General features: G+C 48.5%; 3 protein-coding genes and 1 non-coding gene across 5 annotated transcripts; 2 read left to right on the top strand and 2 right to left on the bottom strand.

The window, feature by feature from the left end:
• Window positions 1–16,584: 16,584 nt before the first annotated feature.
• Window positions 16,585–16,655, top strand: TRNAG-CCC (transfer RNA glycine (anticodon CCC)). Its single transcript has one exon. It is a non-coding gene; the product is annotated as a tRNA-Gly (tRNA).
• Window positions 16,656–17,217: 562 nt separating this feature from the next.
• On the top strand, window positions 17,218–31,564 carry METTL26 (methyltransferase like 26). 2 transcript variants are annotated; one of them, XM_073362868.1, is made up of 6 exons: window positions 17,220–17,531; window positions 26,347–26,509; window positions 27,411–27,470; window positions 28,205–28,272; window positions 29,509–29,587; window positions 30,360–31,564. In XM_073362868.1, exons 1-6 carry the CDS (start codon window positions 17,335–17,337, stop codon window positions 30,405–30,407), a joined length of 615 nt encoding a protein of 204 aa, XP_073218969.1. In that variant the 5' UTR covers window positions 17,220–17,334; the 3' UTR covers window positions 30,408–31,564. The 2 variants fall into 2 exon arrangements, with proteins under 2 accessions (XP_073218971.1, XP_073218969.1); XM_073362870.1 differs by lacking the exon at window positions 27,411–27,470 and having other exon boundaries at window positions 17,218–17,531.
• Window positions 31,565–34,116: 2,552 nt separating this feature from the next.
• Window positions 34,117–41,129, bottom strand: WFIKKN1 (WAP, follistatin/kazal, immunoglobulin, kunitz and netrin domain containing 1). The gene is made up of 2 exons (XM_073362866.1): window positions 40,382–41,129; window positions 34,117–35,950 (listed from the first exon to the last, which is right to left on the bottom strand). The coding sequence occupies exons 1-2, from the start codon at window positions 40,628–40,630 to the stop codon at window positions 34,457–34,459; spliced, it is 1,743 nt and encodes a 580-aa protein (XP_073218967.1). The 5' UTR covers window positions 40,631–41,129; the 3' UTR covers window positions 34,117–34,456.
• An 18,842-nt stretch (window positions 41,130–59,971) lies between these two features.
• On the bottom strand, window positions 59,972–125,232 carry RAB40C (RAB40C, member RAS oncogene family). The gene is made up of 6 exons (XM_073362867.2): window positions 125,076–125,232; window positions 89,961–90,021; window positions 85,781–85,841; window positions 66,726–66,803; window positions 65,278–65,500; window positions 59,972–63,323 (listed from the first exon to the last, which is right to left on the bottom strand). Exons 1-6 carry the CDS (start codon window positions 125,227–125,229, stop codon window positions 63,043–63,045), a joined length of 858 nt encoding a protein of 285 aa, XP_073218968.1. The 5' UTR covers window positions 125,230–125,232; the 3' UTR covers window positions 59,972–63,042.
• Window positions 125,233–125,476: the final 244 nt, after the last annotated feature.

Below are 125,476 nucleotides of genomic sequence, written 5' to 3'. Positions count from 1 at the left end.
CCGCTGGAGCGCTGTGGTGCCAGTGTGAACGAGGTGTTGCTTTACTGCGCTCTGATCAGCGTCCGGAAATGTCCCATAACCCCCTGAAGTCAAGTGACCACTCTTGTCATTGTTTTTGAATCGCTGCAGGAATGTGGAAATGCCCTTTGAAAGCTCCATTTCTGACAGCCGGCTGCTTATCTGCTCCAAGACAAAGCAACCATTAGTGTGGAATGCTGTGTGGGAGAGAGAGAGGCCAGGGGGGTGAAGAGGGGGGTTTGCTGCTGTCTGAACTTACAAGACACCATGCTGACATGCTCTCAGCCCCCCAAAAACCCACTCTCTCCCCCCACATACACACAACACACTCCCTGTCACACTCTACTCCACCCCTCACCATTTGAAAAGCACGTTGCAGCCACTTGCATGCTGGGATAGCTGCCCATAATGCACCGCTCCCAATGCTGCTGCAAGTGCCACAAATGTGGTCACACCAGTGCACTTGAAGCTGTCTGTGTGGACAGACTGCAGCACTTTCCCTACTGCGCTCTACGAAGGCTGGTTTAACTCAAAGCGCTCTACATCTGCAAGTGTAGCCATGCCCTCAGATTTTAAACCAACTCCCAACATCTATGTATTGTAAAATCCCTACAGCTATTTTGCTGAGAACGGCTTCAGATTTCCTGATTAAATTAGCAGATCTGAGGGCAGAATGTGATCAAAGTAAGGAGAAAAACTGAATACAGATGCTTTGTCTTCAAAATTGAAATAAACAGAAGAGCTTCTTACGTGCTGATTGAAGAACTAAGAAGTGGCTGTAATAAGCAATTTCGGGCCCAAAATTGCAAACCTTTCTCTCATGAGCTTCAACAGGGCCACTGTACTGGCATGAGCACAGGCTGCAGGACTGGGCCCTAACTGGCTTTTAACAGCTGAGGGCTGTCATGGAGGTCTCTGTAAATACAGGGGAGATTGATGCAGTCAAATGCTTTAGCCCCCACCCTTCAGGTGCACTCGAGTGACTAGCATCCAAGGAGCAGGGCTAGTAAGTTGGCTGTGAGAGACTGCATACGCTGGTGATCTTCAGGCAAATTAGTTGGTTGACTGGAGAAAATAAAAGAAGTAAGGCTCCATTCACCCATAAGGCAGAGAAAATACTGTGGAGTCCCTGGCATATTCTCTTCTGTGGGACAGATAATGGAAGAAGACCAGGAGTGTGTGTGTTTCACTCCTTTAACCTCTGGGTCCCATTAGACCTGAATGGATCTTGGGGGATCTGCAGGAGATGCTGTGCCCCCTGGATCCCGTGGGATCCCTATCACACCTGTCTCCAGAGCCCTAAGGTGAGGTCCCATAGCACAGAAGGGGGGACAGTCCAAGTTAAGACAGCTCCTTCAGTCTGGCAGCCGCTGCTCACCCAATGGAGTCTCCTGTGGAGCCAGTGTTCAGGGGGGATGTGGGGGTGTAGGGTGCCTCCATGCAGGGTTGTGGAAGGGAACACAAGACTCTGAACAAAAATATATTTTGGGAGGGAGATGAGCTTCACTCCCCAGGGATACATCTACTGCAAACCCTCCCTGCTGCCCACGCCCTGGAGAAAGCCACTATTTTAACTTCCCCTAACACTCAGAGACACCCACTGGAAAAACCAGGGGATCGACTGGCTCCAAATGCCTGAAAGGTTCCCATGTGGAGAGGGCCATGTCTCATTTGCGTACAAAGACAATAGTCTCTCTGTTTGTGTAACACTTGAAAAGGGCCACGTTCAGATCAGGTTATAGCCAAGCCATTATGTGGTCTTGGGTCAATCTGAGGCATAAGCCATAGGCCTCTTATACAGTATCCACATGGAAGTGACACAGGCTTTGTCCCACCAGGAAGGCTGTCTCTATTCACTTTATACCATGGCACAGGAATACATGGGTGAAAACAGATTAGGTTCCTCTGCGCACAAACCAGTGAGATTAGAAAATGACTCATTTGAAACATAAAAGGAAATCGTTTTGCATACAATGCATAATTAACCTATGGAACTCACTGCCACAATGCATTTTTGAGGCCAAGGGTTTAGTGGGTTCACACCAGAACACCCACCATCACATTAGATAAGATGCAACATTGACAAGCAACGGTAGCTCTCATGCTTCAGATACTGTGGCCATGTCTGCACTAGAGGCATTGTAGCAGCATAGCTATGGCACCGTAGCTATGCTAGCGTGATCCTCTAGTACAGATGCAGCCCGCGGTGATGGAAGGGATTTTCCCATCACTGTAGGACTCCCACCTCTCCCAGCTCTGGTCGCTAGTTCAGCGGAAGCTTTCTTCCGTCAACCTAGCTGCGTTGGCTCTGTGTATTAGGTCAGCCAGGCTAGGTGGCTCGAGGGGTGTGTGTGGATTTTTTACACCCCTGAGTGATGTAGCTATGGCAACCTAAATTTTAAGTGTAGACCAGGCCCAAGACAACCTCTAACTGGTGGGGCTGAGAAAGAAAATTCTCCTATGGGAGTTTCTTTCATAATTGTCCACTGTGGGGTTTCTTTCACCTTCCTCTGAAGTAGCTGGTGTGGGCCACTCTCAGAGACTGAATAGGATGGACCACTAGCAATTCCCTCTGTCAAATGTTAACCACCAAAATGCTGGCTCTGGAACGTGATGTCCTAAGACGCTCTGTATGCATTAAGGAAATGTCATTTCCTGGGTCTGCCCCTTTCTGCTGTTGACAACAGGTCCCCGGTCCAGGATCTTCGTCACACATTGCAAAGGTCAGTGTGGTGCATTTGGCCTGAGGCAGGTTGGGAGCCATGGAAAAGTGCATGGTAAACACCAGATTCCTTCCAGCTCCAATCTGGGTTAAATAATCAAAAGAAGGACTTTACCGTTCTGTGTTTACGCAGCAGAATCCTGCTGCTGGCTTGTTTCCTGCTGCCCCCAGGAAGACTAAAAATCCCCAGTGAAATTCTGTCTGGGCTGGAGTAACAACCTGCAGAATCAGCAATGACTTTCAAAGCCCCAAATTACTGAGAGGGGGCAGAAATTAGTAGCCATAATATTCTGCACTTCCCTTTCATTTGAGAATCTTGAAGGTGGGCTCAATATTATCATCCTTATTTTAGATATGGGGAAACTGAGGTACAGTGAGTTGCACAAGGTCACACAATGAATCAGTGGCAGAGCTGGGAACCAGGTCTCCTAAACTTCCACGCTCTTGTTCTAACTACTAGATGATGTCTCCCCCGTCCCACTGCTGGAAAAGGTTATCCAGGGGAACACAAGGCCCCCACATGCCATCCAGCATTTCTTGTGCCCCAGATCAGATCCGGTTTAAAGGCAGTTTCCAGTTCAGACTTGACAAGAAGATGCTTTAGTCATTGGACTTTTCATCAGGTGTGGCCTGCCTTTGCCTCACAGGACATCCAGGGTGACCTTGGGCATTTCTGCTTCTCTAGCCAGTGAGGGCTGGGACTCTGGGAGCACGGCTGCACTGAACCTCTCTCCAGGGGAAGGTTCATTTCCCTGTGCCCTGGGATGGCTGTGAGTGACTGGCATGTGCAGCACGGCAGCCACCACCCTTTCTGGCTGCAATTAAGGCTGGCAGCGCAGCCCAGAGCTGCCCTGTAGGGCAGGGTGCATGGGTACACAGAGAAGCAGAGACCGATTGGAATAAAGGGAGGGGGCTGCCAAAGATCAGGATTCGGACCAGCTCTCACCTCAAGTCGCTGACCCAGATCCTCAAAGGTGTTAAGTGCCTAACTCCCATTGCCTAAGCCACTGCCAATGGGAATGGGAGGTTGTAATATAGAAGGAGGTGCCCTATATGCCCCTGTCGGTCTGGGTAGGACAAAGGGGAAGCCAAGCCCTTTCTCAGCTAGCCAAAGCCCAGCATCTCTGGCAACACACGAGTATGTGCGTATTCCTGCCTTTATTTCACATGAGATCTTGTGTTCTGAAGCGCAGAATGAGGAGCTGCCGGGGTTTCCCCTTGCCCTGACGGAGCATGCAGCTAGGGCGACATGCAACCTCTGGAGTCCTCCAGCCCCGTCGCTCCTGCCCCTCGGGCTCATGTGTTCAGTGCAGCTCCTGGCCAGGAAGGTCAAGAGCTGGGTGAAAGACACTTGGATTCACTCGACAGGCTCAGGGGTGGAGGGATGAGCTCGGGAGCGGTGTTTGACGCCAGCAAGGGCAGTGAGGCGCTGTAAGACAGCATGTACTGCTGGGGAGGATCAAGGTCTCTGTATTGAACACATTCAATGTCCTTCTAACTGAGATTCTCTTACTAATGCTCCCCTGACCGGGTAGGCAGGACGCTCTAGTCCATAAGACATTGACCTGGGAGAGCTGGGTTCAGCTCCCTGCTGTGCCATACCCAGTACTGGGTTTACAATGGTGTCATGGCACCGGGCCCAGGCTCCAAAGGGGCCCCGTCCTGGCCTGCTCTCAGGGCAGGGAACACCCCCACAACCCCAGCCCCCAGCCCCATACCCTGACTCCTGCACCCCCCCATATCCCCACCCCCACCCTGAGCACCAAACGGGAGCTCCTGCACCCCTCCCCACATTCCCACCTGCACCCCTCGCACCAAACAGGAGCTGCCCCAGGTAAGCGCTCCACACCCCAATCTCCTGCCCCCACCCTGAGCCCCCTCCTGCATCCTACCTCCTGGCCAGACCCTGCACCCCAACCCCCAGCCCGCTCCTGCACCCTAACTCCCTCCCAGACCCTGCACCCCCAGCTCTGACTCCTGCACCCCCCCTCACAAGCCCCCAGCCCCCTGCCCTCCCTGACACCTGCACCCCCCCACCTGCAGCCCCTGCCCCACATTCCCACCTGCACCCCTCACACCAAATGGGAGCTGCCCAGGTAAGCACTCCACATGCCAACTTCCTGCCCCAATCCTGAGCCCCCTCCGTCACCCGAAGTCCTGGCCAGGCCCCACACCCCAATGTTTTTTTACATATTTCTTATCCAAAGCGCTTTACAATCATTAGCTAATAGTAGACACAATATTGGGAAAGATCACTAAGTGGTCCGCCGAGACCCCTAGTGATTTTCAGGTGGTCCGTGGAAAAATAAATTAGAACCGCCCCCAAGCTCCATTCTACCTGGGGCTGGGGCTGACCCCCCAAGCCCTGCTGCCTGACACCTCGTGTCACCACCACCCCTGCACATTCCTCCATGCCCCGCTAGGGGTGCGCACCGGACTTTTTTGGTAAACTGGGCATTTGTTCATTTGCTCTTGCCAACTGATCAGCTGGCAAGAGCAAACGGGATAAATGGCCGTTTTTGTCAAAAAGTCAGGATGGCTGGGACAGAGCTTAAAAAGGGAACTGTCCTGGCCAAACGTGGACGTATGGTCACCCTATCTCCAGGCAAGTGGGTCCTGAGGGAGTCCAGCCAGGGCCAGGGCAGACCCTGATCTGGCTAATCGTGCCACTCCCGAGAGGCCGGAGTGATTCCCCGCCCTAGCACTGGACCGGCCCCGGCTGCACTGCCAGCTCAGCCTGGCAGACACCGTCCCGTTCCAGCAGGCCCGGTGAGTGTGGCCAGGGAGCAGGGTGTGAGGCAGTGGGTCTCTGGAGGTGTGTGTGGGGCTGCTAGCCAGTGCGGGGTCTCTTTGGGTTCGGTGGGGGAGGTCTGTGTATTGGGATGCTGGGCAGTGGGGGGTCTGAGTGGGGTGGTGGTGGGCTGTGGGGAAGTGCAAGGGCAGTAGTGGTGTGGCTGTGTATGGGGGTGTGCTGGGCAGGGGTGGTGGTGTGCAGGCCACTGTGCATTTGTGGTGGAGGTCTGTGTGGGGGGCTGCTGGGCATAGCAGTTCCGGGGGCCGCTGGGCATAGGAAGTCGGGGCTGTGTGGCACGGCATGGGCCCACCCCCAACGGGAAGGGGCATACTGGCAGCACAGAGCTGGGCAGGCCAGTGTGTGTCTGGCAACTGCCAGTTTGTATACAGTGCCCTTGCACTGGGCTGGGTGGAGTGGGGCCAGCCCCACCATGCTATGCCCCATTGCCCCTGGCTGGCCCTGTACTTTGAGGACTGACCTCCCCACACCATACTCCTTTGCCCCCATGGGGGCCCACAAATATGTTTGGCACCAGGCCCACAAAAGGTTAATCCGGCCCTGGACATGCCCATAGACAAGCTGGATGACTTGGGGCAAGTCTCCTTGGCCCAGAGCCTCAAAGGTATCTAGGCATTAAAATCAATGGGAATCAAATGCCGAAATAATTCTAAGGATCTGAGTGTTGGTCTATCTGTGCCTCACTGCCTTATCACCCTCACAGGTGTTGCCCGGCTAAAATCCACTAATGAGTGTGAGGTGCTCAGACCCTACAGCAAAGAGGCCAGGTAAGTACATAGCTACGGAAAAACTGGAGCATCTGGGTAGGGGCTGGAGGCAGGGTGGGGTTGGACAAAACTCCCTACAAAGCTTGCTCCACCAGGCCGTCGCGGCAGGGAGAAGGTGCAAGCGGGCTGACTCCATTTGTTTTTTGGGGAGGGAGGTGGTGAGTTTTCATCCATCTTGTTAGGAATTGTTGGTTTAATTTGATGCCCGGACACCCGGGGGTGCCTCCCCAACACACCACAAGAGTGGGGAAGAAACAGCCCCATGCTGATGGCTAAAATAGACAGTACCCATTGCTCTGTGTGTGTTTAGATGGTACATTGCCAACTGTTGCAAAGTACAGAAGGTAGCCGCTTACCACATCACACCCAGCACTCAATCCCCATTGGGGCGGTGGACGGCCGGGGGGAGGGCAGCTTTGTCCAGGGTAGCCTTTGGAGGTCCCAGGCTAGTCCATAATGCAAAGGGATCAATAAAGAAGAATGAGAAGTTGGCACCTGGGCATATGAAATACCATCACATTAGGAACATGGCTCAGTGAGAGCTCAGTGTGTTCTCTTGAGCCAGACACCAAGAAGAAGGCCAGAAACAGGCCGGAGACTGCTGGGGATTACAAACCTTCCCCACCAGAAATGCACCAAGGAGACGTCAGACCAAATCGATGATATAACAGAGCTGGCAAAGTGAGAGTGGAACAGCAAAGAGTTAGTCTGTGGCCCTGATCCTGTGTATTCTACATCTCTGCTCCTCCAGGCCACGCCCCGCTCTGCGCTGTAATGGAAGCTGAACACATTTGGTATCTCCCAGGAGGCACTCTGCTCCCCCAGAGGCAGGCCCTAACACGACATAGAGTTAAAAACATCTCTGCTGATTTTCCTCACTAAGGGCACTGTGACATACTATACCTTGGGGGAGCATCTTGTAACCCCCATATTCCTCATTTATATATAATTGTGATATTGCATATAAAGCAGGCCATGTGAGCTATCAGGGGAAGGTTATGATCTGCTGAAAGTCATTTTTCTATCTAAATATGTATATCATTAATGCGTATGAAGTTATGAGAATTGGGTTGTATGGTTGTCATTAAAATATTCTGTGGGTTTGGGAGCCACCCAGATACTAGCTCTCCAGAGACAATGAAAAGGGAGGTAATCTGAACAGCAGACATCACCAGTCATTGTCCAGCAAGGGAGCTACAATTCAATGACTTACCTGCATAACGCCACTCCAGGGGAATTGCTCAACCTTGCTGGGGACTCAGCAATGCCCACCAGACATGCCTGGACTTGTATTCTCCAAGCACATGGACTGAGGGTATAAAACAGAACACAGGGGGCCCATGCTTCACCTTTCTCCTTCCCCAATCTATGCTGCAAGCAACAAAGACACTCAGAAGAAGACTGAAGACTCCAACAGAGGAGACAGGCCCAGGTTTAAGGGAAAAACCTGTATATTAAGGATTGCAATATCCAGTGGGGTGAGAAAAACTGCTTAATAGATGTTGCCCAGTCTAATAGGGTTGAGAGTTGAAACTGCATGCCTATTTTTTATTTTCTTTTGGTAACTACCCTGACTTTTTGCCTGTGACTTATAATCTCTTAAAATCTATCTTTTGTAGTCAATACATTTTTTTTACTGTTTTGCTTTACCAGTGAGTTTGTACAGAGCATGTGGTAAATCTGCTCAGATTTGCAAAAGTTGGTGTATATCCACTTTCCATTGATGAAGAGATGAACCAATTAATACATTTGCACTGCTCATCTTGAGCAGTGCAAGATGGTATATTCCTGAGGTACAGTTCTGGGAGCTGGGGGAATCTGGCTGCTGCCTTTCCCAGTGTGATTCGTGAGTGGCTCTGGGAGCATTCACACAACCTAGCTGGGTGAGGGGCTCCACATGCTGTTGTGCTAAGTGATAACAGGGCCTGGAGGGGTTTGCTGCTTGTCACTAGCAAAGCATTGTGAGAGACAGCCCAAGATAGTACAGTGGTCCCACAGTCCCAGGTTGCACCCCGGGAACCCCATCACAGGCACAATACTGCACCCAGCCAGTGGGAGCCCTGGCTGTGGGAAGTCAGTGCAAGCAGATTTGGGGCCCATATAGAGTTAGGGATTGTAGGTTCCCGTGCCACAGCTGCTGATAGCAACACCACCAAGGTATAATGTTCCTACCCGCCCTGCTCAGCTCTAGGGGTCAGTGATGGCATCACCTGTTGCCAGGGCTTGACAGATAGGGGAAGGTGGAACTGAGGGGTAAAGCGGCAGACTGAAATCCAGAACTCCTGGGTTCTCTTCCTGCCACTGACTCCCAAACTGATCTTTAGCAAGTCACTTAATTCATCTGTGCCTCAGTTTCCCAATAAAAGCATGCTTGTTTGGTAAGCTGTTCTGAGCTCCTTGCAGGGAGGAGCTGTGCAAGGCCCTCCATCTTAACCATTAAACAGTTACTTTTAACAGCTGGACTGCTAGTTTGCTCAGGCCATAGCCCACCACGCTGTCTCCTGCTTTCCTTGTGTCTCCCCCATTTGTCTGTGTCCAGCTGGGGGCTCAGCTTTCTGTGTGTCCTGGGTGTGCACAGCACCTAGCACAATGGGGTCCCAGACCAATGCAAATCATAAACAATAATAACGTATGCCTGCTCTCATCCTTTTAGAGCCTTCCTGTTTGTCCCTTACTCACTGGGGACCTTAAGCCTTTTTTGCTAAATGCATTAAAAAAGGGAATCCACAGCACAGAATCTATTTAAAAAAAATTATTATGATTATTTGCACGAAATGTTCCAAGGTTCATGCTCCACCGGCCTGGCCTATTTGCACTAGCAGCTGTCATTGCCACAGTGAGATTCCCCTGCCTCTGGGCCAGAGGTGACAAGTGTTTGCTGAGGAAGGCTCCTCAAGGGAGTCAGGAAGGTTCTGTCTATTTGCTTAGGAGCTGTAGCTTTCCATACTGCACCCATTGCAGCTAAAGGCCTGGCTGGTGTCTTGTGTCTGCCCTGGGGCTGTGGCAAAAAGTTAAACCAGTTCAAATGAGGTTTCACTTAACTGTGCAGTGCCTGTTCATCACTGTGTAATTCCACTGGCTTCAGTGGAGCGATACCAGGGATACTGGCTCTGTGTCTGTAGGAAAGGCCCAGTCCTGCACCCATTGAGCCAGATGATTCATCGTTGGCCTGCCCCCGTGCAGTGACGTACATCGGTGGGTGTGAAATGCTCCTTCCCCACAGGATTACATTTTGGTTGCGGTGGCTCCCACAAAGTGCCAGGTGCTTTCCAGACAGGAACAGGTGACCATTGCCTCAGCTTAACGACAGATAGGGAGATGGAGGTCAGGAAAACAGAACAACAAAGAGGTAATTTTTTTTATACATATCAGTGAGATTCCTGGTAGGCAGCAAGCACTGCAGAAGGGAGTCTGGCTTAAACATTGCCAGCGTGGGGGCTTGGCAGGTGAGCCCAGGAAGGCGAGGCCAGGCAAGGAGATGATGGTTGTTTGAGAAAGTGACATGATCAGGAATAGAGATAATAGGCAATAATAACGTGCAATAGTTCTCTAGTATCCTGGGACCAACACAGCTACAGCTACACTGCATACAAGATCAGCACTGTGGATGGAGTGAGGGACAACCAGAGAGGATAACGGGAGGGGCAGAGCTATGGATAGCCTGGAAGGAGGTGACAAATAGTTTACATTTGAGGGGACAGCAGGCGGAGCTGTAGCTCACGAAAGCTTATGCTCTAATAAATTGGTTAGTCTCTAAGGTGCCACAAGTACTCCTTTTCTTTTTGCGAATACAGACTAACACGGCTGTTACTCTGAAACCTGTCAAGGAGGGGAGTGACCTGATCACTTCCATGGGCTGGGAGCAAGAAGGCACGGGGCAATTCCCCAAGAGACTGGGGTGGCTGCAGAAATGTTGGCAGAGCAGGATGTGGCCTGGGAGGAGCAGAGATGAGTGGACAAGGTAGAGAGAGCCTGAAAGGAGCAGAGAAGGACAACACAAGTGTCTTTTCCAAATTCCTGGTACAATTGACAGTACTGGTACGATCCACAGTGAGGGGTTTGGCCGCATGTGAGATGACATGGCCAGAGGCATGTGCATGCTCGCACCACGGCTGTTAATATGGGGAGAGTTCCACGCTGCCGACACAGTGTAATGGCAACGAGAGGGTCAGAACCCCCTAACTGCGTAACACAGCTGCACCACCTCCTTGGAACCAGACCCATCCAATGTCACACCATCTCCTGCTGGCTCAGACAGGTGCAAATTGCCTGGCCTGATGTGCAGCTGGTGGGAACCCTCATGTTTGAAAGCAATGGCGTAAGTAGAAAGAGTGGCTGGAGGAGGGTCTGATCCAATGACCCCCTTCCTCCAAGGTGCTAGGCTGCATCTGCCCACAGAGACCCCACATGCAGACATCAGCAAAACGTTAGCAGAGAAATGTTGACTCTGCAGATTTAGAGTTATCATATTTCAAATTCCCAAATAGAGGACACTGCCGGGGGGAGGAGGAGCTGAAGAGGGTGTGTGTGTGGGGGTACAGTTTCTATGGCAATACCATACCATGCCACCTTTACTTCTGCCCTGCTACAGAGTGGCAGACCTGCCTTCAGAGCTGGGCACCCAGCCACCAGCCGCCACTTTCTGGCCACCCAGCTCTGAAGGCAAAGAAAAAGGACGAGCAAGGAAAAATCATGGACATTTGTTTGTATTTTAAAAATCCGCCCGGATGGAGATTGGAGGACCCAAAACCAGGCTATGTCGGGGAAAACCCGGACGTAGGATAACCCTACTCAAACCACCCCATCATGGACTGAGAGAGCAGCAGGCTGCGGCGCTGAGCTTCCAATGTGCTGTGGGGGGCAGTGCTCGACCCCCGGCTCTGCCCCAGACCCCGCCTCTACTTCCCCCCTCCCCCCAAAACCCCACCCCATCTCTTCCCGCCCCCACCCGCCCCCACTCCCATGCTGCCCCGTTCCACCCCCTACCGCGAGTGTGCCATGTCCTCGCTCCTTCCTTCTCCCCCAAGCCTCCTGCATGCCGTGGAACAGCTGATCGGGGAGGGAGGGGGAGGCAGTGATCTGCGGGGCCCACTGGTGGGAGGCATTGGGGGGTGGGGGACAGCTGATGGGGGGCTGGCGGGTTTTTTCCGCATGGGTGCTTCAGCCCCAGAGCACCCATGGAGTCAGCACCTACGCTAGTAGTGGTGGGAGCATCAGGAAGCCAGGCAGCTCTTTGGCTCCAAGCTCCGCTGAGCCATTCGCCTCGGCCCTGACAGGGCCAGTGTTAGGGAGTAGCAAGCCGGGCAGTTGTCCCGGGCCCCATGCCACAGTGGGGCCCCACAAAACTAAGGTGCTTGGGCTTCAGTCCTGGATGGGGGGCTCAGGCTTCGGCTTTCTGCCCTGGGCCCCAGCGAGTCTAATGCTGGCCCTGGGCCCTGAGCTTGGGCTGGTTTGATTTACTTGTGCCTCAGTCACTGAGCACAAACCACCAGCTGCTGTATCTGAGCCAAGCCAGGCACCTCATGCTGCATGTGGGCTAAACTCCCCAGCTAGGGTTGCCAGCCCTCCAGGATCATCCTGGAGTCCCCAGGAATTAAAGATTAATCTTTAATGAAAGGTTATGCCATGTGATGAAACCTCCAGGAATACGTCCAACCAAAAGTGGCAACCCAATCCCCATGTAGAAAGGAGATGGCAGTGGGGCACAGATGTTTGCAATGGACAGGAGCATAGCAGCACCGTTAGCTTGGTGGCATCTTAACACTCTGTGCCATGAAAGAACAAGACCCGTCTGGCTTTATGCCTTTCAGGAGCTGTGACAATCTCAGCTCCTAAGGGAGGGTGATGGTCACCCAAGCCACTTGTGGGCTCAGGCTTTGCATCAAAGGAGGAGGAGGATGGAAGAAAACTTGCCACTCAGCTGTAGGATCCAGACCAAAAGTGAGCATCAGTTCTGTGGAGAGTGGAGGGTCTAGACAGGAGGAGGCACCTGAAAAATACACTTGGCAGAGTGGTGGGACAGTGGTTGTTGGCGAAGGGCCAACAATTTTGTCCAGCATTAAAAAAATTCTCTGCGCCCCAAGAAGCATGAAATGCTGACCTGCCACTCCCTGAAGCAAAACTCTCCCCTGCTTCAAGGGGCCAGATTCACCGTTCCTCTGCCCTTTGTGCTGTGATTGACACCAGGGCAAAGTCCTCTCCTTGGCAGTGGGAGTTAGGATTTCAGCTGTCTCATCTAGAGCTGTGAAAGTTGGCGGGGGGAGAAAAAACTTTGGGAAAAAATGTTTTTCCCCTTGAGGCCATATATGGAAATTTGGGGGGAAATTGAAAAGAAACTCTTATGTGAAATATTTTCTCTTAGAATTACCAATGAAAGAAGAAGGCAAAACTTGTGCTATGCTAGCATTTCCGAGAATACATTAGCAACTGTGACAGGTAGCAGTTGTGTTAGTCTGTATCCGCAAAAAGAAAAGGAGGACTTGTGGCATCTTAGAGACGAACAGTCTCTAAGGTGCCACAAGTCCTCCTTTTCTATTAGCAACTGTGTAAGTTATATTATACTGGTCATAGGATGGCTGATTTTATCTACAGTTATGACACTTACCGTCTATGTGACGATAATGCACTGTTAAAGAGTCTAGTGATGTTGTAAGGTGCCATTCTCTGAGAGTGAGGCTTCAACAGAATGGTCCCTGCCACTCGGGAACAGCCTGGATCTTTAAATACCTGGTGCTGCTTTTAGAGCAGGAACAATTCTTAAACAGTGCAACCATTTGTGCTAGGAATCAAACCGCAGCCCAGCTCTCCCTAGGACCAACACACCCTGGTTCAACAATATTCTCATCAAAGCTGTTGTCAGGATCGATGGCCCTGCAAGCCATTATATTTCACTCCAAGGCCAGGACAGATAAACATCCGGCTCATGGGAGACATGCATCATGCTGCAGAGGTTTGAAAGGTCAGGGTGGCCACACGGCGGGTGTGTTAGAAGACAGAATCCAACATTTTCCACTTGGCCACACACCTAGACCCTCCAGGGGGGAATCTGTACTGAATGTCGGATGCTATAGAGTGGTGTTTCTCAAACTTTTGTGACTGGTGACTCCTTTCACATAGCAAGCCTCTAAGTGCAACCTCACCTTGTAAATTAAAAACACTTTTTAATATATTTAACACCATTATAAATGCTGGGAGCAAAGCGGGGTTTGGGGTGGAGGCTGACAGCTCACAACCCCCCTCCACTCCAAACCCCACTTTGCTTCCAGCATTTATAATGGGGTTAAATATATTAAAAAGTGTTTTTAATTTATAAGGCGGGGTTGCACTTAGAGGCTTGCTATGAGAAAGGGGTCCCGACCCCCAGTTTGAGAACCCCTGCTGTAGAGGTCTGCTCCTTGACAGCCTTTCTATTTACTCCAATGGGTTTTACATTGGGCTCTCCCTGCTTAGGTTAGCTAGAACCTATTGCAGGGCCATCATGCAAGCTAAACTCCAGCCAGCACACCTTTCACACGCTGCTCCCAGGACATGGTCTGCAGTGACACCAGATGCCTTCTGAGCAGCTGCCCATTATGTGGATCACTTTACTATTCCAGTGTATTATGCTGGGCTGTTAAAAAGCACATGTCATGTTTTCCAGCTACCTCTGTAGATCCAGAGACACCCTCCCCAAAGCTGTAGCCCTGCCAGTGCCACTCTTGCAAGGGTCAACTCCTCATGCATGCCAGCAGAGAGCATTCTGGGTAAAAAAAAACCCCACTTCTTCCAGAATGCCCTCTGCTCTGCCCGAGTGCCTGCCGCAGCACTACAAAAGCAAAGGAAAAGCTGAGCTAAGGAGAGGTTTGCATCCTCTCTCATCCCCTCTGTCTAATCCACCCATTTGTCTGCACATTATCGATGGCATGGAATTGTTGTTCCTTTGGGCCACAATTGTTAGCCAGTATTGAGGGCCTTGCAGGGTTGTTTCCATTACAGTTAGTGTGAGAAATTGATGACACAAGGCAGGTATAATCTTGATGGACTCTTGTTTATTTACAAAGAATGTCCACAACATCCTGTTTCCCTGAACGCAGTAGAAACAAAATGCAGCAGGCAGTTTCTTTGTCCAGAAATCTCAAGGTCTGCCCCTCCAGCGAGCACTGTGCCCAAGAAGCCCTTTGCTTCTTCTCAGAGTCACACTCACAACTGCTTCTCCTGGCTTTTGGCATCCAACGCACACAGCCTGCAACCCCTGTTAATCTACCTGGGTTAGCTCTGGCCAGCCATGAGGCTTAGTGCCAAGGGTGGCTGCCACCAAAGTCTGCAGCTATCTTTACTATATAACAGGACTTGATTTGTTCCTTCTGCCAAACTTGAAAGAGGGGGTGGCAGGGTCTGTGATTATCTCTGGACCCAAGACTCACTCACTGGCAGGCAGCCATTAGCACCTTTCGGCATAACAGTATCAAAGTGAGCTGGCCAGATGCCTCAGATATATTGTCAAAAGCCTAAAACTTCAAATGATCACGTAAGGACTTGGTGCCATTGACAAGCACAGGGCATGTGAAAAAGAGGGTCGATGGGAAAGGAGCAAAGGGGATGATGGTCCCTCACCCACCAATGTCAAATGTTCTCATCCTATGTTCTCAGTAAAAAGAAATAAGTATTGGCTTACATTTTCTCATGCACATCAGAATGTTAATTACACCGAGGTACTCGAGATGGCCCATCACATCACTCAGCTTAATGTCAGTATTCCTCCTTTAAAGAACAGCATATATAGCAGTTAGACCAGCACGAAAGAGAAGAGGATAGTTTGTTTCTGACCCATGTGTTACTATCTAAAGTAAGCATTGAGTGCAGATTGCCACCTTGCTGAAGCAAATACTGTGAAATTATTACTTTAATATAATTAATTTGTAATAAATATGCAGAAAAGAAAGAAATAGGGTTCAGAAAAGAGCTACCAGAATGAATCAAGGTCTGAAAAACCTCAGCTAAAGAATAAATCAATTTAGTTTCTTGAAGAAATGGTTAAGAAGTGGCTTGATCATGGCTGACAAGTACCTATGTGGGGTAGACATTTCTCATAGCTGGGGGGCGGGGGGGAAGCATAACAAGGCCCAGCGCTTAGAACCTGAAGCTGGACAAATTCTGGCTAGAAGTAAAATGCAGGTTGTTAACAGTACGGATAATTAACCATTGGAACAACTTAGCTGGGAGTGCTGGATTTCAGTCATTAAATCAATCTCACTTGCAATCCTTAAAAGTTTAAATCAAGACTGGATGGCTTTATAAAAGATACGTTCTCGCTGAAACAGCAATGATGGGCTTCATGCAGAAATTACTGAAGTGGGCAAGATTTGCTGACTGTGCTGTGCAAGAAGTCAGCCTAGATTATCACAATGGTCCCTGCTGGCCTTTGAATCTTGAAATATGAATTTAATCATATTGCATATTGTGGCGGTGAGCTGTTTATACTCAGCCACTTAGCTCACAGTGCATTTCCCAATCTATCAAACCCTTCAGTTACAGACAACAAACACTTCCACCTTAAATTGTTCATTCTAAGTGACATTGCATTTTTTCCCCCCTGAACATTAAAAGTTCGGTGAAACTTTTGGTAAATGCTCTGCTAGTCATCTAGCATTCCTTCTCCTGCAGCACTGGATGGCTACTGCCCTCCTCCGCTCCAGAGATGGCTGCATTTTATGGGCAGCCTTTCTGTATAGCAGAGTCTATAAAGCACTTTGGGATCCTGCAGGATGGACGGGGCTGTAGAAATGTAAGATATATTATCAATCATGTTATTCTTCTATTAATCACGAATTATTATTGTCCCCTATTCATTATTTATCCCTTAGGAAAGACTAAAAGGCGCAGCTGTAGCTGTTGTTTGTATTTGCAATTAAGCACCTGAAGTATTTGTTTAAAATGGGGCTTTTCCCCTGTGCCAGGCATTTGAAGGGGGGGGGCAGTGACTCTGGAGCTAGTGTGGCGGCTTAAAGACCGCCACGAGAGTCAACTCCCAAGAGCTGCAAAATGCGGCAGAACTGCACAAGGGCAGGCGAGCAGCGGCTGCAAAGCGGGTAAGTACCCGTGCCGGCCACCTCAGCGCTGGGGTGTAACAGGGAGCCCCCTTGCGTCTGTATTCTCCTACACTAGCAAGGCCGTGGCCATCCCGCTGCTAATCCTCGCTAGCCCTGCAGAACAATACTGTGGCGAGCCTATAGATGGAGCTGCGTGGCATAGTATGATAGGATCGGCCAGAACCCCCGTCGCAAGGCGCGCCGCTGGTGTAGTGGTATCATGCAAGATTCCCATTCTTGCGACCCGGGTTCGATTCCCGGGCGGCGCAGGAAACCTTTTTTTTCTTCTCGGATGCCCCTCCGTGCCCGCCCTCACCCTCACCCTCAGTGCATCCAGACTGCCTGGAATCCCTCTCATCGGCTGCACCATCAGAGCCCCTCTTTAACCTGGCCCCCCTCTGAGCCCCCCTTTTATTTGTCTGTCCCCCTGGTGCCTCCCCGTGTTACTCGTGTTGCCAGCCACCAGCAGCACGGGGGTGCGGGAGTCTGCGGGGGGCATTGCCCCCTCTCCCCTCCTTGTGGGGCATGATCCCCTTTTTCCTTTGTGGGGCTGTCATTTCAAGCAAGGGCTGGAGAGCTCCCCCTGCAGACCCGGAGCGGGGCAGGATTATGTCCCTCCCTTTAGGGGCATTTGCACGAACCCCCCCCCCCGCGCCCCCTTTATGACCCCCCATCATCTTCCCATGAGAAATTGGCTACGGTCACTTTAAGGTGGGGGGCGGGACAGGGAACCTGGACTGGTGCATTCTGGGATTTGTTGTCTCTTTCCTCTGCCCTTGCCGCGACCTTTCCTGGGATGCCGCACTCTCCGGGACTACAACTCCCAGCATGCCTTGCGCGCTCCGGCCGTCTCCCGCTCTGGGCTCCGCCGCCGCGGCGTGGAGCCGAGGCGCTTTCCCGGCGCTGGGGCTGCGGCGGTGGCGGCTCCCGGGGCCCGCTCCCCGCAGCATGATCGTGGCAGCGGCGGCGGAGCGGAACAAGGAGCCCATCCTGCGGGTGCTGCGGGACTACGTGAGCCCCGGCGCGGCCGAGGTGCGGCTGCTGGAGGTGGCCTCGGGCTCGGGGCAGCACGCGGTGCACTGCGCCCGGGCGCTGCCCAGCCTGCTCTGGCAGCCCTCCGACGTGGACCCCAAGTGCCTCGAGAGGTGGGGGCGCGCTGCCGGCGGGGCCCGCCGCCTCCGAGCCCGGGGGCGTGTTAGAGGGGGACCCCCGGGTGTGGGTGTCAGGGGCCTGGCCCGGGTGTCCGGCGAGTCCAGGGCCGCTCGTGGTGGCGATCGCCTCGGCACCCGGCGAGGGACGCTTCGCGCCCAGATTGGTTCAGTACCGCCGGGCTGTTGTTCATTGACCAGTCTCTGTTCGGCTGCCCCCTGCCCGGCCTCGCCTGCAGCAAGAGTTACCACGATTGTCTTTGCGTTAACGCATCTCCCATGGTCTAACGCGAGCCCTGCCATCCAGGGCGGGTCTGCGGAGTTGGTGGCGGGGTTGCTCATGTGACAGCTCTGTGACTCCACTCCTGTGGATTTCTGGTCTGATCCAGGCTTAATTGCATCCGGAAACCAGACCCATAAAGATCCCGGCTCTGGGTGAGTCCCTTTGCTTGGCAGTAGAGGTGGCTATTGGAGCTCGGCTTCTTGTCTGATTTTAAGTTTTTTGTTGTTGTTTTACCTTTTGCATTTTTGACTAACTTATCCCCTTCTCGGGGATATGCTTACTAAGGAAACAAATCTAAACCAACCCCAGAAACCAGTCAGGAAGATTTCTGGGCATTGCTCTGACTCTATTCCAAATCAAAACAATAGAATATATTTCAGGATGCTTGCAGTCAAAATCCCCATCCCGTTCACAGTCTTCACAGATCAATCTCAATAATGTAACTAATTACATTGAGAGGTTTAGCCTAGTAGTCAGAACACAGATCTGGGAGCCAGGAGCTCGTAGATCCGCATTGGCAGGCAAGTCCCTTGGGCTAAGATTTTCAAAAGCTGCTACTGATTTTTGCCTGCCTGGACTGAGAAACTCTGAGCCTGTTTTTTCAGGTGTCACATGGGGCACCCAAAACCTGTGGCCACTTAACCAAAAAAAGTTGATATTGATCCTGTTGTCCCCATTTTTCCCCCTGTAAAATGGAGGTCTATTTACTCATGTCCCTCTGGTGTTCTGAAGTGTCATGAGATGAAGCATGCAAAGTGCACCAAATATGAAAAAAGCCAAATGTTCTCATTTTAGTGGAAGATGGACCCTGATTTCCCCATGAGTGTTACCTTCATAACAATACTAGACTAACAAAGTGCGCTTGCAAACAATAACTTGTTACACTGCATTAAGCAGAAAATTGCAGCATTCTCACCCCACCCCACCTCCAGGGCTCACTGCATTGCTGCTATGGCTAGGGTGAACAGCAGGCTCCACTAGGGTGGCTTTGACCTTGTCACTCCTGAGCGTTGCACCCTCCACTTTTTAATGCGTGCTCTCCTTGCTCAGTGGAGTGGGGAGTGTGATGAAAATGTGCTGCCAAGCTGCATGAAGATCTAGTTGGCAACCACCTAGTACTACTGCGTCATTTGAGGAGTGTGGTCTAATAGGTAGAGCACTGGATTGGGACTTAAGAGAGCTGGGGTCTGTTCCTGACTCTGCCACTGATCTCATGGGTGATCTTGGGCAAATCACTTCACCCATCTGTGGCTCAGTTTCCCTATCTGTAAAATGGGAATAATGAGTTAAGGCCCAATCAGTGCAAAGTAGAGCAGAAGAGTTACTTCTTGTGTCTTGCTTACAAAGCTCCTGCTAATACATTCCAGAATGTTTGCTTTTTGTGCAACAGTGTTGCACTGACTCATGTTTATGTAAGTGGGGGAATGGTCCCGCTATTGTGGGGAACTTTCCTGGCTTCTGCACTACGTGGGTGAAATGGGCTAGCGGAAGGACCTGAGTCCTTGCTCCCACTTCCTTTACCTAGTGGCCTCCCTGCCCTTGAGGACTCCCCTTCCACTCTCCTGTCTGGCAGAGTCCTTGAAACCCCAACAAGGCTGGGCCCAGGATTCCTGGGGGGCTCGACCCCCCCCCCAACCTTGCTGTGGTCACCTAGGACAGGGACTACAGTGTCCCAACTCTGGGGTACTCTCTCTGCACTGGACACTTCCCTGACTCACTGATCATTACATGCAATTTAAAGCAAATACAATTTATTTAATCAGCAATTAATTTAAAAAGAATAAGGGAAAATGGGAAAGGTTAAAGGAAACACATCACCCCACTCTGTGGCAGGGAACATCACAAACAGTGTCTCTGGAATGTCAGGGCAGTTCACAGTCTGTTCCTTGTAGGTCCCAGACCTTCTTCTCAGGCCCTGGCTGTGCCGCAGGGATGCTGCGGGTTGGACACTTGCTCTGGTGGCGGCCACACACCTCTGGGCTTTGGGTGGTGGGACCCTTCTTCCTAACGTCAGCCCCCCGTCGGGTTAAGATCCCCTTCCCAGTCTGGCCTGCAAGGACCCTTGGCTGTGGGTGTCTTTCTGTGCTGGGCCCTTTGCCCAGGGCTCCCCCTTGGCTGGCCCCAGTTGCTCACCGCACCCGGCTCCAGACTGCTCCAGCCCCAGCCCCACTATTCTAGCTCTGGTTCCACTCCGCCTCAGTACTGATGCTGCTGCTCTGCCTCCAGCCCCTTGGGCTGCTTCTCTGGCCCCTCTGGCTCTGTGGCTGCAGCCCTGCTCCCAGCACAGAATCTGCCCTCTCTGGGCTATGTCTCTGGCTCTGTGGCTGCAGCCCTGCTCCCAGCACGGGATTTGCTCTCCCTGGACTCTCTCTCTGGCTCTGTGGCTGCAGCTCTGCTCCCAGCACGGGATCTGCTCTCTCCTTAGCTCGACCCCACTCTGCCTGTCTGACACAGGGCGATTCCAGCTCACATGAAGGACGGGACCTTTTTGACCCCCTGACTCGGTCATTTTCCTGTCTGCCCTGTCAGTCAGGCTGGAGCATTGGCCTCTCCCTGCTGCCCTTGGGGACTGTCAGTCTCAGGGTCCTGGTTTTCTATCGACCCCTTCCCCTTCCTTTTGGTACTGGGACCTAGCCAACCAAAAACCCTCACTGAGTTTTAGTAAGGGGCCAACAGTCCCCTTATTTGTGCTGGAAATGGCCCACCTGATGATCACTTTAGATAAGCTATTACCAGCAGGACAGTGGGGTGGGAAGAGGTATTGTTTCATATTCTCTGTGTATATATAAAGTCTGCTGCAGTTTCCACGGCATGCATCCGATGAAGTGAGCTGTAGCTCACGAAAGCTCATGCTCAAATAAATTGTTTAGTCGCTAAGGTGCCACAAGTACTCCTTTTCTTTTTACATTTACCTTGTGATCCACTATGACACACCCAGATCCCTTTCCAATTTACATTCGGGAAAAGAATGTTTGAAAATGCACTTTAGGAAATTGTTTCTCTTCACCCTTCTGCCAAATCTCCTCTGAAACCCTTAACACACCGGCCTGGTTCACCTTCCCTCTCACCAGCACTGGTTGTCGGTTTAAAAGTGCACATCTTGAAGCCTATGCATGGAACTTGGCCATTTTAAATGTCTTGGTACTGGTTTAAACTCTCTCCTCACTTCCAGCCAGCCTGCTCTTGATTGAAATTCCGGGTCTGTCAGAATTGGAGTTACCAGGCTTTGAAGTTTCCCCGTTGCCATGGCTGCGATGGGAGATTTGCATGCTCCTTTTCGGTCTGTGCCCTCTTGTCTAGACAGTCTCAGCCTGGTGACTGGCTTTGGCAGTCCTAGTGTCTGTGCTGGAACAGCTGCTTGGGGAATGGAGGGACCCTGCTGTGTGTTTGGGAAAAATCCTGCCTCCCTGTTACTGGTATCAGACCAAGCACAGACCTGAGTCTGTTCAGGATTGGCTTCTCCGCTGCTTTTGTGGTGCAGTGCCTCGTTGCTGTGAATCAGTGGCTGGAAGGCCCGTGTCTGGGCTGTCGGAGAGTGTGGGGCTAGGGTCTCCTGTGTGTTTGTAACCTGCAGTGCGGGGGCTCTGTGTCTGCCTCTTGCTGCCAGGCTCGGGAAAAGACACAGAAGACCTGATTCACCATCACCCTGCACCTGTTACAGGGTTGTTATGTTCAAAGGGAAGATGCGCCCCCCAGGACCTTGGATTGCCCCCTCCAATTTTCACAGGTCTCTGTCTTCTGCTTTCTGCCCCGGGCCCAGCTTTGCAGGATATCACGGAATCACATCTGTATGCCAGCCCAACCTCACCCCACCCCACCTCTAGTTTTTCTGAAGAGCTGCCCCTGGCCTCAAATCTCCATTTGCACTAATGCAAAGTGGGTGTAAATTATCTGGTGTAAGTGACGACACTGGGGATAGGCCAGGGCGGCTGCCAATCAGACCATTAGGTTGTAAAACAGGCAAAGTCCTCCAGACCTCATTGACTGAGCAGGGGGGTTGGGAGGGACAGAGTGGAAAATAGGAATTAAATTTTTTAATCCCCCACCCCGCTCCGATGTGTTCCTGTTTGTCAGCACAAAGCACTGGGCTTTCCTGTACCCTCCTAGAATGGTCTATAGCAAAGACACTCTTGGGGTTAAAGGACTGGCTTGGGAAGATGGGCTTTGCCACAGGCTCCCTTTGGGCCCTGGCCAGTGTCCCATAATCTCTCTGTGTCCCTTCTGTAAGATAGGACAAGAATCGTTCTTCCATCAGTCATCTCTATTTAGACTGTAAGCTCTTTGGTGCTATGGTGTGTGTACAGCACCTGGCACAATGGGCCCTCAACCTTGATCAGGGCCTCAAAGTGCTGTCATACTACAAATAGGATTGACTGCGATGCTCAACCCCTTGTGTAGCTGTTCTGTCTCTCCTGATGCAGAGGGCTGGGATGTGTTCCCATTTAAAAGGTGATCTAGCAAGTGATGGTCTAAAATTGACTTGCTCTTAGTGTCTATTCAGTGAGCTAAATAGCTGGATATGGCTATGCATTTCTTTGCAGTTTTGGTACACGTCTCCTCTAAAGAGGACCCCTCTCCTGCTGTCAGAGGGCAACTGATGTGCTCATCTTGAGAGCCTCTAGGTTTGCCCCATAAGAAGTTGAGATCGGAGTGTCTTCAGCAGTAGCCCCTTGATTCTGGAAATGACTCGATTTAATCATGGATTTCTCCATAAAGGTGCATTCTTGTGGGTTGTTATAACCTTAATACATATTCTTCACAACTCAGAGATAGATGTAGGTTTAATTTTTACACACTATACATTTTTAAAGTGATTTATTTTGAACACTTTTCAGATTAGTTTTACAGCTATATCGGAAAATGAATGATTATTTGGTTATTTCATTTACCAAAGGTAATTGAAGCAGATATTTATGAAGTCATTGGGAGGTGAATAATATTTGGAAGATTTTCTTGCCATGCTATATTAGGAGAACATCACCAGACAGACATTTAAATTGTTTTATTTAACTAAACCAACAATGTTATGTATTCAACAGCAAATCTATAGTATTTTAGCAAAATAAGCATATGAATTTTTTAATTCAGTTAAACATTCAATGTTTTTAAAATCATGTTTGTTTTTGTTAAAATTTATTTTAATTAAAATAGTTAAATGAATTTAAAAAAACCCAACAAATTAAATAGACTGTGTCAGCCTGGTCACCATGAGAAACTTGGCTTCTGCAGCTAACTCAGTCGTCTTCACCTTCATTTTTCTGTTTGTTCGTAATCTGGAAAAGAAAAACAAGTTTCCCTGCTTTGTCAGGTTCCAGATGATTTCTCAGTTTGGAATGAATTAGTCAAAAGGAAGAAAATATTCTTTCTATACTGGCAGAAGAAGCTACTGTTGTTAAAAGTGAGATCTCTTCAACAGTCTCTGAATCCAAGTGCTTAAGTGACTTCCACCAGTTCACTGGTGTGACTTTCTTTAAAACATCAGCAAACATATATTTCTTGAATGGTTCACCCTTAGCTCTGAAGTTTATTACGGTTGGCATTATGGCAGGATGGTTGCTGGATGTCCATGTCGTAGCCAACTCCTCTTCTTCAGCACTTAAGGTTTGACCCTCGTACCGAGTATTGAGAATATTTGTAAGAAAATGAGCTGGAGTTAGTGCTTGTCCCATTCAGTTTTTTTTAATGCTTGTCATTTAACTCTTTCATTGCATATTTCTCTTTTGAAGATCTCACTCAGTTCCTTCCAAATTTCAACAGCATCAGCAGTAAAACAGCTATTTCCCTGCGTTTTGTTCAAGGCTACAGAAATAGGCTTCAGGATACTCAGCATGTGTTCAATATTTCTCTTAAGCCCCATGTTGAGAACATTGGCTGTGACTGTGCCATCTATTTTTTCACGATTTTGTTCACAAACTGTCATCAGATTAGGCCAGTTCTTGATCTAGTGCTCAAAACAGTCCACTGCTGAGTTCCATCGCACGTCTTGTGAGAGAGTTAGCTTGGTTCCTCCCACTTTATTCAGAGCAGCTGCTGCAAAATGGTTGTTACGGAAGTATTTTGCAATTTCAACATTAGCCTTTATTTCTGGAACACTGAAGTCTTTGGCTAGGAGGTGCATCAAATGAGCACTGCATTCCTTAAAGAAATATGAAATTAAAAAAGTTTTCCAACCTGAAGATCCTGCATGTTCAGACATGTTCCTTTCTTCATCATCATCAACGCAGCTTCCTCCTGAGAAGGGTCACTTTTCATGATGTTGTTTCATTGAGGCAACCAGGCCCTGCATTTCTTTGTTGCACTGTTTGCATTTTGCATGCATGCCACAGGTAGAGGAACTTCATTAAAATATTCCCAAACTGGGTCTGTTTTACGGCCTGCTGCCATTATAGGTTTTTCCTTCCAGTGAGAACGGTATGGTAGATCTCAAATCAATGAAGGCTACACTCAGAAAGACCTCAAGGCTTCTGGAATATGCTGCTCAAACAGTTTCACTTTTGTTTCTGCTGCCTGTCCCTCCCTTCTCACATTTATCTCCAGACTTCTTCTCCTTGTCCAGATCTATTCTGCCTCCAACAATCTTCTATTCATTGAACTTTTTGAAACTTTGCACTTTTAGAGAGGTAAGGATTGACTCTGTGTGTACACAAATGTGCAGAGGGACAATAGGGTTGAGGTATATTATTTCTCACCTCTATATATTTATTGATTTAAAAACCTTTTTGCTGTTAACAAGCATGGTATCTCTGGAGACACAAATCCACAGTTCAAGAACTGCAAAACTAAGCATCTCTGATGGTATCTTATAGACTGAGCACAGAGTCCCATTGGGTAGACAGAAAGATTAACCTAAATAATCTATATAGAAGCCCCTGGAACCCCATAAGACTGGGTCCCTAATCCATGAACTGTTGGAACTCCTTTACAAAACTTTTCTTAAACATGACATGAATATATTGTCTCATACTATAGAATTAGAATTTATAATCCCTATTCCATGATGAGATCTCTTTGAGCTATAATGTATCTTAATTAAAACTATCTTTAGATCAGATTTTTTTGATAAAATGCTTTTTGAGGAAAAACTATTTTTTAATCTTTTTTTTAAAATCATTGTTTTTTATCCACCCTGGTTCTCCCCTTAAGCTGTATTCACATCTTATCAGTGGTGAGACCTTTCATTATGTTATCAGATGCATCTGCTATAAATCAGCAACCTGCTTCCAGAAGGAGGTTTTCACTGCTCCTGCCAGGCCAGCCTGGCTCTGGGAAAGAGATCTGGTGTCTGTGCTGCTGTGTGCATCGGAATTGATAACAGGATCCCAAGGATGCACACACCAGCAAGAACTCAGCTTGACTCTCAGAGGCCAGGCTGAGAGTGCAGGGCTGTCGGGTAGAAAAAACATTATTTCACTCATAGGCCTATGCGGGCCATTGAGCCACAAATGCAGGGACCCCGGATGCTCTTTTAAGAGATGCATTTCAGCACTGGTAGCATATCTTGCATTTTGAAATTACTTAATTTTGCAAAGCATTCCTCACAACACCCTGAAGAAGTTGCTAATTACATCATCTGATGCCCCCTTCTACATACAAACAGGTTTTCTGTTACTGTAGTGATTGAAGGCCCCAATCAAGATCAGGGCTCAGTTGTGTTAGGCGCAGGACACTTGCACAGTAAGAGTCCCTGCCCCAAAACAAGACCGAGGAGTTCAACCCCACCTTTAGAGTGCCTTGGGTGTGGGGTGGTTTTCAGAGGCACTGAGCTGCTGCAGTTTAATCATTAACTTCAGCAGGAGATTGCGGTGCCCAGAGTCTCTGGAAATCTGCCCCTTCGATTATCCCATATTGGAAACCCAAAATGTGAGGAACTCTGTCAGAGGCCCCTTTTTAAAACAGAGGAAGTGATCTGCCCGCAGCTGCTGCGGGAGGGGCTGGGGTGCAGTTTCCACGGCAGTCCACCCTGGATTTAATAGGCTACACTTTCCGAGCAGGATTATGAAAGAGTGACCTGAATGGGAGGCTGGAAGGAGATCTCCGCTTTAACCTGGGGGCCTGGAGGAGGCTCTGACTATGGTGAAGGGGGAGAGAGCTGCTGTTCTTCAGCTTAATAACAGCGCTTATGAGAGGGGACAGCTGGGGAAGTGGGGCCTGTTTTCCCATTCAACAGTGGGAGGGGAAGTCCATGCTGGGGAAAGGAGTCCTGGAGTGTGAAGGTCTCTAGTTATCCGACCAGCTCCAGCCCCTGCCCAAGAGCTCCTTGCTGAGCTGCAGGGTTGCTTCCCCGGTGACACCGAGGTTAGGGCTGGGATTTGTATTTGTAGAAGCACTCGGGTTTGGCCCAGCTTTGCTCCACTGACTCCAATGCTGGCCCTGGCCCAACCCCCCCCCACCCCGTGCTGGATGAGAGAAGGCAGGCACTCCCCTGGAGCAGGAGTTGCATGTGCCAGTTCTGTGGCTGGGAACAAGTACCTGTGCAGTGCTCGGGTCTGGCGTGCCCATCAAGAGGTGCTCTCCTTTCTCCCCCCACAGCATCTCTGCATTCATCGCAGCGCTGAGAGTCAGGAACGTGAGGCCACCGATTTTCCTGGACTCATCGCAGAGCTGGGAGACGTGGGGTGGCGTGAGGCCCAACACCCTGGATCTCATCGTCAACATCAATATGATGCACATCTCTGAGATGAGGTGCACTGAGGTGAGGGCCCTTTGTCTGGGGCTATGGGAATTCTCTGGACCCCGCTGGGCTGGGCAGACGGTCTCTGCACACAGAGTACAGTCACGGGCTAGCTGCCTGGCATCTCAGCTGGCCTTCCCTGGTTAGCCTTGGGTAACCAATATTCGGAAGAGCTGTGGTGCCATCTAGTGGATTATAGATGTTTATTCCTTGATTGTACCCCTGATACTGTCCCTTCTAAAGCACCTTCCTGTCCTAGATCCCAAAACACTTCACAGACATTGATGAACTCAGTCTCACTACCCCCTGGGGCAGCGCAGTGCTTTTATCCCCATTGGACAGATGGGGAAACTGAATTATGTGGCATCTGAAGTAACCTGCCTATAGTCCTCACTCCCAGTCCTGTGCGTTTAACTCCAAACCCATCCTAGAGGGACAAATTTTACTCTTTCCCATTGGTTAATCCTCAGGTGTGCAGGGTCCTATGTCAGAATGAGAGCAAATGAGCTTGAACTGATTCTAGATATCCCCCTCTCCGCCCCCATGTGGCTCCACGGCCTCAGATCGCTTACAAACCTCTGTATATGCTCACCAATGGGCTGTGATGGGGCACACAATATGTACCAGCGAACAAGCTGAGACTCCTTCTCTCAGATGCTGGGATGGGACAGGTGGAGCGATTTTTATTTTCGCATCCACTTCATAAGGGTGAGAGGGTCCCTTGTGCCATGCTGGAGCTGGCTCATGCCCAGACGCTGAGGGGCAGGGTGGGGAGGAACACGACCAGCCATGGAAATGAGGAAAGAGGTGGTCACTGGCTGCCCCCGGTGGGCACTGCAAGGAGCCCGGCCATCGCACACTTGGCATGCGTCCAATTTCTTGTGCGTGGAGGCTCCATCCTTTATTGAGTTTGTTTCCCCAGGGCTTGTTCAAAGGAGCAGGGAAGCTGCTGAAACCCAAAGCTGTTCTGATCACCTATGGGGTAAGCAATGGTCCCTTGGTGGGCACAGCCCAGCTGGACTGGGACACACTGTGTGCCTGCAGTCCAGGCAGGTGAAAGCGCCCCAAGGGCGGGTGGAGTGAGCACAGCAGGTGCTGTGTGTCTGGGTCGGGGGCTAGACTGTTTGTTAGCTGGCCCAGGCAGTGAGGGGTTAAGCTAGACCCACTAGGGGCTGGATTAGCACGCTGGGAGCTTAGTACTTCTGAAAATCTGGCCCTGAGTGTGCTGAGCCCTGGGCAGCCTCCCTTTCCAGCACAGGTGGCCCTGCTCACAGTTTCTGCTCTCTGGTTTGTACGTTTGATGGCTCCTGCAAGGTTTTACACACACGTCCTAGGCAGAACACAAGCTTCCTCCCAGCTTAGGACATGAACACTCCGCCTCCATCCCCCCCATCTCAGGAGTTTGTACCTTTGTGTGAGCACAATCCCCATCGTCCTCCCCTGCCTTACGTACACATCTGGGGTGCAGTCTGGCAGGCAGTGCCTCACCCGTACCATATTGGTCTGGGTGGTTCATGGGTCCAGGTCTGTCTGCTGACCTTGGCATGTTTCCACCTCTGCTCTCTGATTTCTCCCCCACAGTGTTTAGGAATGGGGTGAGGTGGGGGCTGGGCCCAATCCCGACCCACTGGGAAATCATGCCTGGTCTGTGGCATCAAGCTAGTGCATGCCTTGAGTTGGCTCTGTAATGAATCCCTTTACGTCCTGTCCCCTCAGCCCTACGCCGTCAACGGACAGATCAGCCCGCAGAGCAATGTGGACTTCGACTGCTCCCTGAGGCAGAGGTAGGAGAGCCTGGCTCGGGTGTAGGGAGGGAGATGGGCTGGGCCAAGGGGATCTAATGGCCCAGATGCCCTGTGGCCACAGGGGAGGCGCTCTTTGATACCAACAAGGACCCAGACCCAGCAGGCGTCTGCAGAGATTTAGGTCCCAGTTGCTTGGGAAGTGGGGCAGGGTGGGAGGAGGGCACAAATCGGCAGAGTGTACATTTCCTTCCCTCTCCCTCCCACCCCCCGTCTGTGGGACCACAGCTTCCCTTTGCATGGAAAAGGGGTGGGTAGGAGGAGCTAGGCAACACGCCCTCTCTTGTGGCCTGGAGCAGTTACCACCCAGGGTGGGGGGAGCTGAGAGAGGGACAAGCAGGAGACCCCAAGGTGCACCCAGCCAGGCACATACAGAGTCCCACAGGCCAGCTCAGGCCCCAGGGCATTGGTAGAGACAGGGTCCATGGGGGCTGAGGAACTATGGGGACTGGTAACGGGCTCAGCAGCTCTTTACCCCCCCGGTTGGCAGTTTGAATCCCGCCCAAGCTCAAACATGCAGTCGCTGGCATAGCAGGTGCAGCTTCAGCCAGAGGATGGCGCGGTGGATCTCCACCTAGGGCCCTGGCTGCGTCTCATCTCCATGGTGGGTAGTATTGCTCAGCAGAGAGGCCATGGCAAGATGGGCCATGCAAACCGAACTCCCATAGAGGGTAGCGCACCCGGGTAGGGTTGGGGTTTGCTGGGGGCAGCTTGCCCTGTGTCCATGCTGGACCTGATGCTCAGTCTTGGGGACTGTCAGTCCAGGTCCTTCCACCAGCTTAGACCCAGCCATTCCCCTGCCCCACCCCCATTCCCCATGCACCCCCACATTTCACAGGGCATGGCCTTGCAGGTGCCCTGTCATAGGCAGCATACGGCACCTTGGCTCTGATTTTCTCCTCGTGCCTTTGAGCTTGCTCCAGCCACTCACTGACCGAGGAGCTGAAAGCATTACCCACAATACCCCTCTCCCTGTGATCATCCAGCCACCACACCACAGCTGGTGCATTCTGGGGTGACTCCAGTCCTGGGCAAGAACCCCAGACAGGATCTCTTGAGGGTGACGGGATCCCTGGGGCTGCCGCTGTCCTAGCCCCCTTTGTGGGAGAGGGGCTTCTTCTGAACCCCAGAGTCCGGGAGCCCTCAGCACCGTGGGGGCCTGTTGCCATGTGGCGGGAATGATATATTTGCCAGATGTTTGGTCTCTCTCCTTGGCAGAAACCCGGCCTGGGGCCTTCGGGACACCGCTCTGCTGCAGCAGCTGGCTGAGGCCAATGGGCTGTGTCTGGAGAGGATGGTGGGTGCCTAGAGCTGCACTGTGCTGGATTCCCATATACCGAGAGGGCACATGCCTGTCTTGGATCCTGAGTGAGAGCCCAACGGGGGCCTGGGATCCCACATACAGGGGGATACTGCTAGGAGGATGGGACTGTCCACCCTTCAAAGCATGCCTTGGGGTTCCCCTGCCAGAGCTGGGCAGACCGGACTCTGCCCTTTGGCTTGGCCGAAGGTGGCACTTTTAAGGCTGCAGCACTGGGAACAGGCCCGGCTCGTGGGAGGGAATGAGAACTCAGGACCAGGCAGCACTGCACTAGGAGAATCACCGGCACTGCTGTCTGCAGAGTTCCTTCCTACGGCCAGCCGCGTTCTCTGGCCCTCATTTCCTAGCCGTGTGGGGGAAGCACAATTCCTTCTCTGCAGCGGAAACAGGAGTCCGTCCCCTCTTGGGCCCTGAGGTGGAAGGGAATAATATGAACCAGGGCCACCCTCAGTGCTCCCCCCTCCCCGATAGCAGAATCTGGTTGGTGATGGTGGATAGGGGGCTGGCCTCTTTCCAGTGCTTTTGTGGGCATGGCAGAGGTCTGGTGTGATTTGATCATAGTCCACATCATTCCCTGCAGCGCCTCCTGCTGGAGAGGCTGGGGCTGGAGTCTTCCCATTTCCCCCTCCCAAGCATCGGTGGCCTTTGGTGCTCTAGGGCTTGTACACAGCTAGCTGGAGCCAGGCTGCCTGGCAAACAGGCCTCTTGGTGCTGCCGCAGAGCTCTAACCCTGGCTTTGTGCCTCTAGGTGGACATGCCCGCGAACAACAAGTGTCTCATTTTCCGCAAGCAGTGACCTGTGGAGCCCGCCCCAGTGGCCAGCCGCCTGCTGAACCACACCCTGCTGCTTTTCAGTGTCCATAGCGCTCTGTGGGTCTTTTCGTGGAGACGCACCACTGGGATTGATACTGACCGACTTTACATGGATGCTGCTGCTAATGTGCGGTGGAGGGACTGTATTGTATGTAGCTCACGTTCCCTCCCCCCAAAGCCCCCAGGGATGAGGCCACAAAACCAGGATCTCTCTTGCAAGCTCGCCTGCACTGCTTGCTTCTACCTACCTGAGCTGATCAGGTCTTGACATCCTACAGCCGCCTATTGGCGTTCCCCAAGGGGTGAGGGAACCAGATGAGGAATAGGCCACCTGAGTGGATATGCAGCTTGGGTCACCTCTCCCACTGGGATGTAGCCTCTGCAGTCGATCCGGGTGTAGCTGTCTCTCTTGGTGACTGTTCTACAGTCCCCAGGGGCCTTGGCATCATTTTACTTATACTTCTGCAGCTGTTTGTTTTTCTCTGCTCAAGCCCTATGTTCCCTGAGCTTGAAAACGGGCAGCGCCCTTTGGCTACCTACTAAGTGGCTTGGTTTCAGGAGCTGAGCACCCACTGCTCCTATTGACTTGTGCAGGTGCAAGAGCCTCTGACCCTACGCCAGCTTATTTAGGGGCCTCGCCTCAAGTACACTGGTCCTGATATACTGCCCCTAGGAGCTGTCAGGCCTAGTCACGTGTTCCAGGGGAGCATGAAACAACCCACAGGCCAGCTCCTTGGTCAGTCTCAATGCCTCCCCCGCCCCGCCAGCGCTTCATGAATAATCCCAGGCTAGCCTGCCAAGGGGGTAATGTGAACGGGAACTAAAATATAGGGGTGGGATTTTCCCAGTGCCTGTGTGATTTAGGGCTATAGGTCCCATCACTGTTTGAAGGGAATTTGGCTCCTAAATCACATGCGCACCGTGGAGAATCTCACCCTAACTATTTTTTTTTTTTTTTAAAGTCCCCCCTGGTGCTTCTAGGCTATGTGAGGCAGGGGCTCCCTCTAGTGGCTCGAATGTGGCACTGCCTTGATTTTGGTTGGGGGGAGGGGTGGCGAGAGGAGGACCAGTTCCTCCATGGAGGCTGCTGCACGGGATCATGTGGCGTTTGGTACAATAAAGAAGTTGCTTTTGCTGGTGTCTGCATGAGGTTGGCTGGAGTGTGTGTTGCTGCAGCCCTGGTCTAACCTGGGGCTTTGTTTTTGCGGGGGGTGTCCCCTAGCTGCAGGCCACCCCCTGCCATGGCATGGCAAGTGTTCAGGGAGTGTAGCCACCCCTCCCCCCGGGGGGGGCAGGCAAAGCATTTCACTCAATCAGCCTGGCCCCCAGCCAACCTGAGGCTTACTCAAGGCCCCTGGGGTGGGAGAGAGGGGACACTGTGGCCGCTCAGAGATCATGCAGGGAGTCTCCACCATTGGCTGGCACTGCCTGGAGGTAAGAGGGGGGGATGTGGATTTTCTGGACATGCAGCAATGTTGGGGGACAACTTGGGGGTAGAGGGAGCTGGCTGCAGGCAGGGCTTCACCCCCGCTCCAGCCTGGCATCACCCCCTGTGCCCTAGTGTGGGTTTCCTGTTCTTCTGTGCAGCAGGCAGTGCGCTGTGGAAGATTATTAGCAGCTGGTGCTGTGCTGTGATCAAAGGCAGCAGGGCTGTGAGCACTGAGGGGAGCTCCAGCCACCCTCCTGGGCACTGCCTCCAGGGGACCCCAGTATGGAAGGGGGAACAAGGCCATTGCTGAGGGAGAGCAGCTAATGCAGAAGGTTCTGTCCACAGGCCATGGGTGTGAACATGCCTGGGTTGGTGCAGGGCAGCTGGCTTCTTGGGCGAGTCTGAAAGCTGCCTTATAGCCCAGCTTGGGAGCACAGGCCAAGCTGTGCTAGGGCAGCTTTATTCTTCCAGCAGCCTTGTGCTGAACTGCTGGCTACTATGGGGCTCAGCAGCCTGCTGCCTTGAGTCTGGGTCAAGCCTGGCCTAGAGCAGTAGCAATTGAAATGAGGCTCCCTCATGCTTTGAGGGTTCCTGGCTAGTGTGGCTCCATCCCAGGGCCAGTGGCGACATAGCCCCAAATAGTCCCAGCAGCAGGGACTGAAGGAGGCTTTCCCCTAACTGCCAGAGGGTTCAGTTGTGTTGCTGAAGGGGAAATTTTGCCCTCTGCTGTACCTAAAGTTAAAGAGAGCCTGCCACATGTGGGGGATAATGGAGGCAGTGTGGCCTAGTACATACAGCAATGGTCTGGGACTCGGGGTCAATTGGGCAACTCACTTCACTGCCCTGTGCCTCAGTTTCCCCACCTGTAAAAGGGGGGTAATGATACAGACCTTGGGAAGGTGCTGAGATCGATGCCTGGAATGTTCTACAGGGGTGCGAGGTTGTGTTATTGCACCTGGACCTGGCCCACCTTGCAGCAGAAGCCTCCTGTTCTCGCCGTGTGGCTCTGCGCCAAAGGGCCTTTGCCACCGTCTCATTCTGGCAGTTCTCAACAGCCAGGCCAGTTGATGTTCACCCCATGGCCTCACTGTTTCTATACCAAAGGGGGTGGACCTGGAGCTCTGCCCAGAGCAATGCTTCCCCCAGCCTGATCTGTATAAAGACACCTCCCCTTGCAGAGGCAGGAAAAGGGGGAGGGTGATCTGCCTCTCCCAGCAATGGGGCCAGGCCCCAGTAAATTACACTTCAGAGTAGTACCATGGGGCTGGAGTAGTTGGCCTCATGGAGCTCATGCCATAGCATCCACGGGCTGGACTGGTCTGGCCGCTGCCTAAAAAATCTCAGCACCCTTGGCTGGGAGGGGGCTAACGCCTCTCTGTTCCCCCGCCCCGTGACCCCCTTTTCCCCAGTTCCCTGGAGAGCTCTGCGAGTGGCTGGGGACTAACACTCACAGTTTGGTGGGGGTGGTGCTGATTTTTTGATCCCTTTTTCTCTGGCACTCGGGAACTTTGAGCCTTTCTCCCAGGGCCCGGTTTCTGGGAGAGCGGGACCGGGACTTTCCAGCCTTCTCTTGCTGCAGCAAGCAAATGCTCCCTGCCCAAGCCAGGACCCAGGCAATGTGCTTGCTGTGTCTTCACGCTGCCCAGTGCCATGCACACAAGGGGTGTTGTATGCACAACCCCAGACCCAGGCTAGATAGGCTTGAGTGCCCCCTACTGGCACCTTTACATGGGTGATCTAGATGCAACTGTCTGGCCTGTAGTGAGCACTCCCAGCCCAGGGGGCCGGCAGATCCCAGGCCAGGTGTGCTCCAGGGGCAGGGCCCATCCCCACACAGAGCAAGTTTAGGTTACTTTGGCCCCTCAGGCAGGGCTGCAAGGGGAGGGGCAGGCAGCGGGAGTGCCTCAGCAAAGGGCTTTCTGCACTTGCAGCCCTGGGGCTTTCTTTAGCACCAGGGGGCTCCCCTGCCAGCCCTCTCAGGCCAGGGAGGAGACCCCCTGCTTAGGAGCAAGCCAGAGCCTGCATGGCCTCCCTCTGGTCTCTCTGCAGTGTGCTGCTGCCCAGCAAGAGGGCAGAGAGCAGGGCAAGACACACCCCTGCCCCCTGACAGTTCATCCAGGGTAGCTCCCACCCTGGCCCCACAGAAGCCCAGGGGGGATTTGATGATTTAGCCTAGTCCAAGTGCAGCGCCCATCCCGGCCTCTTGACAACTGTGCCTCGTGATTGTTCTGAACACGGGAAAGTCAGCAGCCACCTCCCCGCTGGGTCATGCTTTTATTGGTATAGTCTGGCCTCAGAAGGGTACATGGGGCGAGATGTGTGGAAAGATAAATTACAGTTAGACAGACAGACATAGGTAGGTCCGGGTAGAATCAGGCTTGTCGCCACCACAGCCTAGGAATTAAACCAACTGATTACACTCAGAAAAACTGGGCTGTGGAGGTGGCCATGGGGTTCTGGGTGGGACCCAAGGGGGGAGGGTTTGGGGAGCAGGCAGCTCCCCCAGGGATTGCCCCTGGGTGGCTCATAGCCATGACTGGCTTGAGAGAGGATGGAAGGGACTATCTATTTAGCCTGACTCTCCCCTTCCTTGGGCTGTGCCTCTAGTCCTGGAACCTGTTGAGGAGCTCACAGGTTTTCTTCTCAATGAGCTCATAGATCTTCTTCACCCGCTTGTCGTTGGCAGCTCGGACGTAGCTGTTGGGGTCCAGCATGGCCATGCCATCATGCACCTCCCCCATGATAATGAGGGGCCCATCCTCCGTGGTCATGTTGGGGCAGGGGCAACTCCAGTCCATGTCGCTCAAGGTGACCTCCAGGTACTTAATATTGAAGAACTTGAGGCCCATCTTCTCGTCCTTGAGGATGTCCTCGAGGGCGAAGCGGGCAATGCCTGAGTCCTGGTCCTCAATGATCTCCATGAGCCGGCCCACAATGGCAAAATCGCTGCGGCACAGGCTCAGCACCATCTTGCTCTTGAGCCGGCAGGCCTTGCACTGCAGGGTCTTGGGGAAGGGGCAGGCATCCTCACAGGTCTCCTTGCTCTCAAAGTTGTTGTCATTGCCCTCGCAGCCACCGTAGACGAAGGAGTGGCACTGCTTCATCAGGTGATTGTAGGCCCAGCGGGCCTCCCAGTTCTTGCAAGGCCCCTGCACCATGGGCAGGGTGCACATATTGATGGCCCTGCTGACGCAGGCCGAGCGGCACGCCTCGTACGTCTCAAAGTGGTTCTGGTTGGCACCACAACCGCCGTAGTGGAAGGTGGCGCACGAGCCCTTCTTGGGATCAAAATGCCAGCGCACCTGCTGAGCCTCGCATTCCCTCTTGTCAGGCTCCTTCAGACACTCGGTGGCTGGGACCTGCTGGGTGCTGGGTGCCCTGGACTCCCCCCCGGAGGGCTCTCTCTTGATGATGGAGAGGGGGAAGTCGGCCCGGAGGAGGCCAGCGGAGTTCCTGGCTGTGCAGGTGTAGATGCCGGCGTCCTCTGGCTGGGCGTTGTAGATGACCAGCTGGCCGATATTCGTGACCACCACGTTGCCATACATCTGGTCAGGCCGCATGATGAAGTTCTCCTGGTGGTCGCTCTGCTTCTCCCAGGTGATGTCCGGCCGGGGCCGCCCACTCACGTCGCAATGGAAGCTGACAGTGCCACCCACGTAGACCGATTGGTGGAAGGGGTTGTTGTAGAGGGCTGGGGGGATGGGCACCTCAGCAGCAGCCCCGGGCGTGGGGTGAGCCGTGGTCTCCAGCGGCACCGGGCTGGTGTTTGGCCAGGTGAAGATGTACTTGCACGGCACCACGCTGAGGCTGATGCCCCGGATACAGGCCTCCGCGTCCATGTAGCACTTGTTGTAGTACGTGAGCCCGTCTGAGGCGCATGTGAAGTTGGGCTCCTTCTCACACCTGTCCTTGCACTTGCAGATGGGCTGCCCGTCCCAGATGTCGCAGTCTGAGCCCTGCTGGGTGCACACAAAGCTCTCACACGAGGCCTCCTGCCCCAGCTCCAGAGACGAGACGCTGCCGTCAGCATAGCGGGCAGCCACGCAGCTCCGCAGGCCACAGACATTGGTGCAGCACTTCTCAAAGCCTTCACAGTCCTGAGGAGAGCAATCACCAGCAGGCTTAAAACCAGCATCCTCACTGCCATTAACACCCAACCTTTATACCCTTACATTAGCTGCCTCTCAACCACTTCCACCCACAACTGGAATGCAGCCACCTCTGGGGCGGCATGTTGGCAGCTATTTAACAGCACACAGCAATACTATGCTACAAAGATTCTGCATCCATTGGAAACTGCAGGGAGATTTAGGAATAGAATTTCAGCAGGAAACACCTCTGCTTCTTAAGGAAAGCCCCAGAGGAACATGTAGGCCCTCAGTCTTGCATTTCACTGGGCCACTGGAAGATCAAGGCACTGAAGGAGCACTCAAGGAAGACAGGGCCATTGCAGAGAAACTAAATGAATTTTTTGCATTGGCCTTCACTGCAGAAGATATGGGAGAGATCCACAGGCAAGCCATTCTTTTCAGGTGACAAATCTGAGGAACTGTCCCAGATTGAGATATTAGTAGAGGAGATTTTGAAACGAATGGGTAAATTAAGCACTAGTAAGTCGGCAGGACCAAATGGATTTCACCCAAGAGTTCTAAAAACTCAAATATGAAATTGCAGAACTAGTAACTGTGGTATGTAACCTATCCCTTAAATCAGCCTCTGTACCAGGTGACTAGAGGATAGCTAATGCAATACTTATTTTTGAAAACGGCTTCAGAGGTGATCCTGGCAATTACGGGCTGATAAGCCTAACTTCAGCACTAAGCAAATTGGGTGAAGCTATAGTAAAGAACAGAATTCTCAGACACAGAGATGAACACAACATTCTGGGGAAGAGTCAACATGGCTTTTGTAAAGGGAAATCGTGCCTCACCAATCTATTAGAATTCTTTGAGGGAGTCAACAAGCATGTGGACAAGGGTGATCCAGTCAACAGAGTACGTGGACTTTCAGAAAGCCTTTGACAAGCTCCCTCACCAAAGGCTCATAAGCAAATTAATCAATCATGGGATAAGAGGGATCAGTCTAATGGATCAGTATCTGGTTAACTGATAGGAAACGAAGAGTAGGCAGAAATGATCAGTTTTCACAATGGAGAGAGTAAGTAGTGGGGTCCTCCCCGGATCTGTACTGGGACCAGTGTTGTTCAACATATTCATATATAATCTGGAAAAGGGGCTTAACAGTGAGATGGCAAAGTTTGCAGATGATACAAAATCACTCAAGTTAAATCCAAAGCCGACTGCAAAGAGTTACAAAGAGATCTCATAAAACTGGGTGGCTGGCTGACAAAATGGCAGATGAAATTCAATGTTGGTAAGTGCAGAGTAATGCATTTTGGAAAAAACTGATCCCAACTATACATACAAAATGATGGGGTCTAAATTAGCTGTTACTACTCAAGAAAGGTCTTGGAGTCATTGTGGACGGTTCTCTGAAAACATCCACTCAGTGTGCAGCAGCCATCAAAATAGATAGACCATGAGGAATCATTAGGAAAGTGATAGATAATGAGATAGAAAATATAATGCTGCTATATAAATCCATAATATTCCCACATCTTGAATACTGCGTGCAGTTCTGGTTGCCCCGTCTCAAAAAAGATCTATTTGAATTGGACAAGGTGCACAGAAGGGCAACAAAAATGACTAATGGTATGAAGCAGCTTCCGTACGAGGAGAGATTAAAAAGACTGGGACTGTTCAGCTTAGAAAAGAGACAACGAAGAGGGGGGATGTGAGAGGGCTATAAAATCATGACTGGTGTAGAGAACGCAAACAGGGAAGTGTTATTTACCCCTTCACGTAAGGCAAGACCTAGGGGGTCCCGTGATGAAATGAATAGGCAGCAGGTTTAAAACAAACCTAAGGAAATACTTCACACAATGCAAGTCAACCTGTGGAACTCATTGCTGGCAGATGTTGCAAAGACCAAAACTATAACTGGGCTCAAAAAAGAGCTAGATAAGTTCCTGGAGGACCGGCCCATCAATGGCTATTCGCCAAGATGGTCAGGGATGCAACCCCATGCTCTGAGTGTCCCTTGCCTCTGTCTGCCAGAAACTGGGAGTGGAGGACGGGATGGATCTCTCAATAATTGCTCTGTTCTGTTCATTCCCTCTGAAGCATCTGGCACTGGCCACTGTTGGAAGGTACAAATCTGGGCTAGATTCACCATTTGTCTAACCCAGTCTGGCAGTTATTATTAACTGTAATAACTGTCTCCTTTGTGCTCTCCTAGCACCTCCCCTCCATGCAGCTCAGCGCACACTAGAAACATTCATGACCTCAGCCTCGTGGTTCCATGGGACCATTCTCCCTATTTTACAGATGGGGGGAAATGTAGGCACAGGTGGCAGAGTGCTTTGCCCAGGGGGCACGGTGAGCCAATGGCTGAGCTGGGACTGGAGTCCTCAGTCCTCCAGGCTTCATCATATTCATGAGGCGTGTTCCACAGTGGTTTTCAGCCCTATGGCTTCAGACACACACTCCCTGTCCCAAGGCGCTAACAGCCTTTAGTCACAGGCTCCGCCTGTCTGACACCCAGCCAAGCTTCGTGGAGCACCCCAGAAGTCAGGATTCTATCCCTGCCCACTGTGAGGCGCTATAACTAGGGCCAGTGGGAGAGAACAATGGGAACACGCCTGTAACGTCTGTTGAACCTCACAGGCCTGGGGCAGCTAGGTTTGCAGGTATGCCCCACCCCCAGCTCCCATTGGCCAGGTCCCAACCAATGGGAGTGTGGAGTTTGTGCTAGAGGCAGTGAGCAGAGCCCTGTGGGCCCCCCACCTAGGAGCCAGACCCGCTGGCTGCTTTCAGAACCACTGACCGGACTTCTAATGGCCCAGTCGGCAGTGCTGACCAGAGCCGCCAGGGTCCCTTTTCGACTGGACACCTGACAACCCTACGGGCAGCCCTGGGGAGGGACAGAGTGGGGAGTGAGGGCCTAAAAAAATACAGCCTGGGCCTAGCTGCAGCCCCCTGAAACGCCTGCTCTTTATGCCTGCGGGAGGGTGGACTGGGCACCTGGCAGCATTTGGAAGTTACTGTTTTGCAGGGAGCCGCTGGGCAGAGCCTAGTGAGGCTGTTTCCACCCTGCTCTGCAAACCAGCATGAACCAGTGCCGCCTCCCAGCACCAGTCACCCCATGGGGCACTGGGGCACATGGCTGGTTGCTGGCAGCACTGTCCCCCTGTAGCTGGCAGTGAGTACAATACCTGTCGCACAGGGTCCATGGGCAGAATGCCAGCTTGCTCCCCCTTCCCTCTGATGCAGGTGAAACAGGGCCCCCTTATGTGCACCAGGATCTGGGGGCCCTGCCCCTTCTGGGGGGTCTGAGCCCCTCTCCCTGCTGCCCCATGTGGGAGCCAGGATCTGGGGGGAGCCTGCCCTGCTGGGGGGTCTGAATCAGACAGACAAAGGGTGGGCAAAGAAGCAGAGGCACAAAAAGAGGATGTGACTCACCCACGGTCACCCCATAGGTCAGTGGCGGAGCTGGGAATAGAAACCAGCTCTCGTAGTTCAGCGCCCTAACCACTAGGTTACACTGCCTCTCCACTGCAAGCCTCATTGATCCCACAGCATACGGCACTCCAGGGACTGCAACCGGCACCCACGTGACACAAAACGAACACCAGCCCAAATACAGTTTAGAGCCTCCCAGGCCAGAGGAGACCACTGGATCATCTAGATTGACTTGGGGATTTTTTCCATGGGCTCTAGCACTGTGAGTGAGAGTCATGCAACCAGGCCATCTGTGGGCCCTGCCTTATGTCTAAAGCATGAGGACAAGCCCTGCTGGCTGGCTGGTCCAGGCTGCTTTGCCTACACAATCACATCCACACCTTTTGGCCCTTGAGAATTTTGCCCTCAAACCCCGCCTGATCTGCAGGTGGCTCCTGGCTATTTATTTTCACTGGCCCAGACCTGCTGGGGCTCCCTGGTTTGACGGATTCATTGTCAGGCCCTTGTTAAAGCATTCCCCCCCACCCCCCACCCCCCCGGAGGAGGCGTTGGCTGCGCCTTTCAAGGAGAGGAGTCCTGGCCTGCCTTGCTCAGCCTGCCCAGTCTCCCAAAACAGTCAGTGGGATGAAACAGCCACAATGCCTCCCCCACCCCTGAGAACTGCAGCAAGCAAATAAAAACCTGCCTGGCATCTGCCTGGACTGGCTGAAATCTCACGCCCCAGGAGCCTGGGGATGAGTAAGGCTGCAGAACAGGCCCTTGGCTCCTCGGTGTCCGGCAGGATGTCACCGCAAGCCAGTAGGTGTGCACAAACTTGCCCCCCAGCCCAGGTGTTAATGCAGGGGGTGGGGGGTGGAGGTGGGGCGCAGTGAATAATCCCTCAGGACTTGTAACCCTGGGTGCTTGTGCAGCATCTTACACCAGAGGATCAGTGAGCCCGTTGGCCAGGCCTGGACCCCTGAGTGCCAGGGTCACAGTTTGAGCCTGGAGAGGGGAGGCAGCTCTCACCTGGTCAGTGTGGCACTCCCGTTCGCAGGTGCTCTGGGCATCCACCCACAGGTTGGGGTTCAGTTGGTTGGGGCACACCCCCAGATGACTCATTCGGATTGGCTGCAGGCTGGCGCTCTCGGCCAGGACAGGCAGTAGAGACAGGAGCAGAGTGGCCAGCATGGGGTCGGGCTGACCTGCCTCCCGGAGCTGGAGCTCCCCTTTTTTCCTCTTTAATTCCCTTCCTCCAATGAAGCAACAGGAAGGCATCGATTCACGCCAGGCTCCCTCTCCCAGCCAGGAGGGCTCTTCACCTGGCACAGCTCCTGACACAAAAAGAATCACATCCAAAAAGCAACCGGGCACGTGCAGAACCCGGAACTCTGGCTCTGCTGTGCCCAGGGCAAGCTCCGCATGGGCTCTCCAGAGATGACGCCCGACGCACGGTCCTTTTCAGGGGCTGCTCGCTGGCTGCCGAGCCCCCCAAGGCCCTTTAAAGGTCATCTCCCAGCAAAGGATTTCTGAGAGCTCCCAGGGCGCGTGCCTCCGGGGGAGGGGGACCGTTAGAAGAGGAGATTCATGCAAAGAAAGGGGAGAATGGATCCGTCCAGGAGGTTCCCAGATCCCCCCTGACTTCATCCAGCTGGTTTCCCAAGGCGTTAGTTAAACCCCAGCCTCAATGGGTGTTTGGTTCGCAGCCAGGGCTTGAAGCGTGGCTTTAGCCCTCTTGAGTGTGTGGAGCAGTGGAGTATCCCACCGAGTGGCTGTGAGCCTGGTCTGGGGTGTGCCTGTGTGTGTCTGTGGTGTGGGGAGGAGAGGGGAGGGGAGGGGAGGGGAGGGAGGCAGGCATGTAACCTGAGTCCACTCCTCTCTCACGGATGCGTCTGGGTGTTTGGAATGGAAAAGCCGCTGACCTCAGACTCTAACCCTGTCTGAGCTGATCGACTGGGCAAACAGTGGGAGAACATCAAAGGGCCTGTGGAGCCTCCAAAGAGCGAGAGGGAAAGGGGGGGAACCTCCGCTAGGGAGTGAATTCTTACGGGATGAGAAAATCGCCCCAGCACGTTGCCCATTTGGAGTGTGATTGACCATTCCAGGCCCAGTAGCAAGAGACAAGCACAGACCTTTCGCCAGGTGCCTGGCCAGTTTGCTGAGCTGTTCCCCCTGCTTCCTTTTCATTGGAAAGCTGTTTCCAGGGGCCCAGGGCTGGAGTGGTGCTCTCTGGGCTCTGTTTCGAAGGGCTGCCAGATACCATGGTGATGGGCACCATATGAGAACCCGAACTCAGGAAGTGGGCTCCAGCAACTAACACTGTGTTTTGGTGGGGCCCAACTTGTGTCAGTGAGGGTGGCCCAACAGACATTCGAGTGACTGCCGCTGCCAGGGCAATTCACAGGCGATGACTTTGCTGAGCGATGACCCAGCTGAGTTGCTCTGAAGGGCAGGGGGAGTTGCTCAGGGACAGGCTCTGTGCTTAGCCATGGCTGCGGTAGCAAGACAGTGCACAATGCCTGCTCGCCAAGGGGCTGCAGTGCATTGTTACGCTGCTAATCCCGAGGCCATTCACAGCCAGCTCAGGGGCTGCACTGAAGGCTCGGGAGCTTCAGCCTTTGGACACATCAGGACTGACCCAGTCCTGCGACAGAGGCAGGCCCGTTTGCTACCTTGGCCCCTGTTGTGTGACTGGAGCCAGGAAATAGACAGTCCCCCACACATCACATGTACCATCCACCACCCCATGCAGCACACTAGGAAATGACAACCATACCTAGGGGGAAATCCTAGACTGATGTCTATTGGAGTTTGGCATTGACTTGCTGGGGGCCCAGCTTACATGGTTTTCCACCCACAGATCTGCCAGCCCATCGCAGAGGGGCCAGCACTGTTATCCCCACTGGGAAACAGGAGCCTCAGGGAGGTCAAGCGATGCTAGGGGCAGCTGACCAAGGCCTCCTATAGTACACAGCGAGGCAGAATTTCAAGCCTTCCTAGCCAAAGGGGAAGCTGCGATACCTGGAGCTTTGTTCATCTGGTCCCTGTTGTCCTAAGCTGGCAAGCCAAGGAGCTGGAGTGTGAGGGCTGCACTCAGATCTGGAGAGGAGGGACTGTGTATCTCTAATGGAGAAACCCAGTCAAAATGGCATGTGCTGTGTCCAATACGCCCATCTTCCTCCCAGCACATGCACACCTGCTACTAGGGGCTGCATCCTTGAGACACGGGAACAACATGTGACTGCCTCTGGTCAAGCCTTTGCTGGATCTAATGGTCGTAAGGAGCAGCCGATGACCAGGCTTCCAGAGGCATGATGAAGACTAGCTCACTGCCCGAGAGATGGCTTGGCTCAAAGGATCAGCACCTTGGAATCTCTTTACTGAGACCAGTGTGATCAGCACCTGGATGGATGCCAACAATGCCAATGGAGAAGGAGAAGGTGGTGACATGGTAGTGGACTGAGGATGGGTTTGGGAACCAGAGATTCCTGATTTACTTTCCCCAGCTCTACTCTGGACTCCCTAGGTGATCCGGAGCAGTCACTGCCCATCTCTGGGCCTCAGTTTCCCCATCCATAAAACAAAGCTAACAATCCTGATCTCCCCCCAGGAGAGCTATGAAGACTCGTTCATGTTTGCACAGCCCCTCCTGGTTATAAAGGGCTAAGTGCCATTGTTATTACTCTAGACGAACAGCCCAGCCCTGACGACAGCTGCAGCCCATGCAGGAGGGATGGATTTGGAAAGCATGCCTGGGGGTTTAAGGCAGAAGCCTTTACAATACTGTAATAAATTCACAGCCCCTGGGATGCCTCACAGTTGTTGCTATAGGGCACACTCTGGTCAATCACAGCACTACACAACAGCAGCAGGGCTAGGACTCAGCTCCTCCATTCCCAAAAGTGCAGGCACCTACCACTTGAGCTAAAGGACAATAGTCAGCATAGGGTTCATGACATACAGTGGAGCTATGCTGACCCCATCCAGTAGAGGGCTGTGGTAACACATACTTACTAACCAGTTTACTACTGTACAACAGAGTGTAAGGGCGTTAGATCCAGCATTTAGCTGTGACCCTGTCCATCATTGGTACTAATACAGCCCTTCTGACCATAGTATCTGAGCACAATCTGTGGTGTATTTATCCTCACCCACGCTGGGAGGTGTGGCAGGGCTCTTGTATCCATTGTACAGCTGGGACAGAGAGATGTCAAGGCCTCCTCTACGTTGGGAAATTGACCAGCAGCTATTGTGGAATTAAAGTCACTTGTATTCTGGAATTGAGCCAAGTGGCCATAATGGGATTAAATGGGTTCCCAGAGTACTGCGGGCTGGAGCCGTGCTCTCCTCCCCCCGTCCCTTACTGCCCGTTTTGTGATGCAGCAGAATGAAGCAGTGAGTTCCCCGCCTGCAGTCCTGGGAAGAGAGAGTTTGTTTTTGTTGCATTGAGGGGTCCCTTTACAATAGTCATTATTGCAGAAGAGCTTATTCGGGTCGATTTCCCCTTGCACATAAGGCCCAAGGCCACCCAAGTCTCCCAAATCTTAGGCTAGTGCACTAACCACTGCTCTGTCCTTCCTCTTGGGGAGGCCTGCCACCTGATTGCAGCTGAAGTTTCCAAATACCAGTGACCTCCTCTGCCCAGAAATACACAAGCAATCATTTCCCCACAGCTCAGAAATGTCCTGCTCCCACAGAGATCAAGTGATAAGCAAACCAACAGCAAGGACAGTGCTTTAAAGCCAACTTCTCCAGGTCACGCTGGTTGTGTGTCACTGCCAGAATGAGTGACTTGTTAGCTGACTCAGGCCCCTTCCTGGTAAACATCCTGTATGGGTCCCAGGATGAAACCAGCAGGAGGAAACCATTTCACCCATCCCTTTGGCTCCAGAAGAAGTGATTTCACAACTGCAGGTTCTGAGAATTAAGGATGAAATTAACAACACAGAGAACAAGGCATTTGGAATTGACAGAAATTAGCTCCTTGCTAATAACTTGTAACAGCAAGTTTCCCTAGAGTGTACACTGAGTGAAATCCAAGGAAGATGCCACTATTATCTAAGAGCTGCGCCGAAGTTTCGCCGCACACGTCCGGCTCCTGCAATTGGATCAGCACAAATGGACCCCTGGGGCCAATGCAAAGCAGAATTGAAAGCAATGGGTCTCTGCAAAGGTGCAGGGATCTGCCCATCTGGATCCAACTGCAGGATCAGGGCCCTAGTGACTCCAGTTCTGCTGCAAATTCATCCCGTTAAGCAACTTGTTTTTTTTGGGGTGGGTCCCATAAACCAGGATTCACTGGCCCCCCATCTAGGAATCCCTTCACCCAGCACTGAAATGCAGCAATTTCTGAGGTGAGATGTGGCAACACTAGGTGAGATACACTATTTTAAAGGGGGCCTTAAAATAACATAGTAATAAAAATGACTATTTCTAGAGACCCACCCAGATCCATGCAAACGGGACCATCATGGCATCATGCATTGCAATTACACCCTGTCAAACACCGTTACAGATCACTTGGTGCTGTTGCAGCCAAGCACTTTGGAAAGGATAGTTCAGTAGGGCGTGGATTTGGGCTCCCTTGAATAGAGAGGATTCCCTACATCTATCTGAGGGACTAATACGGACCCCGTTATGGTAATAACCTCACAAACCCCTTTTAAGATACCCTGCCCTATTATCCCCCTTGTACAGATGTGGGAACAGAGGCACAGAGATTCAGGCCCTGCCTCCACAAAGAGATTGACTGGAAGAGCCACTGCAGAGTGAGCTATTCTGCCAGCTTTGCCATTCAATTTCCCCAGGTAGACAAGACCCGCCCAGGGTCACACAGGAAGCCTGTGACAGAGCAGGGAGTTAAAAGCAGGTCTCTCAAGGCCAGGGTGCTAAGCACAGGACCAGAGGCTAGGCCTCACCGCCTGCCTGTGGGACAGATCAATGTCTCTTTAGAGATGGGGGAACTGTGGCACACAGACGCAAAGGGGTTTGGTCAAGGTCATGCCCCCAGCAGAGGCGGGGATAGAATCTGAGCTTGCTGACCCCCATCCTATGCATTACCCACCAGAATGCCCTCTCTCAAGTGAAACAAACTGTGACCAAGCTGCCTCGCCACATTCAGCTTCCACTCACTGGACAGGCGGGATCTGTGCCCATCGTTTCCACAGTGATTGATCAGAAGCCACTCAGGGGAGCCCCCAAACTCCCCACCCTCCCCTGGGGAGAATCCGAATTAATCTGAGTTTAGATAGTAACTTCCATGCTGCCTGTGACAAAAGCACTTTCCGCCTTTGAGAGACTGTAATTAAATAATTAACCAGAAATGATACATGGCATATGGGAATTGCCAGGCTGGATCGGACATGGCCAGTACCACCTGCTTCAGAGAAAGGTGTGAGAACCCTGCAGTACTAATCTCATCTAGCTCTTACATAGCACTTTGCATCCATAGAGCTCCAGGTGCTTTACAGACTAGGTCAGTATCATCATCCCCATTTTACACATGGGGAAACTGAGGTGAAGTGACTAACCCAAGGTCACCCAACAGGCCAGAGTCAGAGCTAAGAAAAGACACCCACCCACCTCGGTTTTATCTTAATCCCAAATAGCTGGAGATTGGTTTTATGGCTCTTCCCACATTGTTTTGGTGGCATTACCTATTCTGTCCCTGGATCTTCTGGTTATCCTTATGACTCTTTGAATCTTGCTAAGAGAGAACGTAATTAACCATGCTTGTCTGGAATGTCACCTGTCTTCTTGTAGCACCTGGAGTCCCATCCAAGACTGGGCTTCATCATACTTAGCAAGCTACAAATAGAATAGAAACTGGACCCTTCCCTGAGGAGTTTACATGGTCACTATACTGCAGACAGTGGGAGCTTGGAACATCATGCCAATGGCAGGGAGAACATTCAAATCCTCTTGCCTCACTGGAGCTAAAGGAGAATCTATGTTGGCTACTAGCAGTATAAGGTCTATGACACATTGTTGAGCAGTTCTGATTCCATCCAGTAGAAGGCAGTGGTAACACCGAGAGACTACCCTGCTCACTGCAATATTTACAGAATGGCAGACCACAGGGTACGTACGATAAATGGGTTATGAGTAGGGGAAAGCAATTGAGAGTTCTAGACAGGCATGTTAACGCCCTGTGTGAGCAGAGTGCAGGCCAAGAGCCAAATGTGCCCCGGCCTACTGACCCCAAACTAGTGACCCGCAGCATGGGTGGAGAGAACAGATGTGCGCTCTGGGGCAGCCGCTGCCGGAGTGTGTGACACAAACACAGTGACCTTGACTCTGTTTTGATATTTGACGTGCATCTCACTCTCCCCAAACAGCCGGCTTTGCCAGAGAAATTGCTCGCAGGGCCTCGGGTAACCTGCCCTGGCCACATGCGTCTGTATTATACTACGTGTGGCCATTACCAGCACAACCTAGAGGTGGCAAAGGAGGGACAGGAGAGGAGCTCCCTGCAAGTACAGAGCTGGGGTTGGCTCACTAACTCTGGAGGCTGAAGTCCTGCACCCACAGAACAGGTATGGAGGCAGTGGAGTGGGGGGAGCCAACGCACCTCAACCTTGACCTGAATCAGCCCCTTCTAGGGGGACCTCGGAGCATCTCCATAACCTCGCCAGTCTTTGGCTTTTCTGCAGGCAATGCCAACATGACAAGGCTGCTGCATGGAATTGGAATGGCTCAGCTGTGTCATAGGCCTCATACTGCTAAAAGTGGAGAGAGAGTCTCTTTTAATGGAAATGGCAGGGATCCTGCAGGGACTGACAGCTCATTTTAGCTAGGCTACCAAGCAGCCAGCGGATGGAAACAAGGCTTGGCTAGGCTCAGCCTGGTCCAGTATAGGAGCAAAACTCCATGTCCCCTCACTGATCCCTGGAGCTATCAAGCCCCACCATCAATTTCCATGTTATTTCTGCCCATGAGCTTGGACTGCCCTAGAGTCTGTGGGAGATGCCTAGTGGAGACAGGGCAGTGAGCCTCTGACATAGGTTAAACGGATTGAGGCAACACTTGTTAAGGACCCACTGCCTTTTCTATGCTGGCCTTAATACACGTTGGCTAGACTAGGATTTACAAGGTGCTAGCTAAGGACAGGGCAGGGAAGGGTGGGTCCTACTCCCCCAAGGGAACTTACAGGTGTTTTCATGGCCCATGCACACTAAAGCGGTTGTGATGGTTTCAGCAACAGCTCCACAACGGCTGTCTTTGACGCCTGGAGCTAGGCCTGAGTGGCCCTTGCTCAGCAGGGAGGTAAATGGGAAACCTGGTGCTCTGGCAAGTGGTTGCCTTAACATAGTTCATGCAACTTGTTCTATGATAAGAAAGGAAGGGTTATGGGCCGTGACAGCACCGCACCGCATATGGAGTAGTGGCTCTTTCCGGTGACCAGAGATCATCACAAGCTTTCCCCTCCAGAAGGAATTCTGTTCCGACAGGCCACTACGGTCAGTGCTGCCAGGCACAGTACCAAGCCGGGCCTTCGCACCTTTGGTTATGTTACTGCACCACACTGGTCATGGGGCTGCTGCACCTTGAAGGTGCTTGGAAACCCAAGCCAGTTCAGGATGCAGCTGCCTGCTTACTGGCAAAGCTCTTAAGACCAGAAGAGACCGCACTCGTCATTCTAGTCTGAGCTCCTGCCTGGCACAGGCTATAGGATTTCAAAGCTTCCCAAGCGCATGGCCGTCAGCTTCCCAGCCATTTTTGCTGTAGTTCTTGTTTCTCTTGCATTTCCTCTGCTGGCTCAGTTTGGCTGTGATAAGAGAGTCACTAACTATTCTGTGCCAGCAGTAGATTAAAGGGTGTGTTCACCTCCGGGGCACACTACTCAGAGAGAACCAGTCCAATCCAAGACAATCGTGGACAGTGGAAAAGGCATGGGCACTTCCTGCAACACTGACAAATGCAGGCTAAGGGCTGAGCTGAGACTCACAGACTCATTTCACTTGTGGCAGTTCAGATTCATGCTCAGATTCATAGCCCAAGAAAGCTAGTTCAGGGAGTTATCTCCCCTCCGAACTGCCTGTCCTTCAGGGCCATTGACAGGACAGCGGTATGGTGGACACCGGGGCCCCTTTTGGTGCAGGGGTGATGGGGCTTCCTGTGTTTACACACGAGTAGCAGTGATACTGGGAGGAAGAATATACTAAGGCGAGCTACTGACACTAGTTGACACAGTTCTACAACCGTGCTTGCATAGCATCCTTATGTCATTGGCTCACTCTCTTACTTGGGGAGTGAGAGACACTCAAAACATAGGGCTCCTGCATTAAGCAGCCCAGCTCTTAACGCTGCACGATGCACACGGGTAGCGTATCCACAGCTGGGAAATACCTACCTTTGGATCAGTGCTAGGGTAGTCTGGCTGGGTCACAGGCCCGCTACAGGTACAGGCCATAGTAGACCCATTGACCCCTTATGGGGGACTCCCATCCCTGGACTGATTCCCCACTGCCCTTGCTCACGCAGTGGGTAAATGGGCTGGATTTTTGCCTAACTGGGCAGCACCCCACCTGTCTACTCTGTCCTCCTTCCAGCATCACGGCACCCCTGTCTGAGCTGAACCTTTGCCCCCGCTCTTATCCCTGTCCTCAGCCAGACGCCGGTGAAAGCAGAGCACTTCGCTGTCCTGGAGACCGAGAGCTGGGTGCCAAGCCAATAGCCTCAGTCCTTCCCCTCCACTCCACCACAGCCTGGCCCACAAGAGGAGGGGGTGACAGGGCCAAGCCTTGCGCACTCCATGAGAGCACCAGGGCAGGTGAGCAATTGCCTGAGTCTGGGGCCTCTTAAATGAAACATCTGCTCCTGCCAGGGGCTGCTGGAAGGTGAACACCGCCTCCTGGCAGACGGAACCGTAGGCAGCCGGTGGGGCTCCCAGGATCAGCCCAGCCTCCTGCTGCGCTCAGCTCCTGGGAACAGCCAGCCAAGCCAGGGCAGGCTCCAGCACATGCACAGGCTGTGAAAGACGGCCCAGACCTCCCAGCTCACCTCCCCCTGCCCAGCGACACCTTAAAGGACTGCTTCTTGGAGCAGCTAGTCCTGGAATCCACAAGAGAAGAGGCAATTCTTGATTTAGTCCTAAGTGCAGCACAGGATCAAGTCCAAGAGGTGAATAGAGCTGGACCCCTTGGTAACAGTGACCATAATATCATTACATTTAACATCCCTGTGGCAGGGAAAACTCCACAGCAGCCCACCACTCTAGCATTTCATTTAAGTAAGGGGGACTACACAAAAATGAGGTGGTTAGTGAAACAAAAATTAAAAGGTACACAATCAAAAGTAAAATCCCTGCAAACTGCATGGAAACTTTTTAAAGACACCGTAATAGAGGCTCACCTTAAATGTATACCCCAAATTCAAAAACACAGTAAGAGAACGAAAAAAGAGCCATTGTGGATAAACAACAAAGTAAAAGAAGCAGTGAAAGGCAAAAGGGCATCCTTTAAAAAGTGGAAGTTAAATCCTAGTGAGTAAGATAGAAAGGAGCATAAACTCTGGCAAATGAAGTGTAAAAATATAATTAGGAAGGAAGGCCAAAAAAGAATTTGAAGAACAGCTAGCCAAAGACTCAAAAAGTAATAGCAAAAATTTTAAGTACATCAGAAGCAGGAAGCCTGCTAAACAACCAGTGGGGCCACTGGATGGATGATCGAGGTGCTAAAGGAGCACTCAAGGGGGATAAGGCCATTGTGGAGAAACTAAATGAATTCTTTGCATCGGTCTTCATGGTTGAGGATGTGAAGGAGATTCACAAACCTGAGCCATTCTTTTAAGGTGACAAATCTGAGGAACTGTCCCAGAGTGAGGTGTCATGAGAGGAGGATTTGGAACAAATTGATAAACTAAATAGTAATAAGTCATCACGTACAGATGGTATTCACCCAAGAGTTCTGAAGGAACTCAAATGTGAAATTGCAGGACTACTAACTGTAGTCTGTAACCTATCATTTAAATCAGCTTCTGTACCACATGACTGGAGGATAGCTAATGTGATGCCAGTTTTTAAAAAGAGCTTCAGAGGTGACCCCGGCAATTACAGGCCTGACTTCAGTACCTAGCAAAATGGTTCAAACTATAGTAAAGAACAAAATTGTCAAACACATAGATGAACATAAATTGTTGGAGGGGAAGAGTCAACATGTGTTTTGTAAAGGGAAATCATGCCTTGCCAATCTGCCAGAATTCTTTGAGGGGGTCAACAAGCATGTGAACAAGGGGGAATCCAATGGATATAGTGTATTTAGATTTTCAGAAAGCCTTTGACAAGGTCCCTCACCAAAGGCTCTTAAGCAAAGTAAACTGTCATGGGATAAGAGGGAAGGTTCTCTCATGGATTGGTATCTGGTTAAAAGATAAGAAACAAAAGGTAGGAATAAATGGTCAGTTTTCAGAATGGAGAGAGGTGAATAGTGGTGTCCCCCTTGGGTCAGTACTGGGCCCAGTCCTATTTAACATATTCATAAATGATCTGGAAAAAGGGGTAAACAGTGAGGTGGCAAAATTTGCAGATGATACAAAACTACTCTAGTTAAGTCTTAAACAGACTGCAAAGAGCTACAAAAGGATCTCTCAAAACTGGGTGACTGGGCAACAAAATGGCAGATGAAATTCAATGTTAATAAATGCAAAGTAATGCACATTGGACAACATAATCCCAACTATACATGTAAAATGATGGGGTCTAAATTAGCTGTTACCACTCAAAAAGGAGATCTTGGAGTCACTGTGGATAGTTCTCTAAAAACATCTGCTCAGTGTTCAGCAGCAGTCCAAAAAGCTAACAGAATGTTGGGAATCATTAAGAAAGAGATAGATAATAAGACAGAAAATATCCTACTGCCTCTATATAAATCCATGGTATACCCACATCTTGAATACTGTGTGCGGATGTGGTTGCCCCATCTCAAAAAAGATATATTGGAATTAGAAAAGGTTCAGAAAAGGGCAACAAAAATGATTTGGGGTATGGAACAGCTGCCATATGAGGAGAGATTAATAAGACTGGGATTTTTCAGCTTGGAAAAGAGCAGTCTAAGGGGGGATATGATAGAAGTCTATAAAATCATGACTGGTGTGGAGAAGGTAAATAAGGAAGTTTTATTTACTCCTTCGCATAACACAAGAACTATGGGCCACCAAATGAAATTAATAGGCAGCAGGTTTAAAACAAACAAAAGGAAGTATTTTTTCACACAACGCAGTCAACCTGTGGAACTCCTTGCTAGAGGAGGTTGTGAAGGCCAAGACTATAACAGGGTTTAAAAAAGAACTAGATAAATTTATGGAGGATAGGTCCATCAATGGCTATTAGCCAGGATGGGCAGGGATGGCGTCCCTAGCCTCTGTTTGCCAGAAGCTGGAAATGGGCAACAGGGGAAGGATCACTTGATGATTATCTGTTCTGTTCATTCCCTGTGGGGCATCTGGCATTAGCCACTGTCGGTAGACAGGATACTGGGCTAGATAGACCTTTGATCTGACTCAGTATGGCTGTTCTTATGAGGGCCAACGGGCTGAGAGGAGCTGGTGACCTGCGCTCCCACAGGCCGGTGTTCAGGCCCCCAGCAGTAGGCTATGTACTGTGCTGCCTCTCAGGCCCCATGCGCAGACTGCAGGCTCCATGCGCAGACTGCAGGCTCAGCTTCTCCTGGTGCGCCTCGGATTGCAGCGAGAGAGCCTCAACCCAAGGTGACATTGGCTGCTATGGAAGCAGAGACGCCCAGCCGCAGACACTCCGCTGTCAGTCTGAGCAGCCAGAGTCTGTGTTCCCAGATTTTCAGCCCTGCGGAGCTGCTCCATGGGCCAGAACTCACAGGTCTGCTAAAACTGTATTTACCAGCCACCAGCACGGCCGTGACACAGGATTTCACCACTGTGGCCGGCCAGCATCAAGGCGAGCTGCTCCTCATCAAAATGCCACAGGGCCCCGGGAGAAGGATGTTTAGGAACAAACAGCAACAGCTGAGGGCAAATGCACCATTTTAGTGATGGTCATCATAGGCCCATGAATGGAGACTCAAGATGTCCCATTTCAATCAGCAGAGCACCGTGTAGGACCATAGAACTTGCTAGTCCAGTATCCAGATGCCCACGGTTACCAGAACATTATTCCAGAGGAAGGTACAGGAAAGCCTGCAGTGGACAAATTATCCAAGAATCTCTATATAGCCTCACAAGTGGATTCCTCCTGACCCCCCAATTAAGAGGTCATCTTGTGCCCTGAAGCATGAAGGTTTATATAGGACAGGCCAGAAACCATGGTACCCAAAGCTGTGTTAACACAGGAAATAACAGTTTGGGAAGAGCCAGACAGTGCTTAGAAACCAGGTCCCTGCTGGTCTCCAATGTTTGATTGAACGTGGCCTAACTCCACTGGCCAGCCAATCTGGGTTTAATCTGGAATAATTCTTAGCACCTACACTGGGATTCCAGAGCATTTGACAGAAGGCTGGTAAGTCTCGTTGCTCCTGTTCCCAGATGGTGAAGCAGAGACACAGAGATAGGACATGACATGCTTCAGGTCACAGCGAGTCAGCGGCAGAGCTGGGAACTAGAACCCAGGAATCCTGACGCTCAGTCCCCTGCTCTGGCCACAGGACAATGCTGCTTCCCGAGTTTAAGCAGAGAGGCCCGAGTCCATTTATACTTGGTTTGTGTAACAAGGTTCCCATCCCAGGACAGACAGGGCAAGGCCCAGATAACCTTTCCAGTCCGGCGGGCCAGAGACTTTGTTACCCAGGTTGTGGGCACCTCGGAAAAGGGGCTGCATGGCTCACCGGTCCCCATCCAATCAAGTCTCTGTACTTTTCCCCTCCAAAGCTGCTGCCTCGTCCTCCAGAGAGCTAGGGGGACGAGCTTACAGCAGTTCGATTCAGCCCACCCCCATCCCCAGCAGCAGGGCCAACAAAACAAATGGGGGGGATGGGTCTTTCCGAGAGTTCTGGATGCAGAGGCCAGTGAGTTATTTGTTTCCAGTTCCTCCTGCCTCACCCAGTCTCCATCACCCGCTCCTGAGCTTTCCTCTTGCCCCAGGCTCACTGGGCAGGAGAGCCAGGATCATCCGGTCCCCAGCCCTGACGGCTCTGATGTGGTAAAGACATTGATCAGTCGAATACGCCGGATCACCTAGTGCCCTCTGCATGCAGCTGGGGGTGCTACACAATGACAAGTTACACACTGGAGGGACTCTTTTGCCCACCGCTGAAATGCAGCCGCTTCTAGAATATGGCAGCTGCTCAACAACCATGCAGCAGTTGAGGCCAGGCTAGTGGGAGGAGAACATTACCGGGGAGGTTGATCCTGAATGCTCACAGAGAGGGGGCTGCATGGGGTGAACACGAGTATCACACAGCGGAAAATGCTCAGGTTTGGGGGGTAGGAAATACCTTGGGGACTTTGGGAAATATCCGTGTCTGTTTTGGGTGGCATGTGCATGGCAGGGCACCTCACAGGACCTCTGTAGGGGAAGGCTTGCAAGGGGCAAGTCTTTCTCTAGGGGCAGTGACCCAATGAGCCAGAGGAGAACAGATGGCTCCCAGCCTGTCATTTCGAACATGTCCCAGAGCTGAGCCTGGCAACCTCCTCCCCATATGTCCTTTGCCTTAGGATCTATCCCCTTCCCTTAGACCTGCAATAGTGACCCAAGGGGGGGGCGCCCAGGGCTCTGTCACACACTGGGGTCTCCCTCCTCTGTCTGATCAAGTAGCCAGGAGATGCAGGGAAATGTCAGCTGCACGGGGCTGAGCTGGTTTTGCTTCAATAATCAGCAGCAGCCTCTTGCCATGAGCTACACCTGCCCGAGTCCCGCCAAGCTCCTGGCTTCCCCCTCTCTCCTCTCCTGTCCCACAGCATCTCAGCTACACCCTATCCTTGATGTGCTGATGTGCCCAGGGGTGCAACATGGGCAGTGCAGCAAGTGACCAGGGTCTCCCTCCGCAGGCAGCCCATGACACACCCAGATCACTGATAGAGCAGCTGCAGCCAAAGAGAAAGAAAGACCTCACCCTGTGTTTATAGAGGCCTGAAGGGGAACCCCAGCAGGAACCAGCAGAAACGCGGTGGCATAGGAATGCTGCCAGCAGCCATGTAACCCAGCTCATTTAACCTGGGAAAGCGTCACAGGTTGTGCTAGGCAGGGCTGGGTAGCTGAGATCTCTGCCCGTAGTCCATAGGCTTGCTCACTTTACTGATACCTTAAGCTCTGTCCCACACTTCAGGTCTGTTGCATCCACCCACTGCATCTTCTTTACCTGATTTGTATCTCAGCAGCGTCTGACCCTGGTTGCTGTCCCACTGTGCTGGGCCCTGCACCAAACACACAGGAGGAGACAGTTCCTGTCCCAGAGGGCTCACAATCTCTATAGACAAGAGGCACAGAGGGGAAAGTAACTTGCCCAAGGTCACAGGTCAGTAGCAGAACAGGGACTAGAACCCAGATCTCCCGGCTCCCAGTCAGATACTGGCATTGCTAGCCCACAGGCTACCTCCGGCCTAGGCTGGACCACTTCTGGCCTGTGAGTGCCATGTCCAGGTGCCACTGCTGGACTAACAACAATCCAGTGTGTGAGGGAGATGTGGCCTTGGCACCTCCATCCACACATCCATAGTAAGGGCAGCCAACAAATCCCCCAGTCAGAGCGTGGGGCCGACAGCCCAGGTCTGCAAGCCACTTCTCTCGGGGGGCTGCAGAAGGGTGATAACGATACTTCCCGGGGGAGGGGGGGGAGCTAAAACCAATTAGCATCTGCAGAGCGCTTTGCGAACAGAAGCGCTAAGTGCAAAGAGCTCATCCTCAGTGAGGCCACTGCTCTTGCAGAGAGCCACCAAGCCCAAGAGGGAGCAGGCGGTGGGGCAGTGGGCACCACACTGGGGGCTGCAGCACACAATCCCGGCTAGAGAGCAGTATAGCCACCTGGAGTACTTCTGAACGGGGAAAAAAGGCATCACCACCGGAGATCAGCTCCCCCATCTCTTGCTCGCTAGTAACAGCGAGGAAAGGAAGCTGGGAGTTTGCTGCAGAGACTGTGTCAGGCACGGGAGCACAGCCATGGCTCTCGGCAGCGCAACTGGCTACATAGTGCAGCCCCAGCGCCCTGGCCAGGAGAGCCTCCCAAGGCAGCCCTGTTTCACATGCACCCCTGAGATGTCTCACACTCAGGTCACAAAGATCAAAAGCAAAGGGAGGATAAAGGGCTGACAAGAACCTTTGTTTCCACATGCATCAGGCAAGCCCAGGAGAGGCCCCCAGACCCAGGAGTGATTTCCTCTCTTGTTTGATCTGAAAGCTCCAGTGACTTCTGGCATGACCTTTTGGCCCAGGAGACGGGAGCAGAGATGCCTGACCTCAGAGACAGAGCAACAAACTAACCCCCAGCCACTGGGAAGAGCAGCAGAGGCTAACACTCCAGGCCAGGGGAACACTTCCTCTGGGCTTGCAGCAGCTCCGACCAAGCCTGCAGCTCCGGGGCTCACATGCAGATTCAGCAAAGCAGATGCTTATGTCGTCAATGGGACTGTAAGGCCTTGATTCAGCAGCACAGTCAAGCACATACTAAACAGCAGAACGTGTGGCTCTACAGAGCCTAGCATGTTGATTTTGGTGGCATGCTGTGCACACCTGTGGCTATGTCACTAGCTCACTCACTCTTGCTGTTGGCAATGTTAAACCACTTACTCGCAGTGGCTGACAAACCAGCCCCCCGTGGGAAGCAGCATGGCTTCAGTGCCGGTCGCTTCCAGCCAGAGGTCAACACCCAAACACTCCCTTGCAAATCCTTAATACAGTGAAATGGGTTTAAAAGCCACACGGGTGAGAGCAGGGCTCTTAAACCTTCACTATAGGTTACACCTGGTATTGGCCACACGCATGAGAGCCACAAATCAAAGCACCTAACCAAGGCAAGGACCAATAGAGAAGATGCTTGGAGTTAGGTCTGGGAGCTGTCCTTGAAAACCAAGGTCCTGCCTGCTCTGCATGGGCAATAAAATCCCCTGGCACTGCATGTAAGACCAGGAATTTGCTGATGTCCTTGGCCAAATCCCCTTCCCACTGTTATGCAGGGTGTTGTGCACTTGCTACTTCCCCACCCCAGAGGTGGCTGCATTTCTTTAGTGCTGCATATATAGAGGTTACAGAGCCCTGTGGGATGACTGATGTATCGCACAGCTCTTGACACAGGCACATCAGTATCATTGTCCCCATTTGAAAGATGGGCAGACTAAAGCTGAGGAAAGTGAGGCACTGGGAGAAGCTGTGTCTCTTTGGTAAGTCCCTTCAGTCAGCGGCAGAACGGGGAAGTGAGCCAAGGTCTCATTCCCAGCCTCTTTAAAGAAGGGTAATCTCTTTACCAGCAGGAGAGTGAGTTTGTGTGTGTATGGGGGTGGGGGGGATGTGAGAAAACCTGGATTTGTGTTGGAAATGGCCCACCTTAATTATGCACATTGTAGGGAGAATGGTCACTTTGGATGAGCTATTACCAGCAGGATAGTGAGTTTGTGTGTGTGGTTTTTGGGAGGGGGGTGAGGGGTTGAGAGAACCTGGATTTGTGCAGGAAATGGCCCAACTTTATTATCATGCACATTGTGTAAAGAGTTGTCACTTTGGATGGGCTATCACCAGCAGGAGAGTGAATTTGTGGGGGGGGTGGAGGGTGAGAAAACCTGGATTTGTGCTGGAAATGGCCCACCTGATGATCACTTTAGATAAGCTATTACCAGCTGGACAGTGGGGTGGGAGGAGGTATTTTTTCATATTCTCTGTGTATATATAAAGTCTGCTACAGTTTCCACGGCATGCATCCGATGAAGTGAGCTGTAGCTCACGAAAGCTCATGCTCAAATACATTGGTTAGTCTCTAAGGTGCCACAAGTACTCCTTTTCTTTTTGCGAATACAGACTAACACGGCTGTTACTCTGAAACCTCTAAACTAACGTATCTCGGCTTTGTACTGGAGTCACTAGCAAGATAATTTGATTCCCATGTCAGGCTTATTGAACCTTCCATGCTCCAGTGCTTTGGAATGCAGGTAGAAGCTAGCATCTAGCTACTCCAGTGCTGGGCACGATAGGAAACCCTCAGCCACAGAGACAGGACTCCTAAGGGACCTGCCAAGCAAAAAATTGTGAGTTCTTTTTGCATTTTATAGGGTAGAGAGGAGGCCTGAAAAGTTCAACACTTACAAAATTCACGCTCCTAAAATACACGGGAGAAAAAAAAAATCACCATCTGTTTTCCTCCACGGAGGGAGGAGAAAACATGCACTCCCACTCTCTAGTTCTCTGAGGAGACCTCCAGAAACTCCCCTCCCGCCAAAAACACCAAACCAAAAGTCAAGTCTGGGCTTTTCTGACATTTCTTCTGCAAAATAATCCTTAAAACAGGGCCACCCACCCTACCCAATAGAACTTCAAAAATAAATTTTCAAGCCTTTGTACATCATAAAGAGCAAAGGCTGTTTTGTTTTTTAAAACATACACTTTTCCAAGTCACCAGTACAGAGCCTTCTCTTCACCACTGCACCATGAATTCTAAGACTCCCAGGAGCGTCAGAGCCTCTGGCTCTCTGTAACATGTCTGTGCACCTCTGGCCTGTGTAACCAAAAACTGTTCTTGCTGTACCTGCTTAGAAATCACAGCTGACTTTGTGCCCTTATGACCTCATTTTCATAAGACGATTGGCTTACTCAGTAGGATCTTTTGCAGGGAGGGGGTGCTCAGCACCTTTAAAGAGCTGTTTATTAGTCACCTGACTTTCACAGGTCATGGAAGCTATTCTGCAGTTCTACCCCAGAGCTGGCTGCATCTCAGCAGTGATGAAAGCAGTAGTGCCAACCCACAGCATTCAAAACTCAGAGGAGCCGGGCGCCCCCAGATTATGAGAGTTAAAGAAAACAACACAAACACACAACTTCTTTTTTAGCCCAAGTAATATATTTTGGATTTTTTAAAAATTTTCTGGTTCTGAGCCTTTCAGCTGTACTCAGGTGTCATTGGCAAGCTTCTCTCTGCAACCACAAGGATAAGTTTGTTTAAATGAAAACCATTTCTTACCTAGTGACATGACTCCAGAAGCTGGGGCTTTCAGAAAACCACCAGCTATCACAAGAGTTGGGAAACTAGTAAAGTGATCCCAATGCAACGTGCTCCTTCTGCCTACTTCTCCGCGGCGAGTGAGGCTCAAGGAGCTGTTTGTGAGAGTCATTCGAACTTGGGCAGAAAGAAGCTAGCGGGGCACAGTGTTAATCAATTTGTCCTGGGCGGTTTTCTTGCCTTGTTCTTTCCGAACAAGGACATCTGCATGAAAACAGAACCTGCTGCTGTAGAGTCACTGACTCCTGCTGATCCTTCCGCACCTGAAATCACACAAGTCCTTTGTTTAGGCTCCTGGGGCGAGACAGCACAGGGCACTCCGAGAACCCGCCTGAAAAACATGAGGCACGTTTGCTCACTCCTCCCTGACCAGGCTTTTACCCCATGATGGGGTTTTCCATGCTCAAGCCGATCTGATTTCCCTCCCCAAGCAAGCTCTAAACTGCTAAAACAAGCCTGACCAGCCAGGTTCAGAATGGAGATATAATCCTACAGAAGTTGGGGAGAAGGAGAAGAGGCAGGTCTAAGGGAGGGCCAGTATCCCCCGCTCCCTTAGGGGATGAATGAGAAGAGGATTAGGCCAAGAGAAGCTGTCCCTCTCCCAAAAAGTGACTGCTTCTCTGGGATCTAGGATCCTCATCCCCAGTGATGACCATACAGGCCATTCTTCTAGCTGGGGGCCTTGGCATGCTCGGTGACCCCATCTCTCTGATTGCCCCTGTTCACTCTGGAGTGTAGTCACTGCAATATTTGCCATCGTTACACAAAAACAGAAAGTGAGGCAAACTATGAAGTCACAAGACAGCGCCTCCCCTTTGTCTATAGCTTGCTTTCAAAATTCACTTTGAAGCCATCTTTATACCAATTTCATTAGCAGCTTACTCCAATTTGGATAGTATAGGTCAAACCCTGCTCTCCGTTACAGCTGTCAGAGGAGTTACCCCAGATGTAACAAAGCAGAAGTAGGTCCCTACCTGGGACTGAAGCTCTGGTGGCTAGCAACTGATGTAGCTGCACAGGGTGAGTTTTACCCCACTTGTAACACGAGTCAGAGCTTATATGGGCTTGACGTGGAGTTTACACACCTGCGTTGCGAACGGTTGTAATTTTCTCACAAGTCTCAGGAGAGTCAATGTTTTTCTTTAAGCACTAGCTCCTGAAGTCACGTGATTATGGGAGAATTTCTGCTTCCATTAAAACCAACAAGTTTTGGAGACTAGACATTTGAAAAATGACCCTAAAGGTTCAAAACACCAAAAGACAAAGAATAGAACCAAATGTAAATTGAAATGTCATAATTTGTAAGCCAAATCTTGTGATTTTTTGAATGGCTGGGAAGGGCAATCCTGGGAACACTGGTATAAAGGCCCCCCCTTTGGCAAGTTCCCAATCAATCACCATGAGCTCTGCCACATCCCACCCCCACCCTTGAGCAACCCCAGAAAAACCCGCTTAAAGACCTGCTAAAACCGCAGCCCCACTTGAAACTGACATGATTACCAGGCGGGATGTGGACAGTTTAAAACAAAAGACTTTAATTTATATAAAACAAAACATGTATATCAATTGAACAACATTGACTGTACAAAGGAATAAAAGAGAGAATCCAAAATAACATTGGAATGGTCTGAGTGTCAGACAGCAGCTAAAGACTAGTGTTGATATCAGATGCCAGAACGGCTTTCTTTTCAAATGAAGAAAACAAGATGAGTTCAGTTTTGATCAGCAGACATTCCAGATCAAGGAATCTTTCCTTTGGACAGGATTTGCTGAGATTGTACAGGGGAAAATGTACAGTGGAGAAGAGACGGGAGAGGGTTTATTTGTAGGGCATAAACCATCCACAGGTAGTTGGAAGAGTTTCTAGACATGCAGAATGGAATCTTCCATCTCCTCCCCATCCCAGCTGTGTTACCAGATATTAGATACGGAAGAGGCAACATAGGTGAGTTACAGGCTGCTGAGGCGCTCCAACAACTAACTGTTTAACGGAAACCAAATTCAAAGAGGGTTTTACACTGACGGATAGGGGTGTGTTCTGCCTGCCGTCACCTGTTAGCCATATATCCCTAGGCTGCCTGGCTCCTTCTGTTCCCTGTTAAGTGACATGGAGCAGTGGGTGTAATACTGCTGACAGGTTCTAGAAATTCCCTGGCTTCCCCATGACGGCACTGAACTTGACTACAGCTTTAGTTTTTAGTCTGAATCACAGCCACAAAAGACACCCCCAGCCCTCGGTTTATTTTCTCCTTCTCCCTCATTTGAGCTTCGTTGGTGGCCCGGTTTATTGCCTAGCAGCTGGGCTATCTGTGAAATCTGTCCTCCGGGGTTTGAGAGAGTGCAGAGACTCCTTCGTCTCCAGGCCCTGTCAAGGAAGGAAGGGAAAAGCACAGCAGGGAGTGTTGCTGTGGGAAGGGGCTGTGCCATTTCCCTGCCACCCGTCTTTTAGTTGCTGCTTGAACAGAGTGGGTGGTCAGCTGTGCAGGAAACGCAACAGCTTCATCCTGCCCATGTAACAAGCTGCTTTAGGGTGACAGACTAAGCCTGGCCTTGGGGAACTGCTACTAATGGGAGACAGGCTGTAACAGTAGAGCACCAGCATCCTACAGCAGACACGTGCCCGGTTTAGTTTCCTAATGAAGAGAGAGGTATAATGGAGGCAGAACAGAGCAACCAAAAGCAGTTCATACATTGAAAAACTACACGTCCTGATGGCCTACAAGAACCTACTACCATATCTTTGTCTCGCTCACCTATGACTGAACCTCACACCGAACTGTAATCAGCCTCTCTAGCTTAACAAGGACTGGGCACTACTTCTGCTGGAAGCCCTAGTGGAAAGTTAGAAGTCCTATTGCTATGGGACTAAGTAAGTGAAGCTGCTGCTATTGTCCTAGATGGGATTTCTCTAACATCACATGCCTATCCCAAGCAAATTGCTAGCTAGAGAGATTGCTTGCTCTAGAAGCTGTGAAAACCTAGGTGACAATAAAAACAAGCCAATGCATTTGCCTTCACATTTTCCTGCCACTGAACAGCAATCATGGCTGTCTGAGGGTACAGCAAGATAGCTTTGCTTGGTCATCCAATGCAGGCAAACTCCAGACTAGCAAGGCTGCATTTTAACACCACTTAGAATGGTTACTAGTGTTCCAGTCTTGATCAGTTCTAATATGCCACACTCCAGTGTGAAGTGTGTTCTCCCTTCTCCTGCCCCCATCTAGAAGAGGAGCCATGGGCAATGCTTGAAGATTAGATGTTCCTTGGAAAGGTGAAGTGTGTATTTACAGGTGCAGGAAGGACTCTGGATTCAGGGCCTGCTCAAAGTCCTCATGCCTATGAGGGGGTTGACCTCATTGCCCAGAAGAGTAGGAGGGATAAATAGCAGTATTGGGGAAGATGGGGGAAGGAACAGTGACCCCAGAAGGGTAGCTTGTGATCAAGCTTTCTGTTTCTCTCCACGCAGGCCCAGCAGAAGTGTTTTACTTCTATGCCTGCAACTCCTCAAGGCCAGCAATGATCAACAACCCTCACGTGAGAAGATGCTGCCTGTCATGGGAAAATAAACCTGGTACCAGCTGACTTTTGGTCTCTAATATTTGGTCTGACCAAATCTTTGTCTTCAGGCTCCTGCAGGCCATGGCAGCCTCACAGCTGCAACTCTATTTGGGTTTTGATTTAAGTGAGAGTACAATCAGCCTCCTCCTAGGCCCTCACCCTTGTTTCCAGGAATGTTCAGAAAAGGAAGGATCCGGCATGTAGCATACAAATCGCTCTCTCCTTTCACATAGATTGTATTTGAAACAAACAAACCCAGAGCAATCCTGTGAGGCTATTTGTACAATCCCCCAAAGTGTTTGTAGATATTCACCTCAAAAACCCCCTCTCCCTTTCTCCCCTTTAGCTGGTGCACTGCGAACAGAGGTCCCATGCTTCTATTTACATGGCTGTATAAACTTTCCCTGACTGCTTCTTTAAAAAAAAAAAAAAAAGTTAGAAAAAGTGAGAGCTCTCTATATAATTTTGATATAAATAAGTGAAAACAGCAAGCAGGACTGCTTCCTTCAGATTCCCAATCGGCCAACTCTTGCCTCTTTTTTGGCAATGGCAGGTTAAAGTCCAGGTAGAATTTGCCTTCATCTATTCCCTGTTTATTCTTAGAAGTCCACTGTTCGCTATCGCACCAGCAATCCATCTGTGAGTTCAAGAGTTACAGTTGCAGCACAGACTCTCCCTTGACCACCCCCTAAGCCTCTTGATCTTCCGCTAAATCCCTTCCTCTGCCAAGACTGGACGAGCTTGTCCCTCCCCCATGCCAGCAGCTGCCGAGTTTTCCACCCAGGCTGAGGAAAATCCCAAAGCATTCCTGAACGTTCACTTGGCACCGTCCCCTTTACCAGCGATGTGGGATCCAGTCGATATGATGGTCTGAACGTTAAGCTGAACTCGTTTCCCAAAGCTATGCTCGTCATCAAAAAAGTGACCCAGGAACGTTCAAAAGGATCCTATTGAAAAGGGTTACGTGTGCAAACATCTGTACATTGGTGGGTGGGTGTGTTTGGAGCTCACAGTGTTACAGTCTTGCTAAGAGATCTTGCAGTTGTTGCGTGAGCAGTTCTGTGGGGGGCTCTGCGGCGGGCGGATCGATTTGGATCTCTTCAAGCTGTTACCTTTGCTGCTGCTCCCGCCCCCACTGCTAGCCAAGGAGTATGACCGGCCGTGCATCATCACCGCGTTCATTCCATTGGCCATGGAGAAGGATTTCAAGTGGCTCTTGATGGTGACAGGCAGTGGCAGCTTGTCGATGAGGTGGACTGGTGTGCAGGAGACTATTGCACGGCAGCAGAGGTCCTGTAAGCTGAACACTGTCAGAACAGAAAGAATCAAGTACAGTCAGAGAGGCAAGTGACACCCAGGTTGTACCTCCAAGGGGAGAGCTTGCCCTAATGCACATCTCGCCTGCACTGTACATCACCAATTTCTTAGGGAGGGAGAAACTAGGGGTGGCAGTACGGTGCCTCAGAAACTGCGGATCTGATGGTGAAAACAAGGAACTAGGAGACAGGACTCCCAAGTTCTCGGAGCGCTGCCTCCAGTCCTCGGTTTAACCATCAGCACAATAATTAATCCTTCCCCCATATATAGTGCTGGGAGGCCTCATTTACTCAGTATTTGCAAAGTGTTTGGCAGTTCAGTTGCACAGCCCCCTTCTCCCCACTCCAAGATACAAAGAGCAGACGTGGTCTGGAGGACGGCAACAGCCTTGCTGGAGCGAGGCAGAGCACATTCCTATTTGGGACCTGTACAAGTCTAGTGGCAGGGTCTTGTGAACTCTGACCCCATCATCCAGCAGACCTGCCAGCCTTATACAGCTAGAGCAAGACTCAGCCTCTCCCTGAGAGGACCCTTACTGCCATGAATTCAGTGTAAAAACATGTGACACAGCTTTGTGAATGCCCCAGCTCATGCGGGATTTCCTTACAGCTGGCCACACGGGGGCACACTCCTATCTTCAGTTTACTCAAGGACTGAGCCTGCAAAGCCACGAAGCAGTGCTAGGAATAGGACACAAGAAGCTGGCAAGGATTGTAGACCCTGCCCATGGAAGGCGTTTAGGATAGATTTGCAGCGCACAGAAGACTTCAGCTTTAAATCTTCACTGTTTTGCAGGGCAACAGAGCGACCAGAATGGCTTGAACTTTAAATCAAGCCAGCTGTGTATGCTGGCTCTCAAAGCAGGGAAAGCTTTCACTGCAGAGCAAGGTATCCCCCTGCAGAAACCGCAGCAGCATTGCCTTCCGCCTCAAGCAAGATTTGGGTTTGAATCCCCTCTAGTATCTCACTGACCCTCCATATGTATCAAACAGCAGTGTGCCAACAGGCCCAGCTGCAGGGAACTTGACCATTGCCTTGGAAGAGAGGGACACTCTCATCCCTTCTGGCTGAAGCAGCAGTGCTTCAGTGATGGCTAGTCAGTGCCCAGGACAGAGTGGGGAGGGTCTCAGATAATGGGACCTGGCCCACACTTGGATACCCAGGTTCATTCACCACCACCCCCATCTGCAGGAGGAAACGTGCCACCATTAAAGGGGAAGACAGCCTATTTCTTCCTCCCCAGGGCACTGTGTACCAACAATCCCTGCCACCTCCACTGCAGCCCCACTGCACTGCAGCTACGTGGGGAAGAGGGCGGAATGAGCCTTACCTGGAGTAGAGCCAGCAGCCAAGTGCTGCTTCTCCCCCAGTCTATCAAAGGTCTGAGCTCATGCACCACAGGCCAACTGAGGTGCTGCTTCTTTTAAGCTCACCACACAGAGTATGTATATGGAGCAAAAGGCCTGTAGCGCTGGAAATTCAGGGGTGGATTACTTAAGCCTTCTCTGGCTTGAACTGGCACTATTAGGCTACCGCATCAGACAAAGTGCGTTCAGCTAGTGAATCACCGCAGCTCGGAGCAGTCACACAGGTGTGCTCAAATACAGCAGCAGCATGGCCTAGTGGTTAGAGCTGGGGGGACTGAGTCCAGTCTCGTGGGTTCTAGTCCCAGCTTTGATAGCAACTGATTCTGTGACTGTGGACATACTACTTACCTTGTGTGCCTCAGTTTCCCTGCGTGAAGGAGGGCTACAGTGTTTACCAAGCTCACAGAGGTGTGTGGGGACTGAGGCACTTTGTGTTTGTGAAGCACTTGGAGGTCCAGATGGTTATTAAATACTGCCTCCTCCGAGCAGGAAGGCAAACACCCACCCCTTCCACGTGGGCAGTTTCTTCTGCCCTCAGAGCACCTCATCAGCACAGCGAGAGCAGGTCTCCACTCACCTCTGTTAGGTCTCCAGATCTTCTCCATGCCATGCCTCATTAGCACAATGCGCGACAACTCCGTAAAGGACTCGGTCACGTTGAAGTTGCACAGCGGGCTGACCTCAAAGAACGTCATGCAGTTCTTCTCAGCGTAGGAACGGGCCTGCTCCGTGGGCACCTGCCGCTTGAAAGCTAAGTGAAGCCTGTTTCCAACCAAAATCCGGGGGACACCTGGAGCATGCTTTAAAAGAACATAGTCCATCTTTAGAACAGAGCATCAAAAACTCACTGACACCAGTGAACACGGATCATACCTAGTGGGTTGCTCAGCTTACAGTATTGAAGCAACTGTAAGGAAGGGAAATTGCCTCTGCTAGGACTGGCTACTGTGATATAAACGCTGGTGTCTAAGCAGGGACTCCTCATACAGATTACTCCATTTCAGACGCTTCCACTCATGATTTTACAGGGCGTTGCCCGGAATGCCTTGGTTAACAGGCTCACAACTCAGCTGTATGGATATCCTGCTCCCCATTGCCTGCACAGTTTTAGCCTGGTAGAAATGGATAGCAAGATAGAGGCTTTTCTTTTCTTCTCCAACTAGGGAATTGCAAGTACTTCCTCTGCACAGGGTAGTCCTTCTTTCCCCCCAAAGGTCTCCTGGACATAGCAGAGATTTCGACTCCTCTGCATCAGACCTTGGTTTTGTGGCTCATTACAACAGTTTGTAACATACCCTACTGCCTGCTAACCCTCAATTGCCCACTTCATTTTAAGTGGCCTCCTACAGCATACATGAACCCCTTATGCTGAACGTCTGCCCCAACCTGTAGTTAGCCCAGGCCTGGTCTATCCTAGGAAATTAGGTCACTAGAACTACAGTGCTCAGGGGTGCGAAAAATCCACACCCCTGAGCAATACAGTTAAACTGACCTAACCCCCAGTGTAGGTCGATGGGAGAATTCTCACGTCGACCTAGCTACCGCTTCTTGGAATCCAAGGCTGGATTACCTACGCCAACGCCAGAACCCCTCCCATCCGTGTAGGTACCATCTTTACTGAAGCACTGCAGCGTTTTCAGCGTAGACAAGCCCACAGATACTCTGGTTGCCTTTCCTGGAACCGAAGAAGAGCTTTGTGAAGCTTGAAAGCTTGTCCCTTCCACCAACAGAAGTTGGTCCAACAAAACCAATAAAGTTGGTCCAACCTCACCTACCTTGTCTCTTTTGATTATATTTTTAATCTCTGCTTTCCAGCAAGCGCCATCTGTGGGGCTCAGTAAAATCAGAGGTGTCAGCATCAACAGGCTATTCAGCATCCAAGGAGACCTGCCACTTTTACGGCACAATGATATTTCTGTGCTGGCACCAGAAGCTGCAGTGTTTATATTACTGTAGTCACACCAGGTCCTATTGTGATAGACGCTGCACGAACACATCCTAAACCAGCTGCAGTGTCACACTTACCTCGTCTATTTCTTTTATCCAGCGGTCTATCCCATCGAAGGACCAGCGGTTAGTGATGTCATACACCAAGAGAATTCCCTGTACGGAAATGAATGTGAACCTGGTGAATTTCATGCTATGCAAACTGAAAAGGGAGATGCAGCTGGAAAGACCCCTCTCCCCTGAATTTTTCAACTGAAAGAAACTGACACTCAGCACGAGACGCTAAAGACTGTTTACCTTGGTCCTCTGAGTTTAAAGTATGAAGATACTGTAAATTGCCCTGGGGAAGACAACCAATTCTATTCTGACTTCCGACATGAGCAAGGATGAACACAGTGGGACTGACACACCAGTCCAGGAGGCACGTTTACAAGACTAGTAGTTTGCGGTGGGGGTGGGGGGAGGAGTTGCCAAGTAGCATGTTTAAATGGAATATCTGAAGCAGAAACCAAGTCATTTTTGCACAGAACAACTTCACTTGAAGATATGTTGGTGACAAAGTTAAACCAGTACAGCACATCTAGTGCACTGCCTGCACTTATTTTGCCAAAAATGGTTTCACTCTTTGTCCAGCCTTTCTTTTGGTGGAGAAAACTTTACATTTGAGTGAATTCACCAATTAGAAAAGCAAGGGACTAGACTAAACAAGACATGGTACCATGGAAGCTCCCAAACAACTGTCACTTGTGCATGGTGTGCAGGACAGATCACTATTCTGAATGCATCCACGTGGGACAAATCAGGCATCGGGACATTCCCTAGGTCACTCTTTCGAGTTTTATGAATGGGCTCCCTGTCTTGATCTTTTGGTTGCTGATGGCACTTAGCTACAATGATAACGAGGGTCCTATAAATGCCCATGACAGACAGGCCTGGCTTTGTAAGACTTTGCTGTACTAGAGAGCATTAAATAAGTCATGCTACGTAAGTTAATACAAGTTCAGAGAATGCTCTTTATACTGTGCTAGTGTCTTAGCTTTGGCCCTGGGGCTGGTGCGTACACTATCTTCTCTAGAAATGTTTTACAGCTCAGTTTCATTTTTGATAGTTCACAATAAAACTTCCTCAGTCCTGCAGTCAGAGCAGAGCAGCCTTCATTTAATGGATCTTTGGTGTCCAACAGAAAGACAATTTTTAAGCTCATGCCTTCTTCCTGAGGCTGTGACAAAAGAAAGCAAATAAGGTGGTAGATATAAATGTGACTGTGTGTGATGGGAGAGGAGGTGACTTTGTTGACAATCCCTTTGGATATTTACACTGAGTAACCTCTAGCTATTTCTGAAGATTCAAAGGACCAGGCCACACATCTGGGCCGAAGGGAGTACACTTTGCAGGACATCCTGTTTAGGTTTAGGTTGCGATAAGCCGTCTTGGTGTTGGGAGACAGCAATTGTGAAAAGAAGCCAGCCTTGGAAGATACATCATCAAAAGGTAAAAGCATTAGAGTCAAAACAGAGAATATAAAGCTTACGAGGAAGACTAAAGATGGCCCAGAGGGAAGAATCTCAGGTTAACCACAGGTACCGTAGCATTTAAAAGCATCCCAGTCACCAGCTGATGAGAACATACATCCCAAAGAAATCTATCCCCTCTTTCAAAAATAAAAATAAAAGCATGAACTATTTAATCAGAGGAAAGGGCAGAATTACTGTTTTCATGTACTGCAACAGCCTGCTGCTTGCAATGGATTGGCAAGACAGCTACACAATGCTGCTTTTAGCTCCAGGTAGTCCACTAAAATTACAACTATCACTGTCAAAAAGCTGCCAGTTGCTAACAGTTACTACCTAGTAGGTAAAATATCACATTTCCCTCCCTGTACTTTCATCTGGAAGCAATAATGGTTGCTATGTGGTATCTGTTGGGAAAATCTTGCCTTTTTAATGGCAGCTACTACAGGAGGAGTCCATAGCAATACAGTGGAACATATCAGAGAAAACTCAGATTAGCATTTCTTACTGAATTAGTCCAGTTCCAGGCTTTCCTGTACTCCCAGCACCAGGTGATGTGTGTCTAACCCTACAAGCACACATTTTACCACCTCTGGTTTCAAAGCATTTACCAGAAAGTGAGCAGACATGTAAATGATGCAGAGATTCTTCTTAAAGGGCAGCTAAGGCCTGACTAGTGCTTGCGTCTACTTTATTTGTTCTCTCTCTCCCCCCTTTCACACCAAGGGTATTTGAATGAAAACAGGAAGTTCAAGATAATCTACTCCTACAGCTCCACTGCTACTGTTATTGTAACTGGGTTGCATAGGAAGAGTCACAGTGGAAGATACTGATTGGAACTAGAGTAGGAACAGATGAACCAACATTATTATGACACAGAGGCTCAGCTGGAAATAACTACATCATAAGGAAAAAAACCCAGCACTGATACAAATGGTCAGAGGCCAATGTAACTGCAAAACAAACAGGTCCAGGCTACAAAATCCAGGTCTTGCAGCAGGCATAGTGTATATAGCCAGGCTTCTAAGCAAATGCAGCCTGATGTCCCCAAAGGACAGTCAGCTCTGGGGTTAGAGTTAAAGGGTGTGCCCCAAATCAAAACAACTCGACCCTTAGTGAGAAAAGAGAGTCTTGCCTCACCCTCCACCCAGCATCTGTAGGCAGTGCAGTGAAGTTTTGAAGACTGCACTGACATTTCAGTGTAGGGGCATTGCCAGCAGATCGAGGGACGTGATCGTTCCCCTCTATTTGACACTGGTGAGGCCTCATCTGGAGTACTGTGTCCAGTTTTGGGCCCCACACTACAAGAAGGATGTGAAAAAATTGGAAAGCGTCCAGCGGAGGGCAACAAAAATGATTAGGGGACTGGAACACATGACTTATGAGGAGAGGCTGAAGGAACTGGGATTGTTTAGTCTGCAGAAGAAAAGAATGAGGGGGGATTTGATAGCTGCTTTCAACTACCTGAGAGGTGGTTCCAGAGAGGATGGGTCTAGACTATTCTCAGTGGTAGAAGAGGACAGGACAAGGAGTAATGGTCTCAAGTTGCAGTGGGGGAGGTTTAGATTGGATATTAGGAAAAACTTTTTCACTAGGTGGGTGGTGAAACACTGGAATGCATTACCTAGGGAGGTGGTGGAATCTCCTTCCTTAGAGGTTTTTAAGGTTGACAAAGCCCTGGCTGGGATGATTTAGTTGGGGATTGGTCCTGCAGGGGGTTGGACTAGATGACCTCCTGAGGTCCCTTTCAGCCCTGAGATTCGGTGATTCTACGTACCAACTGGTAGAAGTCAACTAATCTGCAGGATATTCCAACATACCGGGGGGTTACTGGTGCTACTGCACAAAATCACTGCTTCATTCAGTTAGAAGCACAGGATTTATTGTACCAGATCATACCGCTACTCCACCTAGTCTTCCAGTATTTTTGTTCTGTGTCCAATACTTTAAACAAAATCCCACAATGCACCAGGTCAACTGTACAAAGCTATATAGGGAGGGGGGTGGGACTTTCCTTCCTGTTCTCCCAGGGCAGGAGCAGAGTGTGTGGTTTGGATTACACTGGAGTGATGCCTGCTGGGACATTTTAGCTATGCCAGTATTTGTAACATGTACCACTGTTATTGTCTAGTTTAGTCAAAATTTGCCAGCCGTTTTATTAAGCAGTTACAATATTTACCTCCCTTCTGTAGTAATGGATAGCACAAGGCAAACATATGCTGGGTGCAGCAGAACATGTGTTTTCACAATGGACTTCCCTTTAAATAGGTGTCTCCTTGATTATGGAGAGAGTTTTGGAGGTGGGGTTGGGGAAGGGCCAGGGCCTGGCCAGTTTTTACTATATTCTTCAAAGCAACTCTAAAATTCCTCTTTCTATACAGTCCAATAGCCCTGATCCATAGTATCTTTTGTCCTCTACAAAGTCTGCCCACTCCTCATCATTAGTCTCCACTATTGGGGAATTTCTGTTGCCTGCAGAACATCTATCCAAGGCCCATGTGCCAAAGGTTAAGGTCATGAGAAAGTTGTTAAAAATCACCATCATCTGCATTATTTACATCACCTAAATGGAAAAAGTTAACATTTTAAAAATCGAAAGTTTTGCCTAAGGCACCTGATTGATAATTATTTTCACAGTTATATATAGTAGGCAATGAGATCAAGAAAGTGTATGTATGTAGGGGGAGAGGGAGGAGGGGGTAGAAAAGAAAATGTTCAACAATTTTGCAAAGTTCCTACCAAGTAAGGATTAAAAAAAAAAAATTAAAAATTTAAAAAATCACTCCAGTTCTGTGGCCTTCTACGGAGTCATCCACTAAAACAGAGAAGACAAAAATTAAGGTGCTCCCAAAGTAAACATGCAGGGTTTGGGGTTGTTTATTTAGGGATGGGAGGGAAATGGGGGGGAAGAATTTTTCATGATTTCTTCATAAATCAAAGCAGCCAAAAGAGAAAACAACTTTTCCTTTATGAAGCAGAAAGTAGGATTTCTTTTTTAAAAAAAGATTAAACTGCAAACCAATTAGATAGAAGACATTATGCAGCGGTCTTGTTTACTTGTGGACAAAATTGCCTTAGCCAGTAGAAACAATCATGAGGCCTAATTTGTCAAGAGAGTGTTTCTGCTGGACACATGCTGTAGGATAGCATATTTAAGCACTTTAAGGAGATCTTGGACCACAGCTCCCAAAGAGGAATATCAATGCAATACATCATCAGGAAGATGGTGCCCAACTATCTGTAGTTGAGTGAAAGATCAAGGCTATACTTGCTTTGACTTCAAGAAAGTAAGTAAGTATTCCTCCACTGTCAACATAGATACTTTATAATTCCATGCACACGTGGACTGAGTTTAGGTTGCCAAGTGAAACACACAGAGAATCATAGAATATCAGGGTTGGAAGGGACCTCAGGAGGTCATCTAGTCCAACCCCCTGCTCAAAGCAGGGCCGATCCCTGACTAAATCATCCCAGCCAGGGCTTTGTCAAGCCTGACCTTAAAAACTTCTAGTGAAGAAGATTCCACCTACTCCCTAGGTAAAGCATTCCAGTGTTTCACCACCCTCCTAGTGAAAAAGTTTTTCCTAATATCCAACCTAAATCTCCCACACTGCAACTTTAGACCATTACTCCTCGTTCTGTCATCTGCTACCACTGAAAACAGTCTAGAGCCATCCTCTTTGGAACCCCCTTTCAGGTAGTTGAAAGCAGCTATCAAATCCCCCCTCATTCTTCTCTTCTAAAGACTAAACATCCCCAGTTCCCTCAGCCTCTCCTCATAAGTCATGTGTTCCAGTCCCCTAATCATTTTTGTTGTCCTCCGCTGGACGTTTTCCAATTTTTCCACATCCTTCTTGTAGTGTGGGGCCCAAAACTGGACACAGTACTCCTGATGAGGCCTCACCAATGTTGAATAGAGAGGAATGATCACGTCCCTCGATCTGCTGGCAATGCCCCTACTTATACACCCCAAAATGACATTGGCCTTCTTGGCAACAAGGGCACACTGACTCATATCCAACTTCTCGTCCACTGTAACCCCTAGGTCCTTTTCTGCAGAACTGCTGCCGAGCCATTCGGTCCCTAGTCTGTAGCAGTGCATTGGATTCTTCCGTCCTAAGTGCAGGACTCTGCACTTGTCCTTGTTGAACCTCATCAGATTTCTTTTGGCCCAATCCTCCAATTTGTCTAGGTCCCTCTGTATCCTATCCCTACCCTCCAGCGTATCTACCACTCCTCCCAGTTTAGTGTCATCTGCAAAACTTGCTGAGGGTGCAATCCACACCATCCTCCAGATCATTTATGAAGATATTGAACAAAACCGGCCCCAGGACCGACCCCCGTGGCACTCCACTTGATACCGGCTGCCAACTAGACATGGAGCCATTGATCACTACCCGTTGAGCCCGACAATCTAGCCAGCTTTCTATCCACCTTATAGTCCATTCATCCAGCCCATATTTCTTTAACTTGCTGGCAAGAATACTGTGGGAGACCGTGTCAAAAGCTTTGCTAAAGTCAAGGAACAACACGTCCACTGCTTTCCCTTCATCCACAGAGCCAGTTATCTCATCATAGAAGGCAATTAGATTAGTCAGGCATGACTTGCCCTTGGTGAATCCATGCTGACTGTCCCTGATCACTTTCCTCTCCTCTAAGTGCTTCAGAATTGATTCCTTGAGGATCTGCTCCACGATTTTTCCAGGGACTGAGGTGAGGCTGACAGGCCTGTAGTTCCCAGAATCCTCCTCCTTCCCTTTTTTTAAAGATGGGCACTACATTAGCCTTTTTCCAGTCATCTGGGACCTCCCCCGATCGCCATGAGTTTTGAAAGATAATGGCCAATGGCTCTGCAATCACATCCGCCAACTCCTTTAGCACTCTCGGATGCAACGCATCCGGCCCCATGGACTTGTGCTCGTCTAGCTTTTCTAAATAGTCCCGAATCACTTCTTTCTCCAGAGGCTGGTCACCTCCTCCCCATGCTGTGCTGCCCAGTGCAGTAGTCTGGGAGCTGACCTTGTTCGTGAAGACAGAGGCAAAAAAAGCATTGAGTACATTAGCTTTTCCCACATCCTCTGTCACGAGGTTGCCTCCCTCATTCAGTAAGGGGCCCACACTTTCCTTGACTTTCTTCTTTTTGTTAACATACCTGAAGAAACCCTTCTTGTTACTCTTAACATCTCTTGCTAGCTGCAACTCCAGGTGTGATTTGGCCTTCCTGATTTCACTCCTGCAAGCCCGAGCAATATTTTTATACTCATCCCTGGTCATTTGCCCAATCTTCCACTTCTTGTAAGCTTCTTTTTTGTATTTAAGAGCAGCAAGGATTTCACTGTTAAGCCAAGCTGGTCGCCATATTTACTATTCTTTCTACACATCGGGATGGTTTGTCCCTGTAACCTCAATAAGGATTCTTTAAAATACAGCCAGCTCTCCTGGACTCCTTTCCCCCTCATGTTATTCTCCCAGGGGATCTTGCCCATCAGTTCCCTGAGGGAGTCAAAGTCTGCTTTTCTGAAGTCCAGGGTCTGTATTCTGCTGCTCTCCTTTCTTGAGAAATCAAGAAATACCAAAGTTAAGGTTGTCTGTGACCCTTAACTCTGCCACTACTCCCCCAACATGTGCATTAGGATAGAATAAGCACATACTCTTTTTTTCCTGCACAGGATGGATGGTACTGTCTGCATGAGGCACCTGTTTCCTTTTGAAAAATCCTGTCTTTTGTCCTGCCCAACGCCTGACACCCTATCGACCATGCAATGAGTTTGGCAGGCGTGCTTTGGAAATGAGCTTTGTTTATTACACAACCCTGCTTCACTCACTGTTAATTTGGAACAAAAAGTAGTGACAGAGCCATATTATTATGCACACACATGCAAACGGAGCCTGGGATAGAGCCACACAGGCAATCCTAACTTAGACATTGCTTCACTGATTGCCTCCCTTTTCCAATTTACAACCGCACTAAATAATGTTCTGTATGGCATTTCTTAGGTTACTGTAAAGAACAAAAGAATGCCATAATGTGCAACTATTTGTACAGTCTGTCACTCTAGGTACTTATACAGTTCTCATCATCATACACCTCACAGGGAGGAGAGAGAGAGAAAAAAAAAAAAAGATATGTAACCTCATAGTGCTCCTGAGAGGTAAAAGATTGTTATTAACCCCATTTTGCAGATGAGCAAATTGGTAGGAACTGAATCCTGATCTCCTTACTCCCAAGGCAATACATTAGCCACTGGATCATCCTTCCTACCTGTCCTGCACAATCCATTCACTCACCTTCATCTCAGATGAAAGGAGGCTGATGCATTCCTAAGCCTGCCTCATTCCACATTTTCTGATGCATTTTGAAAATGAAGTTCTGCTCGGCTTTTTGGCATGTGTACGTATCACCAATACAGCACAGAGAAAGAGTGAATGTGTGCTTGTCTCCGCCCCTCTCTATTAAGTGGAAGTGTCCATGTCATGTATATGTGCACACACATGCAATGAAAAAGGAATGGTCATTTGTTATTGTATAAGAAAGCAGTGTGCTTACACATTTATTTTTAAAGCATTTTAACTGTGCTAAAGTTAAAGCTGATTTTCACTCGACCACCAAAAGGCATTTCTGCATAACCAAGAGGAAGCATCAGGAAAGTCCTGTAATGGCAGGGGAAATCAGAGTCCCAGGGAGAGCTGCTGCTACTGCATTAGCTAGAGAGGACTAGATTGGGCCTACTGAAGAGTAAGAATCTATGAAGTCTTGACAGGGTGTTTGTTCTGACTACCAATGCAATGCACGTTATTTCTGCTATGGCGTTTTGAATATTTAATGAGTGAGCAAATTGTGGCTTGGAAAACAAGCTTTTGAGACTGTGAGAGAGAAGCATACAAGAGAACAAAGAGAAAAACAAGGCACTAGGAAATTACGTGATTGCAAAAGGACTCCGCTTAACCCAGGTGCATGCTATTTAATAGTATGATTGTCTGGAGTTTGATATTCATTAGCAACCCTGTCCCTAGAAGGCTGCTGGGAAGGAAGGCTTGGAAGAGCACCTATCCTTCTCTCTGGTTCAGAGGAAGCCGCATGTAAGCTGGGTAGAAAAATCCTCTGAACTGGAGGACTGAAGGCATTTACTGCAACCAGAGCAGTTACATTTTGTCCTTTGCCCCCTCCTCTCACCTTGGCTTGAGTTGAATGATTGACACAACCCATGTATCTGCTGTGATCTAACCAGCTGTAAGGCAGAGCCCAGCCAGCATCTGAGAAACAGCAAAAGGTGCCAAAAATTCCAGTATCCCACCAAATACTGTTAAACCATCAACTGGGTAAACAGGCAACCCATCAGAAATGTTGTTACTAGGCAGAGCTCAGCAATATTTTTATTGTGTTATGGCTGCAGCTTGGAGACTCCGATCCAGGCTGCCCATGGAATAATCTTAGAATGCATATTAAAAATGAACTGCAGACAGCTGTCTGGAACAATTTATGTAGCACATTCTTTGAACCTCTGTGTATTACAGCCATGTGAAGGGTGGCTGGTCGAGTCTCCACAGTCTGCGGAAACAAGTTTAGTTATTGGCATGCGGAAGGGTGCTGAAAAGAATAGCTCCTCCTCAGACTAGAAACTATCCAATACTTGAAAAAGCCACATGATTGCTGCAATGTTATTTACTCCCATAACAAGCTTAGGAGCACTAGTTGTGAGCATCAGATTAGAACGATTTACAATAGAGAAGGGTAAAAGACTAGAAGCCAAAATGGCATATAGATTTCTGTACCATCTTAAACACGGTTAAATATGCTATGTGTACCGTATGTGACACTGCAAAGGTTTAACAACATTAACAACTATTTTGTTACATCCCCCTGAATGTTGGGCATTATTTTTAATACATACCCATGCAAATAAAACAACTTCAAAATCAAGATTTGCATTTCTAAAGGACTGGTGATTTCCTAACAGGATGCAATTTCTGCTCATTAGCGTAAGCGGAATCTGATCTTCACAGGTATCAGAGGGTCTCAAGTGAGAGTGTCGCCCAAGCTGTGCCATGAACAAGAAGGCAGTTTAGAGTGCCAATCCCCTGGTTGCAGAAGGGAGGGGAAGACTGGCGCTCTACTGATTGTTATTAGACCACAGCTAATCAGAATTCTGAAAATTCAGCTAATGAAGCTGATTTGTTCTTCGTGCTTAGTGCCCAGTTATGTGCCACAAGTTACTGCTGTCAAAATGCTTCCCAGGTCACTCTGATCTGGCAGACTAGATTGTATTTGCACCACTGTCAGAGATGTGAAAGTGTATAATGATAGCAGGCCCTTGCTCAAGTTGTTTGCCTTTAAGCCCTGAGAAATGCTATTACACACACTAGGCTGCAGACAAATTTAAAAGTCAAACAGTAATCTGCTGGCCCCTATGGAATCCGCTACCATTACAACTGCAATGTGCACACTGCCACATATCCTACAATTATTCAAATATGGTGAAACCATGGCGGTGCTTGCTAACTGCACCATGGCAGGCTTAACATGGATCAGTTCAGAGGCAGTCAGATGCTTCAAGGTATGCTACAACTGGCTATTTCTCTTCTGGGCAAAGTCTATTTTCTTTAGCATGTGGTCTAACAGATGGAGTACAGGACTAGGTAGCCTGATCCCTAGATTCTGGTCTTGACTTTGCGACATTTTGCTGGTCACCTTGATCCAGTCACAGTTCCGCTGCCTCAATTTACCCACCTATAAGATGGAACTAAATGTCCACCTTGTTGGGGGTAGAAACAAGGTGTTTGATGCTTGACTGATGTTTATATAGAAAAATGCTTTGAGATCCTTGAATAAGAGGTACTGCTGAAGACCAAGCCAAAAATTCCAGAACTGATACCTTGGTTAAGAACAAAAAGTCAGATTAACCTGGCAGAGTGAGAGATCCTAATTCACACACTTAACCCTTTAATGTCAGGAGCATCTTAGCGTGAGGTACAAATGCCAACTAGCAAGAGCCCTAATAGTGACAGTTATAGGTCTACTGAGGGTTTTTGCTAGCTCAGAGCCAGGAAAACTATGGCCTGCGGGACCATCCTGCCCGGCCCCCGAGCTCTTGGCCTGGCAGGCTCACCCCCGGCTCCTCTCCCGCTGATCCCCCTCCCACAAAGCCACGCCGCTGCGCGGGCAGTGGGGCTGCAAGATCCTGCTGCTCTGAGTGGTATAGTAAGGAGGTGGTGCGCGGCAGTGTGTGTGGGGGGGGGTTGGGTAGCGGGTCCCGGGGGGGGGGGGGGGGCGGGGAGCAGTCAGGGGACAGGGGGCAGTTGGATGGGGCAGAGGTTCTGGGGAAGTCAGGGGTCGGGGAATGGGGGGGTTGGATAGGGCGTGGGAGTCCGGGGGGGGTTGTCAGGGGACGGGGGTGTGGATAGGTGGTGGGATCCCAGGGGGGCAGTTTGGGGCTGGGGGTCCCAGGAGGGGGCAGTCAGGGGACGGGGGTGTGGATAGGTGGTGGGATCCCAGGGGGGCAGTTTGGGGCTGGGGGTCCCAGGAGGGGGCAGTCAGGGGACGGGGGTGTGGATAGGTGGTGGGATCCCAGGGGGGCAGTTTGGGGCTGGGGGTCCCAGGAGGGGGCAGTCAGGGGACGGGGGTGTGGATAGGTGGTGGGATCCCAGGGGGGCAGTTTGGGGCTGGGGGTCCCAGGAGGGGGCAGTCAGGGGACGGGAAGTGGGAGGGGACGAATAGGGGATGGGGGTCAGGCTGTTTGGGGGGCACAGCCTTCCCTACCCAGCCCTCCATACAGTTTCGCACCCTGTCATAAATATAAAGGGAAGGGTAAACACCTTTAAATCCCTCCTGGCCAGAGGAAAAACCCTTTCACCTGTAAAGTGTTAAGAAGCTAAGACAACCTTGCTGGCACCTGACCAAAATGACCAATGAGGAGACAAGATAATTTAAAAGCTGGAGGGGTGGAAACAAAGGGTTCTCTCCGTCTGTGTTGTCTTTTGCCAGGACCAGAGAAGGAATGCAGGTCAGAACTCCTGTAAAGAGTTAATAAGCAATCTAGTTAGATATGCGTTAGCTTCTGTTTTGTTTAAATGGATGATAAAATAAGTTGTGCTGGATGGAATGTATATTCCTGTTTTTGTGTCTTTTTGTAACTTAAGGTTTTGCCTAGAGGGAGTCTCTATATTTTGAATCGGATTACCCTGTGAGGTATTTACTATCCTGATTTTACAGAGGTGATTCTTTTACTTTTTCTTTAATTAAAATTCTTCTTTTAAGAACCTGACTGCTTTTTCATTGTTCTTAAGATCCAAGGGTTTGGGTCTGTGTTCACCTATGCAAATTGGTGAGGATTTTTATCTAGCCTTCCCCAGGAAAGGGGATGTAGGGCTTGGGGGGGGGGGGGGGGGAACGTTTCCAAGTAGGCTCTTTCCCAGTTATATTTGTTAGATGCTTGGTGGTGGCAGCAATAAGGTCCAGGGACAAAAGGAAAAATAGTTTGTACCCTGGGGAAGTTTTAACCTAAGCTGGTGAAAATAAAGCTTAGGGGGTTTTTCCATGCAGGTCCCCACATCTGTACCCTAGAGTTCAGAGTGGGGAAGGGACCTTGACACACCCTGATGTGGCCCTCAGGCCAAAAAGTTTGCCCAGCCCGTGCTAGCTGCTCACACTTCTGATTAGAATACAACCTTGTAGGATATTGAACATCTATGTACAGTCCAAACTCACTAGTCCCAAGGTGTTAAATCAGTATGGTGGGTCTAAGTAGCTGAGGGCCTGTCATACTTATGGCTAAACTGGCACTGATGTGATTGATGCAGCAGTGTTGATTTAGTGGGTCTGGTGAAGACCCACTAAGTCAGCGGAAGAGCATCTCCCGTTGACACAGCATGGTGTAGACACTGCTGTAAGTTGATCTAAGTAACGTCGACTTCAGTTACATAATGTACATAGCTCACACAGCTTAGTGTAGATCAGCCCTTAGTTACGTGAGTGGCAGATGAAGTTGTAAAAAGACATGAGGAAAAAAAAGGTAAAATAGGAACTGGAACAGCTAGCTGTCAAGCATGAAGAGCAAAAGCCCTCACCACCCTCCGATTTCAAATCAGAAAGAGCATGCAAGGGTAGGGTGGGGAAAAAGCAAGCCAGCCCCAGAAGGTAGAGATCAGTTTGCTTTTCCAGACATCTTAGCCTGTCAGTTAGGAGCACTCCTCTGACATGACAGCAACTGAGTTAGCCATCACCACCACTTCTTTCCTATTTATTTTCTCTCCCTGAATTCCTGAAGCCTGAGCTGCACTGACAGTATCTGCTGGGAAGCTGCTCACACAGGTTTCAGTGATGCTTCCCCATTCTTCCTAGCCTCTGATCTCACTACATGAATTTAAATTCTTGAGGCAGGGAACACTGAGGTACTACAGAATAGCTTCCATGAAGACCTTTCTGCAGTAGAAGCAGAAATTGAAGCTGGAGAGAGGTCAGAAAGATTAGAGCGCTATACCCTCAAGTGGACAATTATTCCAGGTGGTGAGCTACCTGGCACAGTTATGACATGAATGGCAGCCCCTACTACACAGATGCACAGCCCCAGGCTGTGATTTACATGTTTTGGATCTTCCCCATCCCAAATATGGGAAGGGGCAATAGGGGACTGTTCAAGTTAGGACACTATCAATCACACATTCTATCTGAACAGTTTGTAACTATTATTTGTACCATCCAAGGTCACTATTACCAGAAAAGATTAGAGACAAAAGTATTTCCAGTTAGGTTATTGAGAGTGTGTTTAGCAGAGCTTTGGGTAAAGTTTACAAGAGTACCTAAATCTCCCTGACTTTCACAGTGCTCAAATCACTTTGAAAATGGGACTTATATGCTCTTGAAAATGTTGCCATTTGTGACTACTCTGCTTTTCTGTTTCGTTGTAGTCAGTTTCCCCTGTCTGTATGCACCTTTCATCCAACAACGAAGAGGAAAAATGACATTCTACCACTACAAAAACTGGCAGGGGCCTCAGGGATAGGTATAGGGCTACTTAAAAAGAGGCTGTTAAAGTATGGGATGGGGGGTGGGGAGAGCCCACAGCAACCCTATGAGGATTTCACAGATGAGAAAATGGAGGCACAGATAGGTTGGAGTGCCTTGTAGATCTCTCACATTCAGGAGCAGAATTAGGACCAGAATGCAAATGTCCCGAGAGTCACCTGTTCCAGCCACTAGGCAACATTGCCTGCAACAGGCTACTGCTAATTCTGATGAAGACCCAGTTAGGGAGAAATGCACGATTCTTAACTAAAGAACACTAACAGACAAAGGCAGCATGTCAGACCACAGCCTAAAGAATTTAGCCTAATGGTCTACTGGCCTACATCACTGTTACTGCATTTTAAAGTACTTTTGGCTACACTCTTAAACCTGCAACTTGGTACCGCTTTCCTTCAAGCCTAAACAAATCTTTTACCTTTTTAAAGCAGTAGGTAACAAAGTGAGTTAAATCACCTATTCCTTGTCAAAGGAGATAGTGTGGCTTTGTCACTTGCCCTACTGTACTCCAATCATTTGTCCATGGCTCCAAGCACCACTTAGTCAGGTGGGCTTGTTTGCTTAGGCTGAAAAGGGGACTATTCATTGCCCAATATCTGAAATGGATTAATTTTGGACAATGAGGTTTGTCCAATCCTGATACTTCCAATGACTGACTTTTTCCAGAAGAACAATGCATGTGCCCAATTGAGGTGACCCATAAAAGTATGTAACGTTGTTTACCAAGTCCAGTAACCAAGACACGCTGATAGTGCGCAATCTGCAGATACTGCAAAGTGTTCAAGACACATGCCTCCTTGTTAATGCGGACTAATCTCCTCTCACAGTCCAGAGCTTGGGCTGAATGAGAAGATGTACAGTATGGGAAAGGGAATCGTCAAGGCAGATTCTCTTCCCATTCTGAGATTACTTCCCAGTCCATGGTAATTAGGGCCAAATTTCTTAAGGAAACTTCCACAGAAGTTTTGCTCTCCCCACTCCATTCATTCTCCGCACCAGAGTCAGGTGCAACCTCCCTGAAGAGGAGATGCTTCTCAGACCAAGCAGCTGCTTGGCTTTTATAGCTAGGAGCCTGAAACTCAGCTCTTGGTGAATGGTAGCTTTCAAACAGAGAAAAGGGCAAAGATGACAGTCTAGTGCCAAGTCTGTAGGAGCCTTTTCAAGAGCCAGAAGGTGGTGCTAAGAAATTAATGCACCAAAGCCCATCCTTGCAGAAAATTCTACCTTCTGGTGCAACCAGTCCCTTCCCTTTGCTTGGCTACTTAAAGAGCAGTTTAAACTAGGATGGCCCTTTTCCTGAAACATGTGGCCAGCTTCATGAGAAAGAGCAAGCATGATTTATTTAAAGGGACCTCATTCTGCAATGTTTTAGTCTCGATACAAAGACACCCTGAGATCTGCACAAATATTTCAGCGAAAGCTCAGGCTACACAGTTCATTCTACCATGAAGGACAGTAGGCACCAAACTCAAGACAGCCGTTAAAATTTAGAATTAGTGATCAGCCTATGTTAATCTATTCCTCTACAGAGTAGGATTTCAAGAACATCATGCTGTGTGTCGCTTTGAATCCTAGAACGGCTGTTGAATCAGTGTGAACTGATGGAAACAGCTACAACCACAGTTAACAGCTATTTTTGTTTAGAATATGACCAGGTGCAATCACAGGGATTTGCCGTCTGAAACTGCCTAATTTCTAAATTCTCAGCTTTTTTTTTTTTTTTTTTTTTTTTAAACACATGACTTTACAAATTACAGCATGGGCTTTCAGCTACTAGTATTGAATGAAGGGTTATTACAAACCACACAGTGGAAGGATCCCTGGGCTTCCTGTCCTTAGCCTCCAAAAAGTGCCCAAGTTTCACATACAAACGCTTGTCTCATGAGAACAATGCTATAAGGTTGCAGTGGAAATTGAATTCACATGCTGCAGAGAGGTTTTCATTTCGTATCCTTTTGCTTTTTAATATGTCAGCTCACTCACTATTTACACTCAACCTTTAGGATCACTAAACAAGCAAAAGAGGTGCACCTGTGGAAAGGGAAGTTACAAGCTACGCAGAATCCGGAAGTTTTGAGGAAGACAGAAGTTGTACCTTGCTACATAAGCCCCCTGCTGACTGGCAGCTCTATCTACATCCCTGCACACAGTCCTTTGTCTATACTAAAATGACCCCTGCCACCCAGATCAGCTGTAAGGTCTGGGCTAAAAAAATTTAAAAAAAAATCAAATCACATCCCTCACAGGCTGCTCCCTGGTGGCAAGGTATGCAGGGAAGGTAAGTGAGGCATACTTTCCATATAGATAAACACTTTCAAGCTTTTGTTGGTCACTGTGGGGTGCTGGTGCAGGCATTGTTGGATGTGTGCAAACACCAGCAGTTCCAGACTCTGCCATTCAAAGGAAACACCCAACACTCTTGTATAGGGGAGGGAGGGAAGCTACTGCCTAAGAAAATGCTCCATTTGAGACTGAAAGTCAGCTCTCCCAATTCAGTTTCAATAAGAGGCTGCCCCTCTGTGGCACCTTATCACACCACAAGTCACTCCAACAGACAGCAGTGCTGAGGACAGGCCTAGTTACAGGAATTAAGTGGTTATCCAATGCAGCCATCTTGCATTATTTATTTTGATTTCTAGTGGTATAACTAGAGTGATCATATTTCCCAAAGGGAAAAACAGGACACCACACGGGCCTGAGCTGCTCACCCAAGCCCTGTATCCCCCGGCCCCCTCCCCCATCATTGTTCGCTCGAGCCCTGCCTGCCCCTTGCATGGGGCTGGGGATGGCGTTGCTGCACACTCAAGTCCTGCCTGCCCCTTATGCGGGGCTGGGATCGCCGCTCACTCAAGCCCTGCCTTCCCCTCCCAGAGGCTGGCACTGCTGCTCGCCCCCACACGTTCTTCCACACCCTACTTTTTTGACAAGAGTGGGCATTTGTCCCGTTTGCTGGTGCCAGCTGATCACCAGTTAGTAAGAGCAAATGGGACAAATGCTCACTTTTGCCAAAAAAGTCAGGATGGCTGGGACAAGGCTTAAAAAGGGGACTGTCTTGGTCAAAATGGGACATACGGTCACCCTAGGTATAACTCCATTCCAGTTCTGACATGGTAACAGGTTGCTACACACTGCAAGGCTGCTTCTTTAGCCTTTTGTTTCTCCTTCATTTTTGTACTTGTATTGTAGTAGTGCCTAGAGGCCCCAGTCATGGATCAGGACCCCCTTGCACTAGACACTGTACACTGACCTAGAGATGTCCCTGCTCCAAAAAACTTTGATTGTAAGTTAGAAAGCTTCTAACAGCAATAGTTTGGAGAGCAGCTTGTATCTTTGAATCCTCCAGAGTGAGGTAGGAGCTGTCAGTTGGTGTTTCCTGTCAGGATGATTAGGAAATCTAGAGGGACTCATCGTCTAGTTCTAATCCTAGTTTGTAATCAGCCATCTCTGTCTGTCAAGAGTTTGGTTTGTGCATTTGACTCTAATAAGGTTTCAGGAACAGGAAAAGATTGGTTTTGGTCAAATTTCATTTGATCATCAAAATACCACATGGTATCAGAAGTTGGATGGGACAAAGACCTGTCCTGACTACACATGTTTTACCAGGAGTGGAGTTCTTCTAGAGCCCTCTGGAATGCAACTTTGGGGCAGAACTTGCTCAGGGGCAGGAAGGGGAGTTACTCTTAAAGTTCCTGTATTATATTAGGTGTGCATGTACAGGAACTCTGTGCTCCCCCATTCCACACACACACAAATCATAGCATGAAGTGCTGCTGCTCCTCATTGAGAAAGCCATAGAGTTAGCAGCAGCCAGAGAGACACCCCACAGAACCATCCACAACACTAGAGATTTGTACATAAAAGAACTAAATGTGACACTTGGAGGAGACCACGCATGGTATGCAGTCTCGTGCTCGCATGTCTAGATCTCAAGTACATTTGTAGGAAGTCTTAAGGAAAGAAGGCATGATGGCCTTCCCAGCTGGAGAAGTAGCTTAACAGCTCTGGGTAGTGAAATCCAAAGAGCAAAAACAGTGAGAGATTAAGTTGAAGTGGCAGAAATTCAGAGGCTGAGGCCGTAGGTAATTGCTGGATGTACTGGTCCAGTCAGTGAGCCTTTAGACAACAACTGGTTCTTGAAAAGGCGTCAGAGGGATATTTTCCAGAGCCCCTCTGGGCCAGAGAAATGAGCAGCCTAAGTTTATTTGGCTTAAGGGGACTTTATTCCATGGAGCATATCATTCTACCAGAGAGATTTAGTTAGTGATGCCATACTGCTGTGGTGACTAGGGACAACTATTCAGAGAACTGGGCAGGGTCTGAGTCATGAGATCTTAGATGTCAATGAGAGATGTTGGGTTAGACTGAGTCTCTACTCTGGAGCTGGGCCCAAAGCAGAGGTTCACATTCTACACTTGGGGGAATTCTGTGCCACTGAGGAATGCAAAATTTTGAAGAATTCCCTGTTTCCCCCGCAGAATTTCTGGCCTCCATTAGGGGCCACTGGACTCTGCAGAGCTCAGCTTCCAATGAGCAGAACGCCCAGCCTGGCAGGGCTGGAGGCTGCACGTTCTTGGATCCTCATTCTCCCAGGAAGGAGAGGGCCTGAGGGACCCAGCCAGCTGTGACAAAGGGTGAGGAAAGGCAGGGCTGCACCACACCACGTCCCCTGGCGGAACAGTAAAGAAGTTGGGGGGAGTAAAGGCTCTGGGGATACTGGTGTCTGGGCTGGGGGTTGCACTGCAGCTGGGCTCTTGGGGGAGGGGGAATGTGGGTGTTTGGGCTGGGAGATGCCCAGTGGCTCGGCTCTGGGGGGGATGGGAGATGCGGGTGTCTGGACTAGGGGGCCCTCACACAGTCCCCTCCAGCACCCCAAATGAAACTGGATTGTTGTAGGTGTTTCATTAACTCTCTACTCCTGAGGGAATCTTTTTTGCTGTTATCTGTACTGTTGAGATACTTGTTGACAGTTATTTTGAAATCAATTACCAAAATAATTGAAACTGAAATTATAATATTGCGTTATTCTGACAAATAAAATATACAGAATTTTAAAATATTGTGCGTAAACTTCCCCCAGCAGTAACATTCTAAGCCTTCACCCCCACATTTTAAGGGCTGAGATACCACATCTAAACCAGCCCTTCTGGTTTAAGGCCCAGGTCAAGTACATAAACTGAAGAGGCTCATTTTCTGGAACTGGAACAGACTAGATAAAGCTGGTCTCGTGAGTTTCCTGTCATTTGAGGCTTATCAAGTCAGCTTTCAGCCAAAATCCTGAACTCCAACCTAACCCTAACGCAGATCCAGTGCAAAGACTGCCCCACATGATCTATACTAGTAACCATACCTCCGCAGACCACCTACAGTGTGCTATCTAGTAGAGTGGAGCACTGTTTGTATTCCACTGCAATAGTATAAGTCAACCCCCTGGAGAAAGTCTCCCCATTTGTGCATATGCTGATCAGAAGGGCAGGGCCAGGACATCAGAAGGGAAACATGAGATGCTGGATGGTGCTGTTGGGCATTAACTTGTTTCCCATTCGCCTGGAGAACTTTGATGGTGAGCAGGCCTAGTCCAGGGCAGCAATGCTGGTAGTGCTTACCTGAGCACCTCTGGAGTAGGATCTGAAAATGGTGCAGAATCTCCCCTGGCCAGATGTGTCCCTGAAACAGAAAATCCAACAAATTGAGAAGAGTTAGACGAGTCTCTCGTCAGTAGGGGGTTCTCCAGACTTAAGTATGAACCAACCCAGATAGTCACACCTGATCTCTTTGTATGTGCATAGTACCTGGCAGCTGGAGGGAATGCGTGCTGCTCTGCAAGATGCTTTTACGTGATTTTTGAAAGTTTTTCCTCCCCAATAGGTGACCACCTTTATGATATACCAGGAAGTCCCCTGCTGTAGTCATCATCCTTCCTGTGGAGCAGTACTCTATTTGCACCTTCTCAGCACTACTCCATGATTAGGGCTGCCAATTTATCACAGCATTTTTAAATCAAAAGTTACAAAGCAGTCATGGTAAATTTAATAAAAATCATGGATTTTGAGATTTTTAATAGAAAATGTTGTGATTGATGAGGAGGGGGTCACAGCAATGGGGCTGAAGAGCAAGCCCATCCTGCACTCACCCTGCAGCGGCGGCTCCCCACTCTGAGCATGGTGACCTGGCACACAGGGTGACAGCACCACTCAGTTTTGGACTGGCTGCCCCCTTGTCATGATGGGTGGGCCAAACAGGAGCGGTGCTGTGATCCTGCACACCAGGTCACCATACCCAGAGTAAGAAGCTGGAGCCAGGCCCAGTCCCACAGGACAGGAGCTGTCGCTGCAGGGTGAGTCACCGAGACAAAGACAAGTCAAGGACAAAACAGGAAAATCAACATATCCATAACAAACCTGCAGCCCTCTCCATGACGAACCAAGAGGCAAACCGAGTCACTATTCAAAAGGGCAGGGCATCTTCTCTTTAATTTCGCTCAGCTCCAAGTGAGACTGGCCTAGGAATCCCTTCTTTGGCAATGGTGCAGACCTAGCCTATGCTCTTAACATTTGTATTTAAACTTTTTTTTTTTTTTTTTTTTTTTTTGAAGTGGCAATGAGAAAGTCCTCCTTGAGCTCATCCATTCTGAAGCCCTTTTGAAAGGAAGCTGTATCAGTGACCCTTTCTGGCTATAGGAGAGACCTTTACACCCAGTCCTCCTTGAGTGTAAATCCACCATGTGTGCAGATACTTCACAACACACACCATTGGGAACAGCACACAGCAATACAACGTATTCTGCAGCACACAGGCACGACAGGGTGCGTTACAGACACTAAACACCTCAACTCTTTATTTGTAGGTATAAGTCATTCCTTGAAGTTTATTTAAAACTTGACATTAACACAGAATTTCAATGAGCACTTGTGGACATCTGGGAGATTATGCTGGAGCACAGCATAGTGATCTAAGCAATGTCTACTGAAGTACAATCCGAGGTCAGGCTAACCAGACAGTGCACTGGGAGATCTTCTGGGCCTGTTGTGTCCATTCGATACTGATCTGGGAGGTGCACGTCAACAAGCAATGGGAATTCTGATCACCCTGGATCAAGTTTCCCAGAGACTCAATTTCAGACTCATCAGCTGCCTGATAGACTCAGATGTGCTTTAAGTTTCAACACAGCACTGCACTCAAATTAAGCTTTGAAATGTCACATTATGGAACCTGGGCATCACTGTGATAGCTCAATGTAGACTTCTGCTTAATGTGCAGCTGTGGTCAAAAAAAGCACACGAAATATTAGATTGCAAAAGGAATAAGATGGTGATTAATACTGAGATTATAATAATGCTGTTATATAAATGAAAAGGTGTGGCCTCATCTGCATAGTGCATGCAGTACTGCTCACTGCATCTCCAAAAAGATATTTCAGGATTAGAGGGGTTCAGATAAGGACAATGAAAAAGACAAAAGGCCTAGGAAAATTCTCCTCTGAAGAATTACTGAAAAGACTAGGACTGCTATCTTTGAAAGATGGCGAGTAAGAGGGGACATGATACATCGGGATTGCTATCTATATAAGCAGCAAAGGAAGACTGGGAACTTCTGTTCTCCCTGTCACATAACAGTGGGACAGTCAATCAAATGAAAAGGGGAATTCAAAGCTAGTAGAAGGAAACATCTTTTCACACATGTAATTGAACTATAGAACTCAGTGCAACAGAACACAGAGTCCAAGAACTTAACAGGATTCAAAAAGAGATGAACATTTACAGGAACAACAAATATCCAGTGTTTTCATAATGGTACACAATTTGTGGAAAGGATATTAAAACCTCATGCTTCAGGGCTTAAGTCAATCTCTATTAGATCAGGGTGAGACCTATATGCTTCAGGGTTCTTAGATGTTTCTCTGAAGCACCTGGTGCAGGCCCCTGATGCAAGATACTAGACTAGATGGACCACAAGTCTGATCCAGTCTTGCAATTCCTACTTGCCCACCAAGGACTCTTCATGCAAATATCATAGAATCATAGAATATCAGGGTTGGAAGGGACCCCAGAAGGTCATCTAGTCCAACCACCTGCTCGAAGCAGGACCAATTCCCAGTTAAATCATCCCAGCCAGGGCTTTGTCAAGCCTGACCTTAAAAACCTCTAAGGAAGGAGATTCTACCACCTCCCTAGGTAACGCATTCCAGTGTTTCACCACCCTCTTAGTGAAAAAGTTTTTCCTAATATCCAATCTAAACCTCCCCCACTGCAACTTGAGACCATTACTCCTCGTTCTGTCATCTGCTACCATTGAGAACAGTCTAGAGCCATCCTCTTTGGAACCCCCTTTCAGGTAGTTGAAAGCAGCTATCAAATCCCCCCTCATTCTTCTCTTCTGCAGGCTAAACAATCCCAGCTCCCTCAGCCTCTCCTCATAAGTCATGTGTTCCAGTCCCCTAATCATTTTTGTTGCCCTTCGCTGGACTCTCTCCAATTTATCCACATCCTTCTTGAAGTGTGGGGCCCAAAACTGGACACAGTACTCCAGATGAGGCCTCACCAATGTGAAGGCCTCATCACTCTAGACCAATCACTCTCCATTCTCCTATACCTAGACCAATCACTCTCCATTCTCATTGTTCTCTGCTACAGAGTCATGTTATTGAAGTAAGCCCTGTTCAAGAAACTGAATGCAGTCTATGCCCTTTTAGTTTTGGGGTCTGTTCCCTTCTCATCATAGGGTTCCCCCTCACTCCAACTCTTAACCTAAAGGGTGGAAGCCAGGGCCCAACAAAATCCAGGGCCAGCTCTCTGAAAACAGACGTGGAGCCCCACAACTAGGTTCCTTTCCTTCTTTCCCTGTGTGATCTGGGAAGCTAGGCATTGTAGCCGAAAAAGGATTTTTTTTTTTTTTTTTTTAAGCGCGGGAAGGTTGTGTGGGAATCGGGTGACATGCTGGAGGAGGATGAAATGAGACCACACTGGGAATAGAGGATGGTGGTCTGGTTGCTGGGACTGGATGTGCAGATGGTGTCGGCTGACTATAGTTTTAGAGTGTGGGAATCCAGCTAACAAAAAAATTTGGTTATGTATCCCAAATTTTCATTAGTCACACACTGAAAAGAGGATCTGTATTAATGCTACAATGTGAGTTATATGATGAAGAGGGACACTAATTGCACCAAAGCAGCTTAGGTAAACTGTCTTGTCATATCAAGTCTTGTAAATGTCAGAGGTAAATGTCAGGGACTGGCGGTGGCTGATGCAACTAGGAATTGTGTTTCTTTTTCATTTGCTTAAACTGATGAAGTCTTTAAATGATATCCATTTAAAAAAGAACCTCTTCTGTTCAAAGACTCCTTACAATGGGGAGCTCAATTCAGTTATGCTTTCCCAGATTTCTGTAGAAGAGTGTTTTCCAGGCTATTCATGCATGACTCAGGTTGCAAAACCATTTCCCCTTGCCTGCTCCTTGTTTAAAAGTTTCAAGAACTCACCATTAGGAGGTGTTCGCAATACTTAGACTCAGACTACAACACAAATGTTGTTTAAACTCTTCATAAATCTGTTAGTCTTTAAGGTGCCACCGGACTCCTTGTTTTTGTGGATACAGACTAACAGGGCTACTCCTCTGATTCTAATGAAAAGGGGAATGAGCAGTAGGCTAGCATTTCTTACAGCATTACAAGTGAATTGAAGCATGCTTTCAAAAGCTATCTATATTCCCTCTTCAGTCACGCAGAGACGTCACCATGTTCGGAGACACTGGGCCTGCTGCCAAGATAGCTTAGAAACGTAAACTCACCAGAGTTCCAACTTGACCCTTCTGCCATCCAGCAAGATAGTGGTGGTCTTGTAGTCAATTCCTGCAAAGAAACGAATAAAAGCTGAACAAACACTGAGCAGGTCTTTAGAGACACAAACATGCAGTCTACTTTCCCCAGCTGCTGACAGTTCTATGGTTCAAAGGTTTGCAGAAGATAGTGTATCGGAAATGAAGCAGCATCAAGTACATATGGAGTGCTTGGAAGTAGAAGAGTGATCACTAAAGTAGCTCCACTGGAAAGCACTTTGCTTTGATGCAAGAATTACCCTTCCCCCAACCATGTTTAACCCTTTTCATCGTATCCAGGTCTTCCAGTCTTCGAGAAAAAACTGAAGATCCTGGTTACATGGAATTTATAGACTTGTACCACTACCCTGAATGACAGTGCTGAGTATTAAGTTCAAGCTTTTATGCTGATTAACTGGAGCGTTGGCAACTTTACATCAGAGGAGCTTTTAATTTATTTAGCCTGAGAACCAACAGTCTTCCTTTCAGCGAAAGGACATCACCTCCCGCAACTTTCACTAAGTGTAACTATGATCTAAAATTGATGCTGAGAGGTTCACCATGGAGACTGATTCTATGTTCAAAAAGATGAGACTGGAACATGCAACAGAATTGAATACTCTTAGAGAAACTACTATTGCAAATGTACTTCCAGGAAAAATGAGTTCTTATCTCACTAAAAAGTCAGACTTAGTGACAAAGGCACTCGCTCAAATTTCACTGTATTAGAAGAACAGTTACCGCCTCCCTTATCACCTACATCAGAGGTGGGCAAACTACAGCCCGCAGGACCATCCTGCCTGGCCCCTGAGCTCCCAGCCTGGGAGGCTAGCCCCTGGCCCCTCCCCTATTGTCCCCCCTCCCCCACAGCCTCACCTCACTGTGCCGCCAGCGCTCTGGCCCGCTGCTCCTCCCGGGCAGCGCAGTGACATGGCTGGCTCCAGCCGGGCGACAGGGCTGCGAGCTCCTACCACTCTGAGCGGCATGGTAAGGGGGCGGGGAGATTGAATAAGGGGCAGGAGATCCTGGGGGGCAGTCAGGGGACAGGAAGGTTTGGATGGGGAGGAGGTTCAGGGGGTGGTGGTCAGGGGATGGGGAACGGGGGGGGGGAGGTTGGATAGGCGTGGGAGGCCCGGGGGGGGGGCTGTCAGGGGACAGGGAGAGAGACAGGGTTGGATAGGCGTGGCAGTCCCAGGGGGCCTGTCAGGGGACTGGGAGCAGGGGGGTTGGATAGGGGGTGGGATCCCAGGAGGGGGTAGTCAGGGGACAAGGAGCAGAGGGGGTTGAATGGGTAGGGGGTTCTGAGCGGGAGAGTCGGGAATGGGAGGGGGCGGGGGCCAGGCTGTTTGGGGGGGGGCACAGCCTTCACTACCTGGCCCTCCATACAGTTTTGCAAATCGCAATGTGGCACTTGGGCCAAAACGTTTGTCCACCCTGACCTACATTCATGTCACGATAAGGAGACTGCAACACACACTACAGGATCGCACAGCATTACATCAAAATCAGTTTGAGAACCATGCTCCAAACCACAAGGGGCGAGTCCAAAAACTCCTACGGCTAAATCTGCTGAGAAGTCAGAAATGTATTGCAGCACCTCATGGCTGCTTTGTTTCTGCAGAAAGGATCAATGTAGGAGAGTCATCTCAAGTCTTGTAAATGTCAGGGACTGGTGGTGGCTGATGCAACTAGGAATTGTGTTTTTTTTCCATTTGCTTAAACTGATGAAGGCTTAAAATGATATCCATTTAAAAAGGAACCTCTTCTGTTCCAAGACTCCTTACAATGGGGAGCTGAATTCAAAGTTACGCTTTCCCAGATTTCTGTGGAAGTGTGTTTTTCCAGGCTATTAATGCATTGCTCAGGTTGCAATACCATTTCACCTTGCCTGCTCCTTGTTTAAGTTTTAAGAACTCACCAGTAGGTGGTGTTCACAATACCTAGACTTAGGGCATGGCCACACTTGCAGATGTAGAGCGCTTTGAGTTAAACCCGCCTTCGGAGAGCATAGTAGGGAAAGCGCTGCAGTCTGTCCACACTGACAGGAACAAGTCCACTGACGTGGCCACATTTGTGGCACTTGCAGCGGCATTGGAATTAGTGCATTATGGGCAGCTATCCCACAGAGCACCTCTTCCCATTCTGGCGCTATGGCTTGTGGGAAGGGGGCGGGTCATTCTGGGCCCTGTCCCAATGCCCCGTGATGCATCGCTTCGCATCCCAGCAATCCCTGTGCTTCCATCCACATTTGGCACCATCTTTCAAAGTTTTTTGTACTGCACGCGCTGTCTTTCCTTTCAGTCTGCGGGAATGGAGCCTGAACTGCTGAGGAGTATGCTGATGAGTCTTGCCAACACGTCACATTTGTCAGTCGAGTTATTCCTTATGATCCAAAGTGACAATGAGGGCTCCGACGATATCAACTCGAGTAACGCATATGACACGAGTTTGCTTGTGGCATTCACAGACATGCTCATCACCGTGGAACACTGCTTTTGGGCTTGGGAAACAAGCAATGAATGGTGGGATCACATCGCCATGCAAGTCTGGGATGACGAGCAGTGGCTGCAGAACTTTCGGATGAGAAAAGCCACTTTCATGGGACTGTGTGAGGAGCTTGCCCACACCCTGCAGCGCAAGGACACAAGATTGAGAGCTGCCATGATGGTGGAGAAACGGGTGGCTATTGCAATCTGGAAGCTGGCAACTCCAGACAGCTACCGATTTGTCGCTAACCAGTTTGGAGTGGGAAAGTCGACCATTGGAATTATGTTGCAAGGCCATTAATCACATCCTGCTCAGAAGAACCGTGACTCTGGGAAACGTGCATGACATTGTGGACAGCTTTGCACAAATGGGTTTCCCTAACTGCGGAGGGGAAATAGATGGCACGCATATTCCAATTCTGACACCAGCCCACCTAGCCTCCGAGTATGTTAATCAGAAGGGGTATTTCTCCAAGTGCTTGTGGACCACCGTGGGCGTTTCACTGACATTAACACAGGCTTGCCTGGAAAGGTGCATGACGCACGCATCTTTCGTAACACTGGCCTGTTCAAGAAGCTGCAAGCTGGGACTTTTTTCCCCAGACCAGAAGATGACCATAGGGGATGTCGAAATGCCCACTGTGATCCTTGGAAACCCAGCTTACCCTTTAATGCCGTGGCTCATGAAACCCTACACAAGGAGCCTTGAGAGCAGCAAGGAGCAGTTCAACAACAGGCTGAGCCGGTGCAGAATGACTGTGGAGTGTGTGCTTTTGGCCATTTAAGGGCTGCTGGACCTGGCCGATGACAGCATCCCCGCGGTTATATCCGCGTGCTGTACCCTCCATAATATTTGTGAAGGGAAGGGCAAACAATTCACTCAGGCATGGAACTCTGAGGTTTAACACCTGGAGGCTGAATTTGAACAGCCAGAGAGCAGGGCTATTAGAGGGGCCCAGCACGGGGCTGCAAGGATTAGGGATGCCTTGAGGGAGCAATTTGAGCCTGAAAGCCACCAGTAATGTCTGGTGCCCTGCACAGGAGTGAAGTGCAGTGGTTCCAATATTAGTAGGAATCTGTGTTTGCTATGCTGACTTGCAATGCCTGTTTCTTTCCTGGGCTAAAGTATCCTTTACTTTATGTAATAATAAAGAATGTTTTCAAAGCCAAAAAAAATCCATTTATTGAAAAGAAAATCCATTTATTGAAAATAAAAAACTGCTTGGGAAACAGAAAGGGCAAGGGGGTGGAGTGGGTAACGGTACAATCATAAGTTTCTGTATGTCCTGTTCTCATACTCAGACTTTCTGTCTGGAGTGCTGTGCAATGAGTGCTACACTTCAGGATGTTATACTGCATGGTGATGGGGGTTGAGTGCAGTGGGTAACGGTCGTAGTTTTCAAGGCTGGGTGGTGAAGCTACAGGTGTTGGAGGCAGTTGGTGGCAGTAAGAACCTGGATGTTGGGGAAAGTGGGTAGGAGGCGACATGGGTGCACAAGGGAAAGAGTTTTGGGACAAGGGCTGTGGGTGGGGGGGAGGGGTAGTGCTCAGCCTGCATGGCTCCGAGCGCTGGGATAGAGTCCGCTTGGCGCTCCATTATGCTTATCAGCTGATCCATGCTTTGCTGCCGAAGTACCGCGCTTTTGTGCCGGTGCTCCTCATTCTGCTGGCAGATCCGCCTTTCACTGTCCCGCCACTCCTGCACTTTTCGATTTTCATTACCTGAATGCTGCATTACTCCATGCAACATGTCTTCCTTGCTTCTACGTGGCCTCTTTCTGAGTCTTTCGAGTCTTTCAGCCGGTGATAACATGGATGGATGAGATCTCAAGGTTGCATCTGTAAAGGCAAAATGCAACACTTAACAGAGGCAGCATTCTTCACACCAGACAGAGCAATGATTCCTTGTACTTAAGGGCAAGCACAGTCTACACAATAGCATAATTTGCCCGTTCCAAAGTGAGCACACAACTCACAAAATGGTGAGTAAGCACAGGGTCAAGCGTGACTGGTGCTGGTGATTGTTTCACGGCTGTACTGTCCTCTGGGTTTCTGTGCCTTGGGGAGAGCCAACAACGGCAGGGGGCCCCTATACTGAACACTGTCCCCACATTTTCCACAGGAGTTTGTCCTGGAAGATATCTTGCTGCTGAGGGTGACCTGGGAAGCAAGGGAGGGTCTTCTACTGCAGTGTGGCTTCCGCCCTGGCCCAGATGCAGCTTGCCTGTGTGCAGTAATTGTCCCCCCACCACTCATGGCACAGTGGTGTAGACAAGTTGTCCCAGTAAGGCTAAGGACCACAGTGGCTCTCCCGAGAAACCTGCGCAAGTGCATTGCCCATGTTCTGGATGAGACCTTTGAAGAGATCACTGAGGCCGATTACCGCGATGTGAGAGAGCACATCAACACCCTATTTTGCATCTAGGCATGCATGCGGCCCAAACCCTCCTCGCCCCAAGAGCCCGCACCGAATAACTTCCTTCCCAAAATAAAAGCTGCTTACCGGGAACCTCCTCTCGTGTTTGTCCTTCCACAAGCACCGGCCACCATGACTGGCTACCTTCCTCCTGGCTTGAGAGCAGCTGCTGGCTGCATGCATCTAGGGATTCCGGGGTGTCTTCCTCCATCTCAGCACCCTCGCTCCCGCTTTGCTGCTCCTCCTCCTCCCCCTGCCTTGTTGCACTGGACTCTGAAGTGTCGATGGTGGTCCTCGGAGTGGAGGTGGGGTCACCCCCATGTATCGCATCCAGCTCTTTGTAGAAATGGCAGGTCGAAGGGGCAGCACCGGAGCAGCGGTTTGCCTCACGGTTGGCATTCCGCAGCTCCTTCACTTTAATCCTGCACTGCAGTGCGTCCCGGTCATGGCCCCTTTCCATCTTGTCCCTTGATATCTGACCGAAGGTATCATAATTCCTATGGCTGGAGCGCAGCTGGGACTGGACAGCTTCCTCCCCCCAAACACTGATGAGGTCCAGCAGCTCACCATTGCTCCATACTGGGGATCGCCTGGTGAGTGGAGGCATGGTCACCGGGTAAGATTCGCTGAGAGCACTCCAAGCCTGGCTGAGCAAACAGGAAGGGAATTTTCAAAATTCCCAGAGAATTTAAAGGGCAAGTCTGACGGTTGGTCACCTGAGGGCAGGGCAGTAGAATTCAAAGTGATGACCAGAGTGGCTAGAACACGCATTGTGGGACACTTATGGGGGCCGATCAGAGCACACTAACAGACCAGGGTGTCCACACTGGTGCCGCGGTGCTCCAGCGGGGGCGCACCAAATGTTATTCCACTCACCGAGGTGGAGTACCAGGAGCGCTTCAGCTGCAGAGTCAGAGCGCTCTACGTGCCTGGCCAGTGTGGACAGGTAGTGAGCTAGCGCGCTTGGTAAATGCACTCCTTTAATGCACTCTAACTTGCAAGTGTAGCCAAGCCCTTAGACTACAACACATTGTTTAAACTCTTCATAGTTTAGTCACTTGGCAGTGAAAGTTGTTAGTCTAAGATGAACCATGCGACTCGTATGCTACTTGGGTCAAGTAGGGCAATGAGCACTCTTCCTCTAGAAATGCTTGGAAAAGGATCAATCTGAAGTAGGACGTAGTTTATAAATGTTGCTAAAAATCTGAACCAGAATTCTATTGAGCCATAGGCTCAACAGCATAGAAATACCCAAAAAGTTCCTGACATAGACCATGTTTAACAGTTAAGTCCCATTTATGTGAAGACGTTTGAAAACTTTTGGATAAACAAGGATTTTTGTTAAAGATCAGGGAGTCAGTCTGCTTGCCGTGTCCCTCAGTTTTAGAGGAAGCTGAATCTCCTTCCAAAGTATTTGAATGGAAAAGGCTACAACATTCCCAGTGAGCACACCCCTCCCCTTTAAAACTAGCCAACATGCTGTTCATCACACCACAGGTATGTGGGGAACAGAGTGCATCCCACAAAGCCAGCTGGTTTCAGGTGTGGAGGGAGCCAACTTGCTGCTCTTCAGTGCTCTGGATTTAGGGAGCCTGGAGGGTAGTGAAGTTTACATTCCCAGTGGCAGCACTGTAAAGAGAGCTTAGGCTACAGTCCAACCCTGTTTAACCAAGCAGAGTGCCATCTTCATAGACAGAACCTACCATGTTAGGGCTCAGCCTTTCTTCCCCCCCAGCTAGATTTCTCAAGTCTGGAATTAAAAAACAGCCAGCTGTCAAGTTACCAAGTGCATTTCCTCTCTCCTGGAACAAAAGTCCTTCCCTGATAACCTATTAATAGCCACAAGTTTGGTCAATAAAGCATTCCCCCCCCCCGCCATCAGACTTCTGCTGATAAAAGTTAGATTTGAGCTCTGATTGGGGGGCTATAAAAAGCCATAAAGATAATTATCTTGAATTCCAACTTAACCACACAGTACATACAGTTTATATTTTAGCTTCACCTGGAGACAAGCTACTGATCTGGATTTACTTCCATAGATAAAGATCTCTCGAGTCCCAGTCCACACGCTACTTGAGAACTGTCAGTCCAGTCCCACTGCATTAATGCTGGTGAAAGCTTGCTCCCGCCCATAAAGGACAGACACTGTAAGAAAACATCCTACCAAATATCCCTTAATGGAACACTGACCACCCCAGACACAGCATTACTCTGAGGGGGTTCTGTTGGGGGACAGAACTAATTAAGAATGCTGCCTTGTTTCAGCTGTAATGCCCCTGGAGGCTCTGCTCCATACAGAGGTGCCCTGCTGTTTTTCATGCGCCACAGCTCTTTGCGTGAGGAAAGCACTCAGACGGAAAGCCCTCTGTGCCAGCATTCAATTGCATTAATGGAACACTTGTAAAAGTGCTAAACCAAGCTGACTACAGGGAATAGCAGCATACTCTTATGGGTGCAAAGGCCATGTGTTTCCAAAATACCTTTGCCAGGGTGAAACTAATCACTTGGCTATTGTTTCTTTTAAAAGCTAGCAGTGCTTGATTGGTTCAGGGAGGGTGGAATACGCAGGCTCGAATACAAACAGCAAAAATACAAGCCCATTAAAGGAAGAAAAAGTGCTATATGTAGCCTCCACTTTCATTAGGCGCCTACTCTGTACATGAAAAAAAAATTCCTAGTACATCCTGAACAGGCAGCAATTACCCTGTTGTGAATTTATGCTGGTTAGTCATAGCACCAGCACTTGCTGCAGTTCTATGTAAAAACAGTCTGTGTACGTTAAAGAATCAAAACAGACTAAGAGAAGGTCTTTGGGCCTGAGCACATTTACAATAAAAGCATTAAGCAATGGGCAAACATCTCTATCAGGAAGTTACCTAGCAGCCTCTTGCACTCCTACTTCAGACATAGGTGTGTTAGATGCCTAGATAGAGGCAGAGGGTTAAAGCAGTAGCCCTTCATCTCAAAGCCTTTGTTCAAATGACTGAGTTTGGGGGTTTCACTTTAGCCTCCCCCCCTCCCCCCCAGCAGGCCTCTTACCACATGACTAAATCAGACACTGCTAAGACACAGCTGGCAGTCTGGGTCTCACTCAAGCAGACAATAGAAAGAGTGGGCCATGATAGAGGTACATTGGCAAAGCTGTGTAGCAGAAGCTAAGAGCACCTGCTCCCACTAAGCCTGACTCTAGGCAAATGACAGTCTCAGTCATTAAAACAAGTAAAATAGAAAAATTAAGTGTGTAACAGAGATCTGGCTGGTGAAAAATGTGATAGCATTCTCCTAAGACTGTACTAAAATAGAATCAGACCAGACATCTGAACGTTTCCTCTCTTTTTAGGTGATGGAGTCCCATTTCCTGCCAACTGAGGAAGGGTCCCTAGAGTATTTCTAGTGCTTTGCTCAGTTAAATTTTAAATGTCTTATGCAATGGTACACAGCAAGGAAAGTATCAAGTCTGCCTCCAACTCTGCACTTAAAGGTTCAGGCAGCTGCCCATAATTTCTGTTTACAACAGTTTAGTTAACTCCTAAAGGCAGCCCATATATTTTTCTGTGGTGCTTATTCCTTGGTATTTAAGTGCTGGAAAGGGAAATTGCATTTAGTGTTGCATACCAGCCACACCCATTGATCACTATCACAGCACCCTGCAAGTTTGAGAAGCCAGGAATTTGTATTAGACCAAGTCAAAATCAAGACACTTCTATATCTGCTAGACTTTTCTATTAAAATATATTGGTGTCTAAATACTAACTGGTAACTTGAGTCTTAGTAAACTGAACCACCACTACAGCTTGCATAGTTTCAAGTGCTCTTGCTGACCTTATCACTAATCATGACTGGCAGTCACAAAATTTCCGCATCCTGTATCAACACCAATCTAAAGGTACCTGATCATTGTTGGTGGGGGTGGAGGAATATATATGTTACATGCAATTGCAACATTTCAGAGGTGTCATTTGGAAAAACATGTACATCTGCACAGAGCTGTATAGGTCTGGCCTACAGGACTAAATAAGATTCCTTCAAGAGCGTTAGCCTGCAAGATTGTGCCTTTCATGCCCTTGTTGTAGGTAGCTCAGTCTGTTCGAGCAGTATGCTGCATATGTCTGCAGCTTCCTGCTGGGCTGGCGGGAGGCTAATGCTCATACGACCGTGCAGGAACACTGGCAGCCCCATCAAATCCATGGGTATCCCTTACTGCTCCTGGGAGTTACAGTCATGGCAGAGGCACCCGAAGTCCTATCTTGCAACACTGCCACAGCCAGGTGCAGGACCCCACCCATCTGTACTTTATTATTTGTTTTTAGAGAAACCATCAACCAGAGGCAGCAGATGGGTCATACAGCTGAATAACTGACAGAGTCCACATGTCAGCCATTGCAGGAAAGGGGAATTGCTAGACTGGTACTGACACAGCCTTGCAGCAGTAATCTAAAGTCTCACTAGTGCACAACAGAGCAGAACACTCCTTTAAGGTTTTCGAATCTGCAGCCCTGTTCCATACATGTACCCATACGTACTACCGCATTCCCGTCTGAAACCGAGACGCACATCACGCTCACTCAACTCAACAGTTACCATTTTAATTTTTAAAAGATTATACACGTTTTAATCCTATTAGAGCAGAGGTGTTCCCTTCGGCAGTATGTGTCCAACTACAGCTACCAGGCGTTTGCTCCCCATTGAAAGCATCAGGCTAGACCAGACAAGTGAGCCAGGTGGAGTCATGCTTGATTCGCTGCACATTTGCTACAACAGATCCACAGTTCAAGTGTGCAGGGTTATGCTTTTCTTTTTGTCCCATTGATTTTACAACTGAGAAATGAGTCAGGACACAGTATTTTCATGTTCATCTGCCACTAGATGCCACTGTCGCACAGAAAGTTTTGGCAATGCAACAACCTACTGCTCAGCCATGCCAACGGGTCTAGAGGAGGGCTGATCTTAATTGGTCAGCTTCTAAAGAAAGTTTGAAATTGATTTCGGAGAGAGTTAAACTGTGGTTACAGAGTTTCCCCCCCTTTGAACGTACAGTCTATCAGTAGCACACTACAGCTCATTTTGAAATAGGTGTCTCATAGGTTAGCCAGAACTAGTTTTGATTCCATGCCGAACATATCTACTAACAAGCCCCATACTTGCTACTATTGTGGTATATGCAATATCTATGAAACAGTCCGATAGCTGTGGCTGCTAGGTAGCCTTTTCCTACCCTCAGGGTGCACAATACCATGAAAAATATATTCTGATGTAAGGCTTATGTCTTTTTATTGGTTGAGGATAAGATCACTTAATATCTTGTTGGAAATATTTTGGACATGTTGCAATGGATGAAGCCTGAAAAACCAGTGTGAGCTGTTGTCTCTAGGCCAGAGTGCATGCTAGCTCTTCTGCTATCTTTCTAAGTCAACTACAGCCCGTTAGACACTTGAAATTTTGTAAGTAACTAAAACTATTTGGCATAAGACGCTGTAACTGAAGGTGAAAGACCACCATATCAGACACATTCCTCCTATGGTTGCCAGGCATCTGGTTTTCGACCGGAATGTCTGGTCGAAAAGGGACCCTGGTGGTTCTGGTGAGCACTGCTGACTGGGCCGTTAAAAGTCCAGTTGGTGGTACAGCAGGGCTAAGGCAGGCTGCCTGCCTGCCCCGGCTCCACATGGGTCCCAGAAGCTGCCGGCATGTCCCTGTGGCCCCTAGGCGCAGAGGTGATCAGGGAAGCTTTATGCACTGGCTCTGCCCCAAGCGCCAGCTCCGCAACTCCCATTGTCCGGGAACTGCAGCCAATAGGAGCTGCATGGGTGGTGCCTGCTGGCACAGGCAGCTCACACCATACACTGCACAGAGCTGGCTAGCTGCCCCAGTGCCTAGGAGCTGGACACGTCAGCTGCTTCTGGGAGCCACGTGGAGCCAGGAAGCCTGCCTTAGCTCTGCTGCACCGCCGACCGGGAGCCATCTAAGTAAGCACTGCCCGACTGCAGCCCGCACCCTGAACCCCCTCCTGCACCAATGCCCTGCCCCAGCCCTGAGCCCGCTCCTGCGGTCCAAACCCCTTGGCTCCAGGCCAGAGCCCCCTCCCGCATCCTGAACCCCTCATTTCTGGCCCCACCCCAGAGCCTACCCGCTCCCTCACCCCACCCCTCTGCCCCAGCCGGAGCCCTCACCCCCTCCCACACCCCAGCCCCGTGAAAGTGACTGAGGGAGTGGGGATGGAATGGGGGGGGGAGGAGGGGCCTCAGAGAAGGGGCCTCAGAGAAGGGGCAGGGCAGGGCAAGGCAAAGGTGTTCAGTTCTGTGCAATTAGAAAGTTGGCAACCCTAATTCCTCCCCTTTGACTAGTAAATTTTGAATCCCTGATGCACTTTTAGGTGGACCAGGGATTACCAGTATTATGGAAGCTTTCAGACCCTGCTCCTAAAGGATTCCAAACCCATGTGATTTCTTTTGGTTTGTCTGTGATAAGAACAGCCATTAGCTATAAGGAAAGTTAAAGCCAGCATTTTTCATGGGAAAATGCAGCCACCTTCAGGAGAGCGGGATCAGTCATACATTGCAGGATTCTCTGACCAACATACCAAAACTGAACACAGGACCCTTGATGGTAAAAGGGACATCAACTTTTGAAGAATTACACTTCCAAAATAAAATTGTGTACCTGCCAGTGTTAACTCCAAGACTTAAAATGCCATGCATTTGGCAACACTTAATAAGTATCTCTGGTTTTGATTGCCAGTTACATCTCCACAGCTGTGCATGCTAATGGACAAGCTCATCTATGTACTTTTACCAGGCCCTTCAAGAGAGTTTGGTTTGGCTTGCTGCTGCAGCCAACAGGCCACAGGCATGTATGTGCACAGAGCAGGATGGTGGTGGTGGAGACAGAGAGGGTGTATGCTCCCAGGCCCATCCTCTCTCCCTTGTTCAAAATATCTTTAAATAGATCAGGAAGGAAGTGTGCATGTACACACACACCTGTCCCTTAAAAAAGAAAAACCAACTCCAGCCAGAATACTGAATAGGTGCACTATCAAATCAGATTCTTTTACTCAGTTAAAAAATATTTTAGTTGACGGTCCCTGTAAATACTCACTGCTCTCAGCCCAGTATTTGCTCAGAAGAACAGAAGGTCTTGTTTTTGTTTTTAAAACTTTGGATGCTTTAAAAGGTGAACTACCAACGTTTTTTGTTGTTGTTGAATTGAAGTTGTGCCTTTTACTGGTTCTCATGACAGGGACCTGGCAAGGATCCTCTTCCCTTTAAAAGAAATCAGATTAAACTTTTAGAACTGAAAAGGTTTTTGTCCAAGTCTACGGCCAGAGCAGTAGAAATGAGTGCATGCCCTTTTTCTCCTTTGTACATAGAATCATAGAATATCAGGGTTGGAAGGGACCCCAGAAGGTCATCTAGTCCAACCCCCTGCTCAAAGCAGGACCAATTCCCAGTTAAATCATCCCAGCCAGGGCTTTGTCAAGCCTGACCTTAAAAACCTCTAAGGAAGGAGATTCTACCACCTCCCTAGGTAACGCATTCCAGTGTTTCACCACCCTCTTAGTGAAAAAGTTTTTCCTAATATCCAATCTAAACCTCCCCCACTGCAACTTGAGACCATTACTCCTCGTTCTGTCATCTGCTACCATTGAGAACAGTCTAGAGCCATCCTCTTTGGAACCCCCTTTCAGGTAGTTGAAAGCAGCTATCAAATCCCCCCTCATTCTTCTCTTCTGCAGGCTAAACAATGCCAGCTCCCTAAGCCTCTCCTCATAAGTCATGTGTTCCAGTCCCCTAATCATTTTTGTTGCCCTTCGCTGGACTCTCTCCAATTTATCCACATCCTTCTTGTAGTGTGGGGCCCAAAACTGGACACAGTACTCCAGATGAGGCCTCACCAATGTCGAATAGAGGGGAACGATCACGTCCCTCGATCTGCTCGCTATGCCCCTAATTATACATCCCAAAATGCCATTGGCCTTCTTGGCAACAAGGGCACACTGCTGACTCATATCCAGCTTCTCGTCCACTGTCACCCCTAGGTCCTTTTCCGCAGAACTGCTGCCTAGCCATTCGGTCTCTAGTCTGTAGCTGTGCATTGGGTTCTTCCGTCCTAAGTGCAGGACCCTGCACTTATCCTTATTGAACCTCATCAGATTCCTTTTGGCCCAATCTGCCAATTGGTCTAGGTCCTTCTGTATCCTATCCCTCCCCTCCAGCGTATCTACCACTCCTCCCAGTTTAGTATCATCCGCAAATTTGCTGAGTGCAATCCACACCATCCTCCAGATCATTTATGAAGATATTGAATAAAACCGGCCCCAGGACCGACCCTTGGGGCACTCCACTTGATACCGGCTGCCAACTAGACATGGAGCCATTGATCACTACCCGTGGAGCCCGACAATCTAGCCAGCTTTCTACCCACCTTATAGTGCATTCATCCAGCCCATACTTCCTTAACTTGCTGACAAGAATACTATGGGAGACCGTGTCAAAAGCCGTGTCAAACATCATACTGGAAGCCCTATTCACAATGGAAAAAGAATGACCCTATATCCCTGTTTAAAGATGACTGTTACTAGCACCATGATAGTGCTTTTTTTGGATCAATGTGAACAGATTATTCTTCCCTCCCTCAAGGGCTGTGCTAAGCCAGCCCCTAAAGGCTAATAGCCCTAGGTAATACTTCCCGCTTATATCTACACAGCATGTTTACAGAGGAGGGCAAATATAATTTTGCCGATGGGGAAACATGCACAGAGGTAAAGTGACTTAGACAAGCTCAGGGTAAACATAATCCCCAACCAGTCCCTTGTCGCCAACCCCACAATTTGCCTGCCTGGTTTTGACCTGCCCCATCGCCAATGGTCCCTGTTGAGCAGGTATTGGACCAGGCAAGGTCTCCGTGCAGCCAACCAGTATCGCTGGGGCTTTCGTGACAGCCCTTTGTGCAGTTGTGGTGCAGTACAGGCAATGACGCACAGTGTCGATGAATGCCTGACGACTAGGGTCCGCGGTGGCCTAGAAGAACTGCATCACGCCACTGAAGATGCCATCGCTTAGCTAGACGATGAACAGTGGTCTCCATGCTTTATCTACAGGACCACACTGCCTATAAGTAGTCTACAAAACACTGTAATAAACAGTTCTAGCACAGTTGTTTGAATGCTGCCATAGCCTGAAATTTCTTTGAGCAAAATGGAAAAAGCTTTATAGCTTATCTATCCATAAGCCTGGGCCTGGAGAGACTCTTAGCCATTGTGATGTTCTGGACCAAAGAAAATAATCCCCAAAACCCCACCCCAAAGACACAAACCAACCCTCCTTGTATTGGGTTATTTATAGCTTTAACATATGCTTGCTTTCTTCCCAGAAATTCTTAAGTCATTTGTTGCTGGGGAATGTATATTTGTTGCATGAATTGTACATTGATCTGAAATGCTTTGTTACATATGTTCACATACATGCTTTTTACCACTCAGGGGCTGGTGAATCTGGTCTTCATAGTAGTTTAATTTAATAAAATTTTTGCATTAGCAAAAAAGCCAAAACCAAAACATCTCCGCTAAAATTCATTAAAAATAAAAAGCCTAGCTCTTACATATCACTTTTCAACAGTAGATTTCAAAATGTTATACAAAGACACAATCTGCAAAATAAGAATCGTTCAACTTCATAAATAAACTATTATTCATTTTGGCTCAGTTAGAAATCAAGAAGGAGAAAAAAGTTAATTGGCTCATTTGACTTTATCCTATATAGGATCAACATTTTAAAGCTTCATTGTTCTACCCTCCTTAGAAGAGCAAAGGATGACCCCTTTTAGTGCATCAGTAAGCAGATGGGAAATAAGGTAAGCTAAGTAGAATTCTGTAACCTAGTCTCGCTCATATGGCTCTCTAGAACTAGCAGATTGCTGTTTAAACAGCAGACATAATTAGAGCAGAAGGTGCACGACTCCAGGACTCTAGAGACAGCTACTGGAATGGATTTGGACTCTCAGCTGGCAAATCCTAATGAACAACATGTGGCAAGCCCACTGAGCCTCTGGAGAAGGAATCAGATGCACTGGGATGTATTATCCTTGCCTCACAATCCATCTAGTAGTCTCAGTCACAAGAGGAAACAAGAGATGCTGTGACAGTGCTCTGCTGCAAAAGGAGGAAGAGACACTGGGTAAGAAGAATATAAATATCCTGGGAGCCAAGGTCAGTTATTAGAGAGAAGGTGGGTGAGGTAATATCTTTTATTAGACCAACTTCTCAAAGAGCTCTCCCCAACAGAAGTTGGTCCAATAAAAGATATTACCTCACCCACCTTGTCTCTCTGAACTTTGCTTAGACAGGATAGTTATGTTATTAATATTTACAATGCCAATGAGCTACTATACTGCAGGTCAGAGTATGGGGAAATTCTCAGGAAGGTATGAAAATAAAAGTGACTGTGGGTCCTTGGTACAGACCATTAGCACTGGAAGAAGAATGGTTACTGGAGAGTTTGGTCCAGAAATCCTTAGTTATGTTTTATTTCCTCTGTTTTGTTTTAAACCTACTCAGATACCCAACCATGTTAACATACAATCAAACATGTAAAGAGCTAAATGACACAGAACTTTGGGATTCCCTATTTTCTGGATCACAAAGGATAAGCGATCCTGGATCTATTTCTTTCTTACAAGGAAGAACTGATTCAGAGTCGCATGGAAAATTGCTACCAGTGACCACAAGCTATCTGAATTCATCACTACAAGGAATATATTCACAGAATACATCTGTATAAGGGTAAACTCTTTGAGGTACGCACCATACAATGAAACAAATGGGAAAGTCTCTGAACTTCTAGTCAATGGAATTGTGATCAGTAAGGACAGGTGTATAATCAGTAAGCCTTGACAGTTCTCCCATTACCATCACCGGACCTGAACAACAGAATTAGAGGTTAAAAGGAACATTATATAGATTTGATAGTGTTACAAAAATTTCTTTATGGAGTCAAAACTTGCAGTACAACTGTAAAAAAGTAGCGATGTATCAAGTTGGGGGAAGTGCTAAGTGGGGCACAAACGGGGATTTGAGTTAGATCTCTACTGAAGTTTTCATGAATATCTGAAATGTTACTAAAATTCACATCCTTAACTGGGAGATACTGTCAGTCTCAGGGAGGACACATACAAGAGGGCAGCTAGGGAAATATGAACAGAAAGTAGATGAGTCACATTTTTGGAAGAGATGCTTTCCATGTCTCGTGGCTTGCAATTTCAAAGATCCTATGGGAGAGAAAAACCTAATTTCTAGCCCTAGAGTCCAAAAAACAAGGAAGAACAACAGCGAGCATGTTAGATGTGGGACAGCAAAAAAGAAGCCAATGCAATTTTGGGCCCCATTGGAATGTCATGAAGCAGGGAGTTAAGACAGAGTTTCCTAAACTGTGGACAACTGGTAATCCATGGGAAACTGGCTGGCCACATGGTAAAAAAATCTCCTGGTTTCCAGTACAGATAGAGCACACCTGGGAGATTATAGAAGGGACACTTAGTGCACTAAAGCAGCCACACATATTCTTTCTTGATGTAACTTTTCCCTGTAAGTAGTTTTTGTAGTTGTCACAAATGTTATGATTTGACAGTGAACAGGAAAAGTGGCAGGCCACCTGATTGCAAATGGGAGTGGAAGCAGCCATAAGACCAGACGACACTATATGGCCCATGAAAGGGTTTGACAAATCCTGCTTCTACCACATATGGCTCTGGAGCAAGAGCATTTGGAATACTGCATTCAGTTCTATGTACCACATTACCAAAAAGGCTGACAAATTTAAGGGAATTCAGAAAAGAACAAAAGTCAGGAGACGGGGCTGATGAATGAGACTAGATTAGAAGAGCTAATGATACACACTTTGGTTCCTGGTCAATTTGGGAGTTGGAGGAGTGAGGAAGAAGAGATTGACATTGAACTCCAACTATTTGAATCATGTAAACATTGAGAAAAGAGGAAATTGAGGTGATCCAATGGGAATTAACTAGGAATAATTGGATGAAATTAAGAAACATGAATTTAGGTTAGGAAGTTTTTACAGCTATCCAACAGTGAAATTGATTAGACTGTACTTAAGGTCAGGAGTGGAAGACCAGTCTCTTGAGACATTTAAACAATGGACTGGAGAATATATTAGTAAGTGTACAGGAGGGAACAATTTTACATTTTCAGAGAGTTACAACCTAGATCTTTTCCTTCAGATTTCTGAAAATATTGTCACTAATTGGGAATAAATCACTTGAGCAAGGAATCTGTGTGCAGCTCAAGCAATTGATGGAATGAACAAAAGGCATATTTGCTCGCATTTGAGAGGTGTACTATGCCTCGGCAGAATCCTTCGGGAAATGTATGTTTACTGTATGCACTAGATTCAAGCAGCTGAAAATTCCCTCCCCTCCTTTCCCCCAGGAGTACTTATTAAAAAACAAACACTTCATCTAAACTAGCTCCTCCTGCATATCTAAAAGGCTACAGCACTGTAGCAGTCACTTGTTCTCAGTTTTAAATTTCTGCTTTAATGTAGGCTATATTTAACTATTTTCTGTCCAATGCAAATTATAGAGCAACCAGGGATAAACTCTCCACAAATTCATCTCTGCCTTTTATTCAGATTCCAAGAACTAGAGGTTACAAAGTATTAGCCTTAGAATTAGTGTGTGGTGCTTGGAGGCTACCTTGTTTTGTATTGTCGTGCCAGTGTCAAGCAGAGCATAATCAAGATGAGGACCAGAAAAGGAAGGCTGTGCGATTCTCTCTCGATGAGCTGCGAAAGAGGTGACCTTTGAGAAAGCAAGTTTCAGAGTAGCAGCCGTGTTAGTCTGTATCCGCAAAAAGAAAAGGAGTACTTATGGCACAAATACATTTGTTAATCTCTAAAGTGCCACAAATCCTCCTTTTCTTTTTTGAGAAAGCAACTGATTTTTCAATATAGAGCATGTTGAGTGTTTCTTGCAGGTGCAGCGCCATTGTGAAGGTCTGTTAACAGAATGTATCAAATGCAGGAGATGCCTTCTGTTCAGAGCTTGCAATGTTAGGAATGTTCAGTCAAGCAAGCTGGCAATCTGGTAGGTAAATATTCCCAAGTGCTTTACAATCTATTGCTTTTCAGATGTTAAGGACAGAGTTTCACTAGTGTGTGTAAGAGCAGCAAGGTTATTTGAAGGTCAGACTTGTAGCAAAGGTGATGTTCTGGATGGGCTTTCATAAAGCCAACGACTTTGCCTTATTAACAAACTGATGGTATCTTCACTCCAAGCCAGTCTTGTTCATAGGCCTTGCAACTGAGTGACAAGTTCCAAAAGCAAATTTAAATACTTGATCCTCAATAGGAGCACTTTACTGGCTGCTCAGGACTAATTCATATTAAGTAATCTGGTCACAGACTTCTCTAATTCATAGCTGATGGCAGAGGGACAGAGTGGATATAATAGGTGACATTTACACACCTGGGTTCAGAAGGCTCTTTCTAACATGAAAGGGTAATTTAAAAAGGCATTTTCGCAGCTTACAGAATTTGAGTGAGTTTTATATGTAATGCCGTAAAATGGCTCTGCTTAGGGACACAGAAAATGCTATAGTGGATCAGACCAATGGGCTGTCTAGTCCAGTACCCTACAAGCGGCCAATATTAGACACATCAGAGAGAAGAGCAAGAAACCCAAAAAGGAATATTCGCACACAAGGAAAGGTGTTACTTCATCTCTCCACTTAACTAGCTTATGCTCTGAAGCATGAGTGTTTATATCCCTTATTTTTAATTCTCATGCAACAGCAGAGGTTCTCATTATCCACAAAGTGTCTAACCCATTATGTGGAACTGTGCTGAAATATTGGACTATCTTAGGCTGTCAGTTCCACCAGCTCATTATGCTTTTCACACAGTGACAGACTCCTTATGCCACATGTTGACCCATGTTCTGGATGACAGAGCAAAATTCAGAGACTGTTCATCCAAAACTTTAAGTTAGGTGAGTGACCTTCAGCAGTAGTCCCTCCCCCTGCTGTTCCCCCTCCCCTGCAGCTACGCCATGAGGGCAGCACTCTGGGTGGCGGAGCTGCGTGCTCCTGCCAGGGAGAGTGGCAGCGTGTCTAGCTCTGGCCGGATGGCACGGCTGCCAGACATGCTGCTCTGATCGGCCTTGTAAGGGAGCCGGGGGGCGGTTGGATGGGGCGGAGGTCCTGGTGGTGGTAGCTGGGGGGGTTGGATAAGCATGGGAGTCCTGGGGGGCCTGTCAAGGGGTGGAGGTGTGGACAGGGTTCAGGGGATGGGGAACAGGGGGGTTGGATAAGCATGGGGCCCCAGGGGGCCTGTTAGGGGGTGGGGCCTTGGGGGGCGGTTAGGGGCGGGAGGTCCCAAGAGAGGGCAGTTAAGGGACAAGGAGTGGGGGGGTTGGATGGGTTGGGGATTCTGAGGGGGGCAGTAAGTGGTAGGGGGTGGATAGGGTCGGGGGCCAGGCTGTTTGGGGAGGCACAGCATTCCCTACGCGGCCCTCTATATATAGTTTTGCGACACCACTGTGGCCCTCGGGCCAAAAAGTTTGCCCATCCCTGTGGTAGCAATAATTCCAAACACCCAGGAACTGAGATGCTCAAAGCAGAGCTGGTCTACAAAAAGCCATAGACTGGCTGATCCCCAAGCAGCAGTCCTAGCCCCAGCTTCTCTATCATGTCCAGCATTAAAGATGCTCCAATAAGTATGTATTAAGTGGGGTGGGGAAGAAGAGGTGCAAGATTATACATGCAACAAAAATGAGAGCAATCAATCAGTATTTCACATGTCATCTATATGGAATGATCACATTCCCCACAAATCCTTTAATTTGATACTCTACAGCAGGCAGAAGCCACCTGGGAACCATTTTCCTGCATAATGACTGTATTCCACAAGGAAGTGGAAGCTGTAACAGAGGGCTGCTTTGAAAAGATGGCTGTTCCCCATGGAGTCAGAGAGGCATGCAGTGAACAACAGGAAGCGATGTCTGCTGTTATGGGGACTTTCTGCACTGGCAGCAGGAAAGATTCACTACCTTCTCCGCCAAAGGTCCACAGAGGCTTCAAAGTTCCTTGTAATTATTATTTCCTTGGCACTGTTTTAGGAAAGTCTTCCTTTGCACCACTACAGATAGACACACTGTGGTAGCATAGCCCTCAGGGACTATAAAATAAAGCATGAAGTCAGATTCTAAAAATGGCCACTCATCTGCCGTTCTTCTGCATTTAAATTCTCACTCAGAGGAACAGTTTCAGTGTGCATTACCTGGCACACAATATGGCCCATTTTCCAGGTTTGTACATTTTCATCTGAGCTTTGTTTGCTTGTTTACAGATCTGTAGCCAGAAAGGTCCATGGTAAGATTCACTCTGAAGTAAAACAGATGCATCAGATCAAACAAAACAGAAGGTGAACCCTAAAAGATCAGGAAGATAGAGTTAACGCTCAAAATCCTGACTGATCTTCTACTCCTAACTGCTCCCTTCTTGTCTTCACAAGAAAGTGAGTGAAGGAGGGAGTTATCAGTCTTGGTTGTGAGACTGAGCTTTGAATGGTTTCTTGCTTGTTTGCATAAGTTAACAAAACATTAACAGTTTGTCATTCTATTTCTCTAACAAAACTGTCAGAGGAGTCCATATGGCCCTCCTCACTCTTGCACACTGACAATGAAGCTTACCTGCTATCAGTTTAAAAGGGTATTTTACACTATGGTATGCAATGAGTGCTAGTTATACATTCAGAACTTTCTATCGGCTATGAAAACAGCTGATGGGAATGGTATAGATGCCCCATCTGCAGACAGGATGCAGGTATTTAGGTTACTCCCTGATAATGGAGTAACAATGCTATTACTTAGAAAATATTGCATGGCATAAATGCACAGCAAAAGAAAATACAGTTAACTTTGAGGAGCTACTTTCCAACTATAGATCATAAACTGTGAGTGACCCTAAGTCTTCCAGAAAAATGCATTACAAATAGATAAACGTGTTGAGTTAAAAAGGTGAAGCTTTATGTTAAAATAATGGATAAACACTGAGGACATCTGAACCTAGATTTACCAGTGGTAAGGAATTTCTCAGCTCGGAATTATAAGCCATAGAAAGATGGGGTTTCCAATGGATTTACAGAGTGACAGAAGCTTTATTACAGCCAGAATCATGTTCATATTCATCCAATTTGTGTACTCAAATATATTTAGTAGATATAGAAATACTCATCTTCACTGCCAAGTAACAGGGTTCTCCACGGGTCTGTCTTTTAAATGCAGTGTAGTTGTAGCCATGTTGGTCTCAGAATATTAGACACACAAGGTGGGTGAGGTAATACCTGAAGAAGAGCTCTGTGTGGCTCAAAAAACTTGCCTCTCTGACCAAAACAAGTTGGTCCAATAAAAGATATTACCTCTCCCACCTTGTGTCTTTTAAACAGGTTAACAACCACAACCAGTCAACTCAGGCCTGTGCTTTCTATGGTCAAAATAAATACAACCAAGGTTATATTTTCTTTTTAAAAGATACAGTAAAAGTTCCCAGGTAGGACAATATCAGAATAATCCTGGATAGCGCATGAAGTGCTAGGACTGAAATAGCAGTCAGATTAGAAGGAGTGGAAACTATTTACTGATAATGTCACTACACTGGAAACAGTTCATGAAGCCTCTTTAATTTGATAGCAGCAAGGGAAGGTCTCAGTCTACACCAAGCATTCTGGAAGAACCACAGTGACTATGACAATTATGCTCTCTTACCGTGCAGCATGTTGGTTTCGGTCTCTTGCCTGGTCTATCCTGTAGCCATTTGCTCTAAAGCCTGTGGCACTTCCTGCTTACCAGAACATCAAATGCAAGATCTATTCTTGCTGCAGGTCATGATGGGCTGCAGCTGCAAGGAGCTTTGAGTCTTAATTCTTCACTCTTAAATTCTTTTGTTACTACAGGTGCCCATTAGGAATTACGACTCTTCCTCTTTTGAGTCTAGGAATTTATCCCTAGAAGTGGTCAAGTGGCAACATACCCATGTTTTGGAAGGATCTGCAGAAGCCTCATATTAGCTGCCTCCAACTAAAGTATGAATGGCTTGGACTGCAATGCACAAAGTGGGCTTGGGTCTGGGAAACTGGGGCACACATAACAAACTGACAAGAGGCTTAGCATCAGGGGCATCAGAAGATCCTGGAAATGAGGGATAGCAACTTACTTGCTGAATTGGAGTTACTACAGTTATGAAAGATTTTAAACAAAACATGCTCTGAACTCTCCCCGTCTGTATCCAACAATTTTTTTCATCTTCCACTTAAAAATCTAAACTTTGGGGGCATGGACTGTCTTTGTTTTATGAGAGTACAGCACCGAGCACAATGGGGTTGTGGCTCATGGCAGGGGTTCCCAGGTACTGTACAATACAAATAAGTATTGCAAATTGGGTTTTGTACATGGACAGCAGCAGAATGCATGTTCTGACACACCAGGTAAAGAGTCCAGATTTGTAGAATACCTCATTCTTTAGTTTCTCTCTCTGCAATCCAGCGGAGAGAACTTAAGCAGCTACAGTTTCCATTCACAGCAGAACTTTGTTCAAGGCCTCATTTAAAGATGGCAACTGCATCTGAAAATTGTGTTCTGAGCCAGAAGCAAATCTGTTCCTAAAGCTCCAAACAATTTCAGTGAACACCCAGGAAGCCAGAGAAACAGTCAAGACTCATTCTAGAATTGGGAATGGTTAGTGGATTTGGTCTTTAAAAAAAAAAAACAAAAAAAACCAAGACTGATTTTATGCACAGAAGCAACACAGGTTTTTTTCAGGATTTACAGTTCAGTTCGCCATAAAATTATACAGCTGCATTTGGTAACAGACTGAGTGAAATCAGAAAGCATCATAACAATCTGCATTGTTAGATTACAACACAGATGCAATTATAGATCTGTTCTTAGACAAATATTCAGTATAGTCAAAATAATTTCAGGGGAACACAAATATTGGTGTTTTGGGGAAAAGCTATGTTCCAAAGCCTGAAACTTTAGAGATAAAGTTTGTGTTTCTTAAAAAAAACAAAAACAACAAAACAACCTGAACGCTGGACAGCATGTAGTACTTTGGAAGTGTGGAGCACAGGCACCATGCAGAATTCATAGATGTACGCTTCAAAACCTGTGTATGGCATCAATGCCTAGTTTGGGCAACGCAGCTGATGCAAATTTCCTGGGGAATTTCAGGTAAATTGGTTAGGTCTGGAAAAGTATCAAAAACATCAGATTTACAATGGCGTTATCATAATTATGGAGAGACCAGTGTGTTCATAATGAATACAGGAAGAGATTGGGACCCTTACTCTTGGCTGCAGTTTTCCTTATAGCACCCTCTATGGCTCCCACAGTTGGAGGACTGTGACCTACCTCTACATTTGGCTTACGGGAACAGGGGTGTGAGTGCAGAAGTTTCACACATCAGTTTGCATTTCCAATTGCTGACATAGGCTACAACACTGCATACACCACTTCAAGGTATTTGACCCCCCCCAACTTGCTCTAAAATTAGAGGTACACTCCTTTGTATTCTCCTTTATGAATTCTGCAGTGTTCCAGCAATATTGCTTCATATCTGAATAGGAGAGACTTGGTTTCCAAGCAAGCTACTCTCAAGCAGAGACTACACAGTTAATTAAGACCTCCATGAGCCCTCCTTTTGATCTATAGTCAGGGCACAGCTCTGGCCTGTGAAGAGTTCAGTTCAGTTTTCTTTGGTTAAAAGAAAGAATAAAAGTGCAAGGTCTCTTTAGGGATGCAGTAGTGTCAAGGAAGGGAAAGAATGGAGAGAATTAAGATGCATGGGGGCAGGCAAAGAGAAAAAGAGCCACTCATACTTGCAATCATAGAACTACTTCCCTAACTACTTCCCTCATTTGAGAGGCTAAACATTTGTTTGGCTGTAAGTCTAGATGATTCCAGTGTTTTAAGTTTTAAAGGAACATTGTATATTTTAAAATTGTACTATGAGTTTTTAACCTAACGTTAAAAGCAACACCTAAGAGGACAGAGGCTATGGCTTCACTGCCAAAAAAGGTGTGTTTTTACAGTAAGATAATTAACATGTAAGCTATCTCATTGTAAAATCCTTGTGGAAACAAGGCTCTAATTTTTACCATGATGAAGCTATGCGAGCTCATCTGCGTATGGGAGTGTTGACCTCACCCAGCTACATCACTGTAAAAACTACCTGCGCATTGTTTCCACTGGACTTTCCAGCAAGGTAACTAATGCATATTAGTTCTCTCTAAAAAAAAAACCACCTCTTTTTGGCAGTGGAAACAGTCTAAGATGAAACAAACTTGAAAGAGAGGAAACAAAGTGCATTGCTGTTAAATAAGTCTTTGTATTTAGTCAGTTTCCCCAAGCTCCTTGGGATGCAGACTGCATATCGCTGTTTGTTCTAGACTCTTGACTAAAGGGGTCCTGATGCCAACTGGAGTCTCTGGACTCTTCTGTAAATCAAAAACTTTGTAGCTTCTCCTGTGTGTCGATCTCAAACAGCAGAAGGGAGAAAAAAAATAAAATCAACATTTTAAAAGACAGTAAAGTGGGACTGTAAAATCGCAAGTGCTGGGAGGTGATTCAAGGGCTAGTGTTAGGGTGACCAGATAGCAAATGTGAAAAATCGGGACGGGGGTGGTTGGTAATAGGTGCCTATATAAGAAAAAGCCCCAAATATCGGGACTCTCTATAAAATCAGGACATCTGGTCACTCTAGCTAGTGTAGAACCTGGAAGTATTTAACTCTTAAACTAGATTCAATTGAAGTCCCTTTAGGAATACACAGAAGTCTGAAGGGTTTGACAGAGTAACTAAACATGAACCCAGAATTGCATTGCTGCTTTCCATTTAAACATTGTCACTTGTTTAATGCATCTTTTTCAATTCTTATTTTAGTGTGCCTCCCTCCCTAAAATGGCCCAACAGCAAATATAGTGTGTCAATCTTAACAAAATCCTATCACAATAAATACCAGGTCTTATGTTGAGATGACCACCACATCACATAGTATGGATGACAAACAAATCACTTCATGATACATCTTAATGCGAACATCAGCTCCCAACATTGTAAAAAGGGTACAAGTTTAATGTCAAAATAGATCAAAATATTAGACATGGCAATAGATGCCTGTTCAGAAGTGTAAACAAAGAAATAAAGGATCTTTAAGAATCATGTATGTTTTAGCATTATATTTTAATACCTTAATTAATGGGGGGGATGATATCTGCAAAAAAGAAAAGCCTCCCACAAAACAGAACTTCACCCCAAATGCAATCACCAGACTTCAGGCACAGACCACCATTCTCTAAGGAAATTCCTTTTAGTGTATGGGGTTTCAGGTGCCCCCCGACATGCGCCAGAATATTTATAGGAAGGGAAGGGACACCAGTTCCAACGCTTTCCAAGTTAGACAGCTTCTTCCTACTCACCCAAAGCCTGGAATAGGCTAGAAGCCCAGGTGACGTAATGCTGCTGCTAAGAAAACAGATAACATACAGAAAGTTTCTGAGAAATAAGTCTGGAGGGCAGTGGAAGGTAGAAGAGAAAGAGAGAGGCACAGACTGACTTATCAGGGGAAGGAAATGCAGAAGTGAGCTGAAGGGAAGTCTGAGAGCCACACTTATTGCTACCCACAAATGTATTTCAAACTTTCTGCATGGCTACTGCAAGTACCATTACAGATGCAACAGGAAGATGCCTTCCCCCTCCCTCTGCAAAGAGTAGAACTTGAGGAAAGAGTGTCGGGAATTGCTTGGTAACAGAAGCTGACTGAGAAGGAAGACAAAGATTTTCCATAGCAAAGTGCATGTAACTTTTGTATTGAGCTTGCAGCCCTTCCACAAAGAACTGGGCAATGCTGTGTCAAGACAAAGGTTTAGCTTTTTCATCAAACAAGCACTGCTTGGTTAATAGGGATGTTGTAAGAGCAAGATAGCAAAAAACAACACACAAAAGAACACCACTTTTCCTTTTAATTATTAAATATACACCTCTAACTTCAGCTGTATAAGCTATAAATCCATAGTGATATGATGCAGGGGTCTTAATCACAGATAAACAGACATATAAAAGGAGGTGTGTTATAATCTGTGATTCATTGTATTAGCATTTCCAAGCATCCATAGAGCACTTCCCCCATCCACTGCATTATAAATCTGTTCCGTAACTCTAAAACCTACCTTCAACCAGTCCCTTCCAAAGAGGTAACCTCAGCCCAGTCCTATAATGTGCAGAGCACCCTCAAAAATCCTCAATGAGAGTTGAAGACTTTCAGGATCTTAGAAGATGTTCAGCACCTTGCATGGTCACACTCCTAATAACTTAAGTGGGAACAGGATTGCCTATAACCTCTGTTTAGAATTAGCCCCACCCAACTCACATCAAGCAGAAAATAGATCTTACAAGGAGTGCAAAATCTGAGGAACGTTTGCTCACACAAAAGAACTAAAAAAAGGAGACAAGGAAAAACTAGAGGTGCTGGAAATGGTTGGATTCAATGCTCGCTCTGATTAGATTAGAGCTCTGTTCCCCTACTGTAGTGGAGATAAACATTTCCTTGAAGGGAACAGGAGTGAGTGCTATCAGCTCAGCTATCAGGAAGGGATTACTGTAACAATTGCTCTCCGCTTGTCCTGTACTTCAAGCGATTGCAATAGAAGGAGATTCCTAGAAGCATGGCCAATGCAGCCACACTGAAGAGTTCCCGGACTATTAAATCTGCAGCCACTGGCCTGTTAGTGGGCCAGCCCAAACTGACAGCTGATGTCTATATCGATATGGAAAATACTGTTCTGTCAAGACACCATGAAACACATCCAACCGCATTCAGCCAGGAAAAAAAGATGGGGAAGCAGCAGAGAACAGGTGTCAAGACAGCTGTTCCTTCCCACTTCCCCGACATGCTGCTGATGGGTCCTTGATGCATCACTGCAATATCGTAAAGAAAAATCCACTTGGGTCCAGATTTCCAAAGGTACTTAGTTGCCCAAATTCCACTGAAAAAAATCAATCAGAATTAGGCACCTAAATACCTTTTAAAAATCTGGGCCTTGGACGTACAAGTCTGCCCAAGCAATGCAACAGCATCTACGCCTAGAGAACTGGTGCTGGTCAGAGAAGAGGGCACTATATCTTGACTGCCCCATTCCAAGATTTTAGTAAACACTGGGTGTAAGTCAGACAGATGCTTCCTGTGCACCCCAAAAGGGGAAGGTTAGACTAACCGCATGCTGACAAGAAAAAAAGGAGACAAAGGCCTTCTTCTGAAAGAGTTAGCAGTCCACGCAGAAATCTTAAACAATTTAACTTGTCTGCTAATATTTCTCAAGTCAAACAGTGGCAGAGCAGCACTTCCACTCACTGTAGGACTCTGCTCCAGGAAGACCTCATGGGAGTGGGGTGGGGGGGCAACACATACAATGGGAGGAGAAGGATGCTGCCTCTCTCTCGTGGATCTCAGAAGCTTGGCAGGAATAGGCGTGTGGAGAAGAGGATGAAGCTCTTCGGTCCTTACTGTAAGGAGACAATCTTTCCCTCCTTTCCACTCCTGCATGCACTGATTGCAAGAAGGATATGTCTTTTGGCTAGGGACCTATAGGATAACTTGAGGATTGCTACATAAACCATCAAAATATGCAGCTAATGCACTGAGTGATGACAAGGTGGAAGGATACCGGGGTACTGTAGGTAAGATTATGTTTGTTTAGAGGATATTTTAAAGGAGGATTTGAAGCAGAGGGTGAAAGCCCATACGACTTAGTAAAGAGGGTAGTTCCAAGAGTAGGGAATTACATGGAGACGGGTCAGAGAAGGGGACAAAGGGAGCACTGAGGGATAGCTCAGTGGTTTGAGCATTGGCCTGTTAAACTCAGGGTTGAGAGTTCAATCCTTGAGGGGCCCATTTAGGGTTCTGGGGCAGAAATTGGGGATTGGACTAGATGACCTCCTGAGGTCCCTTCCAACCCTGATATTCTGCGATTCTATGTGACTTGGGCAGAAGACAAGATCTGCTCTGGAGAACAACCTGAATGGATTACTGCTGATTAAATGAGAGGAAACTTTAATTGAAGAACGTATGGGGTTAAAGATAGTGTGGTGGAATCTGCAGGTATTGGGGGAAACCTCATATCACAGTGAAGTGCCCTACCCCCTCCTGGGGATTCACCAGCACATCCATCTATTCTCCATAGCAACAGTTCTCAACCAGGGGTCCAGGGCCCCCTGGGGGGCCACAAGCAGGTTTCAGTGGATCTGCCAAGCAGAGCCCGTGTTAGACTCATTGGGGCCCACAGCAGAAAGCCAAAGCCCTACTGCATGGGACTGAAGCCCAGGGCCCCAAGCCCCACTACTCAGGATTGAAGCCAAAGCCTGAGTTGCTCTGCCTGCCACCCCGTAAGGCCAGCCCTGGCTTCCATATGCAGAAAAAGAGTCGTTATGGCACAGCTGGGCCGTGGACTTTTTAATAGCATGGGGGGGGGGGGGGAGAGGCTCAGAAAGAAAAAGAACCCCTGCTCTACAGCATTACTACTTGCCTGCCCTCTTACCCAGAGAAAGCACATTAGAGTAACACTGACCTAGATTCTTGCACCTAGTGAAGTCAAAGTTCCAGCCAGTAGCATCCGTGTCCACCCTGTGCTGAGTTTTATTATTTCTGTAACTGGCAAGTCCGCCGCTATATCCTGCTTCTCTTCGTACCCTAGTCCTGGCCAGCAGCGTACACAGTTGTATAGAACTATGACCAGACCCTACATTGGATACCTCAAAAAGAGTGGAGAACATAGCATGAAATGGAAACAGGGAAATCTCATTTTAAGTCCCCTTAACTTGTTTAGTTGAGTTTTACTAGAAAATTACTGAAACTGGAAAGCCCACAGAGAGAAGGAAAGAGAAGAGGGGTATCAAAAATAGCACACCCCCTAAGCTCAATTAAATCTCTCTTTTTTATTAAGTCTAATCATTTAGGACTGAACAGTTTCTCAGAGCAATGGAGCCCGTGAACAACTATATTGTGGAAGGTCAGAATCTGACTCTAGTTTATTTTAGTTTTTTCCACATACCCCCACCTTTGGCCATTTTATAACGAAGACCCTGCTGGAAAGCTCACTACAGCCCTCTGAATAAACGTGAGATGCCATATGGGGTTCTAGAGCACGTAGAAACGGTGCTTCTCTCTGTACTGTAAGGGTTATTATATCTAGCAGACACCTCTTTCCCGAAACCTGCTCAAACTGATGCTCAACACTCTGATCCAGTAGGAAAAGAAAGCTTCTTATCCCATTCCAGTCCAAACCCATCTGTGTAGGAAAGGATAAGTCAGGTACAGAGTAGAACAGGTTCCCTATGGGGGCTAGCAGCAGGGACAAGGAGGACCCTTTTCCAAGGGAGTGTGCAAAATGTTTTGAAGCACGTGCCCACCAGGAAAGCATGCTGCAGACAGGTCCTCACCAGCATTAAGACAAACTATTTCCTGTGGATGCTGATCACCTGCTCACATGGCAGCACTGTCACTTGTGCACACTATCAAGTAATCCAAAGAGAAATTAACAAGACTCATCTGGTTGTGACACAGCACATAACAGATCAGTCTTCTCAGCCAAAGGAACAGGCTGGACAAGATTATTTAAGTGCAAGCACATGAGCAGCTTGAATTTCAGTAAGAGGTTTGATTTGTGACACAGCATTATCTAAATGACATGCATTCCTGCAAGGAACAAGCATCTTCCCAGCTGAACAGATCTGCCTTTCACACCCTGGCTCAGGGCTATACACACACACTGCATCCACTTGCCCAGACGCCTGACAGCTCTGAACAGCCAAGAAATGCAATCGGGGCATTTCTGCTGTGCTTTAGTACTCCTGGCTACTGCAACATTTGTGGGGAGGACAAGGACAAGACAACTATGTGATTCGATTAATGCAAACAACTTAATTAGTTTTAAGAGGGGGCTGGACAAATTTATAAATGCACTGTATGACAAGTTGCTTGTGATGATAGGGGCAGGACTCAACAGCCATGGGACTCATTTCCAGTTAGTTTTATGTTCCTAAACCAGTGGTCCTCAAACTGTGGGCACGCCACCTTAGGGAGGCACGGAGGAACGTTCAGTGGGGTGTACAGCAGGGCCCAGGGCAGCCCCCATGGGGAGCAGGAAGGGAATGCCATCCAGCCCAGCTCTGGCCCTGGCCCAGCTTTGTCCTCATTCCCTTTCCACCCCCAGACCAGCTTTGCCTTTAGCCCCAGCTCTTCCCCCATCTTCAGCCCTGCCTTCAGCCCGAGCTCCTCTGCTGAGCCAACTGTGCAGGAATGGAGGGGGACGTGAACAGATTCCATTACTGCTAAGGGGGATACAACAGGAAAAGTTTGGGCTCCACTGTCCTAAATACTCTGCCTCAGGGTGGCAGCCAGTCATCTGCAGGGGTCAGGAAGGGATCTTCCCCCACCAATGTCTTCTAGGTTTTTGTTTAATCTCTTGACTTGGAAGCATCAGGGATGATCATAGCAGAAGATGGGACATTGGACAGTGAGGGTCAGGACTCAGAGAATATGCTCAGCACCACCTCAATCTGTCAGGATCTAACTGATCACCATATGTGGTGTCAGGAAGGAATTTGCCCTCAGGTCAGACTGGCAGGGACGATGGCCTTCCTCTGCAGCATGTGGGTATGGGTCGCTTGCCAGGATCATCTGGGTATCTCACTTATTCATTTCCCTGCCACTATAGGGGCTTCAGGCATTGGTGCACCCCGGTTCCTCCTGTTCTCTTCCTGTGGTACAGAACAGTCTAGTCTCCTGTGGGCTGTAATACTTTGGTCTCATTGTGGCTTTGGCTTTCATGTGCGGCAACTGGGATCCTGTGCTATACAGGAGGTCAGACTAGATGATCTCATGGCCCCTTCTGACCTCAAACTCTATGAAGTGACAGATGTTCAGGGCACACATCAGTCACGCAGGACAAGGCACACGGCTTTGCTTTTAGTCTAGCTAGTCTATCTGCAACACAGGCTGCTAAGCAGGGCTCAGAGTGCAGGTGCCATGCTAGCCTCTCTCTGCCCAAGGTAGCAGGAGCAGAAGGCAGAGAGGAAAAAGCATGTGTAGCCTCGAGGGAAAGGGTAGGCTTTGTACCCCTCTTCGCAGGTTCCTCTAGCTGAAAGGAAACAGGTAGGCTCCCAGGGCGTCCTGCTTCTGCAATAGGAGGAAGGCAGCCTGTAATCGTGGGGTGGGGTATAAATCAGGGAGAACAGGAGGAAAGACCACACACTCCCTCCATACCTCCCAGCATTTCAAGTGGCTAAAGTGGGACTGCCCACAGGGGGTGAGAGACCCGGGGAGAGGGTGTTGCGGAGTAAGCCCACCTTGCACTGGCAACTCCTGTCCTGTGAGGCTGGCTGGGCTCAGTTTCCCACTCCATAACCTCACCCTAGGGGGTCAGGCGAAACTGGAGTGGCACTGTGTCCCCACGCACCAGGTCGCAAAGCCAGAGGCAGGGAGTTGAGCCGAGCCAGCCCCTCAGGACAGGAGCCACTTCAACTGGGATAATGAGTTGGGGGGGGGGGGGGAGAAAGGGTGTAAAAACAGTTCAGCCCCTTGAAACCTGGGACTGTTTAGACGTATGCCCTCCCCAGTCTGCATTGGGCTTTCTTTGCCCAAACATTCCAGGGAGGTGATTGCTTCAGAACCTTTGTATCCAAACGGCCCATCCTGGAAGGAAAGCCTTTCAGTTTGGACCAGACCAAGCAGCCTGTCAGAATGCAGTCCACACCCACAGAAGAGGAGCTCTATGAACTCATCCTCACTTAAAGTATTTCCTTTATGAAATCAGCCCTCCAGTAAATACACCCAAGGAACAGGCCAGGGCCCTAGGAATGTAACTGCCCCACAGGAAGCAGGGGGTGCCGCAAACATCAGGGACACCATCAGCCTTTACATTCCTGGTGGCTGACGTCAATTATTAACTGAAGATGAACGGCATAGGGAACACCAGGGGAAGCTTCCACATCACTGTGCCTCAGCCCTGATTTCAAGCTGCCACCTTCTAGGCCCGGCAAGGCTGTTCAGTAGCCCTGGCTCCTGCAGTTGTAGACTGCTCAAGGGTGTGTGTCAGTGCCAATGCACAGCAGTAACCTGCCATGGGGCCACCTGTCCAGAGCTAGAGTCAGATCCACCAATTCATTTCACAGAGACCAGCCTCCAGAGTTTAACAACTATGTCACTGCATACATGCTTCCAGGAAGGATGCAGTCCATTCTACATATCAAAGGCCCTTTAGCTGCTGCACATAAACAGGAATTGCAGCTTCTGAGGTTCTCTCTCTCTTATGGTCTGCATAGTCAGCTGCAATGAAAGCAGACCCCCCCCCCCCCACTCAGTTGGGCCCCATGTCAAGTCACTCCTATAGACTGCCAAGAACTCTCCTGGTGCAGGCCTTTGCTCAAGTCAGATAGGGTAAGGGCAAGGACAAACCAAAGCTCAGCTGCATAGAAGGCCCTGGTCCTAGGCCACAAAAAGGAATGATCAGCTCTAGAATTTTTTTTTTTTTTTTTTTTTAAGTTTCTCTCTCAATATTTGAGTGTCTTCCCCACCTTCCTCCCCACAGGTTTTCCCATCCCACCTCAGAGTCCTGCATCATGGTAGCCATCCTTGGCAAAGGATGTGGAACTGCCTGTTGCTCCTTGCTCAGGAACAGTAGCCACCAGGAAGGCCACTCCCCACCAGAGGTTAAGCACATGGGCACTGCAGAACTCCCCCCAGGACCCAGCTGGGGCTAGGAGAAATGAGTTGTTGCGCTAACCACAAGGCCAGCCCATCAAAGCTTATTCCTTTTTCTCAGATAATGGTAAGTTCTGTTTTCTGGACAATTAAAATGAAAAACGGATGGCACAATATGAACATCTGCTTATAGGAAAAAGAGCATGTGTACAGAAATTGCTAGGTTTTACACAAGAGCCTCTGCATAATGTTTCAGTTTGGTGGGTTTTGGACAGTATTAGAAATGTGTCTCGAGTTTATGACAGATGGTTTGAGGGGCTGGTAATGGAATATGCAGTGTTTCACCTGCAGATCATTGGTTTGAATCTGGACCAGTACTGGCCAAACTGGATTGCTCTTCAGGGGGCATATATGGAGTATTTAGTGATCTCAGCCAAGTTCTCAATGGACAAGCACTACCACCACAAACATACAAAATTAACCTTAGCTGCCAGTTTCAGGAGAGAAGCCCTGAACGCACATGGAAGCTTAACTTCCTTTACAGCTAGAGATGGTCCCTGCCTGGTCACAGTTGAGGCATGTTGGCAGGGTTTTGTGGGTGCACCCTAGCTGCTATGGAGCCAGAGGAATTTGATTGCCAGGACTGTTAAGATTGTCTAGGAGTGAAATTCACTCAAATTGCAAGGCTATCCAATCCTATTAGTCACAGGGTATGTAATTTACCAAGATGAACCATTAAGCAGTGTAAATACCAAAAATGCAATAGCATTGAGTAAGACTCAAAATATGACAGTAAAATTAGCTTCACAAAAACGGGTTCAAGAGCACACAGAAAGCAGCCATGGGAAATTTTAAAGCTATTAGAGGTATTTTGAGTTTTCTTTAAAATAAAGAGACTTGTAGTATTTTCTGGGGTACACAGTTCAGAGTGCAGGAGGCACAGCCCATATTGATAGATTCCTGATATATTGGTTTCTTTCATATATTTACTGTAATGGTTATAATGTAAAAATCAGGCCAAGTTACTAGTTCTTTTCCTACATTACTGGCTTCCAATTGATTTGAATTGCCTTATCAAATAAAAGATTTTTAATTACATTTTTCAGACCTTAGAAGCACCTGTTGAAATTATTCCTGCTGTATTTTTCATTTGTTTGTCAGTCAACACTAGGTGCAAAGTACACCAGTTCTCGATGACACAGCACTCTCACTTAAAGCTGGGTGTGGAGCCCTTTTTGCAGGTACCCAGTACCTCACAGAAGCAACCCTTAATATATGAATGCTAGCGCTCATGTCAAGTCTTGTCTACAGCCTCTTAATTTGCTACTATAAGTCTAGATCTCACAGCTATCCTGCCCTCTCCAAGCCATCTATCTGCTGCACAGGTTTTGCATGTACTCGTACAGCAACTCTTATAAAGACTATGCATAAACTGTCAGGAGTCAAGCTGTGCCGCTCCTCCAAATTCTGAATTCAATCTGTCTCACCGCAAATGTTAACAAGCACCTGATTCTCTCAGACTCCTGTCTGCAGATTAAACTGCAAGTGCCAACTACTACAGCCCCCAGGCTGGTCCTGGAGAAGATACAGAGTTCCGGGATCTGAATTAGATTGCTTCTGTCAAGGCTTGGAGCCACAATTTTCACTGAAAATGGCGAGAACTATGACAGATTGCAAGTCACCACAGGACCTACACCCTGCCAGGCAGCATTACATTATACCTACTGCGAGGGGATGCAGGAGAGAGAGCAGCACCACTCCTTGGCTCTTAATTATAGTCTTGTGACACTATAGTTAATGGTCTGTCAGGATTTCCATTATAAACCTTGATTTTGCAGGAGGTAGAGAGAGTAAACTTAGGCTCCTGAGTACCCAAGTAGCAACTCACCAAAAGCTTTAGATATGAGCTAATCTCATAGTTCTTTTGGTACAAGTGCCTGAGTACTAACTGTGAGTATAGTTTAGTGCCTGTACTAACCCTCCAACAATGCTCCAAAATAAAATTTTTTTTTTTATTAAAACGATGTACAAGAAGTGCCATGTTTGTGAACAGTCCTTCTTGCACATCTAACGAACGTGTCAGATAACAGGACACATGTTTCTGATCATTTCTCCATTATGACACTGGGAGGCAGATTTTTATGATTTTAAGGAACAAAGTCACAACACCTTTGCATTAGCACCAAAGAAAGTCCCATGAAGCTGAACTGATAAGCCACCAAGCCAAACTGTAGCAAAGTACAACGCAAAACATGGGACACATCCATTGAGCATCATGTACTGTACAATTCCTTTCCTCAATAAGTCAGTTTGTAAGAAAAACTCAGTAACAATTAGAAAAAAGGTTTATCAATAGCTTCTTTATAATTATGGCTGCCGTTTTACCGGGTACAGCATCCTCCCACCACCCCTTCCAAAATCCTTACCATTGCTATAGGCGTAAGGGGATTCAGATGCTCCATCTTGAAGGCTCTCCAGGATTTCTCCTTTCCCAACATCACTGTCTCCTACCAACAGGAACTTGAGCAGATAATCATAGCTCTTCACAGGGCTTCCCTGGGTTCCCATTCTCCCTCTCATTAGTGAAGAGGCACAATCCGCATACTAAACATGTAGCCAGACTGAAAAGAGCACTAATGCCAGCTTCCTCACTTTTAGAGAGGCTCTTAGGAGCACAGGTTTTTGTCTCCCCCTTCAAAGGGGGGCAGGAAGGCTAAGGAAGAATGAGTCAACCTCAGAATGAACCTTTCATCCTTTCCACCTTATGTCTGGTCTTCTGTACCAAGATATGCTGGGAGCCTGAAAGAAAAGAAAAGAGGGTCCTCAT

Source organism: Lepidochelys kempii, chromosome 10 (assembly GCF_965140285.1).
Source record: "Lepidochelys kempii isolate rLepKem1 chromosome 10, rLepKem1.hap1, whole genome shotgun sequence".
Classification (NCBI taxonomy): domain Eukaryota; kingdom Metazoa; phylum Chordata; order Testudines; family Cheloniidae; genus Lepidochelys; species Lepidochelys kempii.
Note: the sequence above shows the minus strand (reverse complement) of the source record. Positions and strands in the feature narration are given on the sequence as shown.

Excerpts from the sequence above, each read along its gene's own strand:
- METTL26 (XM_073362868.1), top strand. The coding sequence starts at position 17,335 with ATGATCGTGGCAGCGGCGGCGGAGCGGAACAAGGAGCCCATCCTGCGG. Across the intron at positions 26,510-27,410 it reads CTGAGATGAGGTGCACTGAG|GGCTTGTTCAAAGGAGCAGG; the intron begins GTGAGGGCCCTT and ends TTGTTTCCCCAG. Across the intron at positions 29,588-30,359 it reads GGCTGTGTCTGGAGAGGATG|GTGGACATGCCCGCGAACAA; the intron begins GTGGGTGCCTAG and ends TTGTGCCTCTAG.
- WFIKKN1 (XM_073362866.1), bottom strand. The coding sequence starts at position 40,630 with ATGCCTTCCTGTTGCTTCATTGGAGGAAGGGAATTAAAGAGGAAAAAA. Across the intron at positions 35,951-40,381 it reads GGGAGTGCCACACTGACCAG|GACTGTGAAGGCTTTGAGAA; the intron begins GTGAGAGCTGCC and ends TGCTCTCCTCAG.
- RAB40C (XM_073362867.2), bottom strand. The coding sequence starts at position 125,229 with ATGAGAGGGAGAATGGGAACCCAGGGAAGCCCTGTGAAGAGCTATGAT. Across the intron at positions 90,022-125,075 it reads CCCTTACGCCTATAGCAATG|GAATTGACTACAAGACCACC; the intron begins GTAAGGATTTTG and ends GTTTCTTTGCAG. Across the intron at positions 65,501-66,725 it reads GGATAAAAGAAATAGACGAG|CATGCTCCAGGTGTCCCCCG; the intron begins GTAAGTGTGACA and ends GTTCTTTTAAAG.